We start from the raw sequence: 144,179 nt of genomic DNA, 5'->3' as shown, positions 1-144,179 counted from the left end.
TATGTATCTATATAATCACATTCAAATAACATACTAATGTAACAATAGCTAAATTTTTTTTTAAAGATGATCAAAATCTTAAACTCTATTTTAAAAATTAAAAAAAATACATTACTTAATTAAAAAAAATTAAACATACATGTATTGCACTTAACATTACTTAATTGAACTTATGTTAAAAAAGAATAATTATATACGTAATATCAATCTAGTGTATATATATATATATATTTATATATATTGTAATGACTTTTTTCTTCATCATCTATTATACATTTACCTTGTAGTTGTAGGTATATGTAAAAAGATTTACATTAATTTAGTAAATTAACTAAATTTGAATATATATATATATATAATAACTATTTATTTTCATAAATCTATCAAAATTACTTCTCCACATGTCGATTTTTTTTTTTCACAAAAGATTTTGATTAAAAAAAAGTATACATTAATGACAATAGAGGTTAAAAAATTGTTCTACCATGTAACTCATTTTGAGTAGAAATTGCAATCTAAGCTAATTTATAGGCCGCATTCTTACAACATTTATTATGTTTTTATTTTTAAAAATTAAAAGCTAAAATAATATCGACAAAACATAAATGTATATTAGTATAGTAGGTAGTAGTGAATCTCATGCAATGCATGCATGTGCCACCTAAAATCTCTTAGTGCGTATTATCTTTTTTTTTTTTTTTTTTAAATATATATATATATATATTTTAAGCAAAAATATATAAATATATAAGAACATTTTTAAGTGAGAGTATTAATTTCTTAGGACAAACACGAAAATATTAAATTAAATCAGTTGTTATAGGAGCACTTAAGAATTTAGGATAAGCATTAATCCAAGCACGGACTCCTATCAAACTATAGTAATAGACTTAGCTAGTGCGCGGGCTACACCATTTGCAAAATACGAAATGGCATAACAAGAATCACCACCAACTTCAGCTATCAGAGAAATAATTCCATCAATAACTGATTTAAACATAAAATTAGAGTCTGCATATTTCACCAAACTACTAACTATTGAAGAATCTATCTCCACTTTCATCACATTGGGGCCCAACCTGAACGCCCAAATCAAACCCAACTGCAAAACTAGAAGTTTTGCCACCACCACCTGGAACTCACCAACCCCACCAATAGCCCACACCGCCCACACAAACCCCTCCTCACCTCGAATCACACCCCCAAAACCAACAAATCCCCTACTTGGAGTGACAGCCGCATCAATGGACAACACAAAGTTGCCATCAACAGGAGGCTGCCATCTTCTGCAAGCACCAGCAACCCTCAGCAACAGTCGCACCCGGTGCACCAGTAAACGCACCAATAGTAGCAATAAGAGGGCCATTATTCTTAACCCGCACCAACCGTACCAGCCCCTTGAAACTCTTCTAAAGAGACTCTCGCCAAATCACCTATGACCTCCGACCTTAATTGCTTTTTACCAAACAAAACTGAATTTCGATCATGCCACAGCCACCAATATACCATATCTAAAAAAGCAAAAGCATCTTGATCAAGCTCATCAAACAACCAAACCAATAACTATGATAACAAGCCAAACCTAAGCCGACACAATTGATTCCACATCTGTAACCTTTGCCACATCGAAATCAGCAATGAACAAAGCACCAAAGCGTGTTTCGGTGTCTCCGCTTCCTCCCCGCACTTATGACAAGTAGAGTGAATATGGATTTTCCATTGTATCAATTGGGAATTTGTTGGGAGAGCCCGATAAAACATATGCCACAAATGTTTTTTTTTTAACTTTTTGGGGCACCCTTAAATTCCAAAGACCATTTCACCATTTAGACAACTTTTGAACTCCCAGTCTTCTCACGAGCCAATTCATGCGCTAAAGTATATCCACTTTTAACAGTATAGCATCCATTCGTATTATAAACTAGATAGTTGAATCCATGTAGGAGTCGAATATATATCTTCCTTTTGGAGATCAGTATAAGGCTCCCAAGGCTTCATGATTGTCGTTTAGTTTCTTATAAAAAAAAAAGTAATGGCCTCCATTTGAGATAGCATCTCCAATGTTAATTGCCCGAAAACACACAATAAACACCCTTGGTTTGAGAACCCCTACCTTATCCATGCCTTTCTCCTTCTAAAACCTACGAGAAAGACCTTCAAAAGGTCCCAAAGGGGGGTTAGGCCGAAGAACATAGCACATCATAGCTATTTTCCAATATAATACTTCCTCTTCTATATCCACCATATCTAATTTTACTCCAAAAGCTCTTTTAGGACTTCTTGCCTTATTTTTCCAAATTTCCCACGCAAATTTTGAATCATGTTAGGAGAGGGATGTAAAATAGGAGGAACACTACCCTTAACTAATTTTACTTGTGATTTACAACGTTTCGTAGCCTCTAGAAAGCTCACAAAATCTATTCTGGCCTCATGTTTTCTTTGCAACTACACCAGCAACTACTTCGGAGAGAGTACTTCTGCTATTTCTTCACAGGCCCAGCAAGCCTAGGGCCCACCTAGCCCAAGGGCTCAAAATAAATTATTCCCTTTTCAAAATACACATTTTATTTTCTAAATAAGGGCTCAAAAATATTTTTTTTTCCTATGACTCACTAAATTTCAGGGTAGGCCTTTTTTCTTCAATAGTTTGTGCTGCTTTGTCTCCCATTTCATTCCCTTCCCCATTGTGAAAATCGTCATAAAAAACTGATAGAGCTTCGATACCTAAAATCTCTGCCATAGATTTGGTTTTAATGACCAAATCGGAAGACATCAACCCATGTTTCTTGTTTACCATAACGTCCTATTTTCCCTTCAACTTCAATCGCTCAGACGTGTTAGAACCAGATCCCTAAGATGCACTCTTGTGCTACAGGCCTCGACCTACCATGGCTCTAGTACGGGACTGAAGTTGAAGCCCTAGCAAAGCTCACCCTCCCTATAGTCTCATATATGTTGAATGATATAATAGTATCATAAATATATTTTTTAACATAATAAAAATATTTATATTATTAAATTTATGTTTGTCAATTTAGTGTGCTAATTTGTATTGACTAGCCTTCTACCGAAAAAAAATATAGCTCCAATAGAACATCCTTATTCAAAGAATTTAAAGAATTTTTTTGGGCTTTTTTTTTTATAAATGTACAACAAAAATAATATAATTATAAAAAACGTGCAAAAAAATTTATTTTAAAAACTTATACATTTTGAAAACTTATTACATGAATCCATACATTTTAATCATAAAATAATAAAATATGTTTACTAAAACTTAAAATAAACAATTCCGTAAAATTAATTAAACAGTTTTATAAAAATAAACAAGTTAAATATTTTTTTTATTAAAAGATAAATATTTATTATTTATTTTAGTATGAATTATTATAATTTAATAAATTTTTTTAATAAAATACAATATAAAAATTATAAACATTAATGTATAAAAATATAAATCAATACTTAAAATTACTAAAAATAAACATGACACATAGAGTAATATAATAAATATATGTGAATATTATTATTTTGTATATTAAATTAGTATGTTTAATAAATAGAAAAAAAAATAAACATATATATACAAAGTATTTTATATTATTAGTATGTTTATTATAATTGTAAACATAAAAATAGACATAGTCAATTTATATTATACTAAAATAAGTATATTTTCTTTCTATTGTTTCTATATATTGATTATTTTCTAATGAGTTAGTAAACGAATTTTCTATTGAAGTATAATTCTTACATCAAAAAATAAATAAACAAAAGAACCAACAAGAATGGGAGAAACCAAAGAAGGCTAAAGTGCTGTCAACAACAACACATCCTAGTTTGCCAAAAGGAAATGCTGAAAGCTCAAGTAACTCTTTCATAGTGCTACAGGAACAAAAGGAGGATGGTGTAGCTTCTCAGGTAGCTACTGAACATAATGACTCTATTATTGCTTTTGATGCCTATGGATAGCACCAATATAGGGTGTTGGAATGTGAGGGGGTTTAATAAAATGGAAAAGCAGAACACAGTTTTTGATTTGTGTTTTTTGAATAAAATAGGGGTTTGTGGCTTATTGGAGACCAAGTTAAAGAGTACTAGTGGCATAAGAGAAATGATGGATAGGAAATTTGCTAATTGGGAGTGCTATACTAGTACTACCATTGAGAAACGTATTTTGATCATATGGAGGAAAGGTTACACTCGAGTTATTGTTGTTAGAGAGGACCCTCAATTTGTTCATTGCTATGTGAAGATGGCCGGTGATGCGAAAGCTATGAGCATTACATTTGCTTATGGTTATAACACTATAGATGAGAGAAAAGGGATGTGAGATGGAATGCTTAATCTTAGTTTCAAGGCCAAATCGTGGATTGTGACAGGGGACTTCAATGCTCTTTTTGAATTGGAAGATAGGAAGGGTGGTAATATGGTAACTTTGAATGACATCAGAGATGCTACTGATTGGATGGCACAAAGCTACATGGAAAAGCTTCTTAAGACTGGATCGGGTTTTACTTGGACCAACAATCAAGATGGGGACAAGAGAATCTAATCAAAGGTTGATCATACCCTTGTGAATGAAGACTGGACAGACAACTTTCCCTCGGCGCTAAAGCTCACTATAGCTGGGAGACTATATCTGATCATTGCTTGTGTGTTATTTCGATGGCTCCTAATGAGGAAATTGGGCACAAACCGTTTAGGTATTACAACTTTTGGGAGATCATCCTAAATTTAAAGATGTGGTGCTTGAAGATTGGCATAGGCGGATGAAGAGAGAGGGAATGACTGCGTTGTACTTAAAGCTCATGCGTTTGAAACACACTATCAAAAGGTTCAATAGAGAGAAAATTAGGGATGTTGGAAAGAGGTATCATGAGGCCAAGGAGTATTATAGGGAGACTAGACTGCAAGCTCAAGAACATAGTGATGACATGTCCTACCAGCTAGCAGAGAAAGAGGCAGCTATGGAATTTAATGCCCAAGAAAAGATGTATCACAGCTTTCTGAGACGAAGGAGCAAGGTCACTTGGTTGTGTAAAGGAGATGAGAACAATGCTTACTTCCTTGCTTTTCTGAAGAAAAAAAGGAGGATGGAAAATAGCATTGTTACTTATACAGATGAGCAAGGAGTGATCATAGATGACTTTAATGAAGTGGTTAAACACTTCATTCAGCATTTCCAAGGGTACATGGGGACTAGTTCTATCACAACTCAGAACCTGAGGTCAGATTGTATTGGAATTGGGAAATAGACTCAACTTGGAGCAACAATTGAGTTTGATAAGACCTTTCACAAGCAAGGAAATAAAGAAGGCTTTCTTTAGCATTCCTGATTCAAATCCCCTGGGCCAGATGGATATGGAGCAGATTTTTTCAAGACTATGTGGCCTAAACTTGGAGCGAAATTCACTAAAGCAGTTGAAGACTTCTTCAAGACAGGCTTCATGCCTCGGGAATTACATGCTACCATGATCACTCTCATACTAAAGACAGAAAACCCTACTAAGGCTGTGGATTTCAGACCTATAGCCTATTGCTCAACTATGCACAAATGCATCTCGAAGTTGTTATGTTCTAGGCTTCCTCAAGTGCTTCCTGTACTGATTAATCAGAATCAAGGAGCGTTTGTTCAAGGGAGATCGATAGCCCACAATGTCATGATTCTTCAAGACCTTTTGAAGAATTACAAAAGGAAGAACATATCCCCAAGGTGCACTCTCAAAGTGGACATCAGTAAAGCTTATGATACAGTTAGTTGGGAATTCTTGGAAGTGCTATTGAATGACTTTAAACTTCCATCGAGATTCATCATGTGGATAATGACTTGTTTGAAAGCTACCTCCTATTCGGTCTTGATGAATGGAAGAGTGCCAGGCGGCTTCAAAGGCATGAAGGGATTAAGACAGGGAGATCCGTTATCTCCTCTCTTATTTGTCATGATAATGGAGTATTTGACCAGGAGATTATTGCTAGCAGCAAACCAATCAAAGATCAGGTATCACCCTTTATGCAAGAATATTAAAGTTATCAATCTTTGCTTTGCGGATGACCTGATGTTTTTCCACAAAGGGGACTTAAGTTCAATTCAGGAGTTAAAGGAGGTTCTGGATGAATTTAGTGCAACTTCAGGTCTGGCCATCAATACTAACAAGTCTCACCTCAATTTTTTTTGTTTGGGGGGGGGGGGGTGTGAAAGAGGAAGACAAACAGGCTATGATGACAGAACTGGCCCATCATGAAGGATCCTATCCTCTAAAATATTTGGGAGTTCCTTTAAGACCAACAAAATGGAAAGTTGAAGATTGTGGTGTGATAATCAAGAAGATAAGGCAAAGACTTCATACCTGGACAACAAGGCATCTCTCGTTTGCAAGTAGAGCTCAACTTATTCATTCTGTTCTGCTTGGGCTAAGAAACTATTGGATGAGCATTTTTATTTTGCCTCCTAGTGTTACAAAGGAAGTTGAGAAACTTTGCAGAGGGTTTTTATGGAGATAGAATGGAAATAGAAGCAAAATCCATGTGGCGTCTTGGGAAAAAGTTTGCCTTCCAAAAGCTTATAGGGATGGAATGGAAATAGAAGCAAAAGTTTTCACCTGGCTTTGCAATGTATAGATTTCATTTGTTGGTGATTAATGAAGATTGTTCCTTTTTGATCAAAAAAAAAAAAAAAAAAAAACATAACTTTATAAACTCCAAAAATTATTTAATTAGAAAAAATAAACATGACACAATAAACAAAGATAAGATAAAAATAAACAATTTTTTTATATATATATTATTTATTTTCTAAAAAATTACTAAAAAATAAACATAACACACATAGAGTGATATAATAAACCTATGTGAATATTATTATTTTGTTTATTAAATTAGTAAGTTAAATTAATAGAATATAAAATAAACATATATATAAAATGTTTTATATTATTTATATGTTTATTATAATTGTAAACATAAAAATAAACATAGCAAATATTATCATATATATAATATTTAATAATTATTACCATATATATTATAAAAAAAATTAAAAAAAATATTTTTAATTATATATAAAAATGTATGAGAAAATGATAATAATTTTTTTTTTCACATATTTTGTAATTAATTGAAACAATGTATACAAAATTGTAAAATGTCTTTTTTTTCCTGGAAAATATTATTAATGTTTTTTTTTTCTTCAGTAGCTTTTTTAGTTTAGATATGCAATTGGGTGATGAAAGTTCCTTCCGTTGTAATTTTTTTTTTTTTTTGTGATTGAGATCACTTTACATAAATAAATATATATATAAATTAAATAATAATAATTGAAAAATATAGGAGACCACCGACCCAGAACGAAGCCATCATTTTATAGAAATTTAAATATCATTTTTAGAGATTATTTAAATATCCTCCATAATAATTCAATCTTGTATTTTTATTTTATATATAGATGTGTATGTAATTGCTGATAATAATGTTTGTCGTTTTGTAAAAAAGATGGCGTAAGCTGCCAGAGAAGAAGGGATTAGTTAAATCATAGATTGTTGATTGTACTAATTAAGATAATAAGTGGCTGGTGTTAACCAAAATGAATTATTAATTAGTTTGACCTTGTGCTCACCCAATTAATTGCTTCTTTAATATCCATTTCCAACTGTACTATAATTATACTATATTATATAATACATCCTTCTTTTTATTCTTATTATTCTTGGCATGGCGTTAACTGCGTCTTAATAATTAAATTTGTGAAGAATACGCGTACGGGCCATGATTTCAATTCTATGTATACGGAACTTTGTTTCTTTTTTCCTTTTCGAAATAATAATTAGTGAGCATCAGTTAAACTAGTTTAAAATTTAAATATAAATATGTATCTCTCTTAATATATAATAAACTAATAAACATTCCACGTTTCGCGGCGGATATATAAAATATTTTAATTATATGTAGAAAAAAATAAATTATATATTTTAATTAATAATAATTACTTAGTAAAATTATATTAAAATTTTAACTTAAAATTAAAAAATTTGTGATATAAATACTTAAAATATTAAATTTGTTACTATAAATATCGGAATTCGAAAAATAGTAGCATAAAATCTTTATTTATATTTTAATTTTTATTCTGATGTGTGTGTTAAGCTCTGAGTTTGACTTTTATTGTGTGTGCTTTTAATGTTTGAGTTTTAGTGTTTTACTGAGTTTCTAATGTTTGAGTTTGTGTTTATGAGATCTGTTTATTTATTTATTTATTTTTATAGATTTTGAGAACTTGAAATTTGATGTTATTTCTATTGATTATATATTGGGATTGAGAGTTTAATTTTTCGTACGGAATTAAAGTTTGCATTTTTGTTTTATCGATTGAAAAATATTAGTAGAAAGTTTATGGAATGAGAATTTTGAATATACGAAAATAAAATTGAAAAATAGCATTTGAATCGAGAATCAAAGTTTATTATTAACATGTAAAGATAATATGGCTGAAAGAAAATGGAAAAATTAGTTTTTATTTCATTTAATATGTATATAATGTTTTTTCGTTTTTGAATAATATGAATTTATTTTAATTAGCATTTGTTTTTTAAAATTATTTTTTCTAAAAGAATTATTAGTTTGACCGATACTATATTTACATGTAGCACCGCGTCATACTTCTCCTTTATATATATATATAGATAGATATATAAATAGATAGATTAGCTTGGGATGTATATTATATGGTTTAGGGATATTTTTTATTTATTTTATTAGATTTAGTTAGAGATATTGTTAATTAGTATATTTTATTGGGTTTGTAACATATATGATTGGAATTTTTATGTGCATGATTTGTTGAAAAAAAAAAATATTCGTTATGGTGATAGTTTAATATTTAGGGGAAAAAAAAAACTTGATATTTTTTTTAATCATGTGTAGTGTTATATTTCTTTTATTTTTATTTATGATAATTTAAAGTTAATTGAGATAGTATCACTATAGTTAACTTTTTTAAAAAAAAAAACAAAAGTGATATATGATTTACTTAGGTTGATAGTTTAGTGATAGTTTTCAAATGTGATATACTTTTTGTAAACGTGATATTTAGGTTAAGTGTAATAAGTTTTTTTTTTAAAAAAAAAAAAAAATAACTAATATTTAATATTATTTAAAAAATTTGCCAAAAAGAGAAAATCATTAGTGTAGAATGAAGCCAATTTAAATTTGTGCAATATTCTTTTCATATGTTTGCTTCTTGTTTCCACGCTTACACAAAATAAAACTGCAATGCATAATAAGTTTATTAACAAAAGAAAAATGAACAAAAAAAAAGCAGCATGTTACTACCAAAAATAGAAAAAGTAGATGACTAACGGTGAGATAGAGTTGATGTAATGGGTGAGTGAGTGAGGGTATTAATAGTCAATAAAATTAATAAAATCTATAAAATACTATTACATGATAATAACAAAGAGAGAAATTATATATTAGGATTATAGTTATATAGATAAATAATAGTTAATGAGAAAAAAATTGGGAAAAAAACAAAAAAATACAAAAAAGGAAAAAAAATTACAAAAATACTTTGGGCCGGCCCATTAAACATTTATACAGTCCACATACAAATATTTACAAAAATACCACATGCACTAAGCCTTCACCAGACAGAAGCGAACCATGAAGATGAAAATACGCGCTCGTTTCAAAACCGCAAAACAACCAAAATGAAACCAAAACGAGAAAAATACAACTATTAATTCTGGCAAAATCAACTGGAAAAGAATACCTGCAATGATCTAAACTGAAAATGACGAAAAAAAAATCAGAAAAACTGTGAAGAAACTGAAATTACACATTTGTTTTCTATTTTATTCGATCAAAATAACTCCCACTAATATCGAAATCTATATTCATGAAATATAGATCTGTAACAAACAGATCTGGAGCTCCCACTAAATCCAAAACAATGTATGATGTGAAAAATTTAAAAAAAAACCTCATGAATAATACATCTACGTTATATACAGTTGCATTTTGATTTATTTTTTGTTTTAGTTGCCTTATAGTTGCATTATCGTTTTATGATAGTTTATATATTATGCAAGAATTTAATTTGATGGGGACTAAGAAATAGTAGTTATACATAGTAAGTTTTGTGCAAATAGTTGCATATTAATTTTATAGTGAAATAATATATGCAAGTAGCAAAACTATAACAAAACTACAAAACAACTGTATGCAAGTGCAAATAGTTGCCTTATAGTTGCATTATCGTTTTATGATAGTTTATATATTATGCAAGAATTTAATTTGATGGGGACTAAGAAATAGTAGTTATACATAGTAAGTTTTGTGCAAATAGTTGCATATTAATTTTATAGTGAAATAACATATGCAAGTAACAAAACTATAATAAAACTACAAAACAACTGTATGCAAGTGCAAATAGTTGCCTTATAGTTGCATTATCGTTTTATGATAGTTTATATATTATGCAAGAATTTAATTTGATGGGGACTAAGAAATAGTAGTTATACATAGTAAGTTTTGTGCAAATAGTTGCATATGAATTTTATAGTGAAATAACATATGCAAGTAGCAAAACTATAATAAAACTACAAAACAACTGTATACAAACTAAAATACAGGAAAAACTCTTTGAACATCAACATCCATGATAAATCTCATTGTTACCCATTGATGATATAAAAATGGGACTGACCAGGTTAATCTAATCTATTAGCTTTGCCACCTTCACTCATAAATCTTAATCATGTTTGTCCTAATACTTTTCTAATATAAAACATGCTGCATGCAAAATATGAAGCTTGATCTGGTGATTTTCTTTAGTAGGATATGTATTCAATTTAGTGACTAAAAAATTCTTGATTAAATAAATTTTAAATTTTCATACTTATTCTAATCAAAATTAAATTAATAACAATTTATATCTAAATTCAATTTTATTGTGATTAAATTCACATTTGGTTACATGTGACTGAAAAGTTTGTTTGTACTTTTTGTGTATTACAGAGAAAAAAGTAAGAAATTATTATTATTTTTTTTGGTAAGAGAAAAGTAAGAATTATTATTTGAATAGAAACTGATATGTATGGTTCAATACACATGATGGTAGTTGTGAAAAATTACTCATAATATTAATGTGTATAGTTGTAGAGTAGTAGTACGTATATAATATCCATGCAATTAATTACTCTCATCTGACACAGTTTTTACTTTTTTTTTTTTTTAATATTTTAACTCAAACTAGGAATTATTATATATATGTATATTATTATGTCATGGCAATTATAACAACTTGGACCGACAGTAGAGGATGATCAGAAATTTGAAGCACACATTTCAAAAATATTTACTATTCGATCTGAATAAATATAAATATAAATTTACCTGTTTTGGACATTTTCTAATATAAAAACTGAAATAAAATTAAAAATAAAAAGAAAAGAAAAAAAAAAGAGAGTGAAATGATGGATTGATTTATAGAAAATGAAAAAAGAGAGGGAAGAGAGTAGGATTTGATTGATGATGGATGGAATGATGAGTAAGTGGTAAATGTGTAATAAAAATAAGTTTGTAAGTATAAATGTAGTAATAGGCGTGTGAGGGTAATTATGTAATAAAGTGTGTAAAAAGGATTTTTCATGTAAAAATTTCAAAAAAATTCTTAATTAGGAACTATAATTAAAAGAAAAATATGAATTCAATTTAAATTACTATAAGTAATAATTAATGAGAAAAATAAAATGTCTTAATTAGGAACCATAATTAAAAAAATAATATAAATTCAATTTAATTAAAAGTCTGTGCATGTATAAACGTATATACTTTCAACCTGAAATATAAGTAAAAATTTGACATATTTCAATATTTACAATACAATGTATAATGAATATTTTAAAATATGATAGTATAGAGTGTACTAGGTGTGGGCATCATCCAATCCAATTTAATTGAATCGAATCGATCCAATCTAATTCAATTACAAAAAGTTGGATATCCAATTACAATTGGATTGGATTGAATGTTAAAAGTTAGATTCTAATTGGATTGGATCGGTTATTGGATGTCAATCTCAAAATCCAATTAAAAACCGATCCATCCAATTACATTTATATATATTAAAAAATTATTTATATGATAAAAAATATTGAAAAATATAATATATATTTATTAGATTTTTTTGTATGTTGAATTTGTAACACTTGATTATTTTGTATTTATTTTCATGATGTTTTGTTCTATTTTATTACTTAGAAATGTTGTTGTTTTAATCATTTAAAACTTTTGGCTACATTACACTTTTAAGAATAGTACGTTTATGAAGTATTAAACTTAAATAAAATGTGACACTTAGGTGCCGTTTGGTAACACTTTTGTTTTTTAATTTTTTAATCACAAAATGAAAGTCAAATTTTTGTTTTTAAAAAATTTATTTTTGAAAAACAAAAATGCGTTCTGTAACCACTTTTGTTTTTAAATTTTAAAAACAGAAAACAAAAGTGTGTTCTGTAAAGTTCATTTTTATTTTTATTTTTTAATTTTATTTAAGTCGGGTCTAGGTCCGGAGTCGGATTCGGATTCAAGTCAAAAGCCGGGTTCAGCGCCAGGGTCGTGGGGAGGGGATTCGGGTTCGGGTCTGGTCGTAATCCAAAAGATTGATTAAGAAAAAAAAAACTGTTTAAAAAAATATTGAAAGTGATTTTTTTTGTTATTAAAATTTTTATTTCTAATTATAAAATTGAAAAGTAAAAACAGTTTTATAGAACATGTTTTTGAAAAATATTTTCACTTTTCTACTTTTAAAAATAGAAAACTGATTAAAAAAGTGTTACCAAACGCTACCTTAGTTTTTACATATTTTCTTCATATTTTTAAGTTAATATTGAAATTTAAGTGTGTAATTGGATATCCAATTAAAAAATCAATCCAATCCAATTAGTTTTTGGATTGGATTTTGAGGTCTAATTAGATTGGATCGGATGATGATTTTTTAAATCCAATTACTAATTGGATTGGATCGGATGAGGAAAAAAATGTATGGATTGGATCGGATGCCCACCCCTAGAATGTACCTTGGATTTATTAATAAGATGATAACTTGGTGTAAATGATATACAAGTTCAAAAATTCATGGACATATGAAGAGAAAGTCTTCTTATATTTAATGCATTTGAGATAAAAAAAAATATATATCTATAACCTCTATAAAAATGAGAATAGTTTTGGGCTTTTCACTAAGTAAATTACACAATTAGCCTTTACTAAATATTAAATTACAAGAAAAAAATTCATTATTTTGATAACCACAAAATAAATAAATAACAACTAAATATACACAATAATTAAGTGACTCATAATCTTTCCCTCTTATTAACATTTTTTATTAATGCTTTCAATTTTTTTTTTTTTTTTTTTATAATCTTCTCTATAATAATTTCTTTTTGTAACTTAAATTATATTTTTAAAATACTTCTTTTTTAAAATTAAAATTTTACTTCCATCCTAGAAATAATTTATTTATTATTTTATTTAATAAAAAAGATAATAAAAAAACGGGTAAATACCATTTTAGATCTCGTGTTTTGCAAAAGTTAGCTATTGAGCCCTCTATTTTGTTAAATGACAAAGTGGACCCTATATTTTTCAAAATAGTAAAAATAAGACCTTAAGCTCTATTATTAATAAATTTTTTTTTTAATATAATCAACTTTTAACACGAATAGATACAGAAAATGTAACTAGTTTTGTCATAACAACTATAGATCAGATTATTATTAAGATTTATTTTGATAAAAAATTAGTTCAAGGTCCTATTTGTACAATTTTAGAAAATACATGGTCTATTTTATCATTTAACAAAACAGAGAGTAATTAATAACTTTTACAAAATATAGAGTCCAAAATAGTATTTACTCTAAAAATAACACACATTTACTTATACAAGTGTCTTTTATTTATTATAAAAAAAAAAACCAGACTTATAAATTTTTAAAATTATTAAAATTTATATATAAAATTACATTTAATTTGATACACGTGCGGAGCACGTGTGTCTCTACTAGTATATTAAAAAAAACAAAAATTGAAACCCTATAAAAGAAAAAGAGGAAAAAAAAAAATGAGAGAAAAAAATAGGAATTGAGATCCGTAATGAAGCTTAGATCTTATTTATATAATCAAATATGGAAATAATAGTAATTAATTTGTGAAATAATAATAGTTACGTCTATTATACCTAGATATTTTTATATTTATATATATTTTCTAAATTATATTTTGATAAATTATTTATAAACAAAAATTAGAATAATGAGAGAATTAAGGAGAGAACAGATAGTACTATTTGAAGTGATTTTAGACCGCCACATCACCATCACCGCTTCATACTTCTCCTTTATATATATACTAGCAAAAAATTACGTGCGATGCACGTATACTAAATTTTATGTTAATTTTTTTTCTATGTTAGTTGAAAGTGATACAATTAAAAATTAAAGAAAAAATATTATTAATTATTAGGTGAGATTATTATTATGTTTATCTAAATATTATATAGTTTATAATGTTGTTAATTAAAAGTGAATACCGAAAGCAATATATTAGTGTTTAAGAAAACTTGATGATTTAAATATGTTCTTAAGTTAATCCAAAAATAAATAAAAAATTGATGTTCCAATACTTAAAGAAACATTACATAAATGGGTGTAAGATAAAAAGAAAATTAAAAATCAATCTTTAAATTATTGATAATTGAAGATAGCATTTGTCTAAAAATTATAGATAAGAAAACTAATGATAGTCATTGGTGGATTTCAATCTTCATTTACTTCGATAGAGACAATAGTGTAATTTTTGTATTTTGCACTTTTCATTCTAGCCGGGTCCGCATATATTTGGATTGTCCATTTTTTAGTTGATAAATTGAATATGGTAATGTTGACAAAGCGATGGTGTTCCTGCAAACCGTGATGTATTTTCATTTAAAATGATTAGACATGATGCGCATATCTTATTTAATTAAAAAAATCAACTTATCAAAGACATGTAAAACTATTTTATTTTTTAAAAATTACACATTTGCAGTATATTTCATTAGTTGGGCAGCAGTACACGAAAATATTTTTTCCACAATATTTGCGAACATGACAGCAGATAGGCTCTTTGTATTGTCATCAAGTTTAACATATGCTATAGCACTGTGAAATGCATAATAAGATTGTTAGTATCTTTTTTTTATTTTAACTTAATTTCAATAACATCATATGTTTTTTGTAATATACCGTGGTGTAGAAAATTCTTCCTGGCCGCATGTTGACTTGTCACATATAATTTTTTCATTGCGATTGTATAAATATATTTTTTTATGACATGCGTCACATGACATGTAATATAAACTCTGGACAGTATCAGTTATTTTTATTGCCGCCTCAATCAAAAAATATTTTTTTACATCCAATTTAAATAGTGTTAATAATAGTAAGATATTGAAACAAAAGTTTTATAAAGTAGATATTGTAGTAGTATTTACCTCATTCAGTTACAGATTTTTCGTCAACTCTGAAATTTGGATGTTAGTTACTATTTCGCTAATATATTTAATTGTGCTTCTAATTTATGAGCACGTGATAAAAAACAGTGCTGTAATGTACTCTCTGATTTTTTTTTCTTTTTCATCTAATGCCTTAGGTTTAATTATGATAAGTTTTGGTGGGTTTTAGTAAATGTTTTTCTTTTTCTGGTTTGCATTAATAGTTAGAACATGGAGAAATTAATGAAATTGTCATTCCTTTTTGTCGCAGCATGTACAAAGCAGCATAATTATAATAATGCTTTAAGTTGCTTTTATTTTTATTTAACAGAAGACGAAATTATAAATTTTATGGCTTCTTAATTATACTGTATGTGCTAAAATATAACTTTTTCTTTTAATGAGTGTTTTTATAGGAAAATGATAATTCTAGAAGAGAAGAAGAGAAAAATCGTAGATGTACAACAGTAAAAACTATTTTTTTTTTATTTAATGGGATTTATTTTATTTATTTTATTATATAAATAAAAAGTGACCCATGAATTTCTCATAAACCATTTTATTTTTAATAATAAATCATTTTATTTTTAATATAAATAAAAAGTCACCCATGAATTTCTCATAAACCAAAAATTTTATTATATAGGCACACTTTATATAGAATAGATATATAGATGTGGTTATCTAATATTTTTTTTTTCATTAAAGTTAACAATTAAAACTCAATTAATTTCTTCAAAAAAAAAAAAAAAAAAACTCAATTAATTATCTTTTATTTCTAAAAAAAAAATATTTTTAAATATTTAAATTTAATTTAAAAGTATCAACAAAATTAAATAATTATTATTTTTGTATAAATCTTAATTTAAATATAAATTAGATTTTAATTCAATCAAATAATCATACTTTATAACAAATTTATTTGTTATATTATTTAAAATATCTAAAGTTATTTACTTATTTAGTTGTTTAATAAAATTAGCTAGATATATATTTTTTATAAATTAATTTAAAACTAGAGTAAATTTTTATATATTTAAAAAATATAATTGAATTGTGTTAGATTTAATTTTATTATTATTATTTAAATTAATAATTAAGTAAAAAGCAACTCTAATAATACAACTCCAAGCAAACATGCATTGCATGTTACTAATACTTAGTATATATATATATATGAAACACTTTTAATGGGTATTACCTATGAATAGTTACTAAACAAATTTAACTGTAAATATTAATTTTAAAAATATCAAACCATCGAATTTTGATCTAATAACGAATAATGAAATCACAAATTTGAATTTCTATGCTTAATTTAACTACTTAATTAAAAAAAATATATAAAAAATTATCTCTTTTTACAATATATCAAAAATACGTTCATACAAAAATATTTAACTCAAACTCAACTTTTTCTTGCTAAAAAACTTTTTTTTTTAATTTTTTTTACCGATGGAATAATCTCATCCCACATGATATAAAAATAAGAGGTTTTTTTAATTAGATAGAAAAATTGAGCATAAAAACTCAAAATTTTCTAATTTTACTCATTTATGGGTAATACTCATTAAGAGTGCACCCATATATATAATTATATAAAGTATTTAGCATTCTAAAACTTAGTTGGAAAGTTAAAGAAAGGGACTTGGATCGATTAACATACCGCTCGACACTTACATTCCAACAACTGATTTAATTCAGAATTAATGTATAATTAGGTCACTTTAGATTCCATTAACACTTGAAAATTACTTGTATATATTATTCTTATAAACTTTCTAATACTACATTCATAAAATATAATTAAAGTAAAAGAAATATATATATATATAATTTGTACGTACACTTTTAGATTCAGATACATATAGAATAGATGGTACGTACGTAACTACTATATTAATAACCCTCATATATATGTGGCGCGTATCACATTTCATTAAACGCTACATATGATAACAAGAAAAATGTTGATAATGGGATGATCCCATGAGAATTTTTATTATAATACAATATATAATGTAATATATTAATTAAGAGCATTGTGGTGACTATCATTTTTTCACTATATCGTGTTGCGATTTATTAGTAATATTCTTTAAACGTTATTATATTAAACTATATGAGATTCAATAATTAGTTAGACCAATAGTAATATCATAAAATAGTCCTAAACACCACTAGTTAGTGCCCTTCCCGCATTTCTCTATTAATTCATTAGTTTAAGTTGAGTACCCGAATAAAGAAATCAACTATGTTAGTTTACTTTATTATTATATATTAATAATATTATTATTGTTCAATGATGTTGCCACTACCCAATATTAACTCTATATTAAATAAAATGTACACTGCCTGACAAAAAAAATATTTATATATTCCACTTCTTCACTGTCACCGTTTTGTTTAACTCTCTTTATTATATAGAATTTGAGTTAAAATATATATGTGAAAACTGATCATCAATTAAGATAAATTAATTTATTCATAAAAATATGGTCTTTGTGTTTTGTCAAATATTTGAAAAACTCGATTTAATTTTTCTTAGTTTATAAGGATAAAAGGATGCCTAATAATTATTACCTTCTTAATTTTAAAAAAGAAGGGGTTTCAAAAAGCAAAAAAAAAAAAATAAACAATCATGTAAGTCCAACAGTACCCCTGTATTTAACATATTAAAAAAATTGATTTTTGTATATGTATATATAGTATGTATAAGTAGGCATGTCTATTGGCTATTCAGTGAACCATACCTTAGTATTGTTTTCTTGGTGTTAAATTATTGGCCTAGAATTTATGTATACACATGATCATGACACTACAATAAAAGTATCATGATCATATAAATTTATTCACTTTAGACCTTGCTTTCCAAACATCCAAAACTTTATGATAGCTCATTAGCATGATTTGACAACTTTAATTTTCTTTTTCTCTTTTTAGGGATAAATAATATATATATTTCGACTTTTGTTTTACCTGCTTTAAGTGAATGGATGGTTTCATTGGAATGATTTTGTCTAGCATACAATGAGTATAATGATGATGAGGAATTCTGGGCAATTTCACAGAACCACTAGTCAATTAAAGCAATTTCACATCTAATTAACTATTAATAGTGGTAGGGCCATCGGTTGATTGTAATTTGTATGGTTTTGTGGGTGTTAAATCCATGTTACCAAATCTCAACCTCATCAAGGTAATTAATATATATAGTTATTTAATTATTTTATACTCGTTGAAAAAAAAAATACAATAAAGAGATATATGTCTGTATATTATACTAATTATAACTCATATATCATAAGTAATATTCTAATGATCATGTACTAATTATATATGATTACAATGTTGTCTAATTTTCCTAAAAAGTTATCTCTATTTGTTGTGATTGGTCACTAAGTCAAGTAACAAATGCAATTGGCTCAATCCCATAACTACTAACTGTTTTACCTAACTGTCAGTTATGACAGGATTGGGCTCAACCAACACAGGCTATTATACCCATCTGCCAGTGCTATTTGGAGACAGAATCGAGAGAGAGATCTTAAGGGTATTGTGAGCTAGTTTAGTATGCAAGAAAGAGAGAAAGAGATATTGTTGTATTGGCCTCTGGTATGATTAATCAAAGTGTCACAAGTGAAGTTGATTGTAATTGAAGCTATGCTTCTTAAGTGATTGTGTCAAGTACACATAGGTGATCAACATTTGTAATTTTTTTCTTCTAGCTCAATAAAGATTGGAGCCATTGGGGCTGTTCTGGCCGAGGAGTAGACAAGTGATTCATCATCACTTTGTTCGAACCTCGTAATTTCTTGTGTTTGATTCTCTCTACTTTCTTGTCTAAATTGTTCATTGTTCATTAGTTTGCATCTGGTTTTTCTTACTGGTTTGCTACTAGTTTGATCAACTGATTTTGTGCATTATTAGATTTGCATTGTTCTTGATCAATTATTTGGGTTGGTTTATGCATGAGGTACATGATCAAGCATTGGTCACATTAAATGGTATCAAAGCTCAGTCGAGGGGCATCATCAAAAAATTGAATCAAGAACACGAAGAAAGGAACAAGAACTGATCTGCAATGACTTTTACACGATTTGAAGTTGATAAATTCAATGGCACCAATGACTTTGGTCTATGGAGGATCAAAATGAAAGCTTACTTGGTACATCAAGGAATTTTAGAGGCCATTGATCAAGAAGAGCTCCCTGCTCTTGGAGAAGACAAGAAGAAGATCAAGAAAGTTCAGAACAAGGCACACAATGCCATATTACTGAGTTTAGGTGATGAAGTACTCAGGGAGGTGTCAAGTGAAGATACTGCAGTAGGACTATGGGAGAAATTGGCTTCAATTTACCTAAAGATGTCACTAGCAAATAAGCTTTACCTAAAGAATAAACTGTATACAATGACAATGGATGAAACTAAGGATCTAAGGAAGCATCTTGATGAGTTCAACAGGATAGTCTTGGACCTCAGCAATATAGGTGTCAAGATTGAAGATGGAGATCAGGGAATTTTGCTGCTCAATACATTGCCAAAGAGTTATGAGCACTTTGTGGACACCATATTATAGGGGAAGGAGTCTTTAACCATGACAGAGGTGAAATTAGCATTGAACTCTAAAGAAATTCAGAAAAGAAGTGAAGAAAAAATAAATGGTTATTGTGAAGGGCTGTATGTTAGAGGCAGATCAGAGACAGGGGAAAACAGAGGTGGTTTTCACAAATCAAATCAACAAAGGCAAACAGTAAAAAGGCTCAAATCAATCACACAAACCAATGTCCAATTCCGAGGCAGGGAAACAGTGCTACTACTGCAAGAAAGAAAGCCATTACAGAGATGAATGCAGGGCATTGAAGGCTAAACTACAAAGAGACAAAAGTAAAGAAAGAGGAGATGATGGTGTTGTGACAGATGGTTATGAGTCAGCTGATGTATTGGTTGTCTCTAGCCAAGAATCAGGAGACTCGTTGATACTTGATTCAAGGTGTTCATTCCACATGATACCAAGAAGAGAACTATTTGATAGTTTCAAGAAACTTGATGGTGGATCAGTGCTGTTAGGTGACAACAAGGCATGGAAAGTTGCAGAGATTGGAACTGTGAGGATCAAGTTTCATGATGATCAAGTCGGAACAATTCAAGATGTCATGTATGTCCCAGATTTGAAAAGAAACTTACTTTCTATTGGTGAATTGATTGAAAAAAGGCATACCATAAAGATAGATATCTCTTTTAAAGTTATGAAAGGTTCACTAGTGGTCATGAAATGAGAACTTAAAAATGGCATCTACTATCTAAAAGGGAAAACTATCACTGATGAGAATGGCATGGTTGTTATGGGGCCTGATATGGAAAGCACTAGGCTTTGACATCTAAGACTTGGACATGTGAGTGAAAGGGGCATGAGTGAACTTCAAAAACAAGGGATTCTTAAGGGCAAATTGGGAGAGAAACTATATTTGTGATGACTGTGTCTATGGAAAATGTTGCAAGTTGAAATTCACAGTAGGGAAACACACTACACAAGGAAAACTAGACTACATTCACTCTAATCTTTGGGGGGCTTCTAGAACAAAAACACTGGGAGGTTCTAGCTACTTCATGAGTATAGTAGATGACTATACTAGGAAGGTCTGGGTTCTCTTGCTCAAGACAAAGAATGAGGCATTTAACACCTTTATCACTTGAAAGAGACTGATTGAAAATCAGACAGGGAGAAAAATAAAGAAACTCAGAACTGATAATGGCTTAGAGTTCTGTTTAGATGAGTTCACTAGGTTTTGTCAACTTGAGGGAATTGATAGACACAAGATAGTTATGAAAAATCCACAACAAAATGGACTTGCTGAAAGAATGAATAGGACTCTATTAGAAAGAGTGAGATGCATGCTCAAGGGTGCTGGCCTTGACAAGAAATTCTAGGGCAAAGCATTGAAAACTGCTTGCTACTTGATAAATAGGTGTCCCTCAGCAACTCTTACATTCAAAACATCACAAGATTTCTAGACAGGACATGTCCCAACAGTTGATCACCTAAGAGTATTTGGGTGCACAACCTTTGCACATATTAGACAAGATAAACTAGAGCCAAGGGCTCTCAAGTTTCTATTCCTTGGTTACCCTGAAAGGGTAAAAAGATGCAAGTTGTGGTGTTTAGAAGAGGGACACAGAAATTGCATAATCAGTAGGGATGTTGTGTTCAAGGAACATGAGATGGCTATGAAAACTTCTGCAATCAACAGAAGAAAAAATGACCAGGATGTGACAGGTTTGGAAATTCAAGACAATAGGGAAGAAGATGATAATACTAATCAGGTGGATACACATGAACTCACTCAGTCAGAGACAGATATGGAAGCAACTGAAGATGAAACATCACCGGCTGATTTACAAGATTACCAACTTGTTAGAGACAGAGAGAGAAGACAAATAAAGCCACCAGAAAAGTTTGGCTTTGCTGACTGCACAGCCTTTGCTCTTGCATCAACAGAGTAAGTTGATAACATAGTACCAAGCACATATCAAGAAGCTGTCAACTCAAAGAATAAGAAAAAAGTGGCTTGCTGCAATTGAAGAAGAAATGAGTTCCCTTGAAAAGAATAAAACATGAAAAACAGTCACAATGCCACCATGACAAAAGTTAATTGGTTGCAAATAGATTTTTAAGGAAAAGGAAGGTTTTCCAGGTGAGGAAGTTAGATTCAAATCCAAATTAGTGGCTAAGGGGTTCAATCAAAGAGAAGGTGTTGATTTTAATGACATCTTCTCTCCAATGGTTAGACAAACATCCATACGAATCATGATGACTAAGGTGGAAAAGTATGATCTAAAATGGACCAAATGGATGTGAAGATAGTATTTTTGCATGGGAAACTTGAAGAACAAATTTACATGGAAGAGCCTAATGGATACAAAAGCAGCAAACCTAATCAGGTATGCCTCCTAAAAAAATCACTTTATGGCTCAAGCAAGTCCAAGACAATTGAATTTAAGGTTTCACGAATTCATGGTCAGTATTGGGTGTAGCAGAAGTGATTATGATCCTTGTGTGTATTACAACAGTGAACCAATTTGGTTACTACTGTATTTTGATGACATTCTCATCATTGGCGACAAAAGGCAGGCCATAGACAAGCTGAAACAAAGTCTGAATGCAAAATTTAAAATGAAAGATTTAGGAGAAGCAAAGAGGATACTTGGGATTGATATAAGAAAAGACAAACCAGATAGACTATCACTTTCACAAAGAAGCTACATACAGAAATCAATTGACAAATTTTGCATGAGTGAAGCAAAACCTGTTAGCACTCCCTTGGCTCAGCATAAACTAACACAGAATCAATCACCCAAAACAGAAGAGGAGAAAATGTACATGGATACAATGCCCTTTGCTTCATGTGTTGGAAGCCTCATGTATTGCATGGTGTGCACAAGGCTTGATCTGGCATATGCACTTAGTATGGTTGGCAGGTTCATTACAAATCTAGGTAAGGAACACTGGTCTACAGTGAAGTGGATACTCAGATACCTTCAAGGTTCTATGGACATTGGCCTTGTCTATGATAACAGGTTCAAGGAAGAGATATAAGTGAATGGATATGTCGATTCTAACTATGCTGGACGCATAGACACAAGGATATCCATCACTGGTTAAGCATTCATAGTCCTAGATGGATGTATTAGTTGGAAATCTAATCTACAAAAGGAAGTGGCTTTGTCATCCACGGAGGCAGAGTATATGACAGCTACTGAGGCCATTAAAGAAGCTGTCTGGCTCAAAGGGTTCACATGAGAACTGGGGTTCAAGTCAGAGAACATAACAGTGCATTGTGACAACCAAAGTGCACTACACTTAATGAAAAATTCTATGTTCCATGAGAGATCCAAGCATATAGATATCAAACTGCATTTTATAAGGGACATTACAACAAAAAAAGAAGTTAATGTGAAGAAAATTAGAACAAAAGAAAACCCTGCTGACATGATGACAAAATATGTGAGTTTAGCTAAGTTTAGGCTTTGCCTAAACTTACTAAACATCCTCAAATGCTAGATGAGGATTCAAGACCAGTTCAGCCTCAATCATCATCAACCCTTTCCCCTCTTAATGACCAAGGTGGATAACTGTTGCGATTGGTTACTAAGTGAGGAAACAAATGCAATTGGCTCAACCCCATAACTACCAACTATTTTACCTAACTGTCAGTTATGACAGTTAGGATTGGGCTCAACCAACACAAGCTATTTATAGCCATCTACCACTGCTATTTGGGGACAGAGTTGAGAGAGAGATCTTAAGGGTATTGTGACCTAGTTTAGTGTGCAAGAAAGAGGGAAAGAGAGATTGTTGTATTAGCATATGGTGTGATTAATCATAGAATCACAAGTGAGGTTGATTGTAATTGAAGTTATACTTCTTGAATGATTGTGTCAAGTAGACATTGGTGATCAACATTTGTAATTCTTTCTTCTCGCTCAATAAAAAATTGAGTCATTGGGGTTGTTCTGGTCGACGAGTAGGCAAGTGATTCATCATCACTTTGTTCGAACCTCGTAATTTTTTGTGTTTGATTCTCTCTACTTTCTTGTCTAATTTGTTCATTTTTTCATTAGTTTGCATTTGGTTTTTCTTACTGGTTTGCTACTGTTTTGATTAACTGGTTTTGTGCATTAATGAATTTGCATTGTTCTTGATCAATTGTTTGTGTTGATTTATGCATGAGGTACATGATCAAGCATTAATCACATCACTATTTAATAATGTTAATTTTGAATCACAAATAATTTTTTTGGTAATCAAAAGTGAGAAAAAAAATCACTAAATTAAATGATACATGTTGTTTTCAATGTATGTATCTATATATTTATATACTTGCTCACTTCTCTATTATAATCTTCTTCTTATTCCTATTATATTTTTCATCTAAAGGAGAAATGACATAATTTAACGGTTGAAAATTATTTATGTCAGAATCAACAGAACAAACCACACCATGGGGTCCTCGTGGAATTTTGTTAAAGTTAATGAATATTTTAACAAAAATATGAAAGTGTGCAAGTGTGTGTGAAGTGAAAAAAATCCTACATAGAATATGAGCCTTGTTTATAAAGGTATATAAGGTGCAATTTTCTCCAAGAGATACTTAGTTTTGTACAAATGAGTAACGACACACATTAAACCCACTACATACGCACGCCGACCAATTCGAGCTAAGTTGGTGTCACACTTTATTTTTATAGAGAATTTATTTAATAAAATAATTATTTTTTACCTTATTTTATTTATTTAAAAACGTGTTAAATATAAAACTTAATATTGTATCAGTTATGGAATACGTTTAACAACAACTCCTCCACGTACGATTCATAAAACGTTCTTTTTCCCGTTATATTATTTCAATCCATTCATTTATATAATGTGATTAAGCTGATGGGAAGAATACATCTTTTTATATCGAGAAAACAAAACACAATTTTCATGACTATCAAAATTTATCTACGATATCATAATTTTTAGGGTGTATTTGATGGTTATATAGTGTAGTGGGGTTTCGTTACAGTACGATTGTGCTATTTTATCTTGGGGACGGTCGGCAAATTCTGATTGCTTGTACATTCTTGAACAGTGCTGCAAACATTTAAAGAAAGCGACCTAGTTCGCAACTCAATTTAAAATTTTCATTTTATAATATTATTTTTCTTTTATTTTTGCTGTCAGTTTACTCAATTCCATAATTCCCGTCAGTTAGCCAATAATAATAATAATACATAATAAAGAGTTAACTAAAAGCCAATGATCTCATTAAGTGTTCAAAACCACAGTATAACACTAGCTAATATTTAAAATTGACTGATTATAAATCGATCTTATTATATCTCAATGGTAAAATAATAATAGTATAATACATAATAATTGTTAACTCTAGTGTGCCTACTAATACTATTCCCTATATCTAGGACACTAACTGTCATAACTGCTTTGACAGTTATGTTAGTTAGTGTCATACCTGTTTCCATTGTATATAAATAGCCAATTGGCTTTCTAGTTTAGATAACACATTGTAAAACATTAAGTATCAATAAGACATGTTATTTTCTCAGTTCTAGTCTTAGTGCACTCGAGTTCCTTAATCCTAGGTTCAGTTGTTGAACCTGTGAGTGTTCTGGTGTGAAGAAACTCACACCTGCTGGTGTGATCGAAACTGGTGTTGGCTCAACAACTGGTATCAGAGCTGGGAGAGAGAGATTGATCTGTGTTGAATCTTCATTCAAGTCTGTCATGTTCGAAGAAGTTTGAAGGCAGTTCAAGATTCAGGTGATTGATCAGCAAAGATGGGAAATACCAGATTCGATCTGGAAAAGTTTGATGGTAAGAATGATTTTGGTTTGTGGAGAGTGAAGATGCGTGCTCTTCTGGTACAACAAGGATTACAAGATGCACTACTTGGAGAAGGAAAGATGTCTGCTGGGTTAACAGAGAAAGAAAGATCAGACATTCTGATCAAGGCTCACAGCACAATTATTCTCAGTCTTGGGGACAAAGTGCTAAGAGAAGTTTCAAAGGAAACAACTGCAGCAGGACTATGGCTCAAGCTCGAACATCTTTACATGGTAAAATCCTTAGCCAATCGATTATTCTTGAAACAAAAACTTTATTCTTTTAAACTAACAGCAGGGAAAAGTGTTGAAGATCATTTGGACGATTTCAACAAGATCATTCTTGATCTTGAAAACATAGGGATCAAGATTGAGGATGAGGACCAAGCAATCATTGTCCTAAACTCTTTGCCCACAGAAAGATATGAACATTTCGTGGACACCATGATGTATGGCAAGGATTCCTTAACATTGGAAGAAGTGCAGAATGCACTAATGTCTAAGGAGATCAAGAAGAGAGCTGAGCTTCAAGATGAAGGCTCTGGAGATGGATTGATGGTTCGAGGGAAACCTTTCAAGAAAGAGAACAGTGGAAAGAAGGAGTCGAGTAAGGGAAAGACAAATTCAAAGAACAAGAGGAGATGCTACATCTGCAATCAATCAACTCACCTGAAGAAAGATTGTCCAATTTTCAAGAACTATAACCAAAACAGAAATGGAAATGCAGACATTGTGTCTGAATGTTCAGACAGTGATGGTTATGAGAGTGCTGGGGTACTTGTTGTCTCGAAAAAACAATCTGATCTAGGATGGATCTTAGATTCAGGTTGCTCTTTTCATGTATGCCCAGACAGAAGCCAATTCCATGATTACCAAGAAATCAAGACTGGCTCTGTGAAACTTGGTGACAACAGAGCCTGTACTATTTCTGGGATTGGGACAGTGAAATTGGTTCTAGGTGGAGGCTTAAATGTCAAGTTGAATCAGGTGAGACATGTCCCTGAGATCAAGAGAAACTTGATCTCTGTTGCTATGTTGGATCATGAGGGGTGTTCAGTCAAGATAGAGAATGGTGAGATGAAGGTGATGAAAGGTTCTAAGGTTATAATGAGGGGCTCATCAATAAATGGCATCTATGTCCTACAAGGAAGCACCATGAAGGACCAGATCAATGCCACTGTAAGGTGCAATGCTACCATGACTTGGCACAAGAGACTTGGGCATGTGAGTCACAAAGGTCTGAAAATTCTACATCAGAAAGGGGTCTTTGGAAAAGACAATATTCAAGACTTAGAATTTTGTGAACATTGTGTGCTTGGAAAATCCACTAGGGTAAAATTTGGAGTTGGGGAACACAACACCAAAGGAATTGTGGATTACATGCACTCAGATCTTTGGGGGCCAGCCAGAACAATGTCAAGAGGAGGAGCCAGGTACTTCATATCTTTTATAGATGATTTCTCTAGAAGAGTATGGGTACACATCTTGAAAACTAAAGATGAAGCTTTTCCCAAGTTCAAAGAGTTCAAGATACTACTAGAGAACCAAACTGGTAGGAAAATAAAGAAGCTAAGAACAGACAATGGCCTTGAGTTCTGTGCAGATTTATTCAAGGATTTCTGCAAGCAAGAAGGAATTGGTAGACACTTGACTGTGGTAAGGACTCCACAACAGAATGGTCTAGCAGAAAGGATGAATAGGACCCTATTGGAGAGGGTAAGATGCATGATTCTCAGCTCTGGATTGCCTAAAAATTTCTGGGGAGAAGCTGTGGTCACAGCCTGCTACTTGATCAACAGATGTCCCTCATCTGCTATCAAGTTTCAGACCCCCATGGAAGCATGGACAGGACACAATGCACCCTATGATCATCTGAGGGTGTTTGGTTGTGTTGCCTATGCCCATGTGAAGCAAGATAAGCTTGAAGCTAGGGCCAGAAAGTGCATCTTTATTGGGTATCCTGATGGAGTAAAGGGGTACAAGCTTTGGAGCATAGAACCTGGAAATCACCAAAAGTATTTCATAAGTAGAGATGTAGTGTTTGAAGAAAACAAAATGTACAAAGACACTCTACAAGTATCTATAGACTCAGCAAAGGAAAGAAATGAGGATGTTCAGTTTGAGGTGGAGTTACCTGCAAGAACTCCTCAATTCACACCAGCCACTGCAGAAGGACAAGAAACTGCAGAGAGTGAATCAGACCCTGATGATGACAGCAATATGGATTATGAATTGGTAAGAGATCGAAAAAGGAGAGCAATAAAACCACCAGCAAGATATGGCTTTGCAGATGTAGTGCATTATGCACTGAACATTGCTGAGATTGGTGAGTTTGAACCAAGAACCTATGAGGAGGCTATAAGAGGCAGTGATGGACCAAAGTGGAAGTCTGCCATGGATGATGAGATTGATTCTCTCAAAAGAAACAATACCTGGATTCTAGTAAAGGTTCCTGTTGGTAGAAAGGTTGTAAGTTGCAAATGGATTTTAAAACAAAAGGAAGGAATACCAGGAGTGGAAGTGGCAAGATTTAAAGCTAGACTAGTTGCTAGAGGATTCACACAAAGAGAGGGCATTGATTATAATGAAATATTCTCTCCTGTGGTGAAACACACTTCAATAAGAATCCTATTGACTCTTGTTGCAGTGGAGGATCTAGAACTAGAGCAACTTGATGTGAAGACAGCTTTTCTCCATGGTGATCTTGATGAACAAATCCTAATGAAACAACCACCAGGCTATGAAGAAAAGGGAAAGGAGGATCATGTTTGTCTATTGAAAAGGTCCCTCTATGGTTTGAAACAGTCTCCTAGACAATGGTACAAAAGGTTTGATGACTATGTGATCAAATCTGGGTTTAAGAGAAGTGTTTTTGATAGCTGTGTGTATGTCAAGAATGAGAAGCATCCTGTGTTCCTACTTCTCTATGTTGATGACATGCTCATAGCTAGCAAAAGCTCAAGTGAAATAGACAAAGTTAAGAGGGTGTTGCACAAGGAATTTGAGATGAAAGACCTTGGCCCTGCTAGGAGAATTTTGGGCATTGAAATTGAGAGAGACAGAAAGAAAAGAACCCTGAAACTGTCTCAAAGCAGTTACACTGCTAAAATTCTAGAAAAGTTTGGTTTTGCTGATGTGAAACCTGTGTGCACACCCCTGTCACAACAATTTAGACTTTCTTGCTCACAATCACCAACAACAGAAGATGAAATCACCTACATGGAATCTATTCCATACACCAGTGTTGTTGGCAGTATCATGTATATCATGGTCTGCACCAGACCTGATATCTGTCATGGTGTGAGTGTAGTGAGCAGGTTTATGAGCAAACCAGGGAAGGAGCACTGGAATGCTGTCAAGTGGATTATGAGGTACTTGAAGGGAACTATAAACACTGGATTAATATATGGCCAGAGTTCAAACAGAGAAGGTGTTCTGGGCTATGTTGATTCAGACTATGCTGGGGACATTGACACAAGGAGATCACAATCAGGCTATGCCTTCATGCTAAATGGCTGCACCATTAGTTGGAAAGCAAACCTACAAACTACTGTTGCTCTCTCCACTACTGAAGCAGAGTATATTGCCTGTACAGAAGCTGTAAAGGAAGGCATTTGGCTAAAGGGAATCACTAGAGAACTTGGCATTGACCAGAAAAGTGTAAGCATTCTCTGTGATAGTCAGAGTGCATTACATCTCAGCAGAAATCAAGTGTTCCATGAAAGGACCAAACATATTGATGTTAGGCTCCATTTCATTCGAGATGTAATAAATGATGGAAAGATCAAGCTAAGTAAGGTGTCAACTGAAGAGAATGCTGCTGATATGCTGACAAAGAATCTTGCTACAGCAAAATTTCAGCATTGCCTTCAGTTACTCATGATCAGTGATTAGTGACTTGTAATGTTCCCTCTCTTTTACATTGTATTTTTCTTTGTAATTCTCTGTGTAAAGTGTATTAGTAGTCAAGGTGGAGAATTGTTAATTTGAGTATGCCTACTAATACCCTTCCTTGTATCTAGGACACTAACTGTCATAACTGTTTTGACAGTTATGTTAGTTAGTGTCATACCTGTTTCCTATGTGTATAAATAGCCAATTGGCTTTCTAGTTTAGATATCACGTTGTAAAACATTAAGTATCAATAAGACATGTTATTTTCTCAGTTCTAGTCTTAGTGCATTCGAGTTCCTTAATCCTAGGTTCAGTTGTTGAACCTGTGAGTGTTCTGGTGTGAAGAAACTCACTCCTGCTGGTGTGATCGAAACTGGTGTTGACTCAACATAAAGAGTTAACTAAAAGCCAATGACAGTTTCATTAAGTGTTCAAAACCACAATAACACTAGCTAATATTTACAATTGACTGATTATAAATCGATCTTTATTATATCTCATTGGTAAATGATTTAATCTAAAACTCAACCAGCCTGGACTTCTAGGGCAAATTACTTAATTAATATACATTGTAATGATATTTGGCGGCTCGCCATGCATAATAGAGCCGCAAACATTAATAATTAATAATCCATTATAATTAATAATGGATTCTCCGAACCTTAATTATTAACAAATTAATATTGTTTATTCAAAAAAAAAAAGTAATATTTTATATACTACGGGGCCATCACTAACAAATATTAGAAACTGTACGTACCCACCTAAGTTATATCATGACAAAAAACACATAGTAAGTCCAAGAAAGAGTCTCTTTCGAAGAAAAAAAAAAAGAGAAAGAAAAAAAGAAAAAAGTTCTAGAAAGAGCTCATTAAAGTTACAATATTCTCATTAAAAACTAACGATAGATATAGAATATTGTAGTACCACAACTTTATTAATAAGGCTTTATTATTTATTTATTTTATTTTATTGCTAAATATAAGGCTTTATTATTGTGTACCAAATACTCAATAAGAAAATACCAAGTTGTGGGAGTCAATCATTCATGATACATCTACAATTCTTATTCATACTCGTAGTTAGGGGTGTTCATTGTACAATTAATATTTTTAGGTTTATTTAGATCAAATTATATATTAGATGATAGATTTTACCATTTGATTTAATCCAGTTAATTTCAATCATCGAATCATACATCTAATGGATGTTGGTTTAGATCGGTTTTGTCCATTGAATATATTTCATGTATATCTATTTATTTAATTTGGATTTATCTAATATTTTAGACCTAGTATTTATTGGATCGGATTGAATCCATTTAATATTTTAAATCCGGTATCTATTGAATTAAATTGGATCTATCCAATCCAAAAAAAAAAAGTAAAATTTTAATATTAATTTTCATACATACATATATTTTATTTTTATTTTTTACGTATGATAACATAAAATTTAATTATTCATTCAAACTAAATAAAAATATTAATTAGTTCGATTGAATGTTGGAGGTATTGGATTTTTGGACATTCCATCCAACATTTAATCTAATCTGATTGGATATTCAAAAATAACATCCAATCTGATTCTATCACAATTGGATATCTAATGTTTAGTCGTTCGTTGTAATTGGATCGGTCGATTATAATTGGATTGGATCGATTTATGCACACCCCTAGTCCTACTCCGAAGGCATTATGTGTGTTGTGAATATTTTAATTATTTGAAATGGCTTCTGATAAGGTGCGAAATACATGCAATAATTATTTTTATTTAAAATTAATATATATTGAAAATTATTAACCCAATTATAAGTTGCTATGGTATGAAAAGCACATGAAAACTGCTGCTACATTTGCATGAGATATGCAGTCTTATACTTATATGGTTCACACATGTAAATATTGCAGCACATACTCTCTAGAGATTTAACATCTGTCAAGATAGTGCTTGCTTGATTTGTGGCTTCGATATTGAAAATGTGAAAGACCTATTTTTTGATTGTCACTATAGTTGTGTGTGCTTGGAGTCTATCATTATTTGGCTTGGTTGGAAAACTCATAGTAGGAACAATATTGACAAGTTATTGAGATGGATGTCTAGATCGCGTCTATATATCCTCTTTTTATAAGCAAGTTTATTCTATGGTTCTTGCTGCGATTGTCTACCATGTATGAAAAAGCGCGAACTTAACTTGTTGGATGCAACATGTTACATCAATTTCAGTTTCTGTAAGTTAGTTAGTTAAAAAAAGAAATTAAAGAGTGTTTTGGATTTTGCAAAGAAAAACTAAAGTTTTGTACGATAGAGAATATGATTTTGTATAGATATTGTGTATAGAAGAATTTATAAGCCACTTGTGTGGTGCTAGCTAGGTTGTAAAGATGTTTGATTATGGAGCAATACAACTCACTTGCTGATTTAGGAAAAAAAATAACATATTGCAGCACATGAAACGGAAGAAATAACACTAACTTGCATGACAAGCTAATTATATAATCAAAGTATAAATGCACCCAAAAGATGAGATCTTGCTAGTGAAAATTTTCACTTTTTATAAGTGCTAAAGATTATTGTGTATAGTGTGGCAACTGGCAAGTACAATGTTTACTCGATCTAGCTTTACTAATTGGTTTTATTTAATTATAATTTAAGATCTTTTTCTCTATATATATATATATTTATATGAAAACCCAAAAACTTACTACTACTCTAGCGAGCATATATCTTATTGATAAGAAGAATGATAATAAATAATAAATGCTACTTTGTGATCCATTAGTTATATAAATAATGGGTTTTGATGAGATGATGAAATAATATGTCATTGCATATAAATAAGAAGATATATTTATAAGTTAAAGTTGAAGATTACATTAAAATTAGCTGAATGCTAGCTAATAATTGATATTCATAGTTATTAATTACAAAAGTGGTGAAAGTCAAGTGGAGGGGTGGAGTAATTAGTGGAGAGTATTTTAGAAACAAAAAGAGCATTAGCAGCCTCTGAGTAGTGAACTCCATCCCAGCTTATGAATTTTGACACATCCTCACACATGTTGTAACCAGCCACACCACACGCTCGGCCCCGCACGTAGTTGTGAGGTGGTCCACCATACCCACAACACGCCATTAATGGACTCTCAAAACCTATAATATACATAAAACCCCAATTACATATAATATATACACATTTGAAAATCATGTACGTATACATATATATATATGTACGTACCATAGATAGAGGGATTGGTAATGACACCGTATTTGATCGAGTACATGTCAACGTACACAATGGTAGTATCCTTTATTTCAGATCTGAGTTTTTGGGTGAGAGCGTAGAGTTGTTTGTTGAATACTTTTGCAACATTATTTAGGGTTTGAATGCATCCATACTTGTCCATATCACCCCTAAAATTTTGGCCAAGTATAGATAGAAGTTGTGGTAAACACCCTAGTGGTCCTGTATTGTGTATCCAAAAATTCTTTCCTCCTTGTTCATACAATATCTACTCCATATGTGCAAAAATTACATATAAAAGAAGTGATGACGGAATAAATTTTGATAATAATTGTACAATAAATCGATAATAAATGATGCAGTGAATAATATAGAAATTTTATGACTAAATCTCCAAAATAATTATAAAACTCATTATTAGTTATATATATTATTTATGCATATATATTGTATATATATATTTACTTCATTTAAAGCCGATTATCTTCTTATTTTGAGTTTATTAGTCAACAGAGACACAAGTTTTCCATTTTCATTCAATATGGGTCGCGGTATTCTTGAGTCCATCAATTGCTTTGATGTATTTAAATATTTGAAATTCTTAAAAAAAAAAAAAAAAAAGTTTTACACCAAAATTTTTCATTTTTTTTTTCTTTTTTACTTTGGGGTCAAATTTTTTTAAAAAATATTCTGTTTTTTTTCAAAAATATAGTATATTTTTTACACGGTTGTGTAATATTTTCAGTGTTATTCTACGTATTCTACGGTTGTTTTTTAAATGTTGTTTTAATTGTTGTGTGTTATTGTTTTACTATGCTTACAAGTAAAAATCTAAAAAAAAAAACATTAAGAATTGATCAGTATTTCTCATTAGAAACTCCACTCGATGCTACCGATATATTTATAAACGGGCCAGGCCTACATATTGAGCCCAGCCCATCTGGAGAAGGAAACAAATTCAACACAAAATGTCTGGAAATTTTAAAAATTGTCAATTAATTTTGAATAACTAGATAAGTGTTGTATTTTTTGTTGCGCCTCTACCATCTACATTTCACTAACTCATAAAAACATATGTATATAGATGCAATTCCACATGAGTGTAATATAATGATGATCATTGCATATGTATATTTAAGAGAGTATTATTAATTAATTAATACTAACCCGAACTGAAGTTTGGATGACAGTAATGAAGGATGGAATATTGTCTACAACTTGTGCATAGGTTAGGTTATTGAAAGTGAAGGAACTTGCTAGATCATTTTGGCCAATGTCTATTATGTAGAGTGCCTTCTTGAACTCTTCCTCCTTAACCAAATCTTTGTATCCTTTATGTACATACATATCCCATTAATTAGAACATAATTAATTTTGTTGAGTGAGAATGGTTTATATTTAATGTTAGTATGTATGTACGTACGTACCTTGTGATATTAGGTCAAGGGAACGAGCTCGAAATAGTTGGAACTGACGAATCTGGACATCCAAATTAAAAGGTTGGCGTTCAGGTTTGGTTGATGCTCCACTCACAGCAAAATTTACTCCGTGTGTGAAATTTGACCCCAAAGATTGGATGTATGGTGATAAATGAGCTATTTTAACATTTTCACCTGCATTTATTTAAGAATTTCATTATGGGGTTTTTACACCAAATTTCTAACTTTATTACTTTTTTTTTTTTTAACTGTGGAGCGAAATTTTTTTCAAAAATATTATCTAAGTTTTATATAGTGTACTGTATACTGTGTTAAGCTTTTATATTTGTTCCACGGTTGTTTTTTTAGTTGTTCCACTGTTATTTTAATTCTTCTGTCTTGTTGTTTTACAGTTGTTATATAAAAAGACAGTATTTTTATAAAAATTTCCGTGTGATAGTACAAGTTGTAAACTTTAACTCAAAATCCAGTATTTTCTTAAAAAAAAAAAAAAAACCCTTTTAATTAAAGAATAATTACATAAAACACTATTTTTTGTAAAATATTTATATTTTTACGTTCAAAGAATATTTTTTATATTTTTACGGTTTTCTAAAAAATAACACGAAAATAACATAAAATCAACAAGAAAACTACATAAAAGTAACATCAAAATAACATACATATAAAAAAAATTAACAACAAATTAACAAGATTACAACATAAAAAGACTGTATTTTCTGTAAATAAAATCAAAAAAATCGTAAAAATATTTAAAATTCTGTGAAACCGTATTTTTGTAATTTTTTTTGTTGTTTTTATGTTTTTGTGAAATAATCCCATTCTCTTGCCCACCAACAACAACAACAGCAACAATAGTATGGGTTTAGGCCCTTTGGGCTTTGAGCCAGAAATTGGTTAAACTTGGACATGAAAACACTCTACTACTCAAAGTTATATTTTTGCCATATTATTAAAACAAAGATTTAATTTTTGGTATTTTTAAGTGGGTATTACACTAATATTTGAATTTTTATTCGAGTATTTTGAAGAGAATTTTAAACATCTTTTTTTTTTCAAAAAAAAATAAATAATAATAATAATAAAAATAAATAAATAAGTAAAATATATATAAGAAAAATCAATGTGTAAATTGTTTAGATTTCTAGATAAATGTATATGTTAATAGTAATTTTACGTAATTAAGTTATAAAAGCTGAAACATAATTCCTTAAAAAAATGCCATTTAAACTTGTTAAAATTAATTATATGTTAATAAGGTCATATTTTTATAATTATTTTTTAAATTATATGGTTAAAAAAAACAATTCTTATATCTGATATATATGACCAAATATATATTGGATATATAAATATGTAAATTTCATTTTTTTTTAACCATATAATTTATTAATCTAATTCTCTCTTCTCTCTATTCAGGATGATGAATGAATTAAAACATGACTAAATGTAAATTAACAAGTCTATAATATATACAAATTCATCATTTTTATTAACAATGTATATATGAATAAGGAAAATGAAGTGTGTTAAATAAAAAGCGAATGAAAGGTGCTTGGAAATTAAGTAAGCGTCTTACAGAGAAAGTCAATCATGACTCGACCATCGCATAATCGGCCAGTTGGGCGGTGGAAGAAGGTACGGCCACTCGGAGGTCCGAAGATGATTCCAAAGCCAATGGAGAATCCACCTGTGTCTGAATTTGAGTCACCAAAGTTGAATATCACTGCCTTTTTTTTACACTTACCATTATTACCACACTTAACCGATGCACCAAATCCAAACAACATCACTACCACTACTATTACTGTCGTCCAAAACTTCATCTTCATATTCATATTCATACCAATTACTAACTACAAAAATACAATACTGTGTATAAAGTTAAACCCTCCCTTTTGGTTATTGTATATAGTAATAAACACTTCCAATAATTTTACATGTGAAAACAGACCCTCTTGTGTTAGTTTATCAATTAGTCTTATCAAATAAAAGGCTTGATTATTAATTTATAGTTTTCAACTCTAACATTTGTGTTCACCAATGCTCATGGAACGAATATCAAGACAATTAACGTTATACAAACAATCATATAATAAAATAGAGTTAGTGGTAATGACCAAATGTTGCTAATTAAGAAGAAAAAGACAAGTTGTCCTTTTAAAATTAAAATTGCAAGTTGAAGCTGCATCTAATGCTAGCTAGCAAGATGCTTTGTAATTTAAGTTGGACTGTATGTTCCTTTTTTTAGGCCTTAATTAAAGGATTCACATCAAATATATGATAACTGATGAGTCCCTCAATTTCTCAATTATTCTATTCATGTAATCTTCTTGACTCAGGATTAGTTTTCCTCTCTTTTGATTAGCCTAAAATCTTAGTTGCTTTCCAAAGTCTTTCATTCAATCATTAGTCTTTTCCTTAATTGTCGTCGATCAACATATGGTCAAAGCCCATATACGATGCAGATCATAAGAGGTAAAATTTATTGTATACTATTACAGTACAGAGTTAGTTAAAAATCCCATTCTGTTATTTTCTGGTTTTCTGTCAGAGTTAGTTACAGTCTCAACTATTGTAACAACTCTTCTTTTCTGTAATCTCTTTGCCTATAAATAAAGATCCTAAGGCCATTTTCATGGCTTAAGCTTTGCAATACTTTGTACCCAAAATATCTTTGTGTTTATTGATAGTCCTGTATTGATAGCTTCTATATGGTATCAGATTGCCATCCACATTGTTAGTCTCCTATGGATCCTGGCGTTCTTGAAAATCCCTCTGCTACTACAACTACTGAACTTCTGCTCCCTCCACCGCCGCTTCTTCATCTTCATGGAATCTGTTTCAACATTCTCTCAATTCCTCCCTCACGGTCAAATTGGACCGCACCAATTTTCTTGCGTGGAAATCGCAAGTCATTCCCACAGTCATTGGCCATGGCCTTGACGACATTCTTCTTACAGGTATTGCTCCACCTGCAACACTGGTTATTAGGGTTGATAACCCAGAATTTTTTGTCTGGAGAAGGAAAGATCAACTTCTTCTACGCTGGCTTCGTTCGTCTATGTCCAAGACTGTTCTTGGATCTATAGCCCAGCACAACACTTTCTACTCTGTTTGGAAAGCCCTCGAACAAAGATATGTCAGTCAATCTAAAGCTCGAGTTCTTCAAATAAAATCCTAATTGTCTACCATCACCAAAGGCAATCTTTCTATATCTGATTATTATGATAAAGTAAAATTGCAAGCTGATTCTTTGTCTATTACAGGTCATCCTTTGGATGAGAGTGATCTTGTTATGCACCTGTTGAATGGGCTAGGACCCGAATTTGATCCTGTCGTCGTACATGTTACTAGTCTTGTTGACAATCTTTCTTTTGAATTCATACAATCTCTACTGCTCACTCATGAAAGTCGCCTTGAACGCCATTACAATATTGGGGAACTCTCCACCAAAATGGTTGCTAATCTCTCTATGTCCAATCAAAGATCGTACAACAATGGTGTTCCAAGATCGACTGGGTTCTCTGGGCGTGGTTCGAACAACTTCCCCAACTCCAGACCCCCAAATAGGCCATATGGAAGGTCTGGGTACAATCAGCCAAGACTCTTGTGTCAAGTTTGTCACAAGTTGGGTCATACTGTAGCTGTATGTCATTAGCGCTTCGATAAAGACTTTGTTACACCAAGAATGAATGAAGCCAAAGCCTTTCTTATTGAGATTGATGACAATGACCCACCCCAGGCTCACTCCTCCACTAGAGTTCCTGATTTTGGTGCTGATCATGACTGGTACGCAAATACAGGGGCCACGAATCACATTGCACAAGGCATGGAAAACTTTGACACTGAAATTCCTTATTCCGGGTCTGAAACATTAGTTGTGGGCAATGGTAAGAGACTTCCTATTACTCACCTCAGTCATTCTTTCTTGCCATCATCTAGTTCTTCCCATTCTTTAGAACTTAATTCAATTTTGAAAGTCCCTAATATTACGAAAAACCTTGTTAGTGTCTCAAAGCTTACCAAAGATAACAAGTATTTCTTGAATTTCACTCCTCTTGCCGTTTTGTTAAGGAGGGAAAGTCCTGCTTAAAGGAAGGGAGAAAGATGGCATGTACATGCTCTCTCATCACACTTTTCCTCATCCTCAAGTTCAGATTGAATGCCATTTAGCATCTAAGCAACCTAGCAACAATTATAGTTGTCATAATACTCAAATTTCCTCATCCAAAGTCTGTAATAATGAGACAGTTCCCACTATCTCTACTGATTGTAATCTTTCAAACAATAATAATAAAAATGTTCTTCTTGCTCCTTCTATTTCTGATGCTCCTATTGCCTTTAATGTAGCAAAAACAATTGATGTTAATAAATGGAATTCAAAACTTGGACACCCTGCTTTGCACACACTCACAAGAGTTTTATCCCAATTGAAATACTCGGGCTCCATTAAAAATCTTGCCTTTTGTGAAGCCTGCCAACAAGGAAAAAGCCACAAACTTCCCTACCCTATATCCAACTCTAGAGCCTCCCAACCTCTATAACTAATTCATACAGATGTTTGGGGCCCCTCTCATATAGTCTCTAGCGATGGTTATAGGTATTATATACACTTTATTGATGACTTTAGCCGATTTACTTGGATTTTCCCCCTCCATATCAAATCTGAAGCATACTCTACCTTTCTTCAGTTCAAAACTTTGGCTGAAAAACAATTTTAACTTCCCATAAAGACTGTCCGATCCGATTGGGGAGGTGAGTATAGGTCTTTTGCATCATTCCTCACACAGCATGGGATTCAATTTCAGCATCCATGTCCACATGACCATGAAGAAAATGGACGAGCAGAAAGGAAACATCGTCACATTACTGAAACGGGACTCACTCTACTTGCACAATCAGGTTTGTCCTTAGAATATTGGTGGCATGCTTTTAACACAGTTGTTTTTACAATTAACAGACTCCCCACTTCTGTCATTGGCAATATATCTCCCTATGAGTGTCTCTTTCACAAGCTGCCAGACTACAACTTCCTCAAATGCTTTGGTTGTGCATGCTATCCACATCTCAGACCTTACTTGCCTAACAAATTAAATCTGAGATCCACCAAGTGCATCTTCCTCGGCTATAGCTTACATCACAAAGGCTATATTTGTGAGAACAAAGAGAGCCAAATTTACATTGCTCATAATGTCATCTTCAATGAAGAAGAGTATCCTGCCTCTGCTACAACATCAACAGATCAGGTACAATCTTCCTTCACTTCTCCTTTTCCAACAGTCAATTTCACCACCCCTACTTTAGTGTCTCACTCAACTCCTGTTTTGTCTGAGGAAAATTGTTCTAGTGAGCCTCCTGTTATGCAGCAACCATCTGTAGCAGTCTCCCCATCTCAGCAACCATCTGCATCTCAATCTCCACATAATACTCCTTCTCCCACAAACACTCATACAGGCCCTCCACCCAACCCACCTGCTATTCCCAGCATTCACCCAATGGAAACACGATCCAAGAGTGGAGTGTACAAATCCAAAGCCTATCTATCCACTAACTACCCTTTACCAGAATCCTTACTCCCAACAACACCAACTTCTCTCAAACAGACCCTTGCTGATCCTAAATGGCACAAGTCCATGGATAATGAGATGCATGCTCTTAGAAGAAATAAAACTTGGACCTTAGTTCCATATCAACCACACATGACAATTGTTGGGAACAAATGGGTACACAAGATCAAAATAAATGCAAATGGCTCCCTTGACAGATCTAAGTCTAGACCTGTTGTTGGGTTTTATGCCCTAAATAAAACTCCATTTCAATGTAATCCATTTTATTCAACATCAATAAAGAAACAGAAGTATTTTTCATTCATTTGTATGTTTTGGTTCATCTTATCAATTGCTTGTCAATTTGATTTATGTTGTGAAAAATTGTGTACGCAAGTATACACAATCGTAACAAGTAATAAAGTGATAAATCGAGTATCGTCTCCACAGGGATTGAAAATTGGAAATTGATTTATAAAACTAATTACTCACAAATTGGTTCAAATAAAAATAAAATAAATTGTTGAGAATATGTAAAAATTAATAAACGCAAACTATGAAGAAAACAAGCTAGAACTATTAAATTGACCTAAAAAAATGCAAAGTTGATATAATGGTGCAAATGAGTATTGTTGCAAATTGATGATGTCAACTAGGAATCTAAAGTGTCATAATCCTTTTTCCAAAGTATTTATGGTTTGATTCTCTAATTAATTAACATATTCCTATGCCCAATTAATTTTAAGAATACCAATTTAAGCACAATTTCTTCAAGCCATACAAGGTAAATAACACATTCCTATGCTATTTACAAATCACACTTTTCTAAGTTGATATTCATGCATCATTCAAGCAATTCCACTAACCCTATTTTTTCTAAAATTAAGATTAGCTAGTACCTACTAATGGTGATCAAGCAAAAGTAAGCAATTGCACAATAAACACACTTGAATGAACAAAACCAATTCACTAAAACATAGCAACAAAATATCAAATCACAATTTAAGTCAAGAAAATAATTCTAGCAAAAAGAAAATTAACTCATAATAGATTGTGCAAAAATTACAAAATTTAAAAGAAAAGAAAGATAGAAATAAAAACCCATTTAGAGCTTGTCACAAGACTCTAAGTTTCTTCTCCAAATCGCTCTTCTTCTTCCTCTTGATTTTTGCCAATCTCAAAATTAAAAATGCTAAATTAAAACCCTAAATAAAACTCTCTCTCTCTCTTTTCTATTTTTTTTTCTTTTCTTTTTCTTCATTATTTCCTCTTTGGTTGCTGTAGGCATCAGGGCTCCAAAAAGACCCAGCCGCCTCTTCTATTTATGTTCACGCCTCCTTCTTCGTTTCTAGGGCTTCAAATCTGAATAAACCCTAATTTTCACGAACTCCCTCTATTTAAACCAAGTCTCATCTTTAAAATTCGTGAAATTACAAAACTGTCCAAAAATCCCGTCACTGGGGTCCCCGTCGCGACTGGCAATGCCCCCGTCGCGACGAGGTTAAGCAACTTTGTCTCGAACTTCTCTCTGCCAATCCCCGTCGCAACGGGGATATTGTCCCGTCGCGATGGGATTTGGCAGCAACATATTTTTTTGGTTTTTCTTCTCAATTCTTTCACCACTTGTCCTCAATTCTTGTAAATACTTTCTTTAAACACCCGGGGACCTGAAACAAAAGAATCAAGCGTAAAATAGCCCTAAAACTAGAAACAAAGAGTGAAAAGTAACCGAAAATATGTCCCGAAACTTAGACTAATTTTAGCCTAACATCTTCACCTTCTTTTTCTTTTCTTTCAACAAATACAATAAAGGAAATATGTAATTACAAAGGAAGAACCAAGACTTAGACAAATGGCAACTTATGATTCAACAAATAATGGAGCTTTAAATAAACTTGTGAAGTGGCACTCTCTAGTTGGACATTGATGTGGATGCATCAAATCTTTTTCTTATATTGAGCACATTAGAGTTTCTCATTTAAATTTACCACTTTAGTTTTATTTTTTTTAACTTTTAACCATAATTTGACTCCATAATTACATTTAATTTCTACAAATAACACAATATTGAGAATAAAATTTTTACAATGGGAAACTAAATAAACTTGACAAAATATTACAAAATTAATCTAAAAAATATTAAAATTAAGATTTATGGAAAACTAAATAAAACTAAGTAAAAATTATTTTAATAAGCTAAAAATGCTTAAGAACAAAACTAATTTAATAGACAAAAAGAGCCAAATAACTCTATTTTCATAGAGTTATCAATTTATAAATTCATCTGAAACCTTTTTCACATACTTGATCCTGTTTATTGTGCTGTCAACACTTTGGAAAGTAAAGATGACTATGTGAATAAAGTTTCCTAGATTTATCAGACACAGGGTTTTACTGATATGATAATCTACAACAGAGTTTACTTGCATTTGGAGAAATGCTATGTTCTTTCCAGAGCATTAGTTAAAGTAAAGCTCAGGTTGGATGCATGGAGTATGCATCGGAAGGGACCGATATTGAACTTTGACTTAGATTTATTAAACTTACCGTAATATCTATTCAAGTCAATATCGCCTAGTTGATCCTAGATCAAATGATCTTAATCCTATTATGATTAGGCTCAATCTCAAGAGGCTATTTGTGTTCTTTGATTTGTTAGTTAAGCCTACTTTTTGGTCAGGGTGATACGTACATTTTGGGAACACGGTAGTGCAATTGAGTGGGAGCGCTAACATAAACATGGAATCTATAGCTTCTATCTGGCGAATAGTAAGTAAAGGATGATCTCCTTCGAGCTTGACCAAACGAAAAATAAATAGTGGAGTACTCATTTCACATAAGCTGAAATATCATTTATACGGGGTTAAGTGTTTTAAGGATAAAATACATTGTAGGGTGTAACGGTAATCTAATCCCTTTACAGTGTAGATCATTCATATAGAGGATCATTGATCAAATTAGGATTATAACAATGGATAACTAATGATGTGTCTATATGGTGGAACATATAGAGCATTCTATATACTGAGAGTGCAATTCTAAGTTCTATGCGTGGATTCAACGAAGAATTAATAAGTCAGTGAATTTAGGTTATAAATTCTTGATCTGCTTATTGGAAGCTCAGTTATATAGACCCACGGTCCCCCCACTAGTTGAGATAATATTGCTTGTAAGACTCATATGATTGGTTTTGATTAATCAATTATAATTCTCAAATTTGACTATGTCTATTTGTGAATTTTTCACTAAGTAAGGTCGAAATTGTAAAGAAAGAGTTTTAGGGGCATATTTGTTAATTATGATACTTTGTATGGTTCAATTAATAAATATGATAAATGACAATATTATTTAATAATTATTTATAGTTATTAAATAGTTAGAATTGGCATTTAAATGGTTGAATTAGAAAATTGGCGTTTTTGAGAAAATGAGATGCAGAAATGATAAAACTGCAAAATTGCAAAAAGTGAGGCCCAAATCCATATTGCCTAGGGCCGGCCACTTTTATAGGGTTTTTCATCTGATATTTTCATTATTTTAATGCCAAATAATTCAAACCTAACCCTACTGGAATGCTATAAATAGATAGTGAAGGCTTCAGGAAATTTACACTTAACTTTCTACTTTTTCCTTCAGAGAAAAACTTGAGCCTTCTCTCTCTATACATAGTCGCCACCTTCTTCTCTTTCTTCTTCCTTGAAATTTCGAACCACTTAGTGATTAGAGTAGTGCCCACACACAGCAAGTGATACCTCAATCATAGTGAGGAAGATCGTGAAGAAAGACATTCAACAAGAAGGAGTTTCAGCACTAAAGAAGGAGAGAAAGAGATCCAGGTTCAGATCTTGATAATACTCTGCGACAGAAATGATACAAGGGTTAGAGATCTGAACGGAAGGAGACATTTAATTCCGCTGCACCCAATGTAAGGTTTCTCATACTTTATATGTGTTTATTTCATAATCGTTTTAGAAGTTCATATTTAGGGTGTTAATCAACATACTTGTGAGTAGATCTAAGATCCTGGTAAAATAATTTCCAACACTTGTTGCAAAGGGCTACTCTCAAACACCTAGTATAGACTACACTGAGACATTTAGTCCAGTTGTCAAGCCCACAACAGTTCGGCTTCTTCTCACACTTGTTGTATCCTTTCAATGGCCGGTTCAACAACTTGATGTATCCAATGCATTTCTTAATGGGACACTCAATGAGACTGTTTACATGCAGCAGCCCCCTGGCTATGTAAACCCTACACAACCAACACATGTCTGCCTCCTACATAAGGCTCTCTATGGTCTGAAGCAAGCCCCACGAGCCTAGAATGACAAGCTCAAACAAACACTCTGCCACAAGGGATTCTCTCCTTCCAAATCTGACAACTCTCTCTTTGTTAATGGATCTGGTTGTGATATAATCTACCTATTAGTTTATGTCGATGACATACTAATAACAGGCCCTAATCATGTTCTCATCAGCCAGCTAATTACTGATCTCAACACTGAGTTCTATATCAAAAATCTTGGTGCTTTGCACTACTTTTTAGGTGTTGAAGTTCACAGGACAGCCTCGGGTATGCATCTTTCTCAGAACAAGTACATCTCCGAATTATTAACAAAGCTTCACATGGATGGTGTCAAGCCGTGACCCTCACCAACCAATTCAGCTCAGCAACTTTCCCTCACCAGTGGTGAACCATTTTCAGACCAAAGCTTGTATCGCAGCACACTTGGTGCACTACAGTACTTAACGTCAACTAGGCCAGACATTGCTTTTATCGTCAACAAGTTGAGTCAGTTCATTCATGCTCCCACCACAATTCACTGTGAGGCATGTAAGAGATTGTTTCGATATCTCAAAGGCTCCATCAATGAAGGACTCTTAATCAAACCTGCTCTTCGACTGTGTATACAAGCTTACTCGGATGCTGATTGGGCAAGTTTCCCTGATGATCGTCGTTCAACCGGTGGTTATGCTGTATTCTTTGGAGGCAACCTTGTCTCCTGGTTTGCTAAGAAACAACTTGTGGTTGCTCGTTCAAGCACGGAAAGTGAGTTCCGTGCCTTGGCGAATTGTGTTGCTGAAGTCAAATGGATCAATTCTGTTCTTTCAAAGCTCCATGTTTCTCTACCATCTTCCCCAATCATATGGGTTGACAACCAAGGAGCTGCGAGTCTAGCTGTCAATCTTGTGTTTCACGCTCGATCGAAACACATTGAAATTGACTTGCACTTCGTTCGAGATCTTATTTTTGCCAAGACAATTGAGGTTCGATATGTCCCTTCCATAGACCAAGTGGCTGATATCTTGACCAAGGCATTGAGCAAAGACAGATTCCTCTATCTCTAAACCAAACTTCAATTGTGTTCTACACAATTTCGTTTGAGGGGGATATTACAGTACAGAGTTAGTTAAAAATCCCATTCTGTTATTTTCTGCATTTCTGTCAGAGTTAGTTACAGTCTCAACTGTTGTAACAACTCTTCTTTTATGTAATCTCTTTGCCTATAAATAAAGATCCTAAGGCCATTTTCATGGCTTAAGCTTTGCAAGACTTTGTACCCAAAATATCTTTGTGTTCATTGATAGTCCTGTATTGATAGCTTCTATATATACCGACGGGCGACGGAAAAACTTATAAAAAAAATTGGAGAATTTTCATATATATATAAGAATTGAGGGTATATGTAATACCCTGGAATTAAGGAAATGGATTAGCAAAGCCCTAACTAGTTAATTGAGTATTATTGTAGAATTATATTATATTATAATTTATTATATGCGAATTAATATGAGAAATGACATGTTAAGACCCCGTTGGTGAGTTAGGGGCATTTTAGTAATTTTGACCCGAGAAGGGTAAAACTGTGAATTTAATTTATTTATGTGCTTATGAACTATATTATTATATAGTATATCTGGTGTGTCCTTTTTCAGGTGTGTTCTGACAAGTTGGCGCGGTATAGTCACAATCGGGTATTTCGGGCTGAACCGGGTTCGGGGCCGAAATATAATTTTGGGATAAATTATTGGCATTTTATTTATGTGTGAATAATCTGAAATTATTTAAATATGTGTTATATATGAAATGAATTCAATGCCCTTGATTGTTTGAGTATGTGAGAAATGGCCCTAGGGGCAAAATGGTAAATTTGTATTTTTGGATTTATTTTCAACTAAAGGCCTTATTTGTAAAAAAATGAAATTCATTTTCTGCATTTACCTTAACCCTAAAGCAGCCCCCTTTCCTCTCTCTCTCTCTATCTCTTTGTATTTGGTTGAAAAATTGGTGATTTGCTTGGTATACAAGCTTGAAATTGAAGAATTGTTTGAGGAGTTGTGGCTTGATCATTGCATTGAAGCTTGAGGTAGTTTTTCTATTGCTGAAATTTAATGAATTTGCTGCTGTGATTTTATGGTTGAAAAGCATGAAATAGGTTGGGATGGTCTTGAGATGCATGTTGGTGTTTTCTTGTTGATTTGAGCATGTTTGTACTTGGATCTTTTGAATTGATGTTGGGTTAGGTTTAGACAGAATTTAAAAGGAATTTTATTGTGTTTTTATTCTGTTATTGAACTTTGAAATTAATTGTTCAAGTTCAAGTTCTTGAGCTTGAAGTTCTTGGTGATTTTGCTTAAGTTGGAGCTTTGAAGTTTATGATGTTTAATCTGAATTTTTGGGGTTTTTAACATTGGATTTTTAATGCATGAATTGTGTTTTAAGCTTTTGATTTAATTACTGGAAAATCTATTTAATGGATTTAAGTTTTGGTTGTGAATTGAGTTGAAATGGATGAGTTTTTGGGGCTGAAATTCATTGTTGAAAGCTGATTTTTAGTTGCTGGTTTTTGGTGTTGTTGGAGAGTGAATTAGGTGTAATTCCTCTCTAATTACTTGGTTTATGTTAGGTGAAAGTTTGGTATGATTGTGGGTTGATATAGCATGAAAATTGGTGTTTTTGGATGCATTTTCGTGGCTGGAAACTGGGTTTCCTGGGTTTTTAAACCCAGTAGCCGCGGCCATTTTTGGCAGCTTATTGTATTTTTTTCGGGTTTTTGTTTTGGTCATAACTTTTGACTCGGGACTCCGTTTGGGACGTTCTTTATATCGTTGGAAAGCTCGTTCCGAGCTCTATCTGAATATCTGGAATTTAAATGCCCAGTTTTTAATTTGTGGAAATGGATTTTGGGATTAACCCTATACTTGTGTATCCCGGAATTGTGACTAGGATTACCGTCACTTGGTCAGGAGCACCCGGAGATTTGGAATCTCCATATTTGTGAGACATCAGGTAAGACAGTAGTTAGCACGTAGAGATATGCGCAATGGCGCTTATATGGAATGTGATTTATATGAGAAACTAGAAACCGGGATTAGAGTTATTACTCTAAAGTGAGCGGTTTATTGGCTTAGGGTTATTACCCAAGTGAATTGTTAATATGTAATTGTTATGCCATGATGTATATAGCTGTATATTGAAGTAAAGGGTTATGTGTTCAAGGCATAATCGGGTTGGACTCGGTAACTAGAACCGAGATGAACCGTTCTAAGGCCTTATTGTAATTAGACGTGTGAGCGTAACACGTAGGTCTATGCCACATAGACATAAATAGGCGTGTGAGCGTAACACGCAGGTCTGTGTCATACAGACAAATATGAAATGGCATTATTATAATTTATGTGATGAGTTATATATGATTAACGATATATCTTCTTGTCTTCTTGCTGGGCTTGGCTCACGGGTGCTCTACTGTGCAGGAAAGGGTAAATCTATCTCTGATCAGCCATGAGTATGGGAGTTGGGCGATGTATGTACATGTTCGGGCCACACTAGACCAAGCGGGTTGGGGTCTACCAGCGTTGAAACTTTTGTAACTCTATTTTTGCCGCTTAGGTCGGCTAAGGAGAAAAGACTTGTAATATTTTGTAAAATGATTTTTTTTGGGATCCCGAAACATGTAACTTTTGTTTGTAAGGTTAAAATTATTACAAGTTTATTTTCATTCCGTTTTCGTTTAAAGTTTTAATTTCTGCGCTTATTTTAAAACCAATCCCGTTTAGGGGATTAGGGTTTCTTAATCATATTGGGTAGCGTGCCTAAATCTTAGGGCGTTACAGTTTGGTATCAGAGCGCCAAGGTTTTTAAATTTCCTGTAGACCGGTCGAACATGTACAATCATCGTCAGAGATAAGCTCGACTCATGGTGCAGTAAGTGTTGAGAGTAAATACTTTACTGCTTATTTGATCAATTATTTACCGCTTTCCATTTTAGGCAGTATGTAAGCATCTAGAGTATTTATGTGATATATGATGCCATGCTTAAAATGCTATATGTTAAGTGTTTAATTATATGAAGTAAATAGTTGAGTTAGGGTTTAAGGTAATAAATGCATAAGTGTGGTATTGGTGCTTAACTCGCTGGGGTTGTTGGTTACAGGGGTACTTGTAAAAATGGACCCTCCGCAATCATCTAGACCACAGGGCGAGCAAGTAGAGCATGGTGTAGACCAAACCAATCCACCGGCACCGCCTGCACCTCCGCAGAATCCGGGGGATAATGCGGGGGTTGGCAATGCTAATCCTCCTGCTGACTAGCAGCAGATGTTCCATGAAATGCGAGGTATCATACTTCGTCAAGAGGAAGAGTTGCGTCGATTAAGGCAACCGGCACCGGCTGCCCCTGTTGAGCAAGTGTTACCACCAGTGCCTGTGCCAGTGGTGGGTAACCAGGGGTTTATGATGCCGCATAGAGATTCCGTGTTTGAGCGGTTTGTGAAGCTGCAACCTCCTACTTTTCTGGGAGGTACTGACATAATTAAAGCTGAGCAATGGATGAGTACAATCACCCGTATCCTTGATAATATGGGAGTGACGGGAACAGAGAGAGTGAATTGTGCAGCTTTCATGTTACAAGATCATGCCCGCGTCTGGTGGGATATTGTGGGACAGACTCGTGATGTCAATGCAATGACTTGGGATGAGTTTAAGAATTTGTTTGAAGAAAAATTTTATAACATCGCTGTGAGGACTTCACACATGGAAGACTTTGTGAAATTAACTCAGGGGAAGATGTCTGTGGCCGAATACACTCTAGAGTTTGATCGGCTGTCCAAGTTTGCTGGTGATCTGGTGCCCACAGATTTCACCAGGAAACAGAAATATGTGAGAGGACTGAATGCCACAATCAGTCGGGACTTGAAGATTACCACTACTCATGACACTTTGTACAAGAAAGTGGTAGAGCTAGCCTTAATTGCTGAGGAGGCTGAGCATCAGGTAATAAAGGAGCAGACTGCAAAGGATGTTGTCACGGCATCAAACCCTGCTGCTAGTGGTAATATCAGTAAAGGGACCGACAGTGGTAACACTGATCACAAACGAAAGGTTGATGCTTCCGGAACATCAGGGGGTAACAGGAAGTTTCAGGGAAACAGAGGTGGCCGCCAGGGCCGCGGATCTTCATTCAGGTCTTATCCCGGGTGTCCTAAATGCAAGAAGCACCATCAGGGTGAATGTTGGGCCAAGATATGCTTCCAGTGTGGCATGGTGAGCCACTTTATCGAAGATTGTCCTCAGGCCAAGAAAGAGGAACCTAAGAAGAATACTACACAAAACCTGAGGTAACTTTTTACCATGACTCAGGCTGATGCTGATGCTAGTCCGTCAGTGGTGACAAGTCAGTTGTCTATAAATGGTTGTTCTTATACTGTATTGTTTGATTCGGGAGCTACCCACTCTTATGTGTCAAGTAGAGTAATTGAAAATTTCGATAAACCATGTGATATTTATGCTTCGGGGTTTGGTACCCTTTTACCTTCGGGAGACCTTATAGTATCCACTAGGTGGATTCGGTCCTTGTCCTTCTGGATTGACGGTTGTGAATTAACCGCCAATCTAATAGAATTGCAACTGTCTGATTTTGATATAATCCTGGGAATGGATTTTCTGTCTAAGTATGGGGCAACGATTGACTGCAAGCGGAAGATGGTGGTGTTTGAGCCTGATAGTGCCAACCCAACAGTGTTTGTGGGTAAAGTTCAGGGGGCACGCATACCAAGAATAACACTTTTGAAAGCTAAGGACCTGATGAGCAGAGGTTGTCTGGGATTCATAGTTACTGCAGTGGATACCAGCCAACCTGTGACATCTGGACCTGAGAGTACAAGATTGGTATGCGAGTTTCTTGACGTCTTTCCAGAAGATCTACCGGGATTGCCACCTACCCGGGAGATTGAATTTGTAATTGAGTTGGTTCCGGAGCGGAACCAGTATCAAAGGCACCGTATCGAATGGCTCCAGCGGGAATTAAAAGAATTGAAGATACAACTACAAGAACTACTGAATCTGGGATTCATTAGGCCGAGTTACTCTCCTTGGGGTGCTCCAGTATTATTTGTGAAGAAGAAAGACGGGTCTCTGCGAATGTGTATTGATTACCGAGAGTTGAATAAGCTTACCATCAAGAACAAATATCCTTTACCTCGAATTGATGATCTTTTTGATCAACTGAAAGGGAAGATGGTCTTCTCCAAGATCGATCTTCGCTCAGGCTATCATCAGCTGAGAATTCGAGAGGAAGATGTCCCGAAAACTGCTTTCCGTACTCGGTATGGACATTATGAATTTCTAGTGATGTCTTTTGGACTCACCAATGCCCCGGCGGCATTCATGGATCTTATGAATCGGGTATTCAAGGATTACCTGGATAGATGTGTGATCGTGTTTATTGATGACATCTTGGTTTATTCTGAATCGGAAGAGGAACATGAGTTGCATCTTAGATCTGTATTGCAACGATTACGAGACCACAAGCTCTATGCTAAATTCAAAAAGTGTGAATTCTGGTTATCTCGTGTCTCTTTCTTGGGGCACATAGTAGATAAGGATGGGATAATGGTGGACCCGGCCAAGATTGAAGCTGTTCGGGATTGGCCAATACCAAAATCGGCTACTGAGGTCAGAAGCTTTTTGGGCTTAGCTGGGTATTATCGTCGATTTGTTGAGGGTTTCTCAAAGATCGCTGTACCCTTAACGGAGTTGACTCGAAAGAATTTGAAGTTTGTTTGGACTGATCGGTGTGAGAAAAGTTTTTTGGAGTTAAAGCAGCGCTTGATTACCGCTCCAGTGCTAACTCTTCCTTCAGATAAGGAAAAATTTGTTGTTTATTGTGATGCCTCGAGACAAGGTCTCGGCTGTGTTCTTATGCAAGCTGGAAAGGTAATAGCTTATGCTTCTCGGCAGTTAAAGGAGTACGAGCAGAGGTACCCTACTCACGACTTAGAACTCGCGGCAGTAGTATTTGCGCTAAAGATTTGGCGGCATTACTTATATGGCGAGAAATGTGAGATATACACTGATCATAAAAGTCTGAAATACTTCTTTACCCAGAGAGACCTGAATATGAGACAAAGACGCTGGCTAGAACTGGTGAAGGATTATGATTGTGAGATCCTTTATCACCCTGGTAAGGCCAACGCGGTTGCCGATGCCTTGAGTAGGAAGGGGCAAAGTCAGATAAATACTGTGAATCAAATCTCGCAGCAGTTAGCAAATGAGATGACCCGAGCTAAAATCGAGTTGGTTGTAGGGCAGTTGGCTAATATTACCCTGCAATCTACTCTTTTAGAGCGAATCAAAGAAGCACAATTGCAAGATCCAGAGTTAATGAAATCCCGAGATAGGGTTTTGGCTGGGAAGACTAGTGACTTTACAGTGGATGAAACAGGAATGTTACGATTTATGAATCGTGTTTGTGTGCCTATGGATGACGGTATTAAAAGAGAGATTATGACTGAGTCTCATACGACTCCTTACTCAGTTCATCCGGGGTCAACGAAGATGTATCAAGACCTCAAGGCCATGTTTTGGTGGCCAAGCATGAAGAATGACATCGCTGAGTTTGTTGCTAAGTGTCTTACCTGTCAGCAAGTGAAGGCTGAACATCAGAGGCCTGCAGGGTTGCTGCAGCCATTGAATATCCCAGAGTGGAAATGGGAAGACATTGCTATGGACTTTGTGGTAGGCTTGCCGAGAACCACGGGACAGTTCGACTCTGTATGGGTCATAGTGGACAGGTTTACAAAGTCAGCGCACTTTTTGCCTGTTCGAACGAACTTCTCCATTGATCAGTATGCTGAGTTATATGTTAGAGAAATTGTTCGTCTTCATGGTGTCCCAAAGTCCATTGTTTCGGATAGAGATCCGAAATTCACATCAAGATTTTGGGAGAGTCTACATCGAGCTATGGGAACTCAGTTAAAGTTTAGCACAGCATTTCATCCTCAGACGGATGGACAATCCGAGAGGACTATTCAGATCTTAGAAGACATGCTACGGGCATGTGTGCTTGACTTTGAAGGATCATGGGTAAAGTACCTTCCCCTGATCGAGTTCTCGTACAACAACAGCTATCAGGCAACAATCAGGATGGCCCCTTATGAGCTTTTATATGGAAGAAAATGTAGATCACCTATTCACTGGGATGAGGTAGGTGAAAGAAAGTTCTTGGGTCCCGAGGCTGTTCAGAGAACAAGTGAGGCAGTTGATAAAATTAGAGCGCGAATGCTCGCGGCTCAGAGCAGACAGAAGAGTTATGCTGATCCAAAGCGACGGGATATTAATTTTCAGATCGGGGACATGGTGTTTCTCCGAATATCGCCAGTGAAAGGCATCAAGCGCTTTGGTAAGAAAGGAAAACTTAGCCCCAGGTTCATTGGACCTTTTGAAATCCTTGAGAGGATAGGGCAAGTAGCGTACAGGTTGGCTATGCCCCCAGCGCTGGCAGCTGTACATGATGTGTTCCATGTTTCGATGCTTCGAAAATATGTCTCAGATTCGTCCCATATCCTGAGTTATGAAGCATTAGAACTACAACCAGATTTATCATATGAGGAACAACCGGTGCAAATACTTGACAGAAGGGAGAAAGTCTTGAGAAACAAGACAATTGCACTGGTGAAAGTGTTATGGAGGAACAGTAAAGTAGAAGAGGCAACCTGGGAACTCGAGACGGATATGCAGCAGAAATATCCAGAGTTGTTTAGGTAAATTTCGGGACGAAATTTCTATAAGGAAGGGGTAATTGTAATACCCTGGAATTAAGGAAATGGATTAGCAAAGCCCTAACTAGTTAATTGAGTATTATTGTAGAATTATATTATATTATAATTTATTATATGCGAATTAATATGAGAAATGACATGTTAAGACCCCGTTGGTGAGTTAGGGGCATTTTAGTAATTTTGACCCGAGAAGGGTAAAACTGTGAATTTAATTTATTTATGTGCTTATGAACTATATTATTATATAGTATATCTGGTGTGTCCTTTTTCAGGTGTGTTCTGACAAGTTGGCGCGGTATAGTCACAATCGGGTATTTCGGGCTGAACCGGGTTCGGGGCCGAAATATAATTTTGGGATAAATTATTGGCATTTTATTTATGTGTGAATAATCTGAAATTATTTAAATATGTGTTATATATGAAATGAATTCAATGCCCTTGATTGTTTGAGTATGTGAGAAATGGCCCTAGGGGCAAAATGGTAAATTTGTATTTTTGGATTTATTTTCAACTAAAGGCCTTATTTGTAAAAAAATGAAATTCATTTTCTGCATTTACCTTAACCCTAAAGCAGCCCCCTTTCCTCTCTCTCTCTCTATCTCTTTGTATTTGGTTGAAAAATTGGTGATTTGCTTGGTATACAAGCTTGAAATTGAAGAATTGTTTGAGGAGTTGTGGCTTGATCATTGCATTGAAGCTTGAGGTAGTTTTTCTATTGCTGAAATTTAATGAATTTGCTGCTGTGATTTTATGGTTGAAAAGCATGAAATAGGTTGGGATGGTCTTGAGATGCATGTTGGTGTTTTCTTGTTGATTTGAGCATGTTTGTACTTGGATCTTTTGAATTGATGTTGGGTTAGGTTTAGACAGAATTTAAAAGGAATTTTATTGTGTTTTTATTCTGTTATTGAACTTTGAAATTAATTGTTCAAGTTCAAGTTCTTGAGCTTGAAGTTCTTGGTGATTTTGCTTAAGTTGGAGCTTTGAAGTTTATGATGTTTAATCTGAATTTTTGGGGTTTTTACCATTGGATTTTTAATGCATGAATTGTGTTTTAAGCTTTTGATTTAATTACTGGAAAATCTATTTAATGGATTTAAGTTTTGGTTGTGAATTGAGTTGAAATGGATGAGTTTTTGGGGCTGAAATTCATTGTTGAAAGCTGATTTTTAGTTGCTGGTTTTTGGTGTTGTTGGAGAGTGAATTAGGTGTAATTCCTCTCTAATTACTTGGTTTATGTTAGGTGAAAGTTTGGTATGATTGTGGGTTGATATAGCATGAAAATTGGTGTTTTTGGATGCATTTTCGTGGCTGGAAACTGGGTTTCCTGGGTTTTTAAACCCAGTCGCCGCGGCCATTTTTGGCAGCTTATTGTATTTTTTTCGGGTTTTTGTTTTGGTCATAACTTTTGACTCGGGACTCCGTTTGGGACGTTCTTTATATCGTTGGAAAGCTCGTTCCGAGCTCTATCTGAATATCTGGAATTTAAATGCCCAGTTTTTAATTTGTGGAAATGGATTTTGGGATTAACCCTATACTTGTGTATCCCGGAATTGTGACTAGGATTACCGGCACTTGGTCAGGAGCACCCGGGGATTTGGAATCTCCATATTTGTGGGACATCAGGTAAGACAGTAGTTAGCACGTAGAGATATGCGCAATGGCGCTTATATGGAATGTGATTTATATGAGAAACTAGAAACCGGGATTAGAGTTATTACTCTAAAGTGAGCGGTTTATTGGCTTAGGGTTATTACCCAAGTGAATTGTTAATATGTAATTGTTATGCCATGATGTATATAGCTGTATATTGAAGTAAAGGGTTATGTGTTCAAGGCATAATCGGGTTGGACTCGGTAACTAGAACCGAGATGAACCGTTCTAAGGCCTTATTGTAATTAGACGTGTGAGCGTAACACGTAGGTCTATGCCACATAGACATAAATAGGCGTGTGAGCGTAACACGCAGGTCTGTGTCATACAGACAAATATGAAATGGCATTATTATTATTTATGTGATGAGTTATATATGATTAACGATATATCTTACTGTCTTGCTGGGCTTGGCTCACGGGTGCTCTACTGTGCAGGAAAGGGTAAATCTATCTCTGATCAGCCATGAGTATGGGAGTTGGGCGATGTATGTACATGTTCGGGCCACACTAGACCAAGCGGGTTGGGGTCTACCAGCGTTGAAACTTTTGTAACTCTATTTTTGCCGCTTAGGTCGGCTAAGGAGAAAAGACTTGTAATATTTTGTAAAATGATTTTTTTGGGATCCCGAAACATGTAACTTTTGTTTGTAAGGTTAAAATTATTACAAGTTTATTTTCATTCCGTTTTCGTTTAAAGTTTTAATTTCTGCGCTTATTTTAAAACCAATCCCGTTTAGGGGATTAGGGTTTCTTAATCATATTGGGTAGCGTGCCTAAATCTTAGGGCGTTACAGTATAGTTTATTTTTTTTTTAGCATAAATAAATAACACTATTATAAGTTCGAAAGGATGAACTTCTGAACTCAAAAGTGACATTCTAGCATGAAAGAAATGATCCATTCTGAAAATGGATCTCACCAAAAAGCCAGAGGTTTGTGAAAAATAACAAGCTTGAGCCGCCCTTTTATACACAAAATCCAGTGACAAGATAGCTTAAGATTGGGAAATCTAACGGTTGGAAGATGGGCAGAATATGAAGAGATGATTCATAATGATCCTCGAAACTGTACAACCGCTAGATACAAAGGATGCATTTTTTCCATGAAAGGATTTTGGCAAAAATGACCTCTGTAATTATTTAAAAGCTCTTTTTACTAAATATAACTTTTTAAGGGGCAATTGTTATACCCAAATTTGGCTGCTACCTCAATGAAGGACACGTGTCAAAATGAAGGGAATGTAAATCGATGCAATTGTTCTTATAGAATAACTCATTAATTACATAAGAGTCAGAGTATATTTGTAACTCGCTGACTGTAAGGTCTTAGGCGAGGAATCAATGTACAAGCTGGCGCTTAGTATATTAGCGAGAAAGTGACACATATCAATCGTGAAAGTCCTTAGCGTGCAATGAACAAACTAAGTGTAAAAGTCGGATCGGCTCAAGAACAAGTAAGCGAGGTGACCATCTCGCTATGGGAAGACTTCCTATAGCTTCATCCAGCTAACGGGAGCGAGGCTTACAACCCTGGCGAGTCAGAAGAATTCTTTGTAAATAACCGCGATCGACACAAGACATACATCGTCGACCTCGGAAGGAAGAATGGTCCCAGTTCGCTATTGGGATCACTATAACCAAGTTTTTGTCGAGACATCTCCAGATACAACAGTTAAAGATGTGTTTAACACACGATTATTTTGACCCAATAAAAGCGGAAAAATCATAGCTATACGATTTTCAAATCATAAACCGAATTTACACTACGTGATATGTAATCAAATCCCACAATTTCAGGGATAATTACTGTAATCATATTCTGGTCAACTTTGTAATCAATTATCCACTATGTAATTATAAATAGTGACAAACAGGACCAAAAAAAAGGGACAAAAAACTCATACAAGAGAGTTCATAAAAAAAACAATAATCAGGAATCTGAATAAGATTGACTCATGGACTATGCAAAATTTTAACTACAAAACCACGTAAAAAAAACCCTGTGTTCATACGTTATTTTTCTATAGCTTTTATTTATTTATTTTTTTTTTTTGTGAAATCAATATTGTGAGGCTCAATTTTAGTTAACGAAAATCTGCGTTAACAAATAATATGGTAAATAAAATTAAGAAAAAATCATAACATATTTTTTAATAAATAAAGTTATTATTAGAATAATTTTTTTAATTTATTATTTATTATATTGATAAATAATTATTTTTTATTTGTCGCTCTCGTTTGAGTGTGTTTTTGTCGCTCTTGTTTGAGTGCATAGTCTTTTTGTTTTCTGCTGTTTTCCTGGTTTTTGTTCGTGTGATACATCATGGCTTCTAGCAGTAGTAATGGAGGGGATTTACATGAAAAGTGGACTGATATGTGTCTTGAGGAAGAAGAATGTAACGCCCTAAGATTTAGGCACGCTACCCAATATGATTAAGAAACCCTAATCCCCTCAACGGGATTGGTTTTAAAATAAGCGCGGAAATTAAAACTTTAAACGAAAACGGAATGAAAATAAACTTGTAATAATTTTAACCTTACAAACAAAAGTTACATGTTTCGGGATCCCAAAAAAATCATTTTACAAAATATTACAAGTCTTTTCTCCTTAGCCGACCTAAGCGGCAAAAATAGAGTTACAAAAGTTTCAACGCAGGTAGACCCTAACCCGCTTGGTCTAGTGTGGCCCGAACATGTACATACATCGCCCAACTCCCATACTCATGGCTGATCAGAGATAGATTTACCCTTTCCTGCACAGTAGAGCACCCGTGAGCCAAGCCCAGCAAGACAGTAAGATATATCGTTAATCATATATAACTCATCACATAAATAATAATAATGCCATTTCATATTTGTCTGTATGACACAGACCTGCGTGTTACGCTCACACGCCTATTTATGTCTATGTGGCATAGACCTACGTGTTACGCTCACACGTCTAATTACAATAAGGCCTTAGAACAGTTCATCTCGGTTCTAGTTACCGAGTCCAACCTGATTATGCCTTGAACACATAACCCTTTACTTCAATATACAGCTATATACATCATGGCATAACAATTACATATTAACAATTCACTTGGGTAATAACCCTAAGCCAATAAACCGCTCACTTTAGAGTAATAACTCTAATCCCGGTTTCTAGTTTCTCATATAAATCACATTCCATATAAGCGCCATTGCGCATATCTCTACGTGCTAACTACTGTCTTACCTGATGTCCCACAAATATGGAGATTCCAAATCCCCGGGTGCTCCTGACCAAGTGCCGGTAATCCTAGTCACAATTCCGGGATACACAAGTATAGGGTTAATCCCAAAATCTATTTCCACAAATTAAAAACTGGGCATTTAAATTCCAGATATTCAGATAGAGCTCGGAACGAGCTTTCCAACGATATAAAGAACGTCCCAAACGGAGTCCCGAGTCAAAAGTTATGACCAAAACAAAATCCCGAAAAAATACAATAAGCTGCCAAAAATGGTCGCGGCTACTGGGTTTAAAAACCCAGGAAACCCAGTTTCCAGCCACGAAAATGCATCCAAAAACACCAATTTTCATGCTATATCAACCCACAATCATACCAAATTTTCACCTAACATAAACCAAGTAATTAGAGAGGAATTACACCTAATTCACTCTCCAACAACACCAAAAACCAGCAACTAAAAATCAGCCTTCAACAATGAATTTCAGCCCCAAAAACTCATCCATTTCAACTCATTTCACAACCAAAACTTAAATCCATTAAATAGATTTTCCAGTAATTAAATCAAAAGCTTAAAACACAATTCATGCATTAAAAATCCAATGGTAAAAACTCCAAAAATTCAGATTAAACATCATAAACTTCAAAGCTCCAACTTAAGCAAAATCACCAAGAACTTCAAGCTCAAGAACTTGAACTTGAACAATTAATTTCAAAGTTCAATAACAGAATAAAAACACAATAAAATTCCTTTTAAATTCTGTCTAAACCTAACCCAACATCAATTCAAAAGATCCAAGTACAAACATGCTCAAACCAACAAGAAAACACCAACATGCATCTCAAGACCATCCCAACCTATTTCATGCTTTTCAACCATAAAATCACAGCAGCAAATTCATTAAATTTCAGCAATAGAAAAACTACCTCAAGCTTCAATGCAATGATCAAGCCACAACTCCTCAAACAATTCTTCAATTTCAAGCTTGTATACCAAGCAAATCACCAATTTTTCAACCAAATACAAAGAGAGATAGAGAGAGAGAGAGGGAAGGGGGCTGTTTTAGGGTTAAGGTAAATGCAGAAAATGAATTTCATTTTTTTTTACAAATAATGCCTTTAGTTGAAAATAAATCCAAAAATACAATTTACCATTTTGCCCCTAGGGCCATTTCTCACATACTCAAACAATCAAGGGCATTGAATTCATTTCATATATAACACATATTTAAATAATTTCAGATTATTCACACATAAATAAAATGCCAATAATTTATCCCAAAATTATATTTCGGCCCCGAACCCGGTTCAGCCCGAAATACCCGATTGTGACTATACCGCGCCAACTTGTCAGAACACACCTGAAAAAGGACACGCCAGATATACTATATAATAATATAGTTCATAAGCACATAAATAAATTAAATTCACAGTTTTACCCTTCTCGGGTCAAAATTACTAAAATGCCCCTAACTCACCAACGGGGTCTTAACATGTCATTTCTCATATTAATTCGCATATAATAAATTATAATATAATATAATTCTACAATAATACTAAATTAACTAGTTAGGGCTTTGCTAATCCATTTCCTTAATTCCAGGGTATTACAATTACCCCTTCCTTATAGAAATTTCGTCCCGAAATTTACCTAATCAACTCTGGATATTTCTGCTGCATATCCGTCTCGAGTTCCCAGGTTGCCTCTTCTACTTTACTGTTCCTCCATAACACTTTCACCAGTGCAATTGTCTTGTTTCTCAAGACTTTCTCCCTTCTGTCAAGTATTTGCACCGGTTGTTCCTCATATGATAAATCTGGTTGTAGTTCTAATGCTTCATAACTCAGGATATGGGACGAATCTGAGACATATTTTCGAAGCATCGAAACATGGAACACATCATGTACAGCTGCCAGCGCTGGGGGCATAGCCAACCTGTACGCTACTTGCCCTATCCTCTCAAGGATTTCAAAAGGTCCAATGAACCTGGGGCTAAGTTTTCCTTTCTTACCAAAGCGCTTGATGCCTTTCATCGGCGATATTCGGAGAAACACCATGTCCCCGATCTGAAAATCAATATCCCGTCGCTTTGGATCAGCATAACTCTTCTCCGTCCGTTTCCGAGCCGCGAGCATTCGCGCTCTAATTTTATCAAGCTTGCCTCACTTGTTCTCCGAACGGCCTCGGGACAAGAACTTTCTTTCACCTACCTCATCCCAGTGAATAGGTGATCTACATTTTCTTCCATATAAAAGCTCATAAGGGGCCATCCTGATTGTTGCCTGATAGCTGTTGTTGTACGAGAACTCGATCAGGGGAAGGTACTTTACCCATGATCCTTCAAAGTCAAGCACACATGCCCGTAGCATGTCTTCTAAGATCTGAATAGTCCTCTCGGATTGTCCATCCGTCTGAGGATGAAATGCTGTGCTAAACTTTAACTGAGTTCCCATAGCTCGATGTAGACTCTCCCAAAATCTTGATGTGAATTTCGGATCTCTATCCGAAACAATGGACTTTGGGACACCATGAAGACGAACAATTTCTCTAACATATAACTCAGCATACTGATCAATGGAGAAGTTCGTTCGAACAGGCAAAAAGTGCGCTGACTTTGTAAACCTGTCCACTATGACCCATACAGAGTCGAACTGTCCCGTGGTTCTCGGCAAGCCTACCACAAAGTCCATAGCAATGTCTTCCCATTTCCACTCTGGGATATTCAATGGCTGCAGCAACCCTGCAGGCCTCTGATGTTCAAATTTCTTCACTTGCCGACAGTAAGACACTTAGCAACAAACTCAGCGATGTCATTCTTCATGCTTGGCCACCAAAACATGGCCTTGAGGTCTTGATACATCTTCGTTGACCCCGGATGAACTGAGTAAGGAGTCGTATGAGACTCAGTCATAATCTCTCTTTTAATACCGTCATCCATAGGCACACAAACACGATTCATAAATCGTAACATTCCTGTTTCATCCACTGTAAAGTCACTAGTCTTCCCAGCCAAAACCCTATCTCGGGATTTCATTAACTCTGGATCTTGCAATTGTGCTTCTTTGATTCGCTCTAAAAGAGTAGATTGCAGGGTAATATTAGCCAACTGCCCTACAACCAACTCGATTTTAGCTCGGGTCATCTCATTTGCTAACTGCTGCGAGATTTGATTCACAGTATTTATCTGACTCTGCCCCTTTCTACTCAAGGCATCGGCAACCACGTTGGCCTTACCAGGGTGATAAAGGATCTCACAATCATAATCCTTCACCAGTTCTAGCCAGCGTCTTTGTCTCATATTCAGGTCTCTTCAGGTGAGGAAGTATTTCAGACTTTTATGATCATTGTATATCTCACATTTCTCGCCATATAGGTAATGCCGCCAAATCTTTAGCGCAAATACTACTGCCGCGAGTTCTAAGTCGTGAGTAGGGTACCTCTGCTCGTACTCCTTTAACTGCCGAGAAGCATAAGCTATTACCTTTCCAGCTTGCATAAGAACACAGCCGAGACCTTGTCTCGAGGCATCACAATAAACAACAAATTTTTCCTTATCTGAAGGAAGAGTTAGCACTGGAGCGGTAATCAAGCGCTGCTTTAACTCCAAAAAACTTTTCTCACACCGATCAGTCCAAACAAACTTCAAATTCTTTCGAGTCAACTCCGTTAAGGGTACAGCGATCTTTGAGAAACCCTCAACAAATCGACGATAATACCCAGCTAAGCCCAAAAAGCTTCTGACCTCAGTAGCCGATTTTGGTATTGGCCAATCCCGAACAGCTTCAATCTTGGCCGGGTCCACCATTATCCCATCTTTATCTACTATGTGCCCCAAGAAAGAGACACGAGATAACCAGAATTCACACTTTTTGAATTTAGCATAGAGCTTGTGGTCTCGTAATCGTTGCAATACAGATCTAAGATGCAACTCATGTTCCTCTTCCGATTCAGAATAAACCAAGATGTCATCAATAAACACGATCACACATCTATCCAGGTAATCCTTGAATACCCGATTCATAAGATCCATGAATGCCGCCGGGGCATTGGTGAGTCCAAAAGACATCACTAGAAATTCATAATGTCCATACCGAGTACGGAAAGCAGTTTTCGGGACATCTTCCTCTCGAATTCTCAGCTGATGATAGCCTGAGCGAAGATCGATCTTGGAGAAGACCATCTTCCCTTTCAGTTGATCAAAAAGATCATCAATTCGAGGTAAAGGATATTTGTTCTTGATGGTAAGCTTATTCAACTCTCGGTAATCAATACACATTCGCAGAGACCCGTCTTTCTTCTTCACAAATAATACTGGAGCACCCCAAGGAGAGTAACTTGTTAGGCTATTTTTAGCCTATGTTTTGGATCCAATTTATGTGCGTTTTTAGCTGTGTTGGGACGGAATTACGCTTGTTTTCTATGTTTTCAAGTTCTTTGGAATAAAAGAGGTCTCGGGTGCAGAAATTCGTTAAAAGACGTGCTGAGCCGAAGAAAACTCAATTTTTGAGCAATTGTGCATATCTGGCCGCGGCTAAACACAACTTGGCCGCGGCTAGATCTCGAAGTTTTACAAGGCTTCAGTCGCCGCGGCGATGAAGAGGCTCGCCGCGGCCATTTAAGAGTTACAGAGAGCACCTCTATTTTTAATTATCTCGCCGCGGCGAGAGAAAGCTTGGCCGCGGCGAGATCCCGTACGGACCAGGGGCATTTTCGTCCATCGAACCCTAAATTTCAATTATAAATAGAAAACTGCGATTGGAAGTCAGGGAGAGCGATCAGAAACCCTAAAATACAGCTGAGAGCGGCAGGAAGAGCATAGAGATTCAAGTGAAGATCCAGAATTCATCCACCAACAGTTCTTTTCTTTATTCCTCTTTAATTTATTTATGTTGAATATTGCTATAGGAATGGTTATGGATTTATTTCTGAACTAAATTTCCCATTTAGGGAGGATGATGATTGTTGTTTAATGTTTTGCCTAGTTAATGTTTAATTACCATTCCTCAATTCTTGTGTGTGAAATTATCTTAGTTTGTTCTTAATTTCATGTTTAAGATTGATCACCTTGTGCATGCTCTATGATCTCAATTCAAAATCTGAAAAGTGAGAATTGAGAATGCTAAAATTAAGATAATCAATGTTCTATGTGAAACGAAAGTATTTGCATGACTTATGTGACGAGTAGATTATTACTTAATGCTGATTTCATGTTAGTTTAATTAAGGAATTAATTAGATAACATGTGATTTAGAATCTAGAAGATCTGAAAGGAGCTAGGTTGTTTCATAATCTGTCATTCACTTCAAGAATAGGATAGTAATTAATCATTAACGATTTGGGTAAACAACAACAGGATTCTCCTCCCTATCATCTCATCTTGCTTAACTTTAACTGTGTTATAAGTTTTCTGAATTTCTTTCATATTTTACTGTTTTTAAATCATACTTGTTTTCGATTTGCCAAATAGAATTATAAGTATAATTTAGTGGTACTTAATCCAATTCCCTGTGGGATCGACCTCACCTGTGTGAGATTTTACTGCTTGATTGCGTATACTTGCGTAGTGTTTAAAATTATAGCAACAAATTTTTGGCGCCGTTGCCGGGGAATTGTTAAAGATTAATATTACATAAAATTATACTAACTTCTACTTTGGTATATTTTCTCTTGCTGATTTTTCTAACCTTTTTCTTGCAATAATTTCTTGATCTATTTCAGGAATCCTAAGTGCATGCGCCGTCAAGGACAAACAGTCATATTACCAGTTGATCCTGAAATCGAGAAAACTTGCAGGAGGAATCGAAAGAACAAGAGGCAAGAAAGAGTTTCAGCAACTGCTGAAACATCAGAAATCATGGCTGCCAATGTGAACAATAATGCTGGAAACAATGGGGGTAATAACGTTAATAATGGAGGTGTCGTGGAAGATCAAGCTAATGGCCGTAGCTTGAGAGATTACATTCTCCCTACTCTGACGGGAGTGCAGTCATGTATCAGGCCACCGGCAGTGGATGCAAACAATTTCGAGATTAAGTCTGTCATACTACAAATGGTGCAGTCTTCAGTCCAGTTTGGTGGACTCCCTTCTGAAGACCCCAATCTGCATCTATCGAACTTCATGGAGTTATGTCAGACCTTCAAAGTCAATGGGGTTAGTGATGACGCCATCCGTTTGAGACTGTTTCCATTCTCACTGAGAGAGGGAGCCAAGAGTTGGTTGATCTCCTTGCCATCAAATTCTATAGCAACATGGACAGACTTAGCAACAAAATTTCTGTCTAAATTCTTCCCTCCAGCAAAGTCTGCAAAGCTGCGAGGAGAAATAAACAACTTCTGTCAGCAAGATAATGAATCTCTCCATGAGGCTTGGGAGAGGTTTAAAGATCTAATCAGAAAATGCCCTCATCATGGCATAGAAAAGTGGATGCTGGTTCACAATTTCTACAACGGGTTGGTTGGTAACACTAGAACTCTGATAGATGCAGCAGCTGGTGGAGCTTTTATGAGAAAGAGTGCTAATGAGGCTTACGATCTATTGGAGGAGATGGCTCTAAATAATCAGCAGTGGCCAACTGAAAGGAGTCAAACTAAGAAAGTAGCTGGTGTGCTAGAGGTTGATGCCATCACAAAATTGACAGCTCAAGTTGAGGCCTTGACAAAGCTGATTGCAGGGCAAGCTAAACAAGCCCAAGTTATTTGTGAGATATGTGGAGGCAACCATCACTTTTCAGAGTGTCAGGCAGATGTGGATAATTTGCCAATGGATCAAGCAAAAGCCATTGGGAACTACTCCCAAAATAATAATTATGGGCACAACCAACAGGGGTTCTACCAGCAGAGAAATCAGCCCCAGCAAAACCAACAACAAAGTCCTAGTGGCTCCAATATCCAAGCTGATTTATTGCTCCAATTCATGATGGAAACTAGAGCCTCTATTAAAACTCTAGAAACTCAAATGGAACAATTGGCTACTCAAGTGGCAAACCAAGCTCAAGGAAATTCAGCTAGCACTAGTGAGGCAAAAGGAAAAGAGCAATGTAAAGCAATTTCCTTGAGGAGTGGAAAGAATTATGATGGGCCTGATGTGGTACAACCATTCAATGAAGAAGTTAAAGATCAATCAGCACCAACTCCAACACCAAAGGAAAAGAAGGCTACTGATAGCCCTGCACCACCACAACAGTCTCCACCAATCAGTATTGATCATCATGTGAAGATACCTTATCCTCAGAGACTCCGAAAGACCAATCTAGACAAGCAGTTTACAAAATTTCTAGAGGTCTTCAAAAGACTACACATCAACATTCCTTTTGCTGAAGCCTTGGAACAAATGCCCCGTTATGTGAAGTTCATGAAGGAGATATTGTCTAAGAAGAGAAAAATGGAGGACTATGAAACAGTGGCATTAACTGAGGAGTGTAGCGCCATTTTGCAAAAGAAACTACCGCCCAAGCTTAAAGATCCGGGTAGTTTCAATATTCCATGCTCTATAGGGGGTTCAGTGGAAACTAAAGCTCTATGTGATCTGGGAGCAAGCATTAATCTAATGCCGTTGTCTGTCTTCAAAAGGCTAGGATTGGGAAAAGCAAAGCCCACAACAGTGACTCTACAACTAGCGGATCGTTCTCTAACTCATCCTCGTGGCATAATTGAAGATGTACTGGTGAAGGTTGGTAAGTTTATCTTCCCTGCTGATTTCTTAATTCTTGATATGGAGGAAGATTCAACTATTCCCATTATTTTGGGAAGACCATTCTTGGCCACGGGTCGAGCATTAATAGATGTTCAAAAGGGGGAGTTAAAGTTGCGAGTCCAAGATGAAGAGGTCAATTTTAATGTTTTTGCCCCAACTGACATTCCTACCTGTTGCAAGATTGAGGTGGTGAAGGGTTCTTTTGTTAAAACTGATAAGAAGAAAGCAAAGCCTAAAGAGCGACTTCGAACGATTCAGCGTCGTTGGAAAAGATTGATGTGTGGTAGTTCTGAAGGTGAGCTTACTCTTGTGCAAAACTTTGAAATCAACACTATTGGTGGTAAATTTTCTTCATTTAGTGCGAGGGCTCTTTTGAATGCAAAGGGTGGACTTGATCCCTTCTGATGGGGCTCAGGTAAGTTTCTCTCACCCTGGTTTATTTTCATACATTGGGGACAATGTGCATTTCAGTTTAGGGGGGGAGACTTAAATTTTTCAGTTCCAGTTTATTTGTTTTATTTGAGTTTGTTTTAGTTTTTCTTTTAGTCTTTCGTGATAGCTAAATTGAAAGATGGATTGAATTGTTGTTATTCACTTGTGCAATGGATTAAAACATAACTGTGTGATTGACTTGCAACTGTTTGAATTAAATTGGATGTGTGCTAGGAAGTGATTCATGTAGATTTAAAACATTTGCTATTCTCACATATCACCTCTGTTCTATTTGGTTTGTGGAATGATTGATTGAACATGGAATAGAATTTGTTTGACATACTCTCTTGAAGCGAAATCCTTGATGATTTTTGTTTGGAAAGTGATTTAGGCAAGTTTTCTTTGGAACGATTGAGCCTTTCAAGCCTACCTATAAATTTTTACCATAGTATACCCAAAGTTGAGCCTTAGCCTGTTTTAAAAATTTTTCACCACTTAACTGACCTGAATTCGTTATCTTAAACTCTTTTCACCCTGAACATACCTTATTATGCCATGAGCCTTGAAGCAAGTTTGGGGGGGAATAAGTGCTGTAAGTGAAAAAAAAAATAAAGTGTAGGAATGAGAGATTGTGAAAAAAAAAAAAAAGGAATAATATTGTGTGTTGGGCCTATGAAAAAAAGAAGAAAGAAAAATGTATTCTTGAAGAAAAAAATTAAGAAAATTATGAGGTACACACATAAGAAAAATAAATGTCTAGGCTTGCTTGATTAAAAGTGCTTATGGTATAGTATAGCTTAAATGACTTCTCACCTACCCATGTACCTAAGCCATGTGATGTTAACCGAAAAAGACCTATTGATTCCAAATAGAAATTTGTCAACATTAGTGGAGAGAGGTATGTCATTCAAACTTATTGATCATGTGTTAGTGGGATGTTGGAAAGTTAGAACAGTTGTGATATTGATGGCAATTGCGATGCTTTGTGTTTGTATGAATTACTTACTTGTAAATTGCACATTCAACTTAGTTCTTAGAGTTGGCAAGTTGAAATTCTGGTTATTGATGGATTGAAGTTGTGCAGGTGGTGGTAACAATTAAATTGTTGGAAAGTTTAGCTATCATTGTCAGTTTGTTTTTAGTTTAGTCTTAGTTTACTCGGGGACGAGTAAAGAGTCAGTTTGGGGGAGTTTGTTAGGCTATTTTTAGCCTATGTTTTGGATCCAATTTATGTGCGTTTTTAGCTGTGTTGGGACGGAATTACGCTTGTTTTCGGGAAAGCAGTTCATAATGTCCATACCGAGTACGGAAAGCAGTTCTCGGGACATCTTCCTCTCGAATTCTCAGCTGATGATAGCCTGAGCGAAGATCGATCTTGGAGAAGACCATCTTCCCTTTCAGTTGATCAAAAAGATTATCAATTCGAGGTAAAGGATATTTGTTCTTGATGGTAAGCTTATTCAACTCTCGGTAATCAATACACATTCGCAGAGACCCGTCTTTCTTCTTCACAAATAATACTGGAGCACCCCAAGGAGAGTAACTCGGCCTAATGAATCCCAGATTCAGTAATTCTTGTAGTTGTATCTTCAATTCTTTTAATTCTGCTGGAGCCATTCGATACGGTGCCTTTGATACTGGTTCCGCTCCCGGAACCAACTCAATTACAAATTCAATCTCCCGGGTAGGTGGCAATCCCGGTAGATCTTCTGGAAAGACGTCAAGAAACTCGCATACCAATCTTGTACTCTCAGGTCCAGATGTCACAGGTTGGCTGGTATCCACTGCAGTAACTATGAATCCCAGACAACCTCTGCTCATCAGGTCCTTAGCTTTCAAAAGTGTTATTCTTGGTATGCGTGCCCCCTGAACTTTACCCACAAACACTGTTGGGTTGGCACTATCAGGCTCAAACACCACCATCTTCCGCTTGCAGTCAATCGTTGCCCCATACTTAGACAGAAAATCCATTCCCAGGATTATATCAAAATCAGACAGTTGCAATTCTATTAGATTGGCGGTTAATTCACAACCGTCAATCCAGAAGGACAAGGACCGAATCCACCTAGTGGATACTATAAGGTCTCCCGAAGGTAAAAGGGTACCAAACCCCGAAGCATAAATATCACATGGTTTATCAAAATTTTCAATTACTCTACTTGACACATAAGAGTGGGTAGCTCCCGAATCAAACAATACAGTATAAGAACAACCATTTATAGACAACTGACCTGTCACCACTGACGGACTAGCATCAGCATCAGCCTGAGTCATGGTAAAAAGTCGTCCCGGGTTCTGAGTAACATTCTTCTTAGGCTCCTCTTTCTTAGTCTGAGGACAATCTCTGATGAAGTGACCCACCATGCCACACTGGAAACAAGTCTTGGCCCGACATTCACCCTGATGGTGTTTCTTGCATTTTGGACACTCAGGATAAGATCGGAATGAAGATCCGCGGCCCTGGCGGCCACCTCTGTTTCCCCGAAACTTCCTGTTACCCCCTGATGTTCCGGAAGCATCAACCTTTCGTTTGTGATCAGTGTTACCACTGTCGGTCCCTTTACTGATATTACCACTAGCAGCAGGGTTTGATGCCGTGACAACATCCTTTGCAGTCTGCTCCTTTATTACCTGATGCTCAGCCTCCTCAGCAATTAAGGCTAGCTCTACCACTTTCTTGTACAAAGTGTCATGAGTAGTGGTAATCTTCAAGTCCCGACTGATTGTGGCATTCAGTCCTCTCACATATTTCTGTTTCCTGGTGAAATCTGTGGGCACCAGATCACCAGCAAACTTGGACAGCCGATCAAACTCTAGAGTGTATTCGGCCACAGACATCTTCCCCTGAGTTAATTTCACAAAGTCTTCCATGTGTGAAGTCCTCACAGCGATGTTATAAAATTTTTCTTCAAACAAATTCTTAAACTCATCCCAAGTCATTACATTGACATCACGAGTCTGTCCCACAATATCCCACCAGACGCGGGCATGATCTTGTAACATGAAAGCTGCACAATTCACTCTCTCTGTTCCCGTCACTCCCATATTATCAAGGGTACGGGTGATTGTACTCATCCATTGCTCAGCTTTAATTATGTCAGTACCTCCCAGAAAAGTAGGAGGTTGCAGCTTCACAAACCGCTCAAACACGGAATCTCTATGCGGCATCATAAACCCCTGGTTACCCACCACCGGCACAGCACCTTGGTGGTAACACTTGCTCAACAGGCAGCCGGTGCGGTTGCCTTAATCGACGCAACTCTTCCTCTTGACGAAGTATGATACCTCGCATTTCATGGAACATCTGCCGCCGCCGGCCGGGAGGATTAGCATTGCCAACCCCCGCATTATCCCCCGGATTCTGCGGAGGTGCAGGCGGTGCCGGTGGATTGGTTTGGTCTACACCATGCTCTACTTGCTCGCCCTGTGGTCTAGATGATTGCGGAGGGTCCATTTTTACAAGTACCCCTGTAACCAACAACCCCAGCGAGTTAAGCACCAATACCACACTTATGCACTTATTACCTTAAACCCTAACTCAACTATTTACTTCATATAATTAAACACTTAACATATAGCATTTTAAGCATGGCATCATATATCACATAAATACTCTAGATGCTTACATACTGCCTAAAATAGAAAGCGGTAAATAATTGATCAACTAAGCAGTAAAGTATTTACTCTCAACACTTACTGCACCATGAGTCGAGCTTATCTCTGACGATGATTGTACATGTTCGACCGGTCTACAGGAAATTTAAAAACCTTGGCGCTCTGATACCAAACTGTAACGCCCTAAGATTTAGGCACGCTACCCAATATGATTAAGAAACCCTAATCCCCTAAACGGGATTGGTTTTAAAATAAGCGCGGAAATTAAAACTTTAAACGAAAACGGAATGAAAATAAACTTGTAATAATTTTAACCTTACAAACAAAAGTTACATGTTTCGGGATCCCAAAAAAATCATTTTACAAAATATTACAAGTCTTTTCTCCTTAGCCGACCTAAGCGGCAAAAATAGAGTTACAAAAGTTTCAACGCAGGTAGACCCTAACCCGCTTGGTCTAGTGTGGCCCGAACATGTACATACATCGCCCAACTCCCATACTCATGGCTGATCAGAGATAGATTTACCCTTTCCTGCACAGTAGAGCACCCGTGAGCCAAGCCCAGCAAGACAGTAAGATATATCGTTAATCATATATAACTCATCACATAAATAATAATAATGCCATTTCATATTTGTCTGTATGACACAGACCTGCGTGTTACGCTCACACGCCTATTTATGTCTATGTGGCATAGACCTACGTGTTACGCTCACACGTCTAATTACAATAAGGCCTTAGAACAGTTCATCTCGGTTCTAGTTACCGAGTCCAACCTGATTATGTCTTGAACAAATAACCCTTTACTTCAATATACAGCTATATACATCATGGCATAACAATTACATATTAACAATTCACTTGGGTAATAACCCTAAGCCAATAAACCGCTCACTTTAGAGTAATAACTCTAATCCCGGTTTCTAGTTTCTCATATAAATCACATTCCATATAAGCGCCATTGCGCATATCTCTACGTGCTAACTACTGTCTTACCTGATGTCCCACAAATATGGAGATTCCAAATCCCCGGGTGCTCCTGACCAAGTGCCGGTAATCCTAGTCACAATTCCGGGATACACAAGTATAGGGTTAATCCCAAAATCTATTTCCACAAATTAAAAACTGGGCATTTAAATTCCAGATATTCAGATAGAGCTCGGAACGAGCTTTCCAACGATATAAAGAACGTCCCAAACGGAGTCCCGAGTCAAAAGTTATGACCAAAACAAAAACCCGAAAAAAATACAATAAGCTGCCAAAAATGGCCGCGGCTACTAGGTTTAAAAACCCAGGAAACCCAGTTTCCAGCCACGAAAATGCATCCAAAAACACCAATTTTCATGCTATATCAACCCACAATCATACCAAATTTTCACCTAACATAAACCAAGTAATTAGAGAGGAATTACACCTAATTCACTCTCCAACAACACCAAAAACCAGCAACTAAAAATCAGCCTTCAACAATGAATTTCAGCCCCAAAAACTCATCCATTTTAACTCATTTCACAACCAAAACTTAAATCCATTAAATAGATTTTCCAGTAATTAAATCAAAAGCTTAAAACACAATTCATGCATTAAAAATCCAATGGCAAAAACCCCAAAAATACAGATTAAACATCATAAACTTCAAAGCTCCAACTTAAGCAAAATCACCAAGAACTTCAAGCTCAAGAACTTGAACTTGAACAATTAATTTCAAAGTTCAATAACAGAATAAAAACACAATAAAATTCCTTTTAAATTCTGTCTAAACCTAACCCAACATCAATTCAAAAGATCCAAGTACAAACATGCTCAAACCAACAAGAAAACACCAACATGCATCTCAAGACCATCCCAACCTATTTCATGCTTTTCAACCATAAAATCACAGCAGCAAATTCATTAAATTTCAGCAATAGAAAAACTACCTCAAGCTTCAATGCAATGATCAAGCCACAACTCCTCAAACAATTCTTCAATTTCAAGCTTGTATACCAAGCAAATCACCAATTTTTCAACCAAATACAAAGAGAGATAGAGAGAGAGAGAGAGAGAGGGAAGGGGGCTGTTTTAGGGTTAAGGTAAATGCAGAAAATGAATTTCATTTTTTTACAAATAATGCCTTTAGTTGAAAATAAATCCAAAAATACAATTTACCATTTTGCCCCTAGGGCCATTTCTCACATACTCAAACAATCAAGGGCATTGAATTCATTTCATATATAACACATATTTAAATAATTTCAGATTATTCACACATAAATAAAATGCCAATAATTTATCCCAAAATTATATTTCGGCCCCGAACCCGGTTCAGTCCGAAATACCCGATTGTGACTATACCGCGCCAACTTGTCAGAACACACCTGAAAAAGGACACGCCAGATATACTATATAATAATATAGTTCATAAGCACATAAATAAATTAAATTCACAGTTTTACCCTTCTCGGGTCAAAATTACTAAAATGCCCCTAACTCACCAACGGGGTCTTAACATGTCATTTCTCATATTAATTCGCATATAATAAATTATAATATAATATAATTCTACAATAATACTCAATTAACTAGTTAGGGCTTTGCTAATCCATTTCCTTAATTCCAGGGTATTACAAAGAAGCTACAGAAGTCATTTTCGAAGAGGAAGATGCTGATGAAAGGGAACCCAATTTAGATGACCGCTGGTGCCTGATTGGGAGACTATTGACTGGAAAGATATCTGATTTTCTTATTTTTCAAAACATCATGGCAGATCTTTAGAAGCCCGGAAAAGGAGTGTATGTGAAGATCCTAGAACAAAATCGATTTCTTTTTCAATTTTACCATGAATTTGATATTCAAAGAGTAATCAATGGCAGCCCATGGACTTACGATCGGAAACAATTGCTCATTGAACGGCTCAAACCAGGGGCCAATCCTAAAAATGTCCTGCTAAATACCCTTGATATGTGGGTGCAAATACATGATCTCCAATCTAGTTTTCGAACAAAGAAGGCAGTACTAGAGGCAGGTCGATTCATAGGTGAGTATTTAGAATCTGACCCGAATAACTTCACATGCGTTTGGAGGGAATACTTCAGAGTTAGGGTGCGGATTAATGTCTCTCTTCCATTAAAACGGAGAGTGAAATTTCGCCGTAGGGGAAACGATTCTTACTTCTATGCCAACTTTAAATATGAGAAAGTCCCTACCTTCTGTTTCATCTGTGGAGTGCTAGGACACTCCGAGAAATTCTGTCCGAGGCTATACGACACACCAGAGGATCGTATTGTTAAGCCTTATGGCTTGTTCATGAAGGCTGCTAGTAAAAGGCAAAACTTCCTTACCGCCTCATCTTGGCTACGATCGGGGAAGACGACCACTCTAGTTGAAACTGAAGAACCCGAAGATGAAGCTATCAACATTAATGCCCCTGCTCAATTCGTGCCTGAACCAGCGAAGCACCATAATTCAAGGGATTCGAATCCCAGTAGCTCCGTGAATGAAGGGACAGCTGTGATATTAAAGGAAAATGAAATGAGGTTTTCCTCTGATTTGGATATTGTTATATCCGAAGGAAAGAGAAAGAGGCTTGACACTTTATCAAATGGGCTTATTAATAAAGATAGTGGGCCGGTGGACTCAAGTGGATTTGTCTCTTTGATAAATACCACAAATGCTGAAGGCATTTCAAAAAACGAATCAAAGATGGGTGCTGGTGTCCAGGCCCACTAATCATCATGAATACTTTGAGTTGGAATTGCCGTGGGCTTGGGAACCCACGGGCCCAACAATTCCTTGCTGACATTTGTTGTCAAAAGAAACCCAAATTTTTATTTTTGTCTGAAACTCTTTTGTTCTCAAGAAGTGGTGGGCCGAGTAAAATCCAAATTGGGCTTCGAATCATGCTTTGCTGTTGACCCAATAGGAAGATCTGGTGGGCTAGCTTTTTTTTGGAAAGTGTCTGAGGAAGCCCGGTTGATTGGTTATTCACAGAACCATGTCGATTTTGAAATTTCAGTCCTTGGAACGATAACTTGGCGCCTCACTGGGTTCTACGGTAAGCCTAACCGCACCCTTCGAGCTCGGACGTGGACTCTTCTCCGTACCCTTCTCTCTAAATCTCCCCTCCCATGGTGTATAATCGGTGACATCAATAATATAGTTAACCAATCTGAAAAGAGAGGAGGCCGTGCTTACCCGACTGCTCTTATTGCCGGTTTTCAGTCGGAACTCCATGAATGCTCCTTACACGATCTTGAGCTCCGTGGTTATCCCTACACTTGGGAAAGAGGCCGTGATTCTGGTCATTTGGTGGAGATAATATTGGACAGAGCCTTGGTCTCCCAATCGTGGCTTGATGTTTTTCATGAGGTAACATTGTCAAATCTCTCAATTTCCTCTTCAGATCACACCCCTATTGTTCTCACCGCAACAATATTTATTTCTTTCATTTTGAAAACTCATGTTGTCGTGAACCTATGTGTGCACATATAGTTAAATCTTGTTGGGATAATAATAGTCATCTTTCTCTCCTTGAGAAGATTAAACTATGTAGCTCTCAACTGGAAAGCTGGGGAAAAGGTCTCACTGGTAATTTTAAGAAATGCATTGCTAAATGTAAAGATAAAATGGCTGATTTGAAACACTCTGGTCTTGACAATTGCTATCAGGAATATGCAACAGAGAAAAATAACTATTTTGAGATTCTTGCTCAGCAGGAATTTTACTGGAAGCAAAGGTCAAAGCAATACTGGTTAAATGCGGGTGATAAGAATAGTAAGTATTTTCATGCCACTGCTAGTTCTCGTAAACGAAGTAATCAAATTTATCAGTTGCAAAAACCAAATGGAGATTGGTCAAGTTGGGACACTGGTCTTAGTGATGTTATTTCTAATTATTTTGATGATTTATTTACTGCTAATGGTACCTTCCATAATGTTGTTGCTAATGACATAAGGTGTAGCATTGATGAAGATCAAAATAATTTACTACTGCAGCCTATTTCCACTGATGAAGTTCGGCATGCCCTCTTCCAAATGCATCCGGATAAAGCACCTGGTCCAGATGGCATGGGACCTGGTTTCTACCAAAAACATTGGGATGTTGTTGGTCCGGATATTGTCAACATGGTTACTGATTTCTTTGCTACTGGTATGATCTCTAGTGGTCTGAATGTCACAAATCTTGTCTTGATCCCGAAGAAAAAGAATTTTATTTCTATGAGTGATATGCGGCCGATCGCCCTGTGTAATGTGCTTTATAAAGTGCTCTCAAAAGTTCTTGCAAACCGCATGAGAAGTATTATTGATCAGATTATTTTTGTGAATCAGAGTGCTTTCATTCCTGGTAGACTTATATCTGGTAATGTGATGATTTCTTTTGAAGTTATGCACTACTTGAAACGGAAGACAAAGGGTAAGAAGGGGTTTATGGCTCTAAAACTTGATATGAGTAAAGCGTACGACCGTGTTGAATGGAACTATCTTCATGCTGTCATGTCTCATATGGGGTTTCATTCGAAATGGATTGATCTTGTTATGGCTTGCATTACGTCAGTCAGTTATAATGTCATCCATGGTGGGCATGTCATTGGCCCCATTATTCCTTCTCGCGGTATTCGGCAAGGTGACCCACTCTCCACTTATCTTTTCATCATGTGTGCTGAGGGTCTCACGGCACTCATTAATAAGTTTGAAGCAAATCAGGTCATTCAAGGATGTAAGGTGGCTCGTGGTGCTCCTTCCATAACTCATATGCTCTTTGCAGATGACAGCTATTTGTTTTGTCAGGCCACTCCGGAAGCTGCTTTGAGTGTTAATACTCTTCTTCAAACTTTCCAACAAGCTTCTGGACAACAAGTAAATTTTTCCAAATCATCTGTCTTTTTTAGTCCTAACACTACTGCTCAGTCCCGATCTGGTATTTGTTCTGTGCTTAGAATGATTGAAGCGTCAGAAGGCAGTCTTTATCTTGGCTTGCCTAACATCATTGGCCGAAACAAAAACTCTATTCTTGGTTTCTTAAAGAATAAGGTTTTGGCTCGGATCAATAGCTGGGATGGCAAATTTTTATCTCGAGCCGGCAAGGAAATACTTCTCAAAACTGTGATTCAGTCCCTTCCTACTCATGCCATGAGCGTCTTCTTAATCCCTTTAGGCATTTGTGAGGATATAGAGAAGATTATGGCAAGCTTTTGGTGGAAAACTACATCAAGCAAGGGTCGTGGCATTACTTGGATGTCCTGGGAAAGAATGGCAAAGCCTAAGCTGGAAGTGGTATGGGTTTCCGAATCCTTCATGACTTTAATATTGCAATGCTTGCTAAACAAGGTTGGAGACTTTTGTGTAAACCTGACTCTTTGGTGGGACAAGTATTCAGAGCTAAGTATTTTCCTACCAGTGATTATCTCTCTGCTGAATTGGGAAATAATCCCAGCTTTGTATGGCGAAGTGTTTGGGCTGCTCAAAGTGTGGTTCGTCTCGGGGCTGTGCGTATTATTGGAAATGGTGAAACTACCAGGATTCTCTCTACCCCTTGGCTACCTGACACTAGGAACAGACTTGTAACTTCAACTCATCCAGCCCTCTTACATAACACTGTGAGTTCTCTCTTCTCATTGGGGACTCGTACCTGGGATTCTGAGGTTGTTGAGGACCTGTTTAACAACCGAGATGCCAGCCTAATTCTTGGTCTTCTGTTATCTCCAAATTCTGATACTGACTTCTGGTCTTGGTCAGGAGATCAATCTGGGTTGTTCTTTGTTAAAACTGCCTATTTTTTGCTGCAGAAGAATAAACCCCAGCTCACTGGCGCTGATAACTCTGGGTTTTGGTGCAAAATGTGGCACTTGAAGATTCCTCCCAAGGTAAAGAATTTGTTATGGCGTGCAATTACTGATTGTCTTCCCACTTGCCTTCAGCTAGTAACAAAACATGTGAATATTTCTGGGCTCTGTCCTGTGTGTACAAACCAAGCAGAGTCAATTGTTCATGCTCTCCTCACATGTCCTTTTGATATGTCATGTTGGCATACCCTTGGTATCACTTATGACACGAACCATCCCTATTCTTTTGGTGGTTGGTTTGAGAAAGTTCTTATGGCTCTTGATGAGGATATTGTCTCACGGGCAGCTATGCTCTGTTGGGCAATTTGGAATGCCTGTAACCTTGTTGTATGGAAGAATAAAACATCCTCACAAGTTGAAGTTATTGCATCTGCACAAACAACTGTTGATCATTGGCGTAACGCTCAAGATAACATTTCCCTATCTTCGCTATTCTTTGAGAATAGAGGAGATGGAGCTGAGCGTTGGACTAAACCTGAACCAAACAAAATCAAGATAAATGTAGATGCGGCTCTCTTTCCACAGGATAATTCATATGGGTTTGGGATTGTTGCTCGAGATAGTTCTGGCGGACTCATTGAGGCTAAAACATGGTACTCTGGCGGTGTCTATGATGCGGAAGTTGTTGAAGCTATGGGAGTCAAAGAAGCTCTGAGTTGGATTAAGAGCAACAATTGGTCTGATGTTGAGATTGAGACAGACAGCATGCTCACTGTGCAAGGCATTCGTAGTAATCACTCTTTGAATTCTATTTTTGGTTTGATTATTCATGACTGTCAAATTTTACTTTCTTCTCTCAATAATGTTAGAATTTGTTTTATTAGACGATCAGCAAATCGATTTGCCCATGTTGTTGCAAGGCACTCTCGTTTTCTCTCTGGTCGTAGCATTTTTGAGTATAATGCTTGGGATGAGTTAATCTCCCTCTTGTATTCTGAATGCTAATCATTTTAATGAAGTTGATATTTCATTTTCAAAAAAAAATTATAATAATTGTGCAAAGAGCAGTTATATTACCTAGTTGTTATATAAAGTACACAAACTTTAAAATGCTATATTTATCAAACAAAGTTTTAGAATTCCGTAAATTCTACTTTAAATAGGACAAATTACATCACAATATTTTTTTTAATTTATTTCTTTTATACTACTGTACGGCAGAATTTACTTTTTTACTATATTTTTATATGTTGTATACTGTGTACAGTATAAAATTATGTACATTACTATTTTATACTATTTTATCACCATTATTTTATTTTTTTTTAATTTTATTATTATTCTTTTTAAATGTTGATTAAAGTTGATGTTGACCTCTCATACACATTATTATTTATTTTTTTCACTTTTTTTTTTTTAAATTTGGGCAAGAGCCCATCACATGATCTTCTCCTCCCCCATGAAAATTGTGGCAGTTTTTTTTTTACATGATAATTAAAGTTGATGTTGACCTCTCATACACATTATTATGTATTTTTTAATTTTTTTTTTTTAAATTTTAGCAACCCATTACGTGATGTCTTCCTTCCCAAGATAATATATATGTTTATATGTATATATATATATTTATAAAAATATTCCTCTTGAAAAAATCACTAAACACACATTATTTATTTTTCAATGTTTTTGAGCTCTTTCTCTCATGTTCATCTTCTTCTTCATTTTATTTTCTAAGTCTACAACATTATCCAAATAAAAGCTAACCCTCACCTTTTGTAGTAGGTAACCAAAAAAAAAAGAGTATGTGAAGAAGAAGAAGAAGAAGAAGAAGAAGAATTGGGACTGATAAGAGTATGGTTGTGTCGTGTGTGTGAGAGAGATGGAGAGCTTCTGGTAGAAATCTTTCAAAACTCCCACTAAGTTCATATTCTCTAGTCTCTTTGGTCTCAAAGAGTTGACTCCATCTCTATCGTACTTCCAAGTCCACCCTATTTCTTTAACTTACCCTATTTCTTTAACTTACCCTTTTCTACTACTGATTTATTTTGTTATTGTTTTAAGGTTGTTTTACTGCTATTTTCTTTTATTTCTTTATTACATTTTTCCAAATATTATTGTACTGCTCTATTTTTAATAGTAATAGGAAAATAATGAAATTTGTATGTAAGTTATTTTCTTCAGTATCATATGCTCCAATTTATGTTAAGTTTTCCTCCGTTGTTCCACAATTGTTTTTAAATTGTTCTGCTTCTTTTTTTTTTTTTTTGATGTCTTCTCTTGTATGTTCTCTTGTTGTGTTCTAGCTCCCCACATTTGTTGCATTTGATATGTTGTTTCTTTTACCAGCCAGCTTCCATCCTCTTTTTTTTTTAGGCTTCCAGATTTATGATTTCAATGGGAGGTAAGACTATTACTGTCTATGATTTTTTCATTCTGGTTACCTCAAACAAATATTCAGTGGTTGGTTTAACCTGTGTAATTTGAAACCAACATTTGTTAAACATATGAAATAACAGTGGAACAACCCAAAAAAACAACATCAAAAAAAGGGAAATTTACATGTTATACTAACTTTTGCTATTTTTTTACAAAAATACTGTCAGGCGGTATTTTTTACATTTTTACTGTGTTTTTTTATAAGTTTCATACTGCAGTATACTGTGTTAAGTTTTCACTGGTGTTCTACTGGTGTTTTATTGGTGTTCTACTGTTGTTTTGAGTTGTTCTGCTTTGTGTTTTACTGGTGTTTTATAAAAACACAGTATTTTTGAAAAGATTTTCGTGTGACAGTATTTTTGTAAAAGTTAACCCGAATTCCAGTATTTTTGTAAGTTTCCCTTAAAAAAACCATGACAGCCCAAGTATTAATGGTTTTAATGTTTCTGCTTCATCTTGCCAGATTTAATGGTTATTTTCTGGCTGTTCCGGTATTGTTGTGGTGTTTCTGTCTGTGAGTGTGGAAAATGGAGACCTCATTATTTTATTTTCAGTGTTTACAATATAAAAGAAAAAAAAAGTCTCAAGACAGTATAAAAATTATTTTTGCCATGTGGCTGTATTTTTATAAAAATTTGGCCAAAATCCAGTATTTATGTATGTTTTCCTTAAAATATACATGTTTTTTAGTTAGATTTTTGACATTTTCTTCAGCGTGTGACCAAGCCCAATTTGATCAGCCCATTACTTGTTGAGTCCATGTAGCTTCCATCTCTGCCTTCTTTTCTTCTGATTCTCTTCAACTCACCTGAACCTCTCCGACTCAATCCCTCTCTGCCTCCGCTTCAATCTTCCTCAATTGTTCACTCAGAAATTGGCAGCGGCTACGCGTCGCCAAACTTTTCCTTGCAGATTCGGCTAAAGGTACTTTCTTCGACCAGATTATGTGAAATTGTTGACTTCTATTCTGTGTTGAACGAACTGCTCTCTCTCTGTATATATATATGGGTTTTGGATGAAGTCCATCTTTTTTAGTGGTCCGTTTAATTATGCAGAGTAATTTATAATAGTATTGAAGTAATGTAGAAATAATTAATATTAGATTGATTGATAATACGGAACATTACTCTACTCCAGGATTGAAACGGGACCTGTACAATACATGTGTCTGTGTGTGTGTTTTCTGAGAATTAAGTATGAATTTTGTGTCGTGACTTGTGAGCTGTTAGGAGAACAACCTATATAGATACATACATATATATAGATATGTAAGTTTGTATATTTCTGTTGTGTGATGCTCTAAGGATTGAATTTCTACATCGTTTTTTTAATGGTTCAATGGAGGATAGATAGTAAGACACCAGATTGTGAACACCCTTCAATCTAAGTGACCAGTACTTTTGGGTTTGCTAGTAGTTCTGAACCCCCATTGCCTCCCTAAGTTGTATTGAAAGCACACTCTATAGAACCTCGATGAAGAATACAAAAGTGGATTTTAATGTTTCTTCAAATTCCAAGTCACAAAGATAGAGATAGTAGGAAAAACTTATGTTGAACAGATGTCTGCTTAATTGAGCTGAAAATTTATTAATTTATTGTTTTACTTGATTGGTGTGTGCTCGTTTTTATGGTGATGAGATGTTTCCGAGGAAATAGAAACCAATGCTTGCTTTGTTGGAGGAGCATTTACATACCTCCTTAGGTTTTCAAATTAAATATAAACGATGTTGCTTTGCTGGAGAAGCTTCTCTATTGTGGGAGTCTCACATTCCATGACCTTGTGGAGCATCATTCTTTACCTCTTTGTTCATACCACGAGTCTTTCGATTCACTTAATTATGTTGCTCTCATTCTTATGGAACAAGCAGCATGTTTATTATTATAAGTTACTCTTTGCAGAAATTTAAATTTAATGTCAAATATTGAAACAGTTTGATTTCTTACTTTTCTTGCTTTAGAGGTTGTTAATTGTGTGTTTGATAATATGTGTATTTGGTACACTATATTATGAATTGAATGTTAGTTTGTATAAACGGTAGCATTTTTTTTTTTTTTTTTTTAAAAAAAAAAAAAAAGAAAAAAGGCAAAATGAATAATGATTTAATGCTTTTAGAACATTTCTTCTTAAGTATTAAAGATGCTTGATAGCAACACAGGACTGCCCAAATGGGGGGAGGAATGGAAGCGAACAAGAACAAGTTCATAGAGGAGTGGGGTTCTGCAAGAGAGAATCTTGAGCACAACTTCCGTTGGACACGCCGCAACTTTGCCCTTATTGGATTGTTCGGCATAGCCATCCCAATCTTCGTCTACAAGGGTATTGTCAAAGAATTTCATATGCAAGATGAAGATAACGGTAGACCATACAGGAAATTTATGTGAGTAGTGAGAGAAATGCTCTCGAACAATGTTCAATGAAGAACTAAGTTTCATTTCCTGACATGAATGAATTGTTTGCACTTTTATTTGTATTGTGGCGAAGTGATGTTAGCAGCCAGTTTACTTTGTTTTAGAGTTGTATTTTTCCATTTTCATTAAACTTTACCTTTTTCTGTTGTGAGCATTGAGAGAAATGCTTAATAGAGCCAATTTCTTGATATAATAAAACTGTTTGCACAATAAAAGCGGTGTCAATGTAAACAGGCACTTTGGAATTGTAGTTTGCTCTGTCATATTAATAATTTAATACGCCTAGTTTGGAACTATCTCTTTTGTTTTCTTATGATTAAATAAAAGAATAGAAATTTGATCAATTTTCATAATGTAACCAGTATGGAAGTCCAGGTTAATTGCAGGCCGAGCTTATACTCGTTAAAAGCTTATATTATATCGAGTCATTATTGTGAAGCTCAAGGCCTGTGCTAGTGGAGTATGTTGTTTTGCCAATCATACTTTGGTTTGAGATTTGGTTTCATACAGTCATACTTACCATTATATGTTGGAGTAATCATCATTACAAATATAAAACTTTGATTGTTGATGAAAATGTATTATTATTTACGAACATGTGTATAAAATATTATATTTAACATTGAGCAATTGGGTGGGCACCTAAATCAAAGAAATGTGCCAAAATCAGAGCATAATACTCCTGTTTGTATTATTTATCAAAAAATAATAATAATAAATAAAAAGAGAATGCGGTGAGCGTGGATCGAACACGCGACCTTCAGATCTTCAGTCTGACGCTCTCCCAACTGAGCTATCCCCGCTTGATGTTAGCAACTCCAATAACCCTTTATGATACTAGAAGATGGGAATTTGCTTCCCGTTTCCTGAGATGAACTCCAATGACCCTGCTTTAGATCGATCGAAGAAAAGGGAAATAAGTTTTCAATGTCAATTGGAGAATGTGCAACAGAAAAATAGATGAACTTGTTTTGACCTTCAAAAAGCAAACATCCAAAACCCAACTACAAAACTTGGGCAAAGATTGGAGTAGCGTAAGTCCAGGCCTAAAGCTATATATCTTGACTCTCTTTACACCAAAGATGGCAATTTTAGAGGAATGAATGTTGCTAGAAGAAATTCCGTGAACGCGAATGCCATGGAATACGTCGAAAGAGTTTACCATCTTTCCCAGTTCCAAATCATAGACGAGAAGTTGGGAACCGGAGCCTGCGCTAAATTTCACCAATGTATTATTGGCTAAGATCATAAAAATTGCATAAAGAAGAAAGAGAGTAAAAGAATGCGGTGAGCGTGGATCGAACACGCGACCTTCAGATCTTCAGTCTGACGCTCTCCCAACTGAGCTATCCCCGCTTTATAATTTCTTATTAGTAATAATAGTAAATATACTGTGTTGTATGTTTTGGGCTTTTCTTTTTTTGGTGACAGAATGTTTTCCTATGTTAAGAAACACTACTGCATTAGAAGCTGAATTATCAGTTCTGTTTGGCTTGTTGCTGCAAAATACCATGAAATTCTGTTTTTAATTTCTATGTTTAGTCATTTTGATGCTGAGTTTTTGCCTAGAAAGTTAAAATGTAGTAGCTCACACAGTAGCTAAGGGACTTGCCACCTCATTTGACACCGGTCATTATTAATCAATCCCATCAAATTGTCTTATTTAACAGAATGAGTAGTAGGGTAACATGATATCAAACTAAATAAGGATAATTTTAATGCACGAAAGTGACCATATCATCACATATTATTACATAGATGAGATAGAAGAAGAAGAAGGCAATAAAAATGATGAAGTGAAGTGAGTTAGTCGAGCAAAGGACAGCTGAATCGGCTATCGACAAAGGAGAGCTTCTCAGCTCTTGTAACAGCATCTAAAGGAAGAGGTATGAAACTTCCAGATGGTCCATAAAAATGAGGGAAACTATTCGACTCATCCGCTTTCTCATATACCAATCCATCCCCAAGCTGCAACATTTCACATTCCCAATTCAAAAATCAAATCAACCAAACAAAAGATGATAGTGATGTTAGATTATAGACCTTGTTGGCATCGATTTGGAGGAGGTACAGCTCATGGTTGGTGTTGAGGAAGAAATTTTGCAGAGTGGACTGTACCTGAATTTGAAGATTACAGGATTAGATTAATAATAATTAGTGAGAGAAGAGAAGAGAAGAGAAGAGAAGAGGGTTTACCTGGTTATGATCGCTAAGGTGAATGAACCGAGAAGATTTATCAAGGTCTCCGCCGAAAGTAGAGCCATTTCTCTGCAACTCTTCCCATTCTTCTGCTATGCTGATCCGGTACACAAATTTTTCCTCTCTTCCATTTCCACTCATTTTCTTTCACCTTCAAATCAATTCGTTTTGTTTTTTTCTTCCTCAGACTTTATCTTGCATTTTATTTGTTTTTATTCTTCCCTTTTAAATTTTAAAATAAAATTAAAGGCCTGACTTCTTCAGATTCAATTTCTTTAACCTAATTTTTTTTGTGTCCATTGCTAAATCGAGAATTTTGGCATGTCACGCGTATTAAGTTTTTTTGTCATGATAAGAAATTGGCACGAGTTGGCATAAAAAAATATAATTTGAACATGACACCGTAAACACAGCACGGTACAAAAAAATATAAACTTAAACACGACACACACAAACTTAAAGGCACAACGTAAACACAAATAGAGTAAATTAAAACCACAACCAACATGTTAAAAACTCTTGTAATTTTGATGATAGTGGTAATAATAATATATATGTATTTATTAATAAATATTCAAATTCTAATCATTCTAATTAATTTTTTTTTTATAATTATTTATAAAGTATTGTTAAAAAAATAGATTTTTTTTAATAATAGGCATTTTAGGGTATCATTTTACATTTTTACCTTAGCAAAGAAAATTAAATAAAAATCAAAATCAAAACTTTTTATTTTTAAAAATACGAATTGAACAACCAGTCTGTGTGAAGCTTCTCCTTCTTCGTTACCTAGGCCGAACCACACCCATCTCCATCTCCACAATTTTCATTCTCAACCCAGGCAATTCAGCTCCAACGATAATTGACCAAGGTGGAAAAAATTGAGGATGTGATGAGTATTTATTACTCATTATTAGTCATTATTAGATGGATTAGTATTTATTTTTGTATAGATTTGATGTATTTTCTCCAAGTGTGTAGGTTTGTGCTGAAAAGGCATTTTGTGATGGTCTGAGATCTTTAAGCCCATTTTTGACAATGATTTCATCATTTTCTCGAAGAGCTTATGAAACCCAAAATGATAGAGCTCGTTCCCAGCTTTCCAAAACATGTTAAATTATCTCATTTGAAGTTCGGACACAAAAGTTAAGCATGATTAACTGAGCAATGTCGAAGCAGAAAAATTTGGTGTTGTGCCTATAGAGCGGGGGGTAAGCGCTATAGCGCACGGCTGGAAAAAAATATTTTTTACGGAAAAAAAAATAATTTCAGCACATGAGTATTTCGGGATTTTTTTTTCTCTTAGGCGCTATAGCGCAGCACTTATCATTTTTTTTAAAAAAAAAAAATCTTAATTCTAAGACGATTGATCTATCTCTATTGGCTTATATAAAGAAGCATGTAAATCGTATTGAGGAGGACTAGAGAGAGAGAAACAAGTAATTTTGAGATTAGAAAACACATTGAAGAGCAAGATAGAAGAGACTTCAAGCAATCATCATCAATTAACTATCATCATTAGAGTTTTCTTCTTCTTCTTCTTTATTCTTTGCTTAGTTATTTAATTATGAACATGATTATTGTGGTTATTATGTTTGTATTTATGAACTAAACACTCATTCTAGAGTGTTGATGGAACTATTTTAGATTATGAATTTAATTTTTTAGATTATTCTCATATTTGTTCTTGTTATTTCTTTATGCAATTTTGTGCTAACTATTATCTTGTTAATGCTTGATTACCATTAATTAGTATAGAGATTTTAAGTTTACACTTGAGAAAGGTAATCTAAAATTGGACTTAAAATTGCATGACATAGGAAAAGTGTGAGATTTAGAGATTCCACTAATTCTATGAGTTTCATTTAAAGAGAATCATATTGCTTTATGAGTGCTTATAAGATTAACATTGAATAGAGATATTGTGTTTGTTAATTTTAGTTAAATCTATCATCGCTCGAGAGAGGTTAATAGGTTACATTAGGATTCTTGAAACTACAAATTATAGGATAAATTGAGATAATCAGTAAATTTAGATTCCAAGTTTGAAATAGGAAAATCAATCAGGTTTTTACTTTCTAATTATAAAAATGTTGTTTGTCTATTCATTTTTCTATTTATCTTATTATTTGTTTCTTAATTATAATTTACTTTGTGTTGTCTAATTAAAATATAAAATTAAAAAGTATAATAATTAGTAAAATTTAATAATCAATCCCTGTGGGTTCGATAACCTTTTTAGTATTAAAACTTTGCTATAACAACACTGTACACTTACAGTAAAAATAATTTTTTGGCGCTGTTGCTGGGGATTAAAAATTCTTAAATTATTGGTAATATTATTACTAAAAGTTTTTACTTTAAATTAGATTTTATTTTGTTTCTTATTTTGTTTGTTGCTTTGTGGTTCAGTTTATGCGAAGAAATCGAAGTGCTACACCACTCACACCGCTGAATTCTAAGTTTAAAAGAACTTTGAAGCAGTTAAAAGCAAAAAAAAAAAAAACTAAATTTCACCATGGCAACCAATAACAACAATGCCCCTAATAACAACCAACCAGCACCTGCTGCAGCTGATGCACAACCACGGGTTGTTCGTGATTATTGCTTACCTACGGTGAATGAAAATCTGACTGGTATTGCTAATCCAGTCATCGCTGCTAATAATTTTGAGTTGAAGCCTACTTAATCAATATGGTGCAACAGAATCAGTTTGGTGGCTTGGCTACTGAAGATCCCAATATCTATCTAGCCATATTTTTGGAGGTATGTGCTACTGTGAAGATGAATGGTGTTACTGATGATGCCATAAGACTACGACTCTTTCTTATCTCTTTAAGGGATAGAGCACGAAGTTGGTTGCAATCTCTGCAGCCAGGTTCTATTACTACATGAGATGAAATGGCCAGAGAGCTCATGGTGAAATTCTTTCCTCCATCAAAGTCTGCACAGTTGAAGAGTGAGATTGGGCAATTTAGACAGCTTGATTCGGAGCAACTTTATGAAGTATGAGAGTGATTCAAAGACTTATTACGTCGCTGCCCACAACATGGCTATGAGAGCTGGATGCAAGTTTCATTTTTCTACAAATGGGTTGAATGGTCCAACTAGGACTATTATTGATGCTCCTATTGGAGGGGCATTATTGTCTTAACCTGCAATTGAAGCCATTAATTTACTGGAGGAGATGGCCATAATAGTTATAATTGGCCAAATGGAAGAAATACTCACAAAAATATGGCTAAGTTACATGAAGTAGATCATATGACAAATATAGCGGCTCAAATTTCTACTTTATCTAATCAAGTGGCTGCCTTAGTTGCTAAGAAAAATGCATCAACTGTAGAAAATGTTGTTGTTGCATCTACATCACAAGAGCCTGAAAAGAGTATGGAACAAGCACAGTATATGGCCAACAAACCTTATAATAACAACTACTGGGGAAATCCAATGCCTAACTACTACCATTCGGGGTTGAGAAACCATGAGAATCTTTCTTTTTTTTTTTTTCCGAATTCAACCATATATATTTTTTCCTTTAATTCTTTCTCTCTTTTTTAGATTTTTTTCTTCAGATAACCAACGAGAAAGTCATTTTTTTTTTTCATTTTAGTGATGTCAAAAACAATTCATCACATAACACTTTTCTCAATTTTTCACGTTTCACTAAGTTTCCATAACAACAGATTCTCCCAAACTAGCCAAGTACCTATGGTATAATTTAAGGTTTATCGATGATACATGCACTTATGAAAATAAGGTAAACTCAAAAGTGGTTAAAATTTTTCAAACATGTTAAGGCTCAAACTTGGGTAACCAGAGATACAACATAAGGGTCGGCTCGAAAGGCTCAATCGATCCAAAAACTACTTTAATCATATTCCAAGTATGAAGTGTCAAGAATTTTGCCTCGAGATAATTTATTATGCAAGTTCTATTCCATTCATACAACAATCCACAACCCAAAGTATAATACAAATGATGTATTTTTTTTTTTTCAAATTATAAAACGTACACTCACACATTGTTCCACAAAAACAACCTAATTAATCCATAGAGTTTACCAATTAAGCACACAGTTTCTATCTCAATCCATATCACAAATAACATTGGTAACTCAATTATTCAACTATCATCGGTTCAATTATTGTTATTCTAAAAACATTAAATTTAACTAATAATACTAAACTTAAAATAGAAAAAAAAATAGTAAAAAGTTAGAGTCCCCTCCTCCAAACTTAGAATACACATTGTCCCCAATGTGTCATGCAAAACAAGGAAAGAGAGACTTACCTGCACCCCCATTAGAAGGGGTTTGGTGGTGGTGGTGGTGGTTGGTCATAAGAATAGAATCGGGGTGGGTTCACCAAGTAATTAGGATCCTCAATCTTGATATTCATCTTGGTGATGAACAAATTCAGCTGCTGCACTTGGTTTTCATCAAACACACTCCTTTGCGCCATGTAAGTTGCATGTGCATGTTCTGCGGGCTGAATAAAATAATTCAGTTGATCATGTGTATACTGCATGGCTGGATCAATAGGGCCAGCAATGCGTTGTGGTAACTCTTCATCATGCCCTTCTGTGCGCTCAGGAGGATTATTCCTTAGTGCTCCTTGCTATGATTGAGGAGATTAACCATATGGATGTGGAGCTTTAAGTCCAGTCACCATTCTCGCATCAATCATGTGTTGTGGAGGAACCTTCATATCATAAGAGTACTGTGGCACCCCATATGTCTCACACAAATCAGTAATAACATCAGCTAAACCAAGTCCACCTCCAGAAGCTCCTTGTATCATTATGTCAAAGCTGTGCCTAATGATGTCCCCCACATTTAGATTAAATCCTTTCATAATGGCATAGACATATTTCAGCCTATCCATTTGAGCATCAGAAAAATATTTGTTTGGGACCAACCTGCCACTCACAAAATACAACCAGGCACGAGCCACCTGGCTTAACTCACATCGGTACAATTAGTACAGTTTCCCATCATACTCATGAAACATTAAGCCCAGGAAGCCAATAGTCTCAGCCATATCAACATAGATAAACTTCTCCCCCTCCTCGATCATTCATAGGTGTTGCTCTTCATGAGTAAAGGTGGGTAGTGAATATACAACATGAAGTGCTTTAGTTATGACCTGGAACATCAATACTCCTCACCTTAACAATCTCATTCTTTTTTTTGGGCCAATTAGCAAAAAATTCTAGAGCTAAGGTTTGGTTCACTCTCTCCTTAACATGAACAAATTGCACCCATCCTCTCCTATGGACTTGTAGCCTAATTTCTTCAAATAGTGGGTGACTAGGCATCGTAGTATCACCACCATCAATACCCCTATCATCAATAAATGCCATATTCTTCAATTCTAGATAGCGATCTTGGGCCTTAGCACTAACAAACCTTGTCCGATCTACATTTGACCTTCTCAAAACCCTTGGCGGGTTGGATGATGAAGCACCCTCTTCATCAACTCTTCACCTCTTAAGATCCATTCTCACTCAAACCAAAAATCACTCAAAAAAAATTTCCAGCACCTCCCCATAATTTTTTCACTTCCAGATGAATACCCAATTAATATTCAATAGTATTACCACACACAAACAATATTCACCACAACATTATCTAAGATAAACACTATACACACACCAATTCTTGCAATAATCTAAAAAATCCACAATTATTTCAAAAATCTTGAAGAATAATCATGAAAAATACTCACATTGATGAGAGACACCTTTACACAACCTCCGATGATGAATGCCTTTAAAAATCTTGAGGTTGAAGATAATGAATAGTGGATTTTTGATATTGGGTGTAAATTAGGGATTTTAGGTATGATTTGGAAGGGAAGAGATGGGTTGATGAGGGGAATGGTGTTATTGGTTAAGGGTGAAGGATTGAAAAATAGAAGAAAAAAAAATTGGATTTGTGAGATGAGATTGATGATTTTTGATGAGGATGATGACGAACTCGGTAGGGAATGCAAAATAGGGTTAGAAGGTGGTTAGGGTTGAATAAGAAGGTGAAATGGTGTTTAAGCCCAAAGTTTCCCTTTTAATCTCGTTTAGGCCATCTCATCGCGTCGATCATTAGACAAAACCTCTCGACACCTTAACCTAAGAGGTAAAATAGAGGTACTAAGTTCGCTAAATATAACACATGAAGATATTCGCCCTAAGGAGAGCACATGTGACACAACTTGTTAACTGTTGGGCTTTGTGCCCTAAATAAAACCCATTTCAATATAATTAGATTTACTAATTCATAAAGATCAGAAATTGCCTATATGTTGCATGGTTCACATGATTTATTTCATGATTATGTTTAATGTATAAATTCTATTAAGTCCAGAACATATATAAATATGTATATATTTATTCATGATTATAATATCGTCAGCACAGTGGAATATAATCATGATTATATGTTTAAAAGTTTAATTCTGATGATTTATCAGTTCACTAGATTTAGACTGGCATGATAATCAGCGATAAGGTATACTTACACCTTGCATAAGTGTTATGTCCTTTCCAGGATATTGGCAAAGTTTACTAGTATCGGATGTATGGAGTAAACATTGGAAGGGATCGATATTGATCTTGAATAAGATATCATAAACTTACCGTTACATCTTTCTAAGTCAATATCAATGGTTGATCTTAGGTCTATGGATCTTAATCCTGATATTGTTAGGTTCAACTTAGTTTGTGTTATTTATGTTCTTAGAGTTGTTCGTGGAAGCTAACTTTTAATTCTGTTAAATACTTACATCTTGGGAACATGGTAGTTCAATTGAGTGGGAGCGCTGATCATAGATATCAAATCTATAGCTTCTATAAGTATTTAGAAGTGAAACGATGATTTCCTTCGAGTTTGGCTGAATAGAGATAAATGATTGAGATCTCATTTCAGTAATTATATTAGTTTACTGAAATATCATTTATAGGTAGCTAAGTATTTTAAGGATAAAATACATTGAATGGCAAAATGGTAAATTTGTCCCTATTCAGTGTAGATCATCTATAGAGGATCCTTGACTATTAGGATTGTAACAATGGATAATCATAACGTATCTATATCGTGGTTCATATAGAGCGTTCTATATAACTGAGAGTGTATTCAATTCCAAATCTATAGTGGCGCAAGGTGGAATTAATAAGTTGAGAATTTACTTTGTGAATTATATATCTACTTATTGAAAGCTCGGTTATATAGGTCATTGGTCCCCTCACTTGTTGAGATAATATTGCTTGTAGACTCAGTTAATTGATTTTAATTAATCAATTATAATTGTAAAATTAGACTATGTCTTATTTATGAATTTTCACTAAGTAAGGGCTTAATTGTGAAGAAAAGAGGTTTGGGGGTCAATTTGTTAATTAAGAGACTTTGCATGGTCTAATTAATAAATTAAATAAATGAAAATTTTATTTAGTAATTAATTATAATTATTAAATAAATAATTTTGGCATTTATAGGATTGAATTAGAAAATATGGCATTATTGAAAAGAAGAATAAGTGGTTGAAATAAAGTGACAAAAATCTAACTAGAAATTGGTCATTTGAAGTGTACGGCCATGATGTTATTTTTGCCCAATATTTTATTCTTTTTTAATCCATATAATTCAACCCTAAGCCCTAGTTGAAACACTATAAAAGTAACATGATGCTCTTATCTCATCCACTTGATAAATTTGTCAACTAATGTCAAACTTGACTATTCAACCAACCTAGATGAGAGAGTTCCTTGTTCTTCCATATTCGAACCCTTAGTGATGAGTGTCGTGCCCACACTTAGCAAGTCAAGTACTCAATCATAGTGAGTAAGACGGTGGTAACCAAACTCGAAGGAGAGAAAAAGATCAAGGTTCAAATCTTGATAATGCACTGCTAAAAAAAGGAATCAAGGGCTAGAGATCTTGAACGGAAGGAGTCATTATATCCGCTGCAATCAATGTAAGGTTTTCTTAAATCCTTATGTCTTTATTTCATTATTTTAGAGAATTCATATCTAGGATGTTAATTCAACATACTTGTTAGTAAATCTAGATCCTGGTAAAATATTCCAAACATTAAGAACGAGTATAATAAAGATAACACACGGACCACGACAACAAGAAATCTAAAATCATGGTGTGTGAACAAAGAAAACAAAGAGAAAAGGAATGAACACAATACCTCGTAAAGCAGAAGAGGTCACTGTAAAGTACTAAGCTACACCAAAGCAAGCAAGACACTTGCCACACAAAGCAAAATGGAGGCTTCAAAATGCGACCTCATGTGTGAGAGAAAACCTCGTTGTACACCATGGACAAGCGCGGAGGTCATTAAAAAAAATGATACAAAATACTAAGGAAATGGAAGTTGAAAAATGACCTTGTGAAGAGTCAAACTTAAGACCTCCTGGACAAAGTGAAAGGAATTTGCAACAATGCCAAAATGATTTGGTGAAGTGAAAATCAAGCAAGGGAGGCTCTCTATATATACTAGAAACATCCTCAGAAAATGTGAAGAGGATAAGGTTCACATTTCAACAAGGAAAAACACCAATTCATTCAGTCAAAAAGAACACTTAAAAGAATTCTTGTAGACTAAGGGGCAAGTCTTAACCCCAAAAATTGACACTTATACTTTTTGGGATGTATTCAAGCACCACAAAGACCGAACCCAAGACGATCCACAAACATGAGTTGAAAAGGTGGAATTTAGAAACATAGCCGTGCGAGCTGGTGCATGCATGTTGCATGTTGGACGCTATATAAGAAGAAGGGAAAGATGTTGGGCGTAAGAGAGAGAGAGAGAGAGAGAGAGAGAGAGAGAGAGAGAGAGAGAGAGAGAGAGAGAGAGAGAGAGAGAGAGAGAGAGAGAGAGAGAGAGAGAGAGAGAGAGAGAGAGAGAGAGAGAGAGAGAGAGAGAGAGAGAGAGAGCTACGAGTGAGTGTGTGCAAGTGAGATAGGGGATGTGCGAGAGAGGTGAAGGGAGAAAAGGTGGCGATAAGGAGGAGATTGAAGGCAAAATTTTCCTAATTTTTGGAGAGAAGAAGGATAAGAAAGGAATCAAAGGATAAGGTATGCACACGAAAGGGTACGAAACAGATTACGGCCACGCCTTCAGCGTGACCTGGTGGCAGGAGGGTACAAGTAGTGGAGGTACTTTGTCTATAGCCCCTCACGTCTCGACAATAGGTACTCTGTAACCACCACCCCTACAACTCAGGACCACTTGACACCGACAATGGTACAAGGCGCAAGACCACATCCTGCACCTACAACTCGCATTAATATAAGGCTAGCTTGTCCCTTGAGGGCCACAAGTGTATCTCAAGACATTAGAGCCTATAAGTGCCCCATTCTCTGATGTGAGAGGGTTGAAAAATTAATCTTGTAATCACATACTTTGAAGCAATACCAAACCATTTTTCTCTCTATTCTGAATACCCATTGTAGTTTAAATTTACACTTTATCTCTAAATTTTTAATTCAGACTTTGATTTCTGGCCAAAAGTTGGTTGACAAGTTCTACCGTCAACAACAGCCATAATCAACCATAAATAACTCCCCAAAACTAAACTTAAACTACTCAAATCCTAACAGAACAGAATTTTTGGAATCAAAACTCAAACCCAAACTTTAAGTCTTAAAATCAAAGAAGTAAAAGAACTAGGATTTACCTTAAGTCTTTGCTAACAACTTGCTTCTAAATTATTGAAGAACTACAATTTTAATTGGGTGAAATTAGGTCTAAAATGGTAGATTGTTCTAAGGGTTTCCAAACCTAGAGAAAGTGAGGAGAAAGAGAATGATATTGATTTTATACAGTTATCTCCTTAATTTTTTGTTTTATTCTACTTGGTTATTCAACATAACACTTATCCCAATCTAGAAATTCCACTAAAACAGCTAATATCAATCTTAGGGTAAAAAAGACCAATTTTTTGTTACTTCCCTCTTAAGTAACCTTAATGTCTAGGGTAAAATGGTCAAAAACTAATACCCTGCAATAATCTCGACATTCTAAATGTCCATAAATTTGCCTCGCTAATTCTTAAATACTCTACCGTAACACTGTGACACTAATAGCCATATTGACGTATTTTACTATTACCAGGCATAAAATATGAAAAATATCATAATTTATATATAACATGCATAACACACATAGAGCTGAATAAAATCTCCATAATTGAGAAATTATCTCTCAAACACCTATTTCTGACAATAGATCCCATTTTTGTACTAATATACATATAATCATAAATATTAATTTAATTACTATTAAGCCGTTAATTATATGCTAACAGTTATGTGCAATTATGCGATCATTACAGTGTTATTTAATACAAATGATTCATATTAACTCGTATTATGATATTTACAAAGGATTCGACATTGGGGGACCTTGACTCGACCTCGTACCCATGATTTGGATTTGGGACCCGGACCCCAGATCCCGAACCTAGCCCTGACTCCGACCCCGAACCCAGTCTCGACTCCAACCCCAAATCTCGACCTCAACCTCGACCCCTAAACCTGATCTCAGACCCAAATCCAAACCTAGACCCAAACTATGGCATCTGACCTGATCCCAAACCTAGATTCGACCCTTGAATCAGGACTCAAACCCGAGACCCTAAGCTCGGATCCCATCCCCGACCTAGCCCCAAATTCCAACCTCGTGTCTTTAGGGACGAGGTTGGGGTGATGTCGTCACTTATTTACCCAAATGTAAATAAATATTTAAACAAAAAATGAAAGAAAAAAGAAGAAGAAGAAGAACATTAATCAATATTTTTTTGCTAAGAACATTAATCAATATTAATAATGTGTTTGTAGATATCCTGTTCGTAAAAAGAACACCACTTTTCTCTTCCCCAACAGTTATGTCATGTCTACTTCCAGAAAAAAAAAAAAAAAAAAAAAAACAGTCAATGACTACAATCTCGAAGATGCAGGCTATTCTTCTTTATGACAGCGTTACTAACGGTCGTTAAGAAAAGCTAAGTGGTAAAATAAAGGAGAGAAACGGCGTTATGTTGTCTATAAATAGAATAAAAGAGAATAATTGTATTCTCTCTCGCTCGAAGGACAGCTCCTTTTCTTCTTCGTTTAGAGAGAGAGAAAATCAAGGACCTCAGAGAACGCTCTCCATTGCCACAAACCTCTCTCTTTTTTCTCTCTTCTCAGGTAAGTACTCTCTCTCTCTCTCTCTCTCTCATTCGATTTGCTAAGATTTCGATTGTTCTCAACTATCGATCTCTAGAAATTGAAGTTGCTGTAAGTGCGATCTGATTACAAGAGCATCTGATGGCCTTGCAATTGCTCCGATCTACATTTAGATCTTCAATATTTCTGATTTATTAGTCATTTAGGATTTACATAATATTGATTCCGATGCAATATGTGCTTATTTGGTTGCTTGATTTTAGATTCAGCGATCGTTTTTTTCTTCATGATTTTGATTCTTCGTATATGTATTGGTTCTGGTTCATTTCGATCCATTCCTGTTCTAATTCACATTTGACGATAGAATTTACGAATCATTGGGAAGAAAAGGAAAGTCTTTGGTAGATTTGATGATCGTATAGAATATAGACCCCATTTGTGACCTTCTTGGAAAGTGAGATAATTACAGCATTAAATGTGTTGGATATTTGGATTTCAGAATGGGGCTGTCTTTCACCAAGCTCTTCAGCCGGCTTTTTGCCAAGAAAGAGATGCGTATACTTATGGTGGGTCTCGATGCGGCTGGTAAGACTACTATTTTATACAAGCTCAAGCTCGGGGAGATTGTCACCACCATTCCAACTATTGGTATATTCTTTGTCTTTTATACTAATCTTCTGACTTTTTGGTAATTCTTTATTCTGCATTTATTTCTATGTCTACGAATTGGGATAGGGTCTTGTTAATGATTTTTTTTCTTTTACAAAATAGACTTGCCATAGGATAATTCAGTCTTCACTATTTCAATTTGTGGTGTCCTAATTTGAGTAGGCATTAATCCGTATTCTCCTAAACTATTGCCAATTAAAATTGCTTGAGAAGTGGAAACAAAATGCTCTTCAACTCTTATCATATTTGTTCTTCACAAATCTACGTTTTTATTATTTTCCTTTTGGTAATTGCAACTGATTCTGGTCTATTTGGTTAGGATTTAACGTGGAGACCGTGGAATACAAGAACATTAGCTTTACCGTCTGGGATGTTGGGGGCCAAGATAAGGTTTGTCACTAGATCTAGTTAATACAGACATTAGTTTGATTCTGCTATAGTAACCTTGATAATTGTAAATAGATCCTTTTGTTGTTATTATTTTCTTTTCAATTTTGTTATATCCCTGATTCAGAAGTTAGTTTGCTTAAATGTTATGTGGATAATCTATGTCCGCCCATTAGAATATCAAAGGAGAGACTGGTGCCTGTTGCTAGTTGAAAAAACATAATTTCATTTTCTTTGTGAGCGTACTTCTAAACATACAGAATGAGTCTGAATAATTTAGAAAATATATGATATTTTCAGATCCGACCCTTGTGGAGACATTATTTCCAGAACACACAGGGTCTAATCTTTGTTGTTGATAGCAATGACCGAGACCGTGTAGTTGAAGCCAGGGATGAGTTGCACAGAATGTTGAATGAGGTATTATGCCACTTCTGAATATTTTAACCTTTTTGGTTCCTAAATGAAAACATAGTTACTTACCTGAAGAAATATTGATAGGATGAGCTCAGGGATGCAGTGCTGCTAGTATTTGCAAACAAACAAGATCTTCCTAATGCTATGAATGCAGCTGAGATAACTGATAAGCTCGGTCTCCATTCACTTCGTCAACGTCATTGGTAAAAAACTGATTATAGCTAACTATATCTTTCTCCCTCTCTCTGGTGGGTATGACTAACCACGGAAGAATATATTATAGGTATATCCAGAGCACATGTGCAACCTCAGGTGAAGGGTTGTATGAGGGACTTGACTGGCTTTCAAACAACATTGCCAACAAGGTTCTCTTCCTACTTAATTTTGTTGTTCTTTTCTGGTTACTATTTGTTAAAGTTGTTGCTATCGTTTATTTTCCTCTAATTTATTGTTGTTTAAATGTATTTGCAGGCGTAGATGGTGGGCGGCTTCATTCGCAATTTTTTGTTGGCTGAAGTACAAGAAAAGATTATGATACATTTTGTTGTGTTTGTTATTGTTCTAGATTTGGTATGTTGTTAAAGTGCCTTCGTTGTACGGTGTTTATGCTTTCTCTTGCAAACGCTGACTTTTTGTTACTAAATAGTGTTCCATAATAATTCATATTTCCTCTTTGAAAGATTTCTTTGGATGTATTTTACCCGGTTGGTGTTGTTATCATATAATCTAGTTTGAAGAAACTCAACCCATTCACATCGTGGCCTCCTTTGTACCAGCAATGTTTGCATATCAGAATTCAAAGAAATGAGGTCAATGTAAATGTAAAACTGTGGTCGAGGGTTGAGTAAAATATGAACCCCCCAAATGTGCTCAGCTCTGACTAGTTTTGAAGGTTATTTGGCTTGTTTGCTGTAAAGCTTCACAATGGCAATGGTGAAGGTAAGAGCAAGAAGAAAGTTATTGAAATGCCAAAAGAAAGCCAAAAACTAACCAATCAGTTAACTAACTTATAACTACTAACTAATCGGTTAAGGTGGTTTGTGTTTTAGATATTGGAATTTGTCTGTAGTTAGAGGTTTAGTAAGAGCATTTGCAACTTGATCCAATGAAGGTATATATCAAACATATAGTTGTCTTGTTAGAATTTGTTCCTTCAAAGTGAAGATCAATCTCAATGTACTTGCTACATGCATGGAACACAGAATTAGCAACTAGAGATGTAACACTTCGATTATCAACCCAAAGGACAAGAAGTTGAATGAAGCGAACTTAAAGCTTAAATCAAAGAGAAGTGTTCTATTTTATTTCTGCAGCAGCATTAGCCAAGGCTCGAATTTTACTCTCTATGCTGGAACGAGTAACAACCTGTCGCTTTTTTGCAGACTAGGAGATAATATTGCTTCCCATAAACATGACATAGCTGCCAGTTGATCTTTGATCATTTATACAACTGGCCCAATCAACATCACTATAGTCCTGTAAATAAAGAAAATCTGATGGATGCAACTACAAACCATTAGCCAAAGTACCTTTAAGATATTGAAGTAATTGTTTGCAAGCCACCCAATACTTTGTTGTGGGAACATGAATAAATTGCCTAAATTTATTTATGATGAAGGCAACATCTGGTCGCGTTAAGTTAAGATATTGTAAAGCACATAAAGTGCTTCGATACAAGGTAACATCTTCGAAGGGTTCCCCATCTATGAGACTTAGTTTAGCTGTGGAGCTAGTTGGAGTAGAGAAATTCTTTGCTTCTTCTATGTGTAGTCTTGTAAGAAGATAAGTACTTGCTTTGACTTAAGTACATACCTTTGGCATATTTGAAAGTTTCCACACTGAGAAAATAGTAAAACTGATCCCAGATCTTTCAAAGAAAATTCGGTCTAGGTTAGATATGAGTTGAGAGATGAGAGAAGAATTTGGTCACGTGATGAGAATATCATCAACATAGACCAATAGGTAAGCCAGAGAGTTACCTATCTCATGAATGAATAGAGAATTGTCACATTTAGATGCTTTTGAAACCTCAATGAAACAAATTGGTTTTGCGCTTTTCATTCCAGGCTCTAGGGAGCTTGTTTTAACCCATACAAGGCCTTGTGAAGAAGATATACATGATTGAGTTTGTTAGGATCAACAAATCCTTGAGGTTGATGCTTGTAAATAGTCCCTTTAAGGTTTCCATGAAGAAAGACATTGCTGGCATCTATTTGTTTCACATGCCATTGAGATGACACAGTTATGCCGAGGACAACCCGAAGTGTAGTTGGTTTGACAACATGACTAAAAGTGTCCTCATAATCTATTCCTGGGGTTCGGAGAAAACCTTTGGCTACCAATCATGACTTGAACTTGTCTAATGTACCATCAACACTCAATTTTACTCTGTGAACTCATTTATTGTCAATTACATTCATAGAACGGTCATAAGGAACATGAGTCCAGGTGCCTTGCTTTGTTAAAGTATCAAACTCAACTTTCATAGCTGTACCATTGAGGGCTCTTAAGAGTAGCTATTATTGATCTTGGTTCAATGGGCAAAAGAGATTCTAGAAGAGGGTGTTTAGTTTCTAAGTAAGCCTTGGGTTTAGTAATGCCACTCTAAGACTTAGTTCTCATAGAATGAACCTTGGAAGGCAGTGTAGCAAAACTGTTGAGTGAATTAGGCAAATTTGATGAAGATACTTCCTTCTCAAGTATAGGTAAGGGTGGTGGGAGAGAGGGTTCTGTGTGAAATTGGATAATATAGCATCAAGGTTAGGTGAGGTGTTTGTAGGGTTAAGATAATTGATTTGGTTAATTTTTGGTTGCTTGGTTTGAGATGATGGAGTAAGGGTTGTTTCAGGTATAATATATGTTGGGAGTTGTGGTTGATTGTCTGGAGTTATGATGACAGGTAAGTTTGGCTCAGTTGGGATTGTATTAGGTATTATTGGTGGTTGCTGTAAAGGCTCTGGTGAGGGATTAGTAGGGACCATGAAGTGTTGGTGGGAACACAATAGTCTCAGATTTTACACTAGAAGAGACAACAACAGATATTGCAGTACTACAGTTGGACAAGGTTCAATGTGGAAAGTAGTTACAGGAAAGAAGGAAGAGGGGAAGGAATGTACCTGAGGTGCATCTTGAGATGTAGAAGTTGTAGGTAGCTTAGCTGGGAAGTGCTCTTCATTGAAGATAACATTCATAGCAATGTAAAACTTACAAATAGAGACATTGTTGTGACCTGAAGTCAAGTTTATGCTTGTTGTATGGCCTTAAGTTGGGAAAATATGCACACCCAAATGATTTTAGAATAGTATAATCTTGTTTCTTGTGAAATAAGACTTAATAAGGGGATAGAAAGTTTAGCACTTTGGTAGGTAATCTATTGATTATAAACACTACACAACTGAAGGCATGCCACCGATATTGAAGATTTAAGCCAGCTTGAGCGAAGAGAGTTCATTGATGTGTCTATGTTTTCTCTCTATCCTTCCATTTTGTTCATGGATATGAGTAGGGGTGTTCATCCAATCCAATCCGCACTATTTTACTCAGAGTGCATCCGATCTGCACTAAGTGCGGATTTTATTTTTTGGATCCAATCTAATCCGCACTATAGCTCAAATCCAATCAAATCCAATCCGCAAAAAGTGCGGATTGGATCAGTTATTTTGGATTGGTTACTTTTTAATATTAAATTATTTAAAATTTATGAAAAAAATATTTTTTTCACATAACTAGCAACAAAATTAAATAAATTATTATTATTTTATATCTCCAGCAACAAATTAAAATTAATAAAATAATAAATTCAAAGGAAGAAAAATTGTATGTATAAGAAAATGTTTAATTTTGTTTACATTGTATGTAGAAAAAAAAATTATATATAAGAATAGAATATACAAGTGATTTATTAAGTTTTGAAATATAATTGTATTATATGTATTATGTTGGGTTTTGTGTCCTAAATAAAATGCATTTCAATATAATTAAATTTACTAATTAATAAAGATGAGAAATTATTTTATGTTGCATGGTTCACATGATTTATTTCATGATTATATTTAATGTATAAATTCTATTAAGTCCAGAACATATATAAATATGCATATATTTGTTCATGATTATAATGTCGTCAACACAGTGAAATATAATCATGATTATATGTTCAAAAGTTTAATTCTCATAATTTGTCAGTTCAATGGATTTAGACTGACATGATAATCAGCGATAAGGTATACTTACACCTTGGATAAGTGTTATGTCCTTTCCAGGGTATTGGCAAAGTTTACCAGTATCGGATGTATGGAGTATACATTGGAAGGGACCGATATTGATCTTGGATAAGATATCATAAACTTACTATTATATCTTTCTAAGTCAACATCAATGGTTGATCTTAGGTCTATGGATCTTAATCCTGATATGGTTAGGTTCAACTTAGTTATATTATTTATGTTCTTAGAGTTGTTCGTGGAAGCTAACTTTTGGTTCTGGTGGATACTTACATCTTAGGAACATTGTAGTTCAATTGAGTGGGAGCGTTGATCATAGATATGGAATCTATAGCTTCTATAGGTATTTAGAAGTGAAACGATGATTTCCTTCGAGCTTGACTGAATAGAGATAAATGATTGAGATCTCATTTCAGTAATTATATTAGTTTACTGAAAGATCATTTATAGGTAGCTAAGTATTTTAAGGATAAAATACATTGAATGGTAGAACGGTAAATTTGTCCCTATTCAGTGTAGATTATCTATAAAGGATCCTTGACTATTAGGATTGTAACAATGGATAATCATAACGTATCTATATCGTGGTACATATAGAGCGTTCTATAAAACTGAGAGTGTATTCAATTCCAAATCTATAGTGGCGCAAGGTGGAATTAATAAGTTGAGAATTTACTTTGTGAATTCTATATCTACTTATTGAAAGCTCGGTTATATAGGTCATTGGTCCCCTCACTTGTTGAGATAATACTGCTTGTAGACTCAGTTAATTGATTTTAATTAATCAATTATAATTGTAAAATTAGACTATGTCTTATTTATGAATTTTCACTAAGCAAGGGCTTAATTGTGAAGATAAGAGGTTTTGGGATCAATTTGTTAATTAAGAGACTTTGTATGGTCTAATTAATAAATTACATAAATGACAATTTTATTTAGTAATTAATTATAATTATTAAATAAATAGTTTTGGCATTGGAAAATATAGTTTTATTGAAAAGAAGAATAAGTGGTTGAAAAAAGTTGTAAAATTATAATTAGAAAGTGGTCCTCTTCATGTACGACCATTAAGTTATTTTTTGCCCAATATTTTATTCTTTTAATTTTAATCCATATAATTCAACCCTAAACCCTACTTGAAACATTATAAAATGAACACGATACTCTCACTCATCCACTTGATGTCTTCAACCAAATCAAACCTAGTTTTCTATGTCAGACAACTAGTAAGATGAGAGAGTTCCTTCCTTAGTGATTCAAACCTCCTTCATTGTTCTTCACCTATTCGAACCCATAGTGAATGAGTGTCGTGCCCACACATAGCAAATCAAGTACTCAATCATAGTGAGTAAGACGGTGGTAACCAAACCTGAAGGAGAGAAAGAGATCCAAGTTCAGATCTTGATTATGCTCTGCGACAGAAAGGAATCAAGGGCTAGAGATCTTGAACGGAAGGAGTCATTATATTCCGCTGCAATCAATGTAAGGTTTTCTTAAATCCTTATGTGTTTATTTTCATTGTTTTAGAGAATTCATATTTAGGATGTTAATTCAACATACTTGTTAGTAAATCTAGATCCCGGTAAAATATTCCCAACATATTAGATTTACTGGTGGCTGGTGCAGATTGGGACAAAAGTGGACGCTCACCCTAGAGGGATTGCTTACGGGTGCCCCAAATTGCGACAGTGCTAGTGTTAAGGCAAGGTTCTGGTTGTATCCTGGAGAAGCGGAGAACTGTATTCCGCTTGTTTGGGGAGCGGCAGGAGGTGGAGCTCTTGGAAGTTGTGCTCCTGGTGTACATTCCGACACTCACGTCGGGTAATACCCTCCATAAGTCACTACCTGGGCTTCTTCCAGATTAATGTATTTCTAGACTCTCTTTTGAAAGTCCTGGAAGCTAGCTGCTCCTTCCTGCTGCAACTCGTTCCAAAAAGGGGTTCCTGTACGGATCCCAGCTTGAAGCAGGGCCAGTTGTTATCCGTCGTCCACCTTCTTGGTTTTCGAGGCCTCCTCCTTGAATCTCTTTATGATGTTTTCTAGGGTTTGCGCGGGTAGTTGTTTTATATTGGTTAGGGCACTGACCTAAAGGTTGATCTTTCGTGCCACCACAAACTGTCGCCAGAAACTCACTTGCAACTTGTTCCAACAGTCCACCGATCCTGGTTCCAGTTTCTTGAACCATTCTTTGGGAGACCCGCTCAATGTCAGTGGAAAGCATAGACACTTTGCATCATTACTAACCCTCATGACGGTCATTACCCTGTTGAATCGGGACAGATGGTCAATGGGGTCTGAGTCTCCTGTGTAGGTCGCTATTTCGGGCATTTTGAAAATTTTGGGGAGTTTTGCCTCTAGGATGTTCTGGGCGCAAGGTTCCCAATCTTCGCAATTAGAATCTAAGTCATCCCCCTTTTGTCTCCGGGAGACTCTAGCAATGTCTTTACGGAGGATCGCCAACTCGGCTAAGATTCCCTCATTCAAGGCGTCCCCTGACACCTGCTTTTTCTTTTCAAGGTGGTTTCTAAAGTCACCATGTTTTTCGTTAATTTTTTGTCTTAAATCAACTGGGGGTGCCTTCGACCTTTCCTCCCCCTTTCCATGGGCTCTTGGTGCATAGACACGCTCTTTCGGTCCTGTCGGTTCTAAGGGCCAAGACTTTCTCGAGGGAGCTTACCCCTCTGCAGACATTTACCTTTCAGGAAATCAGAGTAGACCTTTTGTGGATCCTGGGCCTTTTTGTTTCTCCCAGGGATTGAAGTGGGATTTTTCCTCGGAAGGATACCGTATAGGACTTGGCTCCCTAGTTTTGGGCCTTTGGGTGCTTGGCGAGGACTCTTCTTGTGTTTCTTCTAGTCCTGCAGGCACGACTTTGGGATGCACGTAAATTCCAGCTGTCTCCATGGCCTTTTGCATGGCAACCATTATTTCTTACATCCTTCTATTTTGTTCTTTTTGGGCAGCCAGTTCGGCATCATGATCAGCCGCTTTTTGCCTTAGGACCAGTAACTCAGTGTAGCTACCGTCGTCATAAGCATCGTACCCTTTGAGATTTTCTTTGTACTCCTCTTCGTTCGACTCGTCTCGTTCCTCAGAGCCCACATTTACTCGCGAGGCTGCCTCTTCACCATCTGGGTTCTGAGGATCCTGGGGGAACGAGGTTAGCGTGTGTGGTTCCGAGTTTCCACCATTGTAGCTTAGATTCTTGATTGTCACTTTTCGAACAACACTTCATACAGCTCTCAATGAAAGCACCAAAATATTGACTGAGATTTTCGACAACCAATTAAATGTGATAATAATAAGAACTTTGGCATAATTAATGCAGATGATTTTTACATGGTTCAGGCATTAAGGAGCCGTAGTCCACGAGTCTGTTATTAATGAGAGTATTTCCTTACAGAGAATGTTCTTTGTGTGTTTTTCTCTCTCCTTTCTTCTGATCCCCTTCCTCATTTTCTCAGAGGTATTTATAGAGATTGGTGGGAATAGTCGAAAAGGGGTAACCTGTCTTTAAGAGCTAGCTATGGATAAGCATAAGTTCCCAAAAGATACAAAATAGGGCATGCATTACCTACATAGTAGGCATCATAGAGGTTAGGTGAGATTAGCCTTCATCCTTCCTTGATTGATGTGATTCTTCATAATGGAGCCGTCGCCAACTCCTTTGAATATCGTGTAATCGCCCTAAATTAGGCTTATGATGTCTGACACGTCCTCTTATGGGCGTTCCTAGACGCTTTTCCCATGCTGCATTAAATGCGAGGTGACTGTTCAAGTAGATCATTCTCGTCCCGGAGGTGCCTTCCTATATCTTAACTCCTGGAGGAGAAGGCGTGCATTTTGCACTTGTCTGGGAGCTAACGCCATGAACCATACTTGTTGCCTCTTCCATACGACTTTTAACTTATCTCCAGGTGAGATGTCTTCTTTGTCCACATGTCATACATAGGAGCGGCCACATATATTGGGAATAAATCGAGGCAACAATATACTATTTAAATTATACAAATCTTAATTAATTGCGTTAACAATAATTTTACAATAATAAATACAAATTAATATAATTATTGTATGATAATTAATTCAATGTAAATTTCTTAATATGTAATTAATGGAAAATTTCTCAAAATTTATTAATTTAGACAATAAATCACTTAAATTTAGTAATTAATATTTTAATACATAATTATAACAATTAACATAATTATTGCATGCATGAATAAATCATGTAATAAATTATCAAATTAATTTTTTTTTTTTCACTTTTAATTTATACTAAATAACATATAAATTCTAAATATATGTATTAAATAAAAAATAAAAAAATTAAATAAATGCAAATTATTGACTAAATTAACACAAATAAAAAAATTAATTAATATTTTAAATATTTAAAATTGTATATATATAAAAAATCGGAACGTGGTTTTGTTAAAGGAAAAGTTGCTGTATTAAACGAGAAAATAACATATCGTTTGGGGCTGTCTCCTTCCTTCAACCAGGTCAATTTGACTCGTTTTCTACATGCAGGTCATTTGGACTCGACCCCAAACCTGGTCGGAACTCTCGATTCTGACAACCAAATCTGTCCAAATCAATTCTAAATGAATGTATATACAAAAATTATAGCATTCATTTAGATTTTATACATCAAAAATACATTAAAATAAAACTTTAATTTGAAAGAAAGTTCATGGGTCCAAACGAAACTTTCCAAAAAAAAAAAATAAATTAAGATGTAATACGATCTCCAATTTTATGAAACTTTCCAAAAATTTATGGAACTTTCATGCTTAAAACGATCTCCAATTTTATATTAATGTAATGATGCATGTAAAACTTGAAATAAACACAAAAAAAAAAAAAAAAAAAAATTAGAAAAACAAAAAGGTTTGAGCGGACCGAAAATTAAAATTTTTTATGTATATATCATATAAAAATATGGTAAACATATAGAATAGACCATTCTAATCAAACATATGTAATACAATTATGAAAATATTGAGCATTATGTATAAATATATAAGTAAAAATATATGTATATATAATATTATATAAATATAAATGTGTATATATATAAAATTATGAATATGAATATGAAAATAGAATTTTGAATATGAATATACATGTATAAATATATATATATATAGATATATACTAGAAGAAAGTTTACGTGCAATACACGTATATTTAGTTTTATTTTAGGTTATATATATTTATTTATAAATGTCAAAGTTAAAAATAAACAATATTTAATACATAGTGCTAAGAGAAAAATAATACATTAAAGTAATTTTCTTTTAAAAAAAAATTAAGTAAAATATTGTATAAAATTTTAAGAAATAAAAATTAATTAAACACAAGTTATTAATAAAATATATTAAAAATAACATTAATAACATTATGAAATTGAAAACAAAATAATATGAAAAGTTTTGAAAATAAAAAAAATCTTAAAGTTTTAAAGAAAATATCGTATAAAGTTTTGTAAATTAAAAGAAAATATTGTAAAAAAATTTAAAAATTAAAAAACTAAAAAAGAAAATATGTTTTTTTTTTTTAATTTTCAACTTGAGTGACAGAAAGAGAATTAAGAGATTTGTGTGTTATATATAATTGTTGCAATACATAACGAAAATAAAGTAATTCTTCCACGCGTAGCCAAATTAAATTATAAATAGAGTCGACACAAAATAAACGTCAAAACCATATTATAATTTCTTTTGTAAACAAATCAAATATATATACAAAACTTATAATAGGACTCACTTGTGGCGGTAAGAATATCATCATAATAAATGAATTTAATGATTAGCTAGATGTTAATTATATAGTATATACATAACTTTATATTTATATATATATATTTAATATTTTTTTTCTATTTTCAAAAAATATTCTTTTTTTTTTGGAAGTTGAAAATATTACCTATAATTTCAAATAATATTTAAAAATAAGCTATCTGCAAATATCAAAATTTAAAAATAATTTTTGATATTATTTATTCTAAAAAAAATGTGAAATGTAACCAAAAATATCCTACCACAAATGTGAAATATTTATAGTCTTAAAAAGTAATAGTATTATTTTGATATAGGGTAGAATCTGCAAAAATAAATGAATAAAATTTCAAAATTTACTCTAATAATTATACAACTTATAGAGTAATTCAAAACAAACATTATCATAAATAGGACTAAGTAATTATATGTTGTCAAATTTCTTATTCCTTCCCATTGCTACTTCCACCACTTGTTAACGGGCCTTGTATTCGGGAATTAATTTTTCAAATCTTTGCTTAAGAAAAGTGAGATAAATCTTTACCAATAAAGTAGAATCCTTGCTGAGTCAATGGAAAATATAATAAACTTGTCAAGTAATATATCTCAAATATACAGGCTGAGAGAGGAATGCATGGAACTCCTTGATTCTAAGCCTATAGCTAAAGCTGACTATATTGTCTTACTGGGAATTCCATGGGAGGTAATATAGGAGTAGGAGATGAGCTTTCTTTTGGGGTCAAAGATTAGATTTCTTTCGGCAAAACAGAGACGCATATTACGTTTAACGTTTATATATATATATATATATATATTTATATTGGATCTTTGTTACTTACATGGGAGGTAATATAACGTTTGCAATTCTTTAACTTAAGATTTGCTTTTATAAATATATTTTGATATATAATTTTATAAATCTAATAACGTGAATAGTTAAAAGTTAACCGAAACAAAAAAAAAATCTAGTGAATAATTAAAACTTAACAGAAAAAAAATATTAAATTAAGAATGTTTTCTTGAATAAAAAATTTTAAAAAAATAAGTCACCTAATAATTTCTCATAACACATACCTGGTCCTCTCCAAAATAACACATACCTATTTAAGAATAAGAGTCAATAATCATGTCATGAAAAATAAGATGGTTTAAGGTTAACGAAAACTCGAACTCACATTTCGATCGTGTTCTTGTTTGTTCAAATATCAATTCAAATAGATATAATTAAGAAAAGAATCACAATCAAATATTTAAAATTTAATATCAGTTCAAATATCAATTCAAATATTAATAGGATTTGTTTTATTATTATTTTATTATATATAAATAATATTTTATTATTTTATTAAATAAAAATGAAAAGTCACCCATAAATTTCTCATAAACCAAGAATTTCAGTTATATAGCCACACTTTATATAAAATAGATATAAATGGAACACTTTTTAATGGGTAATACTCATTGATGGGAACTAAAAAAAATTAATAAGGTAACAATCTAATAACCTTTTTATGGCAAGTTTCTAAAAATTATTTTTTTTAAAAAAAATATATTTATTTTTTATAAAATTGGAAATAATAATTACAACTAATAATTTGAAAAAAAAATTATAAATTATTTTTAAAAATTAATTAAAATTACTACTTTATTATTTTATGAAATTATGAGTTAACTAAAAATCATTTACATGTATATTAATGTGTTTTTTTTTATTAGAAGAATAAGAGTTTGATTGTGGAATCCAATTGTCTTAATATTATTCATATTCTTAAAAATAAAACGCTACAATACTTCTTAGTTCTTACTTAGGCTATCATTGTTAGAAAAATATTATTACCATCTAATGATTTTTTTGATATTACCATGAATCATTCCCCTAGAATAACTAATGAGGTGTTGTTCATTATTTATATTTTTAGGATTGGAAGATGATAATCTTGTCTAGAGGTCAAATATAATTTTTTGTGCTGAAATCCTTGTGTTGGCAATTGTCATTATTCAATAATGTTTATGATACTTTTTTCTTCCTTCATTTTTTTTTTTGTTAAATTTTTTTTCATTGGTTTTGTTCTTATAGATTTGGTAAGCTTAAGTATTTTTAAAAAAATAAAAACATATAAATAATTGTTAATTATTATAAAATTAAAGATTTTAGGTTTAAAAAAAAATCTTATACATTTTATGTGTATTACAGTTTAAAACTTAAAATTATTATTTTTTTTATTATCAGTAATGTAATTTAGAATTCTAGTATGAAGAAATTGAATAAAAAGATAAATATACACTTTTTTTTTTAATCTTTAAAATGATTTTTATTAAAAAAAATAGTTTGTTAATTTTTTTAGTGTGTTTTATTTTTTAAATAACAATTCTATTTATAAATTTTTTATTTCTATTAATAGTTTTATCTATTTTAGGAATATAGAGAATAACAAAATAGGAAATATTAATTTTTTAATATTTAATTAATGATTATAAATATCAACCATTAGATATTTGATCTAATGGTCAAGAATAAAATACCCATATATGGGTAATACCCATTAAGAGCATACCCATATATATATATACTAGCAAAAAACTACGTGCGAGACACGTATATTAAATTTTATGCTAGGTTTTTTTTATGTTATTTGAAAGTGAGATTATTATTGAATACTGAATGCAATATATTAGTGTTTAAGAAAGCTTAATGATTTAAATATGTTCTTAAGTTAATCCAAAAATAAACTAAAATTTGATGTTCCAATACTTAAAGAAACATTACTTAAATGGGGGTAAGATAAAAAGAAAATTAAAATCAATCTCTAAATTGTTGATAATTGAAGATAGCATTAGTCTAAAAATTGTAGATAAGAAAACTAATGATAGTCATTGGTGGATTTCAATCTTCATTTTCTTTGATAGAGACAATAGTGTAATTTTTGTATTTTGCACTTTTCATTCTAGCCGGGTCCGCATATATCTGGATTATCCATTTTTTCTTTGATAAATTGAATATGGTAGTGTCGACAAAGCGGCGGTGTTCCTGCAAACAGTGATATATTTTCATTTAAGATGATTAGACATGGTGTGCATAATTTATTTAATTAAAAAATAAACTTATGAAAGGCATGTAAAACTATTTAATTTTTTAAAAACTACACCTCTGCAGTATATTTCATTAGTTGGGCAGCATTACACGAAAATATTTTTTTCTACAATATATGCGAACATGACAGCAGATAGGCTCTTTGTATTGTCATCAAGTTCAACATATGATTGTAAAATGCATAATAACATATGATACCCTAAACCCTAAACCCTAAACCCTAAGCACTGTAAAATGCATAATAAGATTGTTAGTATATTTTTTTATTTTAACTTAATTTCAATAACATCATATATTTTTTGTAATATATCGTGGTGTAGGAAATCCTTTTTGGCCGCATGTTGACTTGTCACATATGAGTTTTTCATCGCGATTGTATAAATTTATTTTTTTATGACATGCGTCACATGACATGTAATAAAAATTCTGGAGAGTATGCCGCCTCAATCCAAAAATATTTTTTCTACATCCAAATCAAATGGTGTTAATAATAGTAAGATATTGAAACGAAAGTTTTATAAAGTAAATATTATAGTAGTGATCAACTCTGAAATTTGGATCTTAGTCACTATTTCGTGTAATCCAACAAAAGATTTTGGAGAAGATTCATATGTCAAGCAGTTTGCTATTGCGTTTTTAATTTTTGTTTCGTTACTCTCCGCCCTTAAAATAGAGTAAGTATTATTATAAATATAGTATACAAAAATTTAATTTTTTTTGTAAAATGTGTAGCTATAATAGTATGTGTATTTGATTTTATGAGTATTACCATTCCTTCAGTGCTTCTGCCTCGGGGAGTTGAGGATTGAATTCCAGCTGGGGAAAATAAAACCTTACATCTAAATCTAAATTTATATTTCTTTCACCTTCATTTTTTTTTGTTTTCATTTTATTTGATTTTAAATTAAATTGTATTCGATCTTGTCCCAGCTGGGGATCAAGTCTCTTGCTCGACAGAAATATGCCGACAAGTGTGAGGCCGCTATTAACGAGCAGATCAAGTAGGTTCCCTCTTTCTTTCCAATTTTCATCTATTTTTCATATTTTGATTGCAATAGTTTGTATTTGTTTATCTAATGGTTTTTCTTTACGGTTCAGCGTGGAGTACAACGTTTCTTACGCTTACCATGCCTTGTATGCCTACTTCGATAGAGATAACGTTGCGCTCAAGGGTTTTGCCAAGTAATGTATTTGAATTCTTTAGAAGTTATTTTCTTTCAGGCTTTTTTGGTCACCCTTATTTTGTCTTCCACTTCTCTAACATCAATCTCTTATAGATTAAGAAATAAATAATAGACTATCTAAATTATAAACAATATGTATATTGCTCAATCAAAGAAAACAAAAATTGAGATATACTTCACGCTTCAAAGTCACTCATTTACATGTTCAAAAAGACTATGAAACCAACTCAAATCATAATTCTTACAACTTTGTTAACCTGTACAAAGGACTCTATTATAAACCTATATAATAATAAATCTGATAGAATGGAGGAAATTTTTCTAATCAATCTGATAATAAATTTGATTGAGGTGATTGTTAATATCAGTTCAAATTCAAATATTTAATTTAGGATATTTATTATTATTTTATTATAGATAAATAATATTTTATTATTTTATTAAATAAAAATTAAAAGTCACCCACCAAGAATTTCAGTTATATAGGTATACTTTATATAGAATAGATATATATATATATATATAAAATTAGATCAACACAAATAAAATCGATCGTACATCTATTCTATATAAAGTGTGCCTATATAACAGAATTTTTGGTTTATGAGAAATTCATGGGTGATTTTTTATTTATATTAAAAATAAAATAGTTTATTAATAAAAATAAAATGATTTAAGAGAAATTCATGAGTCACTTTTTATTTATATATAATAAAATAAATCTTATTAAATTTTAAAAAAATAGGATATTAATCAATGATGATCTAGAGAAATTACCCAATATCGTAAAACGATGGTCTGTCTATGTACATTCCAATGATTAATATCTTATTTAAAATTACTAAACTAAACTATTCAAAGTTTGGAAAGGCTAACCCACATTCATACATATAGTTTTCAAAATTAAGCATAGTTTAATTAACTTTAGTTACAAAGTTTTTTCTTATAATCAAAATGTACAGATCGTACAAGATATTTTTGCAAGCTGGAGATGACAATTAATAAATTATTAATATTGGCAACTTAATTACTTGAAATAAATAAGTGTCCTAAGATATTTATACTTGGTCGTTCTATTCTATGGCATATTAAGATTTTTTATATTCTTCATTTATTTATTTTTGGTTAAATATTTGAAAAATATTAAGTATGAATTTTAAATAAATAAAATAATTACATTTGCTTTTGATAAATAATTTTTTTTTTTAATTAAATTAATTATTTACACCATATCTTATCATCTTAAATAAAAAATAATAACCTTTTTCATAAATACTGCAATTTTGTTGACGTTATCACATACAATTTATTCACAGTAAAATAAACAATTCACTTATATGGGGACCTATCTAGAATAAAAAATAGAAAATACAAATAGGAAAATTTGATTTTCTATACTTACATATACTTATATTTTATCCCTAAATCCCTCAAAAAAAATATATTTTATCCTTAAACTAATACATATCACCATTGAAAATATATGACCACTTTATCTAAAACCTAAAAATACCCCTCTCATAACTCAACCCCATCTCTCTCGCATTTCAGCACATGCATTGGACTTCATCAGGGTCCCCATCGGACCTGTCGGACCCACAAATTTTTTTAGTATAAAAACATTAAAAAAAAAAAAAATTGTAGTCCAATGGTGGTCCAATGGTCAACTGATGCTACTTTTTTTATGTACAAAAATATAAAAAAAAAAATAAAAAGAAATTGGTAGTCCGATGGGGTCCGATGGTCACCTGATGCTACTTGTTTTTATGTACAAAAACATAAAAAAAAATTGGTAGCAGATCTGGTCTGATGGGGTCCGATGGTGGTCCGATGGTCACCCGATGCTATTTTTTTATGTATAAAAACATAAAAAAAAATTGGTAGCAGATATGGTCCGATGGGTCTGATGGTGGTCCGATGGGTCCGATGGGGGTCCAATGAGGGGTTCGATTGTGTAAATGGGGTGATGTAAATGGACGGTATTTTGAGGATATCATAAAAGTTGTCATATCCTACAAATATCAGTTGTTATTTGTTTAGGAATTTTTTTTTAACCAAATGTAAGCATAAAAAATCAAATTTCCCTACAAATATTATACTGTTGTCTTTGTCGAAGTAAAAAAAAAAAAGACTAAAATCCAACTATTATGAGTATTTTTATTTTTCTTATCTACAACTTTTAGACAAATATTATCTTTATTTATCAACAATTTAGAGATTGATTTTTTTTTTTTTCTTATTTTACACAAATTTAAGTTGTATTTAATTGTTTTATTATTTGAACATTAATTTTTAGCTTATTTTTGGATTAACTTAAGAGCATATTACTATGAGGATATTAAGATTTTTTAAACACTATATATAGTATTCAGTATTTACTTTTAATTATCAATATTATTAATTACATTATTTGAAAATACATAATAATAATCTCAAATAATAACTAATAATATTTTTTCTTTAATTATTTATTGTATTATTTTTAAATAAAATAAAAAATATTTAACATAAAATTAAGTATATGTACCTCGCACGTAGCTTTTTGCTAGTATAATATATGTGTGTATGAAAACTTAAAATATAATCATGACTGAGATAATACAAATATTTTGATACTGTGAAATTAATTTTAATATAAAAATAAACATATAAAATTGATATGTAAAGCCAAATAAATTATATATGGGGAGTTATATTTGCACCCCTTAAACTTATAAATACACCCCATTATTAAAAAAAATATAAACTTAAATAATTTTTAAAAAATTACTCTTAATATTTTTTTTAAAATTTTTCTTCACATTATTTTATGTTAATTTTAATACTTATTTTAATTTTATTTTCATAACTTTTTCTAACTCATGTGTATTTTTTTTTAAAAAAATTTCACATAATTTTTTATTTTAATTTTTTTATCATAATATTTAAAATATACTTTATTTTTGTTTGATAGGTATATTTTTTAAAAATATGAATTGAAAGAAAAAAGTTAAAAAAATTAGTACAATTAAAAATATAAATTTTATATAAAATAAAAATTATCAAAATGGGGTGTCTTTAGAACTTTCTAGAGTGTAAATAAAATTTCCCATTATATATATGCAATGAAATGACTAAAATATCCAACAATAATTTCAATATGAAAATTAGACTTTCAAACTCTCTCAAGTTTCTTTAGATAAAATTTGAATGAGTGAAAAACTCAAATATTAAAATTTTATATTTATAGGAAAATTATTCTATCAATATTTAAGCCATATTAATTATTAAAATATTTAGTAAATCAATTTAACCATATAATTGTGATCAAATGCAATAACTCATTTTATTACAATTTATGCCATATATATAGAAAATATTCTTATAATAATTGCCTCAATTTAAGGAAAGCCTGCTAGAATTGGTACAACTTTTGGTGAAATTCTACTCACTATATATAAGTTTTAGAGAATTTTTTTTATAATGTAATTGTTTTCAATTAGTAATGGCTATTTCACCTAATTGCCTCATTTTAAGAAATACTCTCTAACACCACTATATATAGTTTTGAAGATTTTTTTTAAGCGATAATGTAATTCTTTGTGACAGAAGTTTAGTATTACAAATAATTATCAGACCAATATATAGATATATAAATTCATATAACCAATTATAAATAATAATTATTCACCGAAAAAAGAAGTGACAAATGTTAGCTATGTATTAATATATGGATAAGCACTACAATTTCAATTGCGCTAAATTACAAATCTTACTTGATTATATTATTGATTCAATAACACACTAGTCTCCAAATGAGTTTGGGACAGACTTATCAATTAAGAAAAAGATGATATATATATATACGAATCATCGATCATTACAAAACCCAAATGTACCGAAATGCCTCAAGCTGCAGATGGAGCTGTTACATACTTAACCCTACCGGCAGCTTTGGAGAGAGCATCAATGAAGGGCTGCATATTCACCGCCTCGGCTTGGACACCTCCCACGGCGGATCCAATCGGTTTCTTATAGTCTAGGGACTCATCGTTGTAAATGTCCCACCATTTCTTTATCAACATCTTAATATCATCTCTCTGCATATTCTCCTCTTTTCCTGTGTACCTCCATGGCTTTGATCCCTGATAACAACATTAATTATTTCATTTTTATTTAACTAACCCAACCAATATATTGTCGTATATATATTTATTGGAAACCTAGCTAGCTATTATTATATATATATACTTACCGTTGCACAGTAGTGCACCACTTTGACCTTGTCAAGCTCAACATTCTCCGGATGACGCCATAACATAGCCAATACAAGGTTGTAAACAAGTGGAATAGGCTTATAAATGTCTTTAAAGTACATGTTCAAAAAGTCCTGCATACACAAATCAAATAATTATTAAGCTATAATAACAACTACATATACACATATATAGACAAAGCGTATCAATATTATAAAGTTATGTATAGCATATTACATACCTGTTCAGCAAATGAGGTTGGAGTTGTGACTTTCAAAGTTTTTAAGAGATCATGATAAGTAGAGAGATTTGGCTCAAAGACAAACATGCCAGCGTTGAAGTAAAGGGCCGGAGGTGGACCCAACTCGGCTGTGGGCCACTTGACTCTCTCAGGGCATTGCTGGCAGTAGCCTACCTTATACTGAGGAGTGTGAGACCATGTCTTCTCGCAAAAACAGTCCATAACAGCGTAGAAATTCCCCTCGGCCAAATCGAAGAGGTGGTCTATGTTGTCGTATACCTGAATATCTCCATCCAAGTATATCATCTTACTATACTCTACGAACTGTACAAAAAAAATTAAAAAGGGTAATTTCGTCAATTCATGTCTACATGCAAACTATAAGACTGCCACGTAATCAAACGACGTAAGTAGTAACTACCTACTACGTACCTCCCATATACGGAGCTTGGAGTAGTTGATGACGTAATATGCCATGGCGAATTGGGTCTGGTTCTCGGGTGGGTAAACGGGTTCGATCTCTCGGACTATACACCCTTGTGATTCTAGAATCCGACGGTGATCCTCCGGTACGTCGGGTAGTACGGCCACCACTAAAGGGTACGCCGATTTAACCTTCCTTAACCCTTTCGCTAAACCAACAACGCCTTTCACGTAGTCACCGTTACCCGCTAAGAAAGTCACGTATGCCCGTCTGGGTAGGGTTGCGGGTTTGGTAAACGGAGCGGTTTTAACCGAGGTTGGGACAAGTTCCGGTGGAGCCATGTTTTAAGGCGAAGGAGAGCTTTTTTCTTGGAGAGATTAAACGAGCGAGAACGAGCACTAGAGAGAGAGAGAGAGAGCTTTAAAGTGCTTTGTAAGTGTTTGTGAAATGGTTTTTGGTTGGGGAATTATGAGAAGTGGCGAGGTGCTTAAATAAGCAGGAGAATGAAAATGGATTACGAGAAAAAGTGATCAACCACTTGTGAAGGATCTTGGCCTCTTTGTCCTACACGTGTCATGATGAGTAATCCAACGGTGTATGAGAAGGTTCTATGAAGATTCTGGAATTGGTCTATGTTAATTTAATTCATTTTAGTTTGGAGTAGAAGACACTAGAACCATATAGTTTATGTATTATAATACTGATCTTGAATATTCATGCCCAACCGAGTTAAGGTAGGACTTCTCTATGGTTCGGTATAGCTTAGCTATGATATTCCTAAAGTATTTATATTAATTTATACTTTTTATATTTCCTCCAAAAAAGAAAAATACTACTTTTTAATTATGTATATTTTTTTATTAGACATTTTGTTAGTAAAGCCCAAAGATCAAGGCCCAATATTAATTGACCCAAAACTAATGGACCAAAATACTACTTCTTTTGAACTTCTTGTTTTATTCGTGTGTAGCTATGTCTCAGAAGGTGTTGCGTGCTTTAAAGAAGAGGTCGGGCGATGCCTCTAGTCAGATATCTTCATCCAAACGGTCAAAGGTCGATGAAGTTCCGCCCAATAAGGACATAGTCCTTAAAACCCACCAGCCTGCAGGAAGAACTCAAAGTCATAGGAGGTAACTTGCTAAAAAGAAAACGTAAAGTCTAAACATGTAGTTAAAATCCTAAAGGCTCGGGCTGTTGGAATCAGAACCTCAAGGATTTGGAAGTAAGCTTACTTAGCAAAATTTAGGAGGTATACACTAAATACTACATGAATTTAAAGATAAAAGTGTGCAAATATTCAAAGCGAATTACATACATAGAAGTCCCGTTGCAAGGGCATAAAAATTTTCTTTGCATTTGCAAAAAGAGGGACCTTTGTCCCCCAAAGAAAACCAAAAAGAAAAAATATTATTAGTTTGATAAAAAAAAATCAAGGCAAAGATGGATCAGTCGGTGGTTGGGTAAAATCTGGCTGGCTGTCGTTAGGGGCCTCCAGAGCTGAAGAGTCAACCAAAGGAGGAGCATCAGCAATTGGAAGGGTTGAATCTTCCAAGTTCTCGCCTTCCAAGAGGTCAGTTCTAGAGCAACTCCCCAGATGCTCTAGTTGCCTTTGTGACTTCTTATGCTTCATCTAGCTTGAGGATTTGAGGCATAATCTGTTCTTTGTCATCATCATCATCCAGGAACTCCATTATAGACTTATTGAGTTTCCAAAGTGTAATGGAGAGAACATGAAATCCTGCTTCAATCTACAACATCTTAACCTCATGATCATACTTCTCCTGAGCCCTTTATTGGTTTTGGTTCTCCAACTCCGAAGCTTTATTCTTGGATTTCTCAAAGGCTTCCTTAGTAGTACTTAATTTGACTTCAACATCCTCCATCTTTTTCAGAACATCTTTCTCTGTTTGCTCCACAATCTGTTGTTATTCCAAATAGTGTTTTATCTGTTTCTCAAGAGTGGCAGTAGAGACGATCTTGTTGTTCAAAGTGAGAGTATCATTGTTATACTCCTGGGATAAAGAATTGTACTTAATTATACTCCAACCAAGTCTTTAAGGTCCTCTTTGGCTTTTTTCAAGTTCTACTCTAAATCGCTGATCCGAGATTGAGCCTGAGTATAGAACTCATTATATTTGTCTTCATGCTCTCTCAACCTTATTTTCCTTTTTCTCATGAGCAATGACCTTGTCCAAAGACTCCTTCACCCTTTGTTTGATGACAACTTCAATCTTGGCATTAACTTCGATTGGAGCTTTAGCGGCCTTGTCTCGTCTCTTCTTGAGATTGATGCGCTCAGACCTTAGCAATTCAAGCTTATAAGCGTTCTTGTTGATCAATGCACAATTCCTCTTCACCATAAGACTAACCTATAAGAGGAATCATATACGAGTCAGATATCTAAAATAGGCATACTTCTTTCCAAACATAACACAGGCAAAGTCCACTTACAACATTGTCCTTGTTCCTCATGTAATTTTCCACGTAGATGGGATCACCACTCCCCATCATGGAAAATTTATCAGCACCCAGCTTACAGCTAGTGGTCGCACTCAGGTCTAACAGATTAGACAAGAATGGAACCAGATCAGTCCCAACCTTGGGATGAAGCCTCTCCACCACTTCCACTCGGTTAAAAATATGAGGGAAGGGCTCATCCCACTTATCATAATCTGCAACTCTGCATTGCACTTGGTGGATATATTGGAAGCTAATCTCCCCATCTCATCGTACTCAGCACTTTACCTTTTTGACTAGAATTGTTCGATGGCCTCCATCTGTGCTTGTACTTCTTCAGGTAATGACATATACCTAATAGGAAGATTAAATTGGGGAGGAGAAAGCTAAGGAAGAGTTGTCTTTTCCCTAGACATTTAAGTGGATGTAGCCAGAATATTTTTGGGTAATGGAGGTAGTAGAGGTAGATCGTGAGCTTCTTTGTTGGATCAGGCATTCCTCCTTGAAGATCTTCCGCCATCAGTGGCATGAGATCTCTTCTAGGAATGAGGATCATAAGCTTGTTTCCTTAAGGCAGCCAACTATTGCACCTTTTCTTTGATGTCCACCTTAGCCTTTTTACTCACACCACCGTTCAAAGTCCAGGACCTCTTCCTGGAAATAATGACTAGCCCATCGCAATCTAAAGAATCCTCATCAACCTAATGCATAGGCATTTGTCACAATGGCACGACATCTAAAGCAGTATCTGTCAAGTCGATAATCGGAGCAGACAAATTTTCCTAGGTTGGAGCCTTTAGAGCAGCCTCTTGGCTTTGGGCTAGAGGGGTTGGCTTCTGAGATCCACTCCTAGAGACTTGCGCAGATTTACCCTTGATCTTTTTGTCTTTAGCCACCTCACGGACTTCATTGGCCCTGGAGTTGATGGCATCCAAGAAATTATTTAAAATTCCCATATAATATGTGGCAAGGTGTTATGAAAAAACAAATAAAGTAGTGACATGTTAGATTATATCAAATGTAACTACAACAAAACTTATTTAACAACATACAAGAATGATCCAAATCATTTATCTTGGCATAATTGGTTTTTCTTGTAGCAAAAGGGACAATATCTTCTTGACCTAAATTAGTCTCATATTGGAATAACCCTGAAAAATAAATTTTAATAAGTGCATCCACTCTAAAATTGTGGTGTATTGGAGGAACAAAGTTTTTTGGACTTCTCAGTATGTAGTCTACCTTATCTAATTAATCAGTGCTAGAGTACTTATCTTGGTCTAAATCAAAAGAAGTATTGGCCGAATCCACCTTGTATTACTTAAAGCTGCCAGGGATGGATCTCTAATTACACGGCGCCAAAAACTTGTTACGAATTTTATGATTACTACGCAAGTATACGCAATCAAGTAGTATCTCACGCAAGTGAGGTCGAACCACAGGGAATTGGATTGACTTCAGTTGTGCTAGGCAAATTCCCTTGAGGACGGGTTGCTACCTGAGTTGCTAGTTGGCCCATCTGAGTCTGCAGGTCTTTAATTGAAGATCTAGTTTCAGTCATGAATTGTAGCAGTAAATCTGTTTGCAAACTAGAATTTCCACCAGAGGCTTGTTGCTGATTAAACTGTTGGTTCTGTGTCTGGTTCTGATTTCGTTGCTGATAGAACCCACTGTTTCTTCGGTTACCACCTTGGTTGAACCCAAAATTGTTGTTGTTGTTTTGTGAAAAATTTCCAATGGCTTTTGCTTCATCCATTGGCAAATCATCCACATCTGCTTGACACTCTGAAAAGTGATGATTTCCTCCACATATCTCACAAAAAATTTGGGCTTGTTTAGCTTGCCTTGCAATTAGCTTTGTCAATGCCTCAACCTGAGCTGTCAACTTTGTGATGGCATCAACCTCTAACACACCAGCTACTTTCTTATTTTGACTCCTTTCAGTTGGCCACTGCTGATTGTTTAGAGCCATCTCCTCCAATAGATCGTAAGCCTCATTAGCACTCTTTCTCATAAAGGCTCCACCAGCTGCTTCATCTATCAGAGTTCTAGTGTTTCCAACCAACCCGTTGTAGAAATTGTGGACCAGCATCCACTTCTCTATACCATGATGAGGGCACTTTCTGATCAAATCTTTAAACCTCTCCCAAGACTCATGGAGAGATTCATTATCTTGTTGGCAGAAGTTGTTGATTTCTCCTCGCAGCTTGGCAGACTTTGTTGGAGGAAAGAACTTTGACAAGAATTTCGTGGCCAGATCATTCCAGGCGGCAATAGAGTTCGGTGGCAAGGAGTTTCACCAACTCTTGGCTCGTTCTTTGAGCAAGAATGGGAACAGTCTCAGTCGAATGGCATCATCACTAACTCCATTAACTTTAAAAGTTTCACAAAGTTCCATGAAGTTAGAGAGATGCAGATTAGGATCTTCAGAAGGGAGGCCACCAAACTGAACTGAAGACTGCACCATTTGAAGTATGGCAGGTTTGATCTCAAAGTTGTTCGCATCCACTGCCGGTGGCCTGATACATGACTGCACTCCCGTTAGAGTAGGGAGTATGTAATCTCTCAAGCTACGACCATTAGCTTGATCTTCCACGGCACCACCATTATTACCATTGTTTGCAGCATTCGCATTCACATTAGCAGCCATGGTTTCTGTTGTTTCAGCAGTTGCTGAAACTCCTTCTTGCCTCTTGTTCCTTTGGTTTCTCCTACAAGTCTTCTCAATTTCAGGGTCAATGGGTAGTATAACTGCTTGCCCTTGGCGGTGCATGCACTCAAAATACCTGAAATAGATAAGAACAGTTTTGTAAGAGAAAGGTTAGAAATTCAGCAAGAGAAAATATACCAAAGTAGAAGTTAGTATAATTTTGTATAATATTAATCTTTAAACAATTTCCCAGCAACGGCGCCAAAAACTTGTTACAAGTTTTATGATTACTACGCAAGTATACGCAATCAAGTAGTATCTCACGCAAGTTAGGTCGAACCACAGGGAATTGGATTAAGTAATACTAAACTATACTTATGATTCTATTTGGTAAAACAATAATTTTGCAATTTTAAAGAAAATAACTCAGAAAATTAAAAAGAATAAACGACAATTAATCAAGATGAGAGATTAGGGAGGTGAATCCTGTTGATAAGTTACCAATGTTAATACCTAATTGCTATCCTTATCTTAATGTGAATGACAGATTATAAATTAACCTAACTCTTTTCAGATCTTTTAGGTTCTAAATCTTATGTTCTCTAATTAACTTCTTAATTAGATCAACATAAAATCAGCATTAAGCAACAATCTATTTGTCACTAAGGCTATGTAAATACTTTCGTTTCACATCAAAACCTAGACTATCCAATTTTAGCATTCTCAATTCTCACTTTTCAGATTTTGAATTGAGATCGTTAAACATGTAAAAGGTGATCAATCTTGCACATGGAATTAAACACAAATATAGATAGTATTCACAAACAAGATGAAGGAATGGCAATTATTTATTAACTAGGCATAAACTTAAACAACATTTATCATCTTCCCTTAATGGGAATTTGGCTCATATAAACAGTAAAAACATCCATGATTAATCCTGAAACAAAACTAAACATAAAAGAAGAAATAAGGGTAAAAGAAAGAAACTAGAAGGTGATATCGCTCCGGGTCTTCAAGATAGCTTCCTCTCCACCTTCATCCACTTTTTAGGTCTTTTTCTGCTTAGGTTGACCTGCAGAGTCGTATTCCTTATATTGGGATGAGAGGTGTGCCTCCAATTGAGAGAAAAATCAAAATTAGGTCAAAACTGCGATTTTCGTACCTAGTCGCGACCAGCTTTTAAGGCCGAGTCGCGACTATAGGCAAAACTCAAAAAAACCGAGTTTCTGCCAAATCTCGAAGTCGCGACCTGGCTCTATGGAGGTCGCGACTACTAACGCGTCTGGAGCTGATTTTTTCAATTTTTTTTGCCAGTTTGTCCCGTCTTTTCACCATTTGACTGAATTTGAACTTTAACACCCTGGGAACCTGAAACAATGAAAATCAAGCGTAAAACTGCTCCAAAAGACACCAATAGACGAGAAAATGCTAACTTTACAGACCCGAAACATAGGCTAAATATAACCTAACACTTATCTTGGTCTAAATCAAAAGAAGTATTGGTCGAATCCACCTTGTATTACTTAAAGCTGCCAGGGATGGATCTCTAATTACATGAAAGGGTGTCTCACCACTTTCAGAGGTACTCCTCCTAGAGTACACTCGTTCTAGATAATGACTCCAAAATGAGTAGTGAGTTCTTCACCCTTAGTTATCTCTTTTGGAAACTTACTCCTTTAGTCAGCCAACCATGCACTGATCGTCAACCTTCACATCATTCAAGGCCATCTCAACAGTTATGGACGCAATGGCCTCTTTCAAGTCATCAAAGTCTCCTCGAATCAACTCATGGACGTTATCCTTCACTGACATCGCGTCGATGCTTTGGTGGGGAGAAATAAGGACAACCCCCTAGAGACTCTTGTTGATTACAAGGTGGGCCATTTGTAACTCCTTGGATGACAAGGAATTGTAGAAATTAATTTATTCCTCCAACTTCAGAGTCAGAGGCGATTGAGGAATGCAATTTAGAAAGAATAAAAATAGACATAAGAATATGAAGATTCATAAAGGAAAGAAGTAAAACAAGGACAAAAATCAAATACTTACTGGCTATGTTGAAGCTAAAGCTGAGTGTTGGAACTCTCCTCAATAGAAGTATAGAACCAATTGTAACGCCTTGACCCTCAGGGACGCCACATGTGTGCTTTTATAAACTTATTATCACTAATCTATAAATTTTAGAAAAGTGTGGTTTAATTTAAATCTTTAATTAAATTCAAAATGAAGACTTCCATTTTAAATACTATTAGGGATCCCCTGTTTATATATATAAAAAATCTTTTTACAATAGATTACATTTCTGAACATAGAAAGGAATTCAATCCTGCTTCCCAGAAGCCAAGACCCCACGACTGATATGTACATTGCTGGGAGACCTCTGACTCATGGCCGAACACAGCTTCTAACTTCCTTACCTGCACCACGAAGCACCCGTGAGTCACAATGACTCAGCAAGAAAAGCTACTATATAAAATCATAGAAAGTTCAAGTAAATTTCATTACAATGTAATATATATACCAATAGGTCATACATACTCAAGGTGCATAAATAACTTAATGTCTATGAGAGCACACTTATTACGTAATCAAGTATATTCATAGTTATTTATAATCAACAATCTCTGTGTTTCATACAACCTCCTAAATATTTATCATTATATATACTCACCTTCAGTGCTTCATAAAACACTCTAATTCACACATTACCATAACTCCATAATCTCAGTGCTTCATAAAGCACTCTAATTCACGCATTACCATAATTCCATAATCTCAGTGCTTCATAAAGCACTCTAATTCACGCATTACCATAATTTCATAATCTCAGTGCTTCATAAAGCACTCTAATCTTACATCTCTATAAGCACGAATTCTTACATTTCGTGAGTCACTAAGATTCTGCAAGAAAAGAAACTAATTTCTTAAGCAATATAAAAGTCCATTCATTCACATTATAACAAAGATATATCCAGTTACAAATCATCACATAATAACATGCTTAATTCATTTCACAACTTCGTAATCACACAATACTGGTACTTTATAAAGTACCCTTACCACTCGTTAACCACGAGCTACTTATGTCACTATCGTTGCCCGATACAGCAAATGATAAGTAAGAAACCTATCCGCAGTTACAGGAATAATTACTCATAACGGTAAAATGACCGTATCTTTTACTCGATCATAATTGAGTCACAACGATAATAATCGGTTCATATCATTACCCTCGATTATAATCGAGTCTCAACGATGATAATAGTTTCCTATTATTTCCTTCGATCATAATCGAGTCACAACCAATATATAACGTTAACCTCGATTAAGATTAAATCACAACAACATGTACCACGATTTCAATCTTAATTGATATTGTAACAATCATAATATTAACCTTTATACAGTATTTAATACTTTTCTTACCTTAGTTTAGAACTCAAGAGTACGGGCCGACTTGAGTGGAAAATAAGCTAGGCAATCTCGGTCCTATGTCTTAACAACCAAAACTCAATAAAAACCTTAATCAAATTTCTGATAATCGACTCCAATTCTCACAATCGAACACACCCTACTTTCCCCCGGATCAAACTAGCTTAACCATCTCTAAAACACCCTGAATTTCACTCCGAAAGACACCCCGAATCAGATCGGACTTGAGGAGAAAAATCCAAAATTTCCCCTTACTGTGAAAAACGGTCGGCCATTTTTCTGGGTGGCAGAAAAACGACCTACCTTTTTTTCCTGGCAGCCAGGAAATTTTCTAGTTTTCACCCCAAAAACAAATCAAACCTCCACCGAACCTGCTCAAACCTTCCAAAACAGTATATTATAGTAAACATGACATAACCCAACAACCAATTCATTGCAATATATCAATTTGCTCAAAATCATACTTCAAAGTGAAGAAAACTCAACTTTGGTTTCAACAAACCAAAACCAATTCAAGCAGCCATGGAGACCACTTAAAACCATTCCCAACATGCTCAAAAACCTACCCTAAACACACCCCAAACCAAGTTTAAGTCCTACAGCAACAAAGAAGTAAAACCCTACTTCAAAACTAACTCAAAACTAGGATTTTCAATCCAAAAATTGTTGAGAACTTACCTTGATTGCTTCTAGGTTGGACTTAGGTTCTACAAGCTGCTTCAATTCAAGTGAAATGGTGAACTTTCAATCCTCTTGTTGGCTGGTCTTGGTTCACACGAAGGGGAGAAGAAGAAGAAACTTAGTTTCTTGCCTTGGAAGCTATTCCCTTTAAATAAGGTTTCATGCATTTCATTTCATTTCATTTTCATTTCATTTCATTTTTTTTCTTTTCTTACCAGCCCAAAAATAAAAGGGACACTAAAACCTAAAAGCAAAAAGACTAATTTACCCCCAATGAAAAAAAAACTTTAAAATAACCTAGGGCATTTTTGTAATTTTGCTAATTCCATTAAACCAACATTCTAAAATTTCTAACCTAGTTCGGAATATTCCCAAAATAATTCTTCCATTAACGTCGTGACATTTCTGACCACATCGCTAAATTTCCACAATTGCCGGGCCCAAAAAAATATTTTATTTCGAAATTGATATCCTCGGTACTCACATATCCCAATATAATCTCCGCAATTAATAAATTACGCTATTTATTTCATTGAGTAAATTCTCAATAATTACCCTAAGCAAGATCGTAATCTTACTTCGTTACCAAAATAATTACATATTTAATAAAATATGTCTATTTAAATATTATTTATTTTTCGAGATATTACACCAATAGTCCCAGAAGTCATGTGTGCACTTCAGGGAACTGATTGGGCAGGCCACTTTTTTGGAGTATCTTTCCAGCCTATAGAAGCCAGTCTTCTCCTTGTGACCCATCATGGTTTGAGATTTAATCTTGTAGAAATACAAGATCTCCTCAATTGTTGGTACTGCTTTCTTGTGCCACGAGCACACAATTTACCATCTAGATAGGAGACAGTAAACCTATGGATAAACTTGAAGGGCACAAATCCACCTACTGCACAGAATTTGGCGAAGTAACTCCTTAGCAGAAGGTGTGTACCCATCTCCACATAGGCCCAACTCCAGATGTCGAAGCCTCCATCAACACATTTACTTTGTTTCTCTACATGGATGGAGAGCCTATTCCTATACAACCCTAGAACACTTTTAAGTCCTCGCACTGTCTTGTATTTCTGAAGATTACCATAAAGACGAGGCATTGAGAATCATGTGCATTGTTCGAGTTAAGAGAGATGTGATCAAAGACATGAATGAGATGTTCTTCATCAGTGAGTGGAAGAGGATTTTGGTGGGCTTGGGAAGAAGACACCATGAACACAAAGTGAAGGTTAGAGGGGATATCAGGGATAGAGGGTGTGATGCTAGAAAAAGAGGGACAACACCTAAAATATAAATTAGTTAAAGGAAAAAACAGGAAGAGATACCTGGAGATGAAATGCCATCTAGGGTAGTGGGAAAATTGTAGCTCCATCCTTCCAGATCCTCTCCAGCCAAGTCTGCACAAGCCTAGATGTGTAATGATTAACAATTGATACCTGAAGGGGCAAAAAATAGCAGTTGCAGTTCCATGTTGGTCGTGGTGGAAGAGGATCTCACCATAAAACTCCTGGGTTCCAATAAATTTTGACACAACAGGCGCCGTCAAAATTAAATGGAGTTGAGAGAGAGAAATGAGGTTGAAGAGGAAATGGGTCTTAAGTAATCATCAAAGTCACATATAACATCAAGGGAAATAAATGGGTACGGTTGGAAGCAATAAATGAAAATTAGAAGTAAGAGAAGAAAGGAGAAAACATGCATGCACCTAGAATGAACTAGAATAAGTCTGAAGAAAACTTCAAAGAGAAGACAAACAAAATGCGAGGAGATTTTTTTAATTGCACCTGTAACTTTCATAAGAAAAGAAAGTACATATGAGTTGACAATTTTTACGAAAAAGATTTATGTTTAACTCACACATATATGCATGGCGTTAATATCGCGTGATAAAAGAAGCAAAATTAAAATTTTTATATTTTAAAGTATTTTTTTTTTGTATTTTATAAAAATATAACAACCCACATAGCAATTAATAAAGTAACTTAAATTACAAATTCATATAATAATCCAAATAACAATTACCAGAGCAATCTAAACTGTCAAAATGAAAAAAAAAAAAATTACAATAATAGTATATAATTAAGACGCACACATATTACATGTAGAATTATGTAAGTTATAAATTATTTCCATTTATAAATGAGTATTGTTATGAAGTATCCATAGTATCGAATATTACGATAAAATGTCATTTTATAAGCGGAATTTGATATTCAATTACACCAATAACAATATTAAAAGTTATACTAGGCACCATATCCTTTCACATTTTTCTTTATAAACAAACCTCTTCATAAACAAACACAATTTATTTATTCTCTTTCTTTGGGAAAAGTTTTCTTAAAGTACTTATTCTAATTCCATGCCTCCCCTGTAAAAGCATCTAAGTAACTACTACTTTTGACCGTGACAAAGAAGAATATATTGGCAATATATAGTAGAGAGAGTACGTGTGTGTGTGAGAAAGAGAAAACTCGTCTTTATCCTTTCTTTCAAGTACTTTGATATATTTTTTCTAAAAAAAAAATTGATCTAGATTTATCCAATGGAGATAAATACGCATATATCCTTGTAAAATATTATATAAATATATATTTATTCAATTACATATGCCATTAAACCGAGTAATTTACGTAGGGCCACTCTAAACCATGATGATTTATATGTACATATAAATTTAATTGAGAATATGTTCTACACTCATAAATTTTATATATGGTCATTAATTGACTAAGTATTTGAAACCAACATGCTTTATCATATATATTATATATATTAGAAACACTTCTCATCACAATCCCTTATATGTGTGGTCTTTTTTGTTTCGTTGATAAATTACTGTGAATTGGTGATTGATTGTTAAATAATATATATAAACTGAATTATTAATGGATCCAAAGAAAGTTGTATATGGCGATAATGATGATGAGTACGGTGAAAAAGAGATAAGAAAGGGTCGGTCATGGACAAAAGATGAGGACTCTATACTCGTTAATTATATTAAGAAACATGGAGAGGGTCGCTGGAACTTTCTTGCCTATGCTTCAGGTAATTATTATAATATTATATATATATATATATTTTTTTTCAATTATATATGACAATCCATTATTTAGTTACTAAATATTATAGATATATAGTAGAGGGATACATTGTATTAACACTTGTTAGAATTATTACAGGTCTTAAACGAACAGGGAAAAGCTGTAGATATAGATGGTTAAACTACTTGCACCCCAACATTCAACGTGGAAATTTTACCCTCCAAGAGCAGCTTAAGATTCTTCAGTTCCAATTCTCGTGGGGTAACCGGTAACTAAATATATATATATATATCTTATATTATTATATTATATGATATTACAAAAGAAAATATATTGAAATTAACATTCAAATAATTTGTAACGTACGTATTTTTCTTTACAGAAATTCATGTATGTATTTGCTTTGCGCCTATATAGTATATGCGCCTACCATAATTTCGTATCATTACCTAAATTCTCGAAAGTTTTCATACTCTTGACCACCCATAAGTAACAATCTGGGGCTATAGTCTCCACTAATAAAAATATTGACTTTTAAAAAATTAAATATAATTTTTTTAATTTGATAATTATAGACTATAATAATAAAAAAAGCCCCCATAAAATTAAATAAATATAGTAAGAATGATTATAATATATGTATAAATATTTTTTAATGATAAATAAGCCTCCACAAGATAAAAATTCTGGGTACGTCACTGCTCTTGACTATATTATTAAATGTAATGCACATATGTTTAATTACACTTTTAATTTTTATGGTTATAAATACTTTTAGTTATGTAATTAATCTTATTTTACGTTATTGACATTATTTTTTATTAAAAATATTTAATTTAAATGTTATTTTTATTTTAAAAAAACATAATAATATTTAAATTTTATTGTTAATTATAATTTTAGTTTAACAATAATATTTTTAATTTTATAACATTTAATTTTTAGAAATATCATACTTTCTCTCTCTCTTTTTTTTTTTTTTTTTTTTTGTAAAAATATAAAATTTTTAGTAACTATAATAGGTAACAACATCACATGAATAGTGATTCTTTTAGAGACATAAATAATTTTATATTTTATTGATTAAAAAGAAAATAATATAAGAAAAATAATTTTTTTTTAAGATATGTGGATTGGGTAAAAAATATTAATAGAAAAAAAAATTATAACTACAATAACTTTAAATTTGAATTTCAATGTCAAAAATGTATAGATATATATGGCTTATTTGACACAACTTTTAGAAAAGCTAAAAACTAACTTATTGAAAAATTTATGGAGAATGTTACAGCTAAAAGCTAAAGCTCATACGACCTAACTAATAATAAAAGATCAACTACAATAAATTATTTTTTACTAAAAATCTATTTAATTGTTTGCTATATATTACAAAAAGAACTATATTTTTTTTTGAACGAAAAAAATATTTAAAATAAATAAAATTTAATTTTCTTATTTTTATTTTGTGTTATAGTATTTTATATTTATATTTGTATTTTTACTATTAATTAACAAATTCCATCAACTTAGATTTACTTATAAACTAGAATATTTTTTTACAAGTGATAAAAATATAATTTAATAATAATATAAATTATTTTTTATCAAATGCATATAAATTAATATTGTGGAGAAAAAAGAATTAAAAAATATATATATATATATATATTTTTATATTTGTGATTATAATAAACTAGATTATAAGATTATTATTATTATTATTATTATTATTATTATTATTATTATTATTATTATTATAGAATCTTAAAAACTCACCACACTTTAAAATTTATAATTATCAAATACTCAGGTCAATTTTTTTCTATAATTCTCTTACTGCTGTTTTTTCTCATAGTATTGTTACAAGTGTTTTTTCTCACAACACTACTACAACTGTTTTTTCTCACAATATAATTGTGCCAAACCGACACATAGTCATAATTAATATAAAATAAAAGATAATAGAGATATGTATGGTGAATTTAACTTTAAATTGTAATATTTTAAAGATAAAAGATAAAAGAAATATATGTAGTGAGTTAAAATTTGAGCGTTTTGAAAAAAGAACAACACTTTTTGTTTTACAAAGACATTTAATATATCAAGTTAATGTTACCTATAATAAATTATATTCTTGGTTTTATCTTTAGATTACGTGTGTGCTTAGTTTTGTTTTTGTTTTTTTTTTTTTTGCTTAGTTTTCATTTTAAATATATAACAGTATTTTAGAAAAATACAATTTAAAATTTTCATAGGGAAGTAAATAAACACAAAATGTTAACAAAATATATAAAGCAATATTACAATTTTGTAAAATAAAGAAAAAATCACTTCTAAACTGTAAAGAATATTAAAGGAGAATATATTAGTAACTGTTAAAATTCTAAATACACAAAAGAAATAAGGAATAAGTGCCATGTTTTGAACCTGTAACCCGGCAATATATAAACAAATAAACTCTTAAGTACTGCAGTAATAGATAATGTTAACTATATTTTAAAATCTATAATAATAGAAAATCTCATACATACGTTAGAATTAATACCATGATATTTTGACCAAATCTGAAGCATATTCTCAGAGTTGTCCGAAAATTCTGAACACACAAAAAAGAAATAAAACAAGATGAAACATTGCAAAATGATTGTAGAGGCATCCCCACACATGATCAACTAATTAAAGCACAAAATATAAATATTGCTCAATAGTCAATAGTCTTGCCCACTATTATAGTATGTTATATGTATTGTAATGAATGAATATATTTATATAACTAACAGTTGGTCTAAGATTGCGGAATTGCTTCCTGGAAGAACAGACAACCAAATAAAGAACTATTGGAGAAGCAGAGTTCAAAAGCAAGCAAAGCAACTGAAATGTGAGGTCAATAGTCAACAATTCAGAGACATTATGGGCAACGTCTTAATACCCCGTTTGACTGAGCAAATCCAATATTTGACCCAAAATACTTGTACAAATGTTCATCATCATAATCCATCCATCACCCGGGGTGCTGACCCGACCACCCGACTCAATATTACTATGCCAGCTGCTACTTCATCAAATGACGTCGTACTATTCCAACCCAATTATTATGACAATGATGACCTACTCATGTTACTCCAACCAGACGACCACGTTGCTACTACTGCTGATCCTTTTGGACATTACTCCTTTGAATATAATGAAAGTCCTAATACATTTTGGAACACTCAGAGCTTTATATGATATAAATATATATATATATATATATATATATGTATGTACATGCATGGCTTCCCGTGCTGATATATATTTATATAAATATATAATAATATTGCATAACAGATCGCTGCAGATTCCGGAAATGCCCTTAGGCAAACTCGACCAGACTAACAACCTCAAACTAATCACTTCATGTAAAGAATTTCCTAAGTGACTAAACAGGAGAAAACACAGAAGGGAAATGGTAATTTTTAAAATAACAACAGCAAATAAGTAATTTTTAAAAAGAATACATAATGTGACAAGTGATGTTTAGCTGACACCATCTTACAACAAAATTATACATACACCATAGTAACACAATATATTAGAATGACTTACAATTTGCTTGGACAAAATAATTATTTGTGTTATTATGATGGGAAAATGCCTTTAGTTTTTCACTTTGAACTCTGGTTTGACTTTTGAAATCACATTTGAGAATGCATTATCCAACACAGAAGAGAAAAATTACAAACTGAGTTGTTGTATTAATATGCTTTATCATTGTCTAATGGTGTTGTTTTCACTTATCAACTTACAAACTTAGTTATAATTGTATTAGTATGCTTTATCATTATCTAAATTGTGTTGTTTTCATTTATCAATTATGCAATTGATATATAATGTTAAATCTTCTTTTAGAGGACTCTATGAGAATAACAGAGAATTCAAGGAATTAATCTCAATTTAAAGGCCTAAATTATTTCATCCAAATTCTTTAATTATTGTCATCTAAACCAAGAAAAACAAAAGCTAATGATGATAGTACTCCTAATAATCTTTGTTTACTTATCATCTTGATGGTGTACAATTCATTTTTTTTTTCTAGAAAATGGGAAGAAAAACAGATATGAGTAAAAGAACAAATGGTACATATCAACCACAATATCACTGCAATAAATAAAGTTTTCCATAATACAAGTATTATAAAAAGCGGATCATAATATACTTTATGAGAGACTAATGAAGGTTGTTTATATCGTAGGTGATGATCATTTCTATGATACATTTTTCCACTTATACTAAAGCATATATTATAATAAATTCTACCGTAATGCTTTTTCAATATTATTGTAATTTTTTCATATGCTTAAATGATCACTTTAGTATATTTTATGCGAACAAATATAATTAATTGCTGCTCACAGTCGGTATTAACATATAATGACATAATTATATAATCGATAACATACTTTGGGCCATTAGGACTTGACAATTGATTCTCTCCCATTGGACATGTAGGCCTATTTGGCCCATAATTCCTCACAAAAGTGGTCTATATAAGTGATTAAGGTGGAATAGGTGTGGCCATGTTGAGAGAATAGAAGAGTAGTTTACATTATGCCCAAGCTTTCTTGTTTTTCTATATGTGTAGATCAAAGAGGTTTATTAAATCAACAGTGGTCATAGCTCTTGAAGATTCAACACTAAATATTAAATGAGGTATATTTGCTAATTTTAAAGTTAATGCTCTAAAATTAAATGTTTAATCTTCGGATGATATGAGCATAATTTTGTATTGATAATTATCGATAATAGCACGATCAATGTGTTTTAAATTTTAACAATTGGTATCATGAGCTTGTTCATTTAATTTTACGGCTTTAATTTGGCATAAAACTTATTTTTTTAAAATATGATTTTTTCAGTAATAATAATTTTGAAAGAATATTAGCGGAAAAACTATGTGATTAAACTTTATATTTTTTAACACTTAACCGCAGAAACTAAAATTTTGATGGCAAAACCTACTAAACTCCCATTCCGTTTTGCTCTTTACACTTCTGTGAAAAAACCTCAATTAAGTTCCACAATAGACTGCCCGCGTGTATATGTGTGTACGAGTGAAAAAATTTTAGTGGTCTACGTAATATTAATTTTAAATATTTAAAAAATTTAAAAATTAGAAAAAAAAAATTAAAACTTCTTTACTTTTTTTTCTTCTTTTTTCTTTCAAAAACTTTGTAAAATCCTAAATTTATCTTTCTCTCTCTCAGCTCTCCCTCCTAGACCCTCTCTTTCTCTCTCTCGTCTCTTCGTTTTGGACCTCGCCGCCTTGGACCTTGCCGGAGCTGAAGCACCTAGGTTCTCACCGAAGCTCCCTCTTTCTCTTGAGCCATTTGCCCTCTCTTTCCAATCTTCTCCTTCCTAGGCCCTCTCTTTCTCTCTCTTCGTGGTGGACCTCACTGGAGCTGAAGCTCCACGTGTGTCTTCTCTCTCTCGATCTACCCTTTATATCTTTCTCTCGATTTACCATCTCTTTGTCTCTCTCAATCTTCTCCTCCCAGGTTCTCTCTCTCTCTCTCTCTCTCTCTCTCTCTCTCTCTCTCTCTATCTCTCTCCGTCTTTTCTATTTTCTCCCTTCGTGGTTGACTTCGTTGGAGTCGAAGCACCACAACTCCTATTGAGCCATCTCTGGGTCCCATTGAGCCAATCAAAGCTCAATTTTGTTTCCCCATAGTTGAAAAGTTTTAGATCCCAATTGAGCACTTCTGGGTCCTAATTTCGTTTATAATTTTAGATTTAGGTTAAAGTTGTGGTGGTTGTTGTTATTTGTGGTGATATTTTTTTTTGTGATTTGTGGTGGTTGTTTTAGTAGTAGCTTTAGTGGTAGTGACTGTGGTGGTAGTGACAATGGAGTTGAAGAAGGAGAAGGAAGATACGTTATCAAATTAGGGTTTCAGGAAAAAAGAAAAAATAAAATAAAATATCTTTTTTTATATAATTTTTAAACTATATTTTATAATTATTTTTAAAAATTAATATTATGTAGACCACTAAAAATTTGCTACGTGTACACTCAACTGAGATTTTTTACAAAAGTATGAAGAGAAAAATAGAATGGGAGTTCAGTAGGTTTTGTTGTCAAAATTTTTTCTTTTGTTGTTAAGTGTTAAAAATATAAAATTCAGGTAGTTTTGCCACCAATATCCCATTTTAAAATAATTTTTTTATGATGTACAAATTGGATTTAATATTGAGTTACTAGGTTTAAACTATGATTTTGCCCAACGCTACTGAATTTTGTATTCTCAAGTTTTTCTAAGCTTAAGCCGATAATTCTATTGGAACTTTAGGGATTCAACTCAAGGTAAGCCTCTTTATTCCCTTCTCCTTGAATTTTTATGTTTGGAGTTGGGTTTTCTGCATGAATTTGAGTTTAGGGTTGTTGTAGGTATTGTTTAGAATTGTTTGGGTATTCTCAAGTTAAATTAATTTATTGAGCTGATTTATAAGTTAGAATTGATGCTTGGTGTAGTGTTTGAGCAAGGTTTGAGTTTTAGAGCTCAAACTTTGCTGTTCAATGGTGATTTGTGTTTCGATGGGTGTTATTAGGTTTTACTGCTTTAATTAACTTGTTGTGGTTTAAATAGGTGGTCTGGAAGGTTTTAATTCATTTGGGATCGATTTGGTTTGTTTAAAAAGTTTTTGACATTTCTGCACTGAACCAGTCGACCGGTTCTGTATGGACTTGTAGGAATCAAAATTTTGGTCCATTCCCAAGCAGACCCCACAAAACTGGCTTTCTAGTTGGGAAACCTGTAACACCCTAACTAGCATAGGCGTATTACGTGATTTTTAAACATACTGTGCAGCTCGTTGCTAATCAACGAGGTTTATGAAAAACGTGATTAATTAAAATTTTTGCTTTTTAATTAAACTTGTAAAATATTTATACAAAAGACTCGAGATCCCGATTACAAAACTATTTATAAAATTTTACTGTCTATACGAAATACTTGTTGCCTAGCGACTAATTACAAAAATAGCCTCGCTGTCCCGATGATCGTACGGTCCAGGCCTAACCGTCCCGACATGTACAATCTTCATAGGCTCGTTCACGGTCCATCAGCCCTAGCCTTGCCTTTACCTACACATAAACATAGCACTGTGAGTCGACAGACTCAGTAAGAAAAGCATAATAATACTCATACATAAATCCCGGTCATGATCAGACCCCCATACCCCTGACCATAACCCTAACTGCCGTGTCCAACACGATACTGAGTCCCCCTAACTGCCGTGTCCAACACGAGTTCTGAACGTTCATAGGGACGGTACTATTGACAAGCAACAGCCTAATCGGTCAAACCGGTCATACTCCGGCTGCTGGTCATACTCCAGCCTGTACCGACGTGTTACAGTATCAGCCTAATCGGTCGAACTGGTCAAACTCCAGCCTGTACCGACGTGATACGTCAAATAGTACGGAACCACCAACCTAAGTATCAGCCTAATCGGTCGAACCGGTCATACTCCGGCTGCTGGTCATACTCCAGCCTGTACCGACGTGATACAGTGTCAGCCTAATCGGTCGAACTGGTCATACTCCAACTGTTGGTCATACTCCAGCCTGTACCGACGTGACACAGTCGGATGATTCGAAGCCAACATACATATCTAATGTAATCTAACAGGCTTCCTACATGCACGCTAAACATGTAATATACATATGCATACTGTTATACTAATCTTACCTGGATTCCGAATTCAGGTGTGCCGATCAACCTGACTGGAACGGGCGCGACGGATTACAGGCTCCTAAACCATAACAATCACAACACTATAAGTGATACGCTAAATCACTTCCCGGTGACTTAAACTAGGAACTAAAAGTTTCCCTATCGATAAAAAGCATGGCAATACCCCAAATAACATAAAAACGAGAGAATCTAGGGTTTCTGAAAATTGCCCAGCCGGCAGACCGGTTGTCCAATCGGAATTCCGGTTCTGGAAATTTTCAAAACCCCATCCGAAATTCCGGATGCACAACCGGAATTCCGGTTCCTCGCAGGCAGAATTTCAAAAATTCACAACTCAACCAAATCACATCCAAACAACCTCAAACCTTCCAGACCTGTTCTATAGGACCCAAATAACATTTCTAAAGCAACAAAACCAAGCTTTAAGCACAGAAACACATTTCACCATTGGAGGTTCAAGATTGAGTTCAAAAACTCAAAACTTGACTAAACCTCCAAACAGCCACTAAATCAAGCATATATAAACCTATTTCAACATAAATTAATACCAGAAAACACAACATAACAGTAGCAGCAACCACAACAACGAAAATCAAAACTTTACTTTGAAAACCATAGCACTTGAACAAAATTTCTCAAACTTGAACAAAGATAACTAGCATGCATGAAACCTACTTAATTCCATTCAATTCAAGCATAGAAAACCACAGAAAGCAACCTAGAACTACAGCAGCAAACTTCATCATCTTTCTTTAAAAACTCTAGCTTTGAACTAAAAACTACCAACTTGAATCAAAGCAAACAACATGCATCAAACTAGCTCTAAACCACTCAAAATAACAAGATTAATCCTCTATAAACAACAACAAAATCATGAAAACTACTAAATGACATAAAATGCATCTCAGAATTCAATAATAACAGTATAAATAATTATTTAAATAGCTATAAATAATTTCATAATTAAATATGATTAACTGCTAATTTCTAAATTAAACTAAGCGGTCTTTACAACTATTCCCCCCTTAAAAGGATTTCGTCCCCGAAATCTAACCTGAATAACTCTGGATATTGAGCTCTCATATCTGACTCTAGCTCCCAGGTGGCTTCTTCCACCTTGTTGTTTCTCCAGAGAACTTTGACCAATGCTATGGTCTTATTCCGAAGGACTTTATCCTTTCTATCCAGGATCTGCACTGGCTGTTCTTCTTAAGTCATATCTGGCTGCAATTCTAGGCTCTCATAACTAAGTATATGAGAGGGATCTGAAACGTATTTTCTCAACACCGAGACATGGAATACGTTGTGAACTGCTGATAAAGCTGAAGGCAATGCTAACCGGTATGCCACTTGACCTATCTTCTCGAGAATCTCGAAAGGTCTTGTAAATCTAGGACATAACTTGCCTCTTTTCCCGAAACGTTTGATCCCCTACTTGGAACTCAACATCTCTGCGTTTCGGATCTGCATAACTTTTCTGTCTACTCTGTGAGGCAAGCATTCTAGCTTTTATCTTCTCTATTGCTTCATTGGTCCGCTGCACTGACTCTGGTCCTAAGTATTTCCTCTCCCCTATCTCATCCCAGTGGATGGGAGATCTACACTTCCTACCGTATAACAGTTCATAGGGAGCCATCCCTATCGTACTCTGATAACTGTTGTTGTAAGAAAATTCTATCAACGGTAGATATTTATTCCAAGAGCCTTCAAAATCCATAACACATGCTCGTAACATGTCCTCCAATATCTGAATTGTCCTTTCGGACTGACCATCGGTCTGAGGATGGAATGCTGTACTGAATTTCAGCTTTGTACCCATTGCTCGTTGCAAAATTCTGCCAAAATTTGGAGGTGAACTTCAGATCCCTATCCGAAACTATAGACTTCGGTACCCCATGAAGTCTTACAATCTCTCTGTCATACAATTCTGCCAACTGATCCACTGTAAATGTTGTTCTAACAGGCAAGAAATGAGCAAATTTCGTGAATCGATCCACCACTACCCAGATGGAATCGAACAAGCCTGTGGTTCTAGGTAACCCGACCACAAAATCCATCGTGATATCTTCCCACTTCCATTCAAGTAGGGTTAAAGGCTGCAACAACCCTGCTGGTTTTTGATGTTCAGCCTTAATCTGCTGACAAGTGAGGCACCTCGATACGAATTCTACCAAATTCTTCTTCATATCGCTCCACCAGAAGTACGGTTTAAGATCTTGGTACATCTTAGTGGTGCCGGGATGCAGAGAATAAGGGGTAGAATGAGCCTCCTCAAAGATCTCATTCCTGAGTTCCATACTATTCGGAACACAAACCCTAGCTTTATACAGAAGCATCCCGTTGTCTGACACTGAGAAATCCCTGGCTTGACTAGCCAAAACCTCATCACTGATCTTCACTAACTCTGGATCAGTCATCTGAGCGGCTTTAATTCTTTCCAACAGATCAGATTGCAGCGTTAAGTTGTGAAGCTCACCTACCACAAACTCAATGTTGGATCTAACCATGTCCTCTGCTAGCTGCGGTGAGATCTGAACCATGCTAGCTACCTGCCCGGGACCCTTTCTGGTCAGGGCATCGGCCACTACATTGGCCTTCCCAGGGTGGTAGAGAATCTCACAGTCGTAATCTTCTACTAATTTCAACCAACGTCTCTGTCTCATGTTCAAATCTTTCTGAGTAAAGAAATACTTGAGACTTTTATGGTTGGTATAAATTTCACACCTTTCTCCATAAAGGTAATGCCGCCAGATCTTCAATGCAAAAACCACCGCGGCCAACTCTAGATCATGAGTCGGATAGCGCTGTTCATAATCCTTTAACTGACGGGAGGCATAAGCGATGACCCGATCGGCTTGCATCAACACACACCCCAGACCCTATCTGGATGCATCACAATAAACTACGAATTTCTCGCTGTTTGAAGGCAAAGCTAGCACTGGAGCGGTAATCAACCTCTGCTTCAGCTCCTGAAAACTAGCTTCGCACTTGTCTGACCAGACAAACCGCTGATTCTTCTTTGTATGTTCGGTTAAAGGTGTTGAAATTTTAGAAAACCCTTCCACGAACCTACGATAGTACCCAGCTAAACCCAAGAAGCTTCTGATCTCTATCACTGTCTTCGGTCTCGGCCAATCCCTGACGGATTTGATCTTCCCGGGATCCACCTTGATCCCATCTTTGCTCACAATGTGCCCTAAGAAGGACACCTGAGATAGCCGAAATTTGCATTTCTTGAACTTGGCATAAATCTTGTGTTCCCGAAGCCGTTGCAGTACCATCTGAAGATGTAACTCATCCTCCTCTTCTAACTGAGAGTACACAAGGATGTCATCGATAAACACAATCACACAGATATCGAGGAAATCCTTGAATACTCTATTCATCAAGTCCATGAATGCTGCAGGAGCATTGGTTAGTCCGAACGACATAACCAGGAATTCATAATGTCCATACCTAGTGCGGAAAGCCGTCTTCGGAATGTCCTCCTCTCGGATTCTTAACTGATGATAACCCGAACGGAGATCAATCTTAGAAAATACCGTCTTCCCCTGAAGCTGATCGAACAAATCATCGATCCTAGGTAATGGATATTTATTCTTCACTGTCAGCTTGTTCAATTCTCTATAATCGATGCACATCCTCATAGTTCCATCTTTCTTCTTGACGAATAAAACTGGGGCTCCCCAGGGTGACACACTAGGCCGAATAAACCCGATGTCAAACAACCCCTGGAGCTGAATCTTTAAATCCTTAAGTTCAGCGGGAGCCATTCTATATGGGGCTTTGGAAACCGGTTCCACACCTTGGAAGTTCTTCGGGAAAATAATTTCCGAACCACCTTAATGTCCTCCGGCCGAATGGTATCTGGCCGAGTGGTGTCCATCACCACGGCCAGAAACCCTAAGCATCCACCATGCAATAATTCCCTAGCTGACATGGCCGAAATCACCGGGATTCGAGATCCCCGAACCGAACCAACAAACACAAAAGGTTCTTCACTTTCCGGTTGGAAGATCACCATCTTCCTTTTGCAATCAATACAAGCCGAATATTTCGATAGGAAATCCATTCCTAAAAGAATATCGAACTCTACTAGGCTCATCTCTTATCAAGTCAGCACTTAACTCTCTACCATCTATTCTGATCGGCATAGACCTAATCCACCTTTTGGAGATAACTAACTTTCCGCCAGGTAATAGGGTTCCATCCTTGATTCATAACTATCATACGGTCTATCCAATTTACTAAAGATTCTGGCAGCCACACAAAAACATCCTTCACCTAAGCACTCACCCGGAGGATGCCTCTTACTAATGAGACACTCCGGTAGGAATAACGGGTCTCAACACTACCCTGACGACCGCCTTGATTCTGGTTCCCTCGGAACCTCTTGTTCTGCCCCGAGCCACCGGATGTAGTGGATGATTTCCTCCTCTAGTCCATTGCCGAACCACTACCTCCCCTGCTGAAACCTAACGCAGGAGGGGTAGGAGCCCCGCCACATACTGAAGTCCTAACTGATTCCAACATACATCTAACTGCGCCCTCAACTTGCACTGCCTTCTCCACAATCTCAGCATAGGTGGTCTTGTCGTCGGTAGTAACCATAAGGTCATAGTTGATCTTCACATTAAGTCCATCAAGATATTTTTCTTTCTTACTGAAATCGGTTGGCATAAATCCCGAGGCCAACCTCGCCGACCGATCAACTGCGTAGTGTATTCCATCACACTCATAAAATTAAATATTTTCGTAATCACTGTTAGCCACTGTTCGGCTTTCAAGACATCTGGACCTCTCAGAAAACCGGAGGTGCTTGCTTCCGGAACCTTTCATACAAGGGTTCCATTCAGTTTGCCGCTACCACTATCTCGGCCTGAGCAGTAGGGGCGGGTGCCACTGGAACTTCTGGCACCGGCACTGCAGGAGCACCCTGCTGCCTAAATCCCTAAATCTCATTATCTTGTTCCTCTATTCTGGCTTGCATTTCAGCAAACCTAACTTCTCAATTCTGGGCTTCTTAATTGACTTGGGCAGCCCGTGGCGCGTTAACATCACCCCGACCACGAGCCCTGCCCCTGGGACCTCTACCTCGGCCCGTAACACTTGGAGAAAAATTGAGCTCCTCGACCTTGATCTGACCCGACTGAGATGCCCTGACTCATAATATTTTTTCTGGCGTCCATCTAGTCTGAACAGCCTTGAAACCTCGAGTTGGCACTTCAGGTCACGATCATCGAGAGCTTACTAATGCCGCTTAATTTGGAAATTAAAAACGAAACATGTGCCTATTCTACTATCAGGCTACTAACATGCTTCCTATCAGGCTTTTCTTATTTCATAAAAATTAAATAAACTACTAAAGCAATAAAAGCTTACTGAACAGTAGAACGAGCTAACTGCTGATGATGATTGTACATGTCGTGACGATCTTCGGAAGACAACCTGGCGGCTCTGATACCAAATTGTAACACCCTAACTAGCATAGGCGTATTACGTGATTTTTAAACATACTGTGCAGCTCGTTGCTAATCAACGAGGTTTATGGAAAACGTAATTAATTAAAATTTTTGCTTTTTAATTAAACTTGTAAAATATTTATACAAAAGACTCGGGATCCCGATTACAAAACCATTTACAAAAGTTTACTGTCTATACAAAATACTTGTCGCCTAACCGCCCCGACATGTACAATCTTCATAGGCTCGTTCACGGTCCATCAGCCCTAGCCTTGCCTTTACCTACACATAAACATAGCACTGTGAGTCGACAGACTCAGTAAGAAAAGCATAATAATACTCATACATAAATCCCGGTCATGATCAAACGCCCATACCCCTGACCATAACCCTAACTGCCGTGTCCAACACGATACTGAGTCCCCCTAACTGCCGTGTCCAACACGGTACTGAGTTCTGAACGTTCATAGGGACGGTACTATTGACAAGTAACAGCCTAATCGGTCGAACCGGTCATACTCCGGCTGCTGGTCATACTCCGGCTGTCTGACGTGTTACGGTATCGGCCTAATCGGTCGAAGTGGTCATACTCCGGTTCTTGGTCATACTCCGGCTGTCTGAGCGTGATACAGTGTCAGCCTAATCGGTCGAACTGGTCATACTTCAGCTGCTGGTCATACTCCAGCCTGTACCGACGTCACACAGTCGGATGATTTGAAGCCAACATACATATCTAATGTAATCTAAAAGGCTTCCTACATGCACGCTAAACATGTAATCTACATATGCATACTGTTATACTAATCTTACCTGGATTCCGAATTCAGGTGTCTTTGATCAACTTTTGGAACGAATCACGCGGCGGATTACAGGCTCCTAAACCATAACAATCACAACACTATAAGTGATACGCTAAATCACTTCCCGGAGACTTAAACTAGGAACTAAAAGTTTCCCTATCGATAAAAAGCATGGCAATACCCCAAATAACATAAAAACGAGAGAATCTAGGGTTTCTAAAAATTGCCCAACCGGCAGACCGGTTGTGCAACTGGAATTCCAGTTCTGGAAATTTTCAAAACCCCATCCGAAATTCCGGATGCACAACCGGAATTCCGGTTCCTCGCAGGCAGAATTTCAAAAATTCACAACTCAACCAAATCACATCCAAACAACCTCAAACCTTCCGGGACACATTCTATAGGACCCAAATAACATTTCTAAAGCAACAAAACCAAGCTTTAAGCACAGAAACACATTTCACCATTGGAGGTTCAAGATTGAATTCAAAAACTCGAAACTTGACTAAACCTCCAAACAGCCACTAAATCAAGCATAACTAAACCTATTTCAACATAAATTAATACCAGAAAACACAACATAACAGTAGCAGCAACCACAGCAACGAAAATCAAAACTTTACTTTGAAAACCATAGCTTTTGAACAAAATTTCTCAAACTTGAACAAAGATAACTAGCATGCATTAAACCTACTTAATTCCATTCAATTCAAGCATAGAAAACCACAGAAAACAACCTAGAACTACAGCAGCAAACTTCATCATCTTTCTTTAAAAACTCTAGCTTTGAACTAAAAACTACCGAATTGAATCAAAGCAAACAACATGCATCAAACTAGCTCTAAACCACTCAAAATAACAAGATTAATCCTCTATAAACAACAACAAAATCACAGCAGCAATCAACACAACAATTCAACATGCAACAATCATCTTTTTAAGCATTTTCAATAAATTACAAAAAGGAAAGGTATAGAAACCTTACCAACACTTGGAGAACACTAGATTGGATGAATTTAACTAGAATCACTAAGAAGAAGCCACAAATCCTTGCTGCACAAGGAGGCCGAAAGAGAGAGAGACTAGAGAGAAAAGCCATTTTTCTAATTTTTTCTAATTTCATCCTTTGAAATCAAATGAGGGTAAAAGCATAATAACTCTTTTATTTCAGCCCACATAATAATCAAATAACATTTAATTTCTAATTATTAAGTCCACTAAAGGACAAAATATCATTGGGGCAAAAAGACCATTTTGCCCCTCCACACTAAAATAACAAAAATAACACTAAAGGGGTATTTTTGGGAAATTCTAAATTCCCGGCCATTCCCAACATTCCCAATGTCTAATAAACCGTCCCAATCTACTAACATACTAAGTTGTGATTTTACTGAGCCAAACACCGAGTTCCATGTTACCGGGCACCGGAGATGCAAAATTATGAAAACTACTAAATGACATAAAATGCATCTCAGAATTCAATAATAACAGTATAAATAATTATTTAAATAGCTATAAATAATTTCATAATTAAACATGATTAACTACTAATTTCCAAATTAAACTAAGCGGTCTTTACAAAACCAGTCTACCGGTTGGAGCAATTTAGGGCACTCTAGATTTTCCTATTTTTACAATATTTAGGGTATTGTCATATTATCCATCGATAGGGAAACTTTTAGTTTTGATTTTAAGTCCCCGAAAAAGTGATTTAGCGTGTCACTCACTAGTTTTACGAATAACTTAGGGGCCTATAAATCGTCGAGCAGCAATTCTACTCAAGTTGACCGACACACCTGAATTTGAAAATGAAGTAAGATTAGTATAATAATATGCATATGTGAATACATATTTAGCATACATGTTTATGATTAACTGTTAGATTACATTAGAATAGCAATATCAGTATACATAGAGCTATACTGGATACCGATGAATGTATGTTGGCTTAAGTACTATTTGATATTATCACATCGGTACCAGTAGAGTACCGAGTATAGGTTGATATTATGGTCAATAGTATTGTTGTATGAACGTTCTTGACTCAATAGTGTGTAAGACGCCGGGAAGGGTTATGGTTTGATGTATGGGTGCCTAATTGTAATCCGGTTTATATCTATGTTATGATTATACTTTTTTTACTGAGTCTGTCGACTCACAATTATTGTATATATGTGTAGGTAAGGGCAAAGCTATGCTGAACAATAGTGAGTGGAAGCGGATGAAGATTGTACATGTTGGGGCGGTTAGGCTTGGAGCATACGATCTTTGGGACAACAGGCTGTATTTTGAATGGTTTCTAGGCGACAACTTTTGTATCTAATGTTTTGTATTATGATTCTAAATATTTTAAGTACGGGATCCAGATTCTGTAAAAGATATTTATTTTCATTTAAGGAGTAATTAAATTAAAGTTTTAATAAATTATGGTTTTCAATAAACTTGTTCATTAGCAACGGATTGCACAATTAATATAAAATCACGATAATACGCCTAAACTAGTAGGGTGTTACAATTGTAGTCTTTAGAAAACCTAATTCACAAAATAAAATACCTACTGGGGTTGGCATTTCT

The 144,179-nt window shown here is 34.4% G+C and overlaps 10 protein-coding genes, 3 long non-coding RNA genes and 4 other non-coding genes across 18 annotated transcripts; 9 read left to right on the top strand and 8 right to left on the bottom strand.

The window, feature by feature from the left end:
- Positions 1–32,631: 32,631 nt before the first annotated feature.
- On the bottom strand, positions 32,632–36,475 carry LOC115716042 (GDSL esterase/lipase At1g09390-like). The gene is made up of 5 exons (XM_030644739.2): positions 36,072–36,475; positions 34,481–34,666; positions 34,221–34,384; positions 33,048–33,321; positions 32,632–32,962 (listed from the first exon to the last, which is right to left on the bottom strand). Exons 1-5 carry the CDS (start codon positions 36,334–36,336, stop codon positions 32,733–32,735), a joined length of 1,119 nt encoding a protein of 372 aa, XP_030500599.2. The 5' UTR covers positions 36,337–36,475; the 3' UTR covers positions 32,632–32,732.
- Positions 36,476–45,742: 9,267 nt separating this feature from the next.
- Positions 45,743–48,047, top strand: LOC133031913 (uncharacterized). Its single transcript, XR_009684953.1, has 2 exons — positions 45,743–46,409; positions 47,800–48,047. It is a non-coding gene; the product is annotated as an uncharacterized LOC133031913 (long non-coding RNA).
- A 608-nt stretch (positions 48,048–48,655) lies between these two features.
- On the top strand, positions 48,656–49,666 carry LOC133032040 (uncharacterized). The gene is made up of 2 exons (XM_061105858.1): positions 48,656–49,163; positions 49,284–49,666. The coding sequence occupies exons 1-2, from the start codon at positions 48,656–48,658 to the stop codon at positions 49,664–49,666; spliced, it is 891 nt and encodes a 296-aa protein (XP_060961841.1).
- Positions 49,667–57,265: 7,599 nt separating this feature from the next.
- On the bottom strand, positions 57,266–59,036 carry LOC133031919 (uncharacterized). Its single transcript, XR_009684956.1, has 3 exons — positions 58,896–59,036; positions 57,974–58,036; positions 57,266–57,509 (listed from the first exon to the last, which is right to left on the bottom strand). It is a non-coding gene; the product is annotated as an uncharacterized LOC133031919 (long non-coding RNA).
- Positions 59,037–64,276: 5,240 nt separating this feature from the next.
- Positions 64,277–64,383, bottom strand: LOC133032820 (small nucleolar RNA R71). Its single transcript, XR_009685407.1, has one exon. It is a non-coding gene; the product is annotated as a small nucleolar RNA R71 (small nucleolar RNA).
- Positions 64,384–69,997: 5,614 nt separating this feature from the next.
- LOC115714899 (uncharacterized) lies at positions 69,998–72,001 on the bottom strand. Its single transcript, XR_009684910.1, has 3 exons — positions 71,629–72,001; positions 70,706–70,768; positions 69,998–70,241 (listed from the first exon to the last, which is right to left on the bottom strand). It is a non-coding gene; the product is annotated as an uncharacterized LOC115714899 (long non-coding RNA).
- A 648-nt stretch (positions 72,002–72,649) lies between these two features.
- LOC133032039 (uncharacterized) lies at positions 72,650–77,474 on the top strand. The gene is made up of 4 exons (XM_061105857.1): positions 72,650–73,400; positions 73,551–74,056; positions 74,227–76,055; positions 76,121–77,474. Exons 1-4 carry the CDS (start codon positions 72,650–72,652, stop codon positions 77,472–77,474), a joined length of 4,440 nt encoding a protein of 1,479 aa, XP_060961840.1.
- A 2,197-nt stretch (positions 77,475–79,671) lies between these two features.
- LOC133032605 (uncharacterized) lies at positions 79,672–81,559 on the top strand. 2 transcript variants are annotated; one of them, XM_061106617.1, is made up of 2 exons: positions 79,672–79,829; positions 81,062–81,559. In XM_061106617.1, exon 2 carries the CDS (start codon positions 81,072–81,074, stop codon positions 81,285–81,287), a length of 216 nt encoding a protein of 71 aa, XP_060962600.1. In that variant the 5' UTR covers positions 79,672–79,829; positions 81,062–81,071; the 3' UTR covers positions 81,288–81,559. The 2 variants fall into 2 exon arrangements, with proteins under 2 accessions (XP_060962600.1, XP_060962601.1); XM_061106618.1 differs by having other exon boundaries at positions 79,687–79,829; positions 81,054–81,559.
- A 485-nt stretch (positions 81,560–82,044) lies between these two features.
- On the bottom strand, positions 82,045–82,117 carry TRNAF-GAA (transfer RNA phenylalanine (anticodon GAA)). Its single transcript has one exon. It is a non-coding gene; the product is annotated as a tRNA-Phe (tRNA).
- Positions 82,118–82,597: 480 nt separating this feature from the next.
- On the bottom strand, positions 82,598–82,670 carry TRNAF-GAA (transfer RNA phenylalanine (anticodon GAA)). The gene has a single exon. It is a non-coding gene; the product is annotated as a tRNA-Phe (tRNA).
- A 338-nt stretch (positions 82,671–83,008) lies between these two features.
- Positions 83,009–83,709, bottom strand: LOC133031680 (uncharacterized). Its single transcript, XM_061105208.1, has 3 exons — positions 83,511–83,709; positions 83,358–83,432; positions 83,009–83,282 (listed from the first exon to the last, which is right to left on the bottom strand). The coding sequence occupies exons 1-3, from the start codon at positions 83,652–83,654 to the stop codon at positions 83,121–83,123; spliced, it is 381 nt and encodes a 126-aa protein (XP_060961191.1). The 5' UTR covers positions 83,655–83,709; the 3' UTR covers positions 83,009–83,120.
- A 2,498-nt stretch (positions 83,710–86,207) lies between these two features.
- On the top strand, positions 86,208–86,667 carry LOC115716035 (uncharacterized). Its single transcript, XM_030644725.2, has 2 exons — positions 86,208–86,391; positions 86,492–86,667. Exons 1-2 carry the CDS (start codon positions 86,208–86,210, stop codon positions 86,665–86,667), a joined length of 360 nt encoding a protein of 119 aa, XP_030500585.2.
- Positions 86,668–94,500: 7,833 nt separating this feature from the next.
- LOC115710575 (ADP-ribosylation factor) lies at positions 94,501–96,840 on the top strand. Its single transcript, XM_030638947.2, has 7 exons — positions 94,501–94,707; positions 95,186–95,334; positions 95,675–95,745; positions 96,043–96,162; positions 96,244–96,362; positions 96,443–96,524; positions 96,631–96,840. Exons 2-7 carry the CDS (start codon positions 95,187–95,189, stop codon positions 96,634–96,636), a joined length of 546 nt encoding a protein of 181 aa, XP_030494807.1. The 5' UTR covers positions 94,501–94,707; position 95,186; the 3' UTR covers positions 96,637–96,840.
- Positions 96,841–114,266: 17,426 nt separating this feature from the next.
- On the bottom strand, positions 114,267–115,822 carry LOC133032481 (galactinol synthase 1-like). The gene is made up of 4 exons (XM_061106447.1): positions 115,349–115,822; positions 114,917–115,240; positions 114,675–114,809; positions 114,267–114,564 (listed from the first exon to the last, which is right to left on the bottom strand). The coding sequence occupies exons 1-4, from the start codon at positions 115,679–115,681 to the stop codon at positions 114,328–114,330; spliced, it is 1,029 nt and encodes a 342-aa protein (XP_060962430.1). The 5' UTR covers positions 115,682–115,822; the 3' UTR covers positions 114,267–114,327.
- Positions 115,823–119,899: 4,077 nt separating this feature from the next.
- LOC115703301 (small nucleolar RNA R71) lies at positions 119,900–120,006 on the top strand. Its single transcript, XR_004009076.1, has one exon. It is a non-coding gene; the product is annotated as a small nucleolar RNA R71 (small nucleolar RNA).
- Positions 120,007–127,176: 7,170 nt separating this feature from the next.
- On the top strand, positions 127,177–128,109 carry LOC133032198 (transcription factor MYB24-like). Its single transcript, XM_061106069.1, has 2 exons — positions 127,177–127,617; positions 127,752–128,109. The coding sequence occupies exons 1-2, from the start codon at positions 127,458–127,460 to the stop codon at positions 127,883–127,885; spliced, it is 294 nt and encodes a 97-aa protein (XP_060962052.1). The 5' UTR covers positions 127,177–127,457; the 3' UTR covers positions 127,886–128,109.
- Positions 128,110–130,364: 2,255 nt separating this feature from the next.
- LOC133032038 (transcription factor MYB78-like) lies at positions 130,365–130,841 on the top strand. Its single transcript, XM_061105856.1, has one exon. The coding sequence runs from the start codon at positions 130,365–130,367 to the stop codon at positions 130,839–130,841; it is 477 nt and encodes a 158-aa protein (XP_060961839.1).
- The last annotated feature ends 13,338 nt before the right edge of the window (positions 130,842–144,179 follow it).

This window comes from Cannabis sativa, chromosome X (genome assembly GCF_029168945.1).
Source record: "Cannabis sativa cultivar Pink pepper isolate KNU-18-1 chromosome X, ASM2916894v1, whole genome shotgun sequence".
NCBI lineage: Eukaryota > Viridiplantae > Streptophyta > Magnoliopsida > Rosales > Cannabaceae > Cannabis > Cannabis sativa.
This window is presented reverse-complemented; position numbering and strand designations above follow the sequence as displayed.

Bases quoted from the DNA above. Each gene is read 5' to 3' on its own strand.
- LOC115716035 (XM_030644725.2), top strand. From the start codon at position 86,208: ATGGTGCAACAGAATCAGTTTGGTGGCTTGGCTACTGAAGATCCCAAT. The intron at 86,392-86,491 runs GTTCTATTACTA...TGGGCAATTTAG, and splicing joins GTTGCAATCTCTGCAGCCAG to ACAGCTTGATTCGGAGCAAC.
- LOC115716042 (XM_030644739.2), bottom strand. From the start codon at position 36,336: ATGAATATGAATATGAAGATGAAGTTTTGGACGACAGTAATAGTAGTG. The intron at 34,385-34,480 runs GTACGTACGTAC...ATGTACATAAAG, and splicing joins CCTTGACCTAATATCACAAG to GATACAAAGATTTGGTTAAG. The intron at 33,322-34,220 runs GTTAGTATTAAT...CATATGGAGTAG, and splicing joins TCATCCAAACTTCAGTTCGG to ATATTGTATGAACAAGGAGG.
- LOC133032039 (XM_061105857.1), top strand. From the start codon at position 72,650: ATGTGGGTGCAAATACATGATCTCCAATCTAGTTTTCGAACAAAGAAG. The intron at 73,401-73,550 runs GTGTCCAGGCCC...GTTCTCAAGAAG, and splicing joins CGAATCAAAGATGGGTGCTG to TGGTGGGCCGAGTAAAATCC. The intron at 76,056-76,120 runs GTATTCAGAGCT...AAATAATCCCAG, and splicing joins CTGACTCTTTGGTGGGACAA to CTTTGTATGGCGAAGTGTTT.
- LOC133032198 (XM_061106069.1), top strand. From the start codon at position 127,458: ATGGATCCAAAGAAAGTTGTATATGGCGATAATGATGATGAGTACGGT. The intron at 127,618-127,751 runs GTAATTATTATA...GAATTATTACAG, and splicing joins CTTTCTTGCCTATGCTTCAG to GTCTTAAACGAACAGGGAAA.
- LOC133031680 (XM_061105208.1), bottom strand. From the start codon at position 83,654: ATGAGTGGAAATGGAAGAGAGGAAAAATTTGTGTACCGGATCAGCATA. The intron at 83,433-83,510 runs GTAAACCCTCTT...CTTCAAATTCAG, and splicing joins ACCTTAGCGATCATAACCAG to GTACAGTCCACTCTGCAAAA. The intron at 83,283-83,357 runs GTCTATAATCTA...GAAATGTTGCAG, and splicing joins TCCAAATCGATGCCAACAAG to CTTGGGGATGGATTGGTATA.
- LOC133032605 (XM_061106617.1), top strand. From the start codon at position 81,072: ATGGGGGGAGGAATGGAAGCGAACAAGAACAAGTTCATAGAGGAGTGG.
- LOC115710575 (XM_030638947.2), top strand. From the start codon at position 95,187: ATGGGGCTGTCTTTCACCAAGCTCTTCAGCCGGCTTTTTGCCAAGAAA. The intron at 96,163-96,243 runs GTATTATGCCAC...AAATATTGATAG, and splicing joins TGCACAGAATGTTGAATGAG to GATGAGCTCAGGGATGCAGT. The intron at 96,363-96,442 runs GTAAAAAACTGA...AATATATTATAG, and splicing joins TCACTTCGTCAACGTCATTG to GTATATCCAGAGCACATGTG.
- LOC133032040 (XM_061105858.1), top strand. From the start codon at position 48,656: ATGCGAGGTATCATACTTCGTCAAGAGGAAGAGTTGCGTCGATTAAGG. The intron at 49,164-49,283 runs GTGATCTGGTGC...AGAAAGTGGTAG, and splicing joins TCGGCTGTCCAAGTTTGCTG to AGCTAGCCTTAATTGCTGAG.
- LOC133032481 (XM_061106447.1), bottom strand. From the start codon at position 115,681: ATGGCTCCACCGGAACTTGTCCCAACCTCGGTTAAAACCGCTCCGTTT. The intron at 115,241-115,348 runs GTACGTAGTAGG...TTTTTTGTACAG, and splicing joins CCAAGCTCCGTATATGGGAG to TTCGTAGAGTATAGTAAGAT. The intron at 114,810-114,916 runs GTATGTAATATG...TTGTGTATGCAG, and splicing joins CAACCTCATTTGCTGAACAG to GACTTTTTGAACATGTACTT.
- LOC133032038 (XM_061105856.1), top strand. From the start codon at position 130,365: ATGAATGAATATATTTATATAACTAACAGTTGGTCTAAGATTGCGGAA.